Source organism: Mytilus trossulus, chromosome 12 (genome assembly GCF_036588685.1).
Source record: "Mytilus trossulus isolate FHL-02 chromosome 12, PNRI_Mtr1.1.1.hap1, whole genome shotgun sequence".
Taxonomy (NCBI): domain Eukaryota; kingdom Metazoa; phylum Mollusca; class Bivalvia; order Mytilida; family Mytilidae; genus Mytilus; species Mytilus trossulus.
Genome location: NC_086384.1, coordinates 33,130,748 through 33,248,435, shown reverse-complemented (window position 1 = coordinate 33,248,435; position 117,688 = coordinate 33,130,748). Strand labels below are relative to the sequence as shown.

At 32.1% G+C, this 117,688-nt stretch overlaps 2 protein-coding genes across 2 annotated transcripts; both read right to left on the bottom strand.

The window, feature by feature from the left end:
* Positions 1 to 21,357: 21,357 nt before the first annotated feature.
* On the bottom strand, positions 21,358 to 26,848 carry LOC134693845 (uncharacterized). The gene is made up of 4 exons (XM_063554786.1): positions 26,360 to 26,848; positions 24,573 to 25,041; positions 22,485 to 22,806; positions 21,358 to 21,461 (listed from the first exon to the last, which is right to left on the bottom strand). Exons 1-3 carry the CDS (start codon positions 26,807 to 26,809, stop codon positions 22,487 to 22,489), a joined length of 1,239 nt encoding a protein of 412 aa, XP_063410856.1. The 5' UTR covers positions 26,810 to 26,848; the 3' UTR covers positions 21,358 to 21,461; positions 22,485 to 22,486.
* Positions 26,849 to 26,906: 58 nt separating this feature from the next.
* Positions 26,907 to 44,281, bottom strand: LOC134692377 (uncharacterized). The gene is made up of 7 exons (XM_063552827.1): positions 44,263 to 44,281; positions 42,510 to 42,584; positions 34,071 to 34,358; positions 30,838 to 31,236; positions 30,435 to 30,544; positions 26,978 to 27,574; positions 26,907 to 26,936 (listed from the first exon to the last, which is right to left on the bottom strand). The coding sequence occupies exons 1-7, from the start codon at positions 44,279 to 44,281 to the stop codon at positions 26,907 to 26,909; spliced, it is 1,518 nt and encodes a 505-aa protein (XP_063408897.1).
* Positions 44,282 to 117,688: the final 73,407 nt, after the last annotated feature.

Genomic DNA, 117,688 nt, shown 5'->3' with positions numbered 1-117,688 from the left:
TTTGTGTCCTTTGTTTAATATGCACATAGACCAAGGTGAGCGACACAGGCTCTTTAGAGCCTCTAGTTTTGTTTTGGGAATTTGTATATGCTTGCTGATCATTTTAATACGACCGCAAACATTTTAATATTCTGGTTGTATATTGGTATCACGTTGGTGTCGTTGGCTGCGTCGTCGTCGTCATCCGAATACTTTTGGTTTTCGCACTATAACTTTAGTTTAAGTAGGTAGAAATCTATGAAATTTAAACACAAGGTTTATGACCATAAAAGGAAAGTTGGGATTGATTTTGTAAGTTTTGGTCCCAACAGTTTAGGAATTAGAGGCCAAAAAGGGCACAAATAAGCATTTTCTTGGTTCACACACTATATCCTTAGTTTAAGTAAATAGAAATCTATGAAATTTTGACACAAGGTTTATGATCTTAAAAGGTAGGTTGGTATTGATTTTGGGAGTTTTGGTTCTAACTGTTTAGGAATTGGGGGCCAAACAAGGGCCCTAATAAGCATTATTCTTAGTTTTTGCACAATAACTTTAGTATAAGTGAAAAGAAATCAATGAAATTTAAACACAAGGTTGATGAACACAAAAGGAAGGTTGCGATTGATTTTAGGAATTAGGGGCCAAAAAGTGGCCCAAATAAGGATTTTTCTTGGTTTTCGCACCATAACTTTAGTATAAGTAAATAGAATTTAAACACAAGGTTTATGACCATAAATGGAAGATTGGGATTGATTTTAGGAGTTTTGGTCCCAACAGGTCGGGAATAAGGGGTCCAAAGGGTCCAAAACTAAACTTTGTTTGATTTCATCAAAATTGAATAATTGGGGTTCTTTGATATGCCGAATCTAACTATGTATGTAGATTCTTAATTTTTGATTGGTCTACATTAAGGTCCAAAGGGTCCAAAATTAAACTTAGTTTGATTTTAACAAAAATTGAATCCATGGGGTTTTTTGGTATGCTGAACCTAAAAATGTACTAAGATTTTTATACGACCGCAAATTTTGAAAAAATTTTCGTCGTATATTGCTATCACGTTGGCGTCGTCGTCTGCATCGTCGTCGTCGTTGTCATCGTCGTCGTCGTCGTCTGAATACTTTTAGTTTTCGCACTCTAACTTTAGTAAAAGTGAATATAAATCTATAAAATTTTATCACAAGGTTTATGACCACAAAAGGAAGGTTGGTATTGATTTTGGGAGTTTTGGTCCCAACATTTTAGGAATTAGGGGCCAAAAAGGGCCCAAATAAGCATTTTCTTGGTTTTCGCACTATAACTTTAGTTCAAGTTAATAGAAATCTATGAAATTTTGACACAAGGTTTATGACCACAAAAGGAAGGTTGGGATTGATTTTGGGAGTTTTGGTTTCAACAGTGTAGGAATTAGGGGCCACAAAAGGGCCCAAATAAGCATTATTCTTGGTTTTTTGCACAATAACTTTAGTTTAAGTAAATAGAAAATAATGAAATTTAAACACAATGTTTATGACCACAAAAGGAAGGTTGGTATTGATTTTGGGAGTTTAGGTCACAACAGTTTAGGAATTAGGGGCCAAAAAGGGACCCAAATAAGCATTATTCTTGGTTTTCACACCATAACTTTAGTATAAGTAAATAGAAATCTATGAAATTTAAACACAAGGTTTATGACCATAAAAGGAAGGTTGGTAATGATTTTGGGAGTTTTGGTCCCAACAAATTAGGAATAAGGGGCCCAAAGGGTCCAAAATTAAACTTTGTTTGATTTCATCAAAATTGAATAATTGGGGTTCTTTGATATGCCGAATCTAACTGTGTATGTAGATTTTTAACTTTTGTCCCTTTTTCAAATTGGTCTACATTAAGGTCCAAAGGGTCCAAAATTAAACTTCGTTTGATTTTGACAAAAAATTAACTGTTTGGGTTCTTTGATATGCTGAATCTAAAAATGTACTTAGATTCTTGATTATCGGCCCAGTTTTCAAGTTGGTCCAAATCGGGGTCCAAAATTAAACTTTGTTTGATTTCATCAAAAATTGAATAAATGGGGTTCTTTGATATGCCAAATCTAACTGTGTATGTAGATTCCTCATTTTTGGTCTTGTTTTCAAATTGGTCTACATTAAAGTCCAAAGGGTCCAAAATTAAACTTAGTTTGATTTTAACAAAAATTGAAATCTTGGGGTTCTTTGATATGCTGAATCCAAACATGTACTTAGATTTTTGATTATGGGCCCAGTTTTCAAGTTGGTCCAAATCAGGATCTAAAATTATTATATTAAGTTTTGTGCAATTGCAAGTCTTTTTAATTGCACAGTATTGAGCAATAGCAAGAAATATCTTATTGCAAAATTTTGTAAAATAGCAATTTTGTTTTTAATTAGAGTTATCTTTCTTTGTCCAGAATAGTAAGCAAGAAATATCTAATTGTAAGAATTTTTTTTATTTGGAGTTATCTTTCTTTGTCCAGAATCAACTTAAATCTTTGTTATATATACAATATACAATGTATATTTACTTTTTACTACCAACTGATAAATTAAAATAATCTTTACCATTCAGTGATAACAAGCAGTTTTTTTACATCTTAATATTTTATGATGTATTTAAATGAGCAGTTATTGTTGCAAACTCCATTAAAATTTTTAATTGAGATTAGTTTTGGAATAGGGGGAAAGGGGGATGTGATTAAAAAAATTGGGTTCAATTTTCTCATTTGAAATTTCAACATAAATAAAAAGAAAATTTCTTCAAACATTTTTTTGAGAGGATTAATATTCAACAGCATAGTGAATTGCTCTAAGAGAAAACAAAAATTTTAAGTTCATTAGAACACATTCATTCTGTGTCAGAAACCTATGCTGTGTCAACTATTTAATCACAATCCAAATTTAGAGCTGAATCCAGCTTGAATGTTGTGTCCATACTTGCCCCAACCGTTCAGGGTTCAACCTCTGCGGTCGTATAAAGCTACGCCCTGCAGAGCATCTGGTTGATTATTGAACTAGTTTTCAAGTTCCTTCAAATCGGGGTCCAAAATTAAACTTTGTTTGATTTCATCAAAAATTGAATAATTGGGGTTCTTTGATATGCCAAATCTAACTGTGTATGTAGATTCTCAATTTTTGGTCCCGTTTTCAAATTGGTCTACATTAAGGTCCAACGGGTCCAAAATTAAACTAACTTTGATTTTAACAAAAATTAAATTCTTGGGCTTTTTTGATATGCTGAACCTAAACATGTACTTAGATTTTTGATTATGGGCCCAGTTTTCAAGTTGGTCCAAATCAGGATTCAAAATTATTATATTAAGTATTGTGCAATAGCAAGAAATTTTCAATTGCACAGTATTCAGCAATAGCAAGAAATCTTCAATTGTACAGTATTGTGCAATAGCAAGAAATTTTCAATTGCACAGTGTTGTTCAATAGCAAGAAATATCTTATTGCACAATATTGTGCAATAGCAAGCAATTTTCAATTGGAGTTATCTTTCTTTGTCCAGAATAGTAGTTGAATCAACTTAAATCATTATTTTATACAATATACAATGTATTTTCACTTTTACTACCAACTGATAAATTAAAACATTTACCATTCAGTGATAACAAGCACTTTTTTTTACATTTTAATATGTGATGATGTTTTTCAATGAGCAGTTATTGTTGGGGGGGGTAATTTTTCTCATTTCAGATTTCATAAATAAAAAGAAAATTTCTTCAAACGTTTTTTTGAGAGGATTAATATTTAACAGCATAGTGAATTGCTCAAAGGCAAACAATTTTTTTTAAGGGCATACAATACAGTTACAGGGGAGGTAATGGTGTTGCTAACGTAAAATGATATTTCATGACGTCAAACTGTGACATATCGGGAAAAGATGCAATTTTCGACTGATTTTTATCATTCAAACTGATTTAATTTAAAAACGAGTTCATTGACCCCTATTTTTCAAAACAGCAATTTGTTTCATTTTGCAGGGAGATTATGTTACCCAAATTTTATAAAACTGTAAATAGAGGATTTTTTAAAAATTTTGATAAACATGCAGCAAAAAATGACGTGTTTTCCTTAATTCATGAACATTTGATAAATATGAGTTATTTCTGAATAAGAAAAGCATAATATTTTTAGAGTACTTATAAAATACAGAAACTACCGATTATTTAACAAAAAACAATTTGTGTTTATCTTTTATAACAAAAAAGTTAGGTCTTTCTTTCAAAAAAGAAATTACAGCCACAAATCTGAATTTTGAGCAAATATACAAAATTTCGACACAGTTGAATATTTTTTTTGACACAGTTCTGGTATTTCAAAGGCACTGGGGTAAAGCTGATGACCGTAACTGCATTCACGGTCATCCCAAGATGTCGGATGAAAAATTAGGTCAGTATTTTTATTGTCTGTTAAGTTGTTTCTATATCATTTTCTTTACAAAGCATACTTTGATACGATGTAAATGTATAAAAGATTCACACGGAAGTCACAAATCTCTACCGAGGAACGTGTATTAAACGGGAATTTGGAATTGAAAAATTTGCGAGGATGACCGTAAATCGAAATCGAGATGACCGTAACAGGATTAGCGAATCATAACAAGGCTGGCCGTAATTGGTTAAAAGATGACCGTAAATTGTTAAGGATGACCGTAATTTATAAAGAATGACTAAATTTAAAAGGATGACCGTCTATTGAAAGAACTGTCCATATTTGTATGCATTGTTTTTTGTTGAGTTTGTCGCAAAAGGGGCTCGGTTAGTTCTTTTTAACTATTTGGCTTGTAGTTGGATGCTACATATGACGAACCATGTATTTGAAGCACGTCTTATTTTTGTCTACCTTTAGGATAATGTTGTCTTAAAAAATTACGCCTTTGTTAAGCCAATTTAGTCTTACTCAAATGATAGATGAACCTACTCATTTTACTGAATCGTCGTCATCATTGTTAGATCTTTTTATAACAAATGATGCTCGCATAATAAATTACTGTGGAGTCGGGCCACCTTTATTAGACCAAATACGTTTTCACTGTCCTATAATCAGTCTTTTGAACTTTCCAAAATGTCGTCAAAAACAATTTGGCTATATGATCCAGGAGACTATGACAGATATCGTTACATTTTATCTGAAAAAATTGGAATTCCGTAATTAACTTAAATAACGTTGAACAATTTACAACCGAAATAACAAAAACTATCATAGAAGCTGCTGAAAAATGTATTCCAAATAAAATAATAACTGTCCAAGTTAACACAAAACACAAAACGGAGGGTACTAAACTTACCAGTATAAAAAATTTATATGTTGAAACTCGATGGGAAAAATTATCTGAAAGACAACGCAGTCACAGACTAACTCATTATCACAAAATTTTGAATAATAAAACTCCAGCGTATTTAAAAGACTTATTGCCTGATTCAGTAGGCAGTAGGCATATGGTCATAATACAAGACAGAGAAATAATATTTCACAAGTCAACACACGGACCCGTTTATATTCTGAATATTTCATCCCTGCAACAACAAAACTATGGAACACTCTTAACTTAAACATAAGAAAATGTGAATCTTTATCATTATTCAAAAAACAAATTAGTACACAAAATAGTAAGATCCCAGCGTATTATTATATAGGACATCGTTTTGGTCAAATTCTTCATGCTCGCTTAAGAGTGGATTCAAGCTCATTGAATTCTCACCTTTTCCTTCGTAACTTAGTAGCCCCTCCAAATTGTCGTTGTGGTGATATAGAAACAAATTCTCACTTCCTGTTATCTTGTCCTATATATACTAATTTAAGACAAGAACTATTGGATTATGTTTCAGTTCTTCCTGTCCAAGTTAACACAAAAACTTTGCTTTTTGGATCAACGGTACTCTCAAATGAGCAAAATAGTCTTTTATTTAGTTTGGTGCAGAAATATGTTATTAAAAGTAAACGTTTTAATCCTTGATGTTAATGCTTCATCACTCAATAGCAACCCAAGCATTTCACAATGTATACATTACAATAATTCATGTTTTTATTTATTTTTATTTTTTTTCATTAAATTTTTTCTTCTTCTTTTTCTTTCACCTTTTTCATATTCATATATTTATTACATAGCATGCCAGTATTTATATTTATGTATTGTTCAATAAGTGTACTATTTTTGTAAAGGAGACAGATTTGTAAAAGCAAATTGCTTGTTTCTGATACTGAATATTATTTCCTTTGTATAATATCGTATCATGATGAATTATCTGAATAAATATTGTTTAAACTAATGTTGTCTTATAAATACGTCTTACACCAACACGATTAATTATTTGATACAAAAAAGGTAATACAAATACGGATATTTCTTAGAAATGACGGTTATATTATGAAAGGTACGGTCATCCTTTATAAATTACGGTCATCCTTTCGAAATTACGGTCATCATTTTACCAATCACGGTCATCCTTATTATATGTTACGGTCATCTTGAAAATATTTTAAAGATGATTTACGGTCATCTTAGCGAATTTTTCAAAGCCAATTTCCCGTTCTATACACGTTTCTCGGTAGAGATTTGTGACTTCCGTGTGAATCTTTTATAAATTTACATCGTACCAATGTATGCTTTGTAAAGAAAATGATGTAGAAACAACTTAACAGACAATAAAAATACTGACCTAATTTTTCGTCCGACATCTTGGGATGGGAAAGTTGATATAAACTTTTAGCTTTTTGTTTAGTATCAAAAAGGTCGCCAGAATCAAAATCAGGGAGCTGAAGTTTGATCAAAGACATTATTTTCTATGTTACAATTCATTTTTAACAAGGAGCATGTCAAATTATGAGCTCTGTGGATTCAAGGAACTAGTATAGGTAGCTTGATATATGCTTTTTATCATGATGAATCGATGACAGATTGTTGCTTATTGTCCAGTGGCAAATTAAATTCGGGAAAAGACACTGTTTATGTGATATGAATATAAACCCTACTGCCTCGCTGAGTCAGATTTTGTATGTACTGGCTATAGTTCACTATATATTTAGCTCGAAATATATAGTTAGTAAAAGAATATTTATATTTGGTATAGGGAATTCTTGCAAGGCTTGCAAGTTTCATCTGACCTTGAGCTCATTTCATAGATCAAGGATAAGTTGCCCTGATAAGGTATATTTTTCAAATACAATAAGTAGTAGTTTAAATGTATTTGATATACTGAATAAATAGAGATACACATTGTAAATTAAAATAAGTGGTATGATTGCCAATAAGACAATTATCCACTAAAGACCAAATTACATTGATGTAAGCAAGTTTAGGTCACTGTATGTCCTTCGACAATGAGCAAAACCCATTCCTTATAGAAAGCTTTACTATCTGTCTGGCAATTTTCATCTGACCTAGACCTCATTTTCATGATATTTGTCTTGCCTGGGTTGAAACTTGAAAGTCTCCAAATGATAACAGTATGGTAGCAGTGATGGTGTGGACTCTTTGTATAAAGTTTTATATTTCAGAAATTAGAAGGCTAGATGCTTCAAACTTCGTATATAGATGCTTTTTGTTATGAAGTCTCCGTCTGTCACATGTCCATTATTCTTGACGTCATTTTCATGGTTCAGTGACTACATGAAAAGAAGTTAAGAATTTTTGTGCTGTAATTTCTTCTTTTATTATGAGAAATAGGAAAACCATATTTAGTTTTTGCATACTTTTCTGGGTCATGATGCTTGTCAGATAGTTTTCAATTGACATCGACCTCATTTCATGGATCAGTTAGCAAGGTAAAGTTTTCGTTGTCAGGTCTATATAACAGATACTATTAGCAATAGGTCTACTATATTTTGTATATGGAACAATTGTAAGGAATACACGCCAACTGACAGGTGTCATATGACTTTGACATCATTTTCAGTAGTGGGAGATATTATGGACATAATTGTGCAAATCGTAATACAAGCATAAATTTGGTATAAAGGTTGACTTAATGGTACTTAAAAAAAATCCGCTGCTGGCCATATATTTTTTTCAAAATTGCCACCACACATTTCGGAAATGGCGCCATTACAAATTGACAATTATTCGTTAATCCTTTGAAAGGTGTGTCATATGTAAAATACAATGTTAGATTTCATAATAAGTAAATAACAGTTCCTTAATTACCACTAGACAATAAATGAATGAAACTAAGGTGACTTCTGGTTTCAAAATACCGGCAAAAAAGTCAAATATTTCAATTTTTATACTTTCAAGCAACTTCGCGAGAGATGTAAATCCTTGAAAGATGTGCTTTAGGTATAATCCAATGTAAGTTATGATTAAACGTTAAGAAAAGTTCCTTAGTACGACAAAACATCACATAAATGAAAAAAGATAGTGACTTCCGGTTGAAAAATGGCGGCAAATACGTAGAACATATTTTTTTGTAAGAAAGACAGGTTGCTAATCTTCTAATTATCAGATAGTTGCCTATACAACAACCCGTACAAGGAAGGCCAGAACGGTAGCATCTACAGTTACCAACACAGCTGGATTTTCGCCTCCGCATTTCAAAATTTCCTGACACGAGATGCAAAGGCAGTCAAAGAAGTCGATTTTGGTTTCCAACTGTCATTGATTCTTCTTTTCATCCAACCCCAGTGTTCATGACTTGGTACATGTACCTGTCGAATACATGAATCAGACTGAGCACAAGCAGCTTCTCTTTTGATGCGGTCTGGAAAAGAACCTCCTGTAGGCAGAATTACATCACAATGCCGTTGCTTCCTGGCAAACAATTCACATCGTGCCTCGCTTCATACTTAAGCAAAAAAAGTCCTTTACCTCTGGAAAACCTTCTATTGTTAGCCAAGCTGACCTTTTCCCTTTCTCACGACAATTCGACAAAGTGCCACATCCACTGAATGTATGGACGAAAGTAAGAGCAGCTAAACATGGACCTAACACATTTGATATGTCACGTACAGGAAGCCATCACAAGTCGTTATTCCTTCCATAACCTATCAACAATTTGTTCTACCTAATTTTGCGATTGATGCAATTCTTGATACTATTACATCTGTGTCAGTACTACCTAAAGTTACATTTTACAACACTTTTCTTAATCATGCCGAACATGGACAAACATTCGTGTATCTGCTTCTTCATGATTACAAGGGAATAGATAGGAAGTATCTGTGTGAAATTGCTAAGAATATTTTCACCATGAGTTACATACACATTTGTATTAAACTCTTAAGAAGCAATTTTGTCAGCAAGAAACCTGAACAATTTCGTTTCGTTGTCATCTTCACAGAGAAAACTACTACAAACCCTTGGTGTTCTACCAGAACCAACACCTTTCCATCTGGCACAAGGACCTTGCCTTTGTCTAGTCACAGCCTTTGAATTATTCATTTAGTAAAAATCAAATACAATGTCTACAATGAATACTTATCGATGCATCAAATATTTGTGCCCAACTCTGTGACCTGGAATTAACCATTGCTTCCCCACCAACGATAAATGCGTCCGAATTTGGATCAACAAATCGCAGAATGTTTTAAGTAAAACCCATTTGCAGCGTTTTGATACCACTACTTCAAGTGACATCCTGATATAAAGACGGAGTAACAATTTAGTTTTTATGGTGTTTTTTTTTTGGCTGTTGGTTTTGCATTTGCTTCAAAAGATCTTCGTATTGTTTGGACCAATATCTTAGAGTTTATTTACATATCTTAAAAAAAAAATCAACAACTTCCTAAATGGAGTAATTTTTTTTTACTTATCTGACGACTCTTCTATATATGAATTTCCAGACTCGTTCATTACTTTACAAAGCCTTTAAAGCTGTTTAAAGAAATCTTTTTGTGTTTTCGTAGAGTCTTCATTTTTGATTATGTCGTTCGTCTGTTTTAGAATGACCCAAACCACTTGATCTTTCAAATTCATCTTCTAGTATACTGACTCCTGGTCCAGCTACCATCCATTTGTTCTAAAAGGGATCTTCGGTTAATCTTATGGTACAAACATCTTCTTCACAATTGCGTTATTCTGTTTTTGTGCCTGATCAATAGTGTTATAAGAAAGAAATATTCTGGTATTACGTACAGTGAAATTATCATTTTCAAATTCCATTGCCTCCTGTGGGTGATGTTCTGGAAGGGAAGTCATATGTCGGAGACGGGTCGGTAACGATTGAGCATAATTTACACGACCAAGACCTAAACCAATACGCTATCATGCTTTATATGGACTGTTTGAAAAGTAATAAATCTCACTCATGAAATGAGCAAAATACCAAAATCAGAAGAGGTACTTAGTTTATAATTGAACGCCAGTAATTAAACTGTCGACGAGATGAATCTATTTCCTTACACCAGTCTTTTAAATCATTGAACGCCACAGAGTCAAAACATAACTATTTATTCTGAATTTAGCTTTCATAATCCGAAATTAACAATTCAAGCAAAAATACATGCGGTTGTCTGATGCTCCTGTCTAGTTCTAGGTGCATTTGAACATACATAGAAAGAATCTGCCGTTCTTGGAGTTGCAATATTGGCTCCAGTAAGACAACATGTCCATCCCCTATCACGCCATATATCACCAATCATTACAACAAGTCATTCCAATGTGCAATCCGCCAAACATGACGATACACTTAACTTTTTTTTACAAATCAGGCTATTCCCACTGAATTTGGTTAGGCATTTCCAAAAGTGGCTGATCTGCAGTTGCAATTGATGTTTCTCCGGGAATATCCACATTTCGCCTTCACCATCGAATACCTGTGAATTGCCTGGTAGTGCATAGAAATCGCTCTTGATGTCTATAAATAGTTTGCAGCTGCGCAAAAGTGTTAAACACATGTGTATCATAACCTTGAAAAAATTTATTAAACCAATTCATAATATTATTTGAAATCTAAAAACACTAAACATATAGTAAATAGTTCAAATGTTTTTGAAAGAATTTTGTTACATAGTCGCGCATGCGCAAATAATGGATATGTCAAACAATAATTTTTAATAAATATGTGATGTAAGGAAGGTATCCACCAAACCTGGTAATTTGTTATTACTAAAAAGAAGTCCAAAGAAAAGATTTCCAGGAAAATCAGTATTTTCAAACTAAAGAAAACAGCCATTTTAGAAAATGGCCGTGGCCATCTTGAAATTTTGTAATTTTAAATGGCCAGCAGTTATTTCTTAAAAAGTATATACTTATGATGCTTCGTGGTAATTTTCATGCTTGTATCATCATTTGCACAATTCCCTCGATTTTGCTTGCTAATATCTTCCACTATGATGTTTTTCGTTTATTGTTTGTTTTCAGTAATTTTCTAGTTTCCATTGCTTTGTTCGCCTACATATGCTTAAATTCACCTTATTTGGACTATATTCACGTTATATCTTTTTGACAATAATACCACACCATATGTTAATGCAAGAAAATTACTAAGTTTGACATGAGATACAGAGTAAAATTAAATTACTCTCAGTAATTGAGTTCTGAGGATAATTTCATATTGTGGAAACAACACACACCGAGAGCCTTATAGTAACATTTTCATTCAGAATGAACCACAATTATATTCTTAACCCTTTTTAAGGCAAAACGAAAATTTGAAAACAAAGAAATCAAATTGAAAGAGTCTAGATACTCTAACGGCATTGTCTGACTACCATACCATGGTGGCTAATATTCATTGTTTATTTGAATTATACAACTTCAGCTTTTTTTCGAGTTTAATTACAAAAAATATAATTTATATACATGTGTAAATGAAGTAAAAATATATGTATACTATACATACAAGTCATAGTATACGTTATTTTGTGACATTTCTAATTTTAATGAACAGATCTCGTTAAAGTGCACCTGAAACTAAAAATAAATTGCGTATGTTAACTGTATTATGATTCCAGAAAAAAAGTTTTTTGAATGTATGGAATGTAAAGAAAAAGCGGCAAAACATACTTTTTTTTATTACTAGAAATTCAATTTTTTCCCCAATACTCATCCACATAATTTTATTTAAAACTGTAACATGTGATATGTTATCGTTGTAAACATTTCAAAAATTCTAAAGATGAAAAAAAGATATGTTTTCAAATACCTCATAAACGTATACTTTGTCTTAAATCTCAACAACTTATAATAACTTGAGATAAAACTACATATTTATTATATAACTGCAAAACAAAAAGTGTAAAATTAGCTTTTATTTACAGATTAAATACTTTGAGTAATGCTAGATAAAAAAATCTATAACTACCACTGAAAATACAAATTATAGAACAAGAACAGTTCTTGCTTCATTGTATTGCTCTGAATATCTGAGTTTTATTGGAAAAATGTAAAAATGTTAAAGATTCTATTTAGAATTATTTTATCAAATAAAAAAACATTCAAATGAGATTGGGTTTTTTTCCAACACCTTTGACCGTGCTTCTTAACAGAAACACAATGGAAAGTGCACATATCCTTTCTTCACAAGAAAAATAAAATTGGAAGACATTGAAAATAATATCAGAAATGTGCTAAAATAAGGGTGATGGAAAAATATAGATTGATTGAATCAAGTATAGACATGCATGTTTAAAATTTATTTTATTATACTGCTGCGAATTTATTCACTGTAAATATTCAAAACAAAATTAACGATAGCAAGCGAGTATTTAAATCTTAAACTTTTTAATGGATAGTGGCAAAATCTTGTAACTCATGGTCAGTCGAATTGGATTTGATTTTCACCCTATGTTTCAGTATTTCATATCACCGAGAATATTACATAGATAAAACATTATCGGAAAGGACATCAACAAGTGATTGCAAACGAAATTACATATTAAGAAAAACTAATAGACACATCACATACATTAAGGGTAATCCATATTGTTAAGCCTGGTATAACTGCGCCTACCAATGGAAACATTTATAAACCTTACAGTGTTCTTGCTGATACTAAAGCCACTTTCTATCTGCGGAAGTTATGCCAAAGACTTAATGAGATTAGACGACTGCAGTGTTTGATAATGAGAATTCAAAGACTATTTGTCAATACAAAATGAAGTAAGTACTTACCGAGAGAACAACACTTAACATTGAGAATTATCATATTTTTGTTGTAGTGTTAACATATTAGATGCAACTAAAAAAATAAACTACAAATAGACAAAATAACTATAGTGTAAACATGGGTATTTCATCTATGTGTAAACTAAAAATATACATATCTAATAAAATATCAATGGTCAAAATAGAAATAAACAATTTATCAAAGTATTAAAGAATCATTAATTTCAAATTGTTCAATATTGAAAAAAAAAATCTTCATATCATACATTAGAAGACCAATTAACACTAAGAAAAATAAACTACTAGCAGGCCTGGGATTCAATCAATGAGCAAAATTGATATGTCAACCAAATACATTTATAAAATATGGGAAAACAGATATTAACTTGTATATGTCTTTTCATGTTTGTGCAGTTAGATTGCTGTCGCAGTTGATATGGTACAGTAAATGTAATATATGTCCCACATTTTCTGTAACTCATTTACTCATGGTGAATTTAAAAAATAAATAAATTCCTAACCCTAAACGCACAACTAATGAAGTGCTATATTCATTCGTCCCACTGTGTCGTTTATTTCAAACAAGTTGGTATTAGTTGATTTTGGAAACTCATTTTTAAATATATAAAATTAGACTGGGATAATGCTTTTGAATATTAAATAAGTTTTAAATGTTGCAATGCGTGTATGCATAATAGCAAGATATTTACACCCTTGGATGTACTCTATCCTAACTGTTATCATATCTCGATTACCCTTTTTTTTTTAAAATCTGTAATGCTTACTTTATTTGTCCTTATGTTGACTTACGAGACTTTATGATGTACTTAAGCGATGTTTCGGAATTTGTGTCCGATGTTCAGACTCCTTGGGTGTTCTTCTTCAATACAGGGTAAATTTTTGCTCCATAACGCCTAGTTTACTTTTCATAGAAGACTTCCAAATCTTTAAAAAGTAATCAAAATTTAATTTTCTTTTTTTTAATGTGAGATCCAAATAGAACGAATGCAAATATAAGGTAAGAGTCCGAGTCAGTCTTCTCTCGCCATTTTAAAAAAATCAAATATCTTGAAAAGGTGCTCTTTAAGCTATCATTTTTTAGCATATTTTGTTCCTTAACTAATACTTTTCCAGCTTATGGTAAATTTTTTAATTTCAACTACGTACATCCTTATACCAACATCGGTATTACCCTTTTAAAGAGATTTATGAAGATGTGGTTATAAAATTATCGTATCGAAATGCATAAGCAGCACACATTACCTCAAGTGACTCAAATTGTATCAGTAAAAATCCTTTTTAAAAAGATATCTTTACTTTTGCAATCGCTTTCTATAACACCGATATTTGTTCTTATAACATATGATCAACTTAAGAATGTAAACCTCTGACGACCAAAACATTTCTAGAATTTAACTTTTTCCTCAACCTGTTTTTTTGGTTTGCATGACTGTAAAAATAATTGGTGGAGAAAATTTCATATGGGGGTGCACCTCTTCTTTTGCTACGGACCATTGAAAGTACCCAATTTTGATCATTTCACTATTTTTCATCAATTTTTACCCAAGTTTGGGCTATTATCGTGAAAAAATCACAGTCCCACAACTAACCATTTGTCATACTTTTGATAAAGATGAAGTGAACCCATGTGATTTCTTAAAAAAATATAGGTTAGTGTTAATATTAAAAAAGTTTGATCATATTTTGATTCTTATTTGTTTAAAATTTACTATGCTGTCAATTTTGTAAAGTGAATTTTCCCTGTTTTTAGAACAAAATGCATATGATTCCAACTTCTTTGTTATAAATGATTGAAAAAGAACATAGCTCTGAACTTTAAAAAGAAAAAAAGTGATATGGTATGTACATGTTTCTGGTACAATCATAATTTTTCTTGTACCCCTCACGCGTTTTCTTAAAATTTTGGCTTTAAAGACTGACTTAATTGGTAATAAAATTTGAAAAATTGATTTCTCAAAGACTACTCATTGTAATTACACAATTTTTTCACAGAGTTAACTTAGATTATAATATTTTTTAAATACATCGATATTTTCAACTTGAACTACTTGTGTTAGAAATTATTCCAGAACGAGATTTCAACGAGATAAAACGTCAGAAAAATAAATCCTTAAGAATTAATAATGTTGCCTAGCCACAATCGGATTTACATTTCAGATTAGGTCTATGTTATAGGCCTTTAAAGACAAGAAGACAAACTTCACATAAGTATTACATATTTGAACTGAAGAAGAGAATATCAAATATCATGTATATGTGCGACCGTTTAAAAAACCCAAAACACTCTAAATACTAGTACACGCTGAAAATGAGCAAACTTTCACGTTATGTTGTTTCATTTAAAATTACACTGTTTTTATCAATTGATAGTTAATAAGTGAACTTATTACGAACTTCATTATTGGTTTACTGTAATAGACTATTTATTCATCTTTCTTTTGCTGGTTGTTGCAACGAAAAATCTTCAGTGGTTAAAAAGTTATGTAAAAAGTGGAATATTGTACGTTTGTTATGAAATTTTGTACTTTTGTTTTAGCTTGCTCAGTGTAGGGATAAAAAAGGAAATAGAACACATTTATGCTATTATGTATTTTGTTTTCACTCCTAGTATATACATTATCAAAAAGTGCCTCACATATCATACCCTAGCTGGAGATATATGCCATCAAAGTTGTTTATACAAATAAAGTGAAAAAATGTCTTGTCCGTAGACATGCATTCCCTAGTAAACTGGAAGTGTAATAAAATTAATGTTGCATTGCTAACTTCCTGCTCGTTTGTAGACATGAGATCACTACTAACATTTTCTTCTACCATCTATTAATAGAGAAAGAATTTGAAAAAAAATGTCAGAATGTCTTGTCCGTAGACATGGTTTTATATCAATATTGCTAGGCTTGTTGGGTCTAAATTGTTCCTATGTGTTGTTTAAACTTAAAATATCTTATCTGTTAGAATTAGTTGTGGCTATATTTATGTTGAAAATACTGAGTTATAATTTGTACAAATAACGTACATCACCTATAAATAAGATTCAAGTTCCAAAGCAGACAAATAATTCAATTTAGCACTTGTTATATACAAGTGTCTTGTCCGTAGACACTTCCGCATCTACTGGTAATACTGAAATTACAGAAGATAAAGTCAGAGAAAGAGAAATACTGTTCTTTATTTGATTTAGTTAATCTTTTATGGTATGCAGCAACTGGAATAAAAATATTGAAGTAAAATAAGGTATGCTTTTTATGACTGATAATTTGACACTTTTTAAAATCTACTTCTGTATGGTAATTTTACAAAACACACACTCTTAAATCACCATTTATTAATTTCAAATTGTTTTTTTCAACTGAAATTGTCTTGTCCGTAGACATTTCCACAATATATTTGTTGCCAATTTTTTCGAGTTCAGCCTGATTTGATAGATAAAATGTATATTATTTTTGTAAGAGAACACATTCAATTATGTCAAAAAAGAGTTTTACTAATAGTTTGATTGTTTCAAAAAGTCAGATATATGGATTTCAGTTAAAAGAATGTGTCTTCATTTTGGCTTAACACTTGGCAAGAGTAAAAACTCTTTGTTCTTACTGTGCTATGTTATAGCAAGGAGGTTATATTAACCTCCTTGGTTATTGTTATTGACCAAGCAAGTCCGTATATGTCATTTAATCTGCACAGCACGAGATGACCCAATAACCCGAACGACGTAGGAGTGTGCAGATTAAATAACATATACCGATTTGATTGGCCAATAACTGTTTTAACACATGAAGCAATCAATAAACGTGAACGTTTTTGAAATGTGGACGTTATTCCGCAATCCACGGATCCTAGGAAAGTTTTTTGTAGGGTAAAGAATGGGGGAAATACGACTTCGGTAAGTTTTAAATCAATATTTTTTTTATATTTTAGACTCATTCTAAAATAGCGATTAAATGGTATATTTTTTTTTTTATCGTTTCCGTTAAAAATTCAAAAGCAATTAGTCTAATTTAAACCAAATAACCCTTGCAGTTATGTTTTTTTTCATACACCGATTTGAAAGTACACAATTTATCAAAGTCTTAATCGTCACCAATAAGTAAAATTTGGAATAAATTTAACGGAAACGATAAAAAAATATACCATTAAATCGCTATTTTATAATGAGTCTAAAATATAAAAAAAAAGATTAATTTAAAACCTACCGAAGTCGTATTTCCCCCTTTCTTTACCATACAAGAAACCTTCCTAGGATCCGTGGATTGCGGAATAAATTCTCCACATTTCAAAAACGTTCACGTAAATTGATTGCGTCATGTGTTAAAACAATTATTGGCCAATCAAATCAGTATATGTAATTTAATCTGCACAGCACGAGATGACCAAATAACCCGAACTCCTACGTCGTTTGGGTTATTGGGTCCTCTCGTGTTGTGCAGATTGAATGACATATACCGACTTGCTTGGTCAATAACTATAACTTAATCAATAAATTATTGAGAGAATGTAAAGAATAATGGGTACATTTTTATGTTTTCCAAAATTTGAAAAACACAGCTTTAGATTAAATTGGTAGCTTTTAATCTTAACTTGAACAATCATCTTTTAGAGCATTTAATTAAATATCAATAAAATGTCTTGTCCGTAGACATTATCACAATGTATTTGTTTCCATTTTCCTCGAAGTTCAGCTTCATTTGATAGATAAACATGATAAAATGTATCATTTTTCTCCTCAAAAGAACACATTCAACTATGTCAAAATTAGTTTTTGATAATGTATTTAACTTAATATCAATACAATGTTCTGTCCGTAGACACAAACATATAAGTTGTATTGCTAAGTTTGATTGTTTATTGTAAGAATATGCATCAAGTTATTTTAATGTGTTCTATACACCAAAAAAAAGTGGTTTTTTTTTAAAGTTTTGTTATATATGGATTAGTTAAGGTATAGTTTGGTCAGATAAGATTAATGATCAGAGAAAGCTACTGTTGTTTGAAATAATAGTGAGTTAAAAATGTTTTTATCATTCTTTTTTTTCCGTTTAAAATGTTTGATATTCAATAATTCTAAACATATTTTGTTGTCTTTGTCATCGACCAAAAATTTGTAACTAGTGACCATGTGCTGAAGGCAAAATTTAAATAAAATTAGACAGTTTTTAAACATGATTTATTTAATAAAAATATTAAATTTTTCTTCCAAAAACTGCATGTTATTATATAAATGATTACATTGTTAGCCTAACGATGACTAATTTTCATAATTTAAACCATTTCTGTACCAAAATATCAAAAGAGTTTGTTCCTGATGTGATATTCATTTTTTCTTTACATGTAAAACACATAATGCACATCTGATTGCGGCTAGTCGACGTGTTAGTAGCTAATATTATACACCTATTGACTGGGTGTGAGTGTAATAGCAAGTTTGTTGTCCCTGAGGTATCAACTATTACTCGAGGCAAAGCCGAGATCAATAGTTGGTATGCGAAGGGACAACAAACTTGCATTTACCCGCACACCCAGTCATTAGGTGTTTTATTATACTGAACAACACAGCCATTAAGTGTTTTGTATATATACCAAATAACTAATTTTCTAAAAAAGTATATATATATATCGTCTGAAAGAAAACAAAAATGTCACATAACTTTATGTGCACATAATGAACTATACTTTTTTTATAATTCGTTTTGCATAAATAAATATTTCATTAATTTCAATCAAGACTAGAAAAACTTGTGTTAAACTTTCCGTGCTTATAACTAATTCTAGCTTAAGTTCACCAATTTGAAACGCAAATTCACTTTTAATATACGGAGAGCAAACCCATATTATGAATAAGGTACTATATTTTAGATCTTTAAAAAATTCATTTTTATAATTGCTTCTTGTAAGTGAAATTACAATCAACGCGAACAGATTCCACCGTTTACAATATTAGAGGGATTTTGACGTTGCAAAGCATACGTTACCAAGCAGAGTAGTCAATGACATCATTATCGTCCAATGAAAAATAAGCATGAAAAAGTACGGGAAAGATGATTAAGAAACTATTCACCGGGGCAATAGTCTTTGTTATTATACCTCAGTATGTTTTTTCTATATAAAAAGCAATGAAATGGTTGTGCTATTTCATTCCACAGAACCATTTGCCAGTCAATAGTTTCAAAGACTATTGCCCCGGTGAATAGTTTCATAATCATCTTTCCCGTACTTTTTCATCATCGCTTATTTTTCATTTGACGATAATGATGTCATTGACTACGCTGCTTAGTAACGTATGCTTTGCAACGTAAAAATCACTATAGTATTGTAAACGGTGCAATCTGTTTGTATTGATTGTAATTTTACTTACAAGAAGCAATTAAAAAAAAAAGAAAACTTCTTCAAGAGAATTTTTTAAAGATCTAAAATATAGTACCTTTAAGTTATTAAAAATATGGATTCTCTCTCCGTCTATTAAAAATGAATTTGCGTTCGGTGTACTTTAGCTAGAATTTATTATAAGCACGCAAAGTTTAACACAATTATGTCTAGTCTTGATTTAAATTAATGAAATATTTATAAATACAAAACGAATTAAAAAAAAAGTATAGTTCATCCTGTGCATATAAAATTATGTGAAATTTTTCTTTTCTTTCAGATGATATATAGACTTTTCAAAAATTAGTTATTTGATATATATATATAAAACACTTAATGGCTGTGTTATTCAGTATAATAAACACCTAATGACTGGTTGTGCGGGTAATAGCAAGTTTGTTGTCGCATACCAACTATTGGTACCTCAGGGACAACAAACTTGCTATTACTCTCACACCCAGTCAATAGGTGTATAAAACTATTGACTGGCAAATGGTTCTGTGGAATGAAATAGCACAACTATTTCATTTTTTTTTAGATAGAAAAAACATAATGAGGTATAATAACATGAATTAAGGCGATAGCAATTTGGTATTTTTGTTATTATAGTTTTGACTGGTGTTTCTCTTTAACCAATTAGGAGGTAGCACACTGAAATTTAGGTAATCATATGAACTCATAACTCGGACTGCGCTATATGCTATATGCATGCATCTTCCACCATGCAAATCATATTAAAAATCCACAATCTATAAAACAACGACAACATGTCGCTTGTAAGTTGAAACTGTTAGATTTCTTTAATATCAACACATTGAAATAAAACAAAGATTTTCTTTAATTGCTCTTTTTTTTAAACTAAAAAGGAAAACAGGTAAACCGTGATTTTCTTATAATTTCAGGTTTAAGTTTGATAAAAATAATAAAGGGCTGTGCTTTAGCGCATGATACGCCCGTTGCTCTTTTAACTTGTCTGTTATGCTTTAAATGAATTTATATGATCAACTAGAAATTGTGTGAGCCCTGTCAAATAACCCCCCCCCCCCCAAATAATAAATAAAAATGCACAAAAAATTGGCACGATTAAGGTCAATAGATATAAACAATTTATCAAAGTGGCATAAAGTGTTTGTGAAAGTCTTAGTTATTGTCCCAAAATTGGAAAATCACCCCTTTTTTAAGCATAAAAATTCATAACACGGAAATGTAAAATATGAAATTTATAAAAATGGAAAGGGAGCTTACATCAATAGATAGAAACAATTCACCAAAGTTTCATGGACATTGGTGAAAGCCTTTTTGAGTTATTGTCCGAAGTGTTAAAAATCCCCCTTTTTTGTGAATAAAGCCCCATAAATCCAAAACTTAAAATCTGAAATTTATAATAATTGAAAGGGAGCTTACATCAATAGATATAAACAATTCACCAAAGTTTCATGGACATTGGTGAAAGCCTTTTTGGGTTATAGTCCGAAGTGTTGAACCCCCACCCTTTTTTATGAATAAAGCCCCATAAATCCAAAACTTAAAATCTGAAATTAATAAAAAACGAAAGGGAGCTTACGTCAATAGATATAAACAATTCACTTAAGTTTCATGGAAATTGGTGAAAGTGTTTTTGAGTTATTGTCCGAAGTGTGGACGACGGACGGACGGACGGACAGACGGACGGTACGACAGACGGACGGACGGACAGACGGACGGACAACGGTATACCATAATACGTCCCGTCTAAAAGACGGGCGTATAAAAATGACACACTATCAGATAATAATAATGATTTAACGTTTGAAATAAAGTCTTTTACAAAATGAAAAATAGATAACAACAAAATGAATGAAATAATATAAAATAGAGTACAACAAAACTATATAAAACTTGCTGAAAGCTTAACAACATGTTAATTTCCAACTACAAGCGATGAACTAACCGTTACCAGTCTGTACAAATATTCACGATGTTTTCCTCGATTTCATTGCAACTCCTAAAAGTTACTTTTTAATGGTTGCTTGTACAAATTTTGTCGTCTTTTACTTGGAAATTTTGGCTAGTGTTCACTCCTAAAACAAATCATTTGAAACAATTAATTGGTGTTTAACAGTGTTAAACAACTATAAAAGATATACGTGAAGTATGTGTCCTATCTTTACTTTGATATTTTATCTAAGAATGGTAACATAACGATTAGCAACTAATTTTATGTAATGTGGTTAACATTTTTCGAATACCACAGACCCGCCAAATGTAACCAAACATGGCCACAATCAGCATTAGGGTATCTAGTTTAAAAACTGTGTCCGGTGATCCGGCCAACCAACTAAGATGGCTGCCATGGATAAAAAAAGAACATAGGGGTAAAATGCAGTTTTTAGCTTATAACTCAAAAACCAAAGCATTTAGAGCAAATCTGACACGGAATAAACGTTACTCAGGTCAAGATCTATCTGCCCTGAAATATTCAGATGAATCGGACAACCCGTTGTTAGGTTGCTGCCCCTGAATTGGTTGTTTTAGGTTATTATCTTGAATATTTTTATAGATAGAGATAAACTGCAAACAGCAATAATGTACAGCAAAGTAAGACCTAAAAATAAGTCACATGACCAAAATGTTCAATTGACCCCCTAAGGAGTTATTGCTCTTTTTATTCATTTATTTTTAACAATTTTGATAAAATTTGTGTGAATTTTCACTAACATTTTCCACTGAAACTACTGGGCCAAATTCATTATAGATAGAGATAATTGTAAGCAGCAAGAATGTTTAGTAGAGTGAGATCTACAAACACATCACCATCACCAAAACACAGTTCTTTCATGAATCCATATGTGTTCTTTATTTAATATTCACATGGACCAAGGCGAGCGACACAGGCTCTTTAGATCCTCTAGTTTCTTGATTGAATCGACGTTGTAATGCTTGTGATGGATATAAAATATTAAACCGTTTGCACGATCGTTACATAAGTTATGAAAGGTTAATAAGAGATTAGGTTTAGTGTAATTTTACTGACAATTAATGTAAGATTTTGTCCAATAAAAAGCCTAACATATAATGTAGTTAAAATTTTTCATATAACTTACATTCAATGGACATGCAAAAACGTTTTAAGCCATGTCAATTCTCCTTCACCGCTTTCAGCACAATTAACAGGATATTCAATTCTGCAAGAATAATATCCTTCGTCATCTGTTGAAGAGTTAAGTATATTGAGAGATGGATATCCTACTTCAGAACCTTTGTATTTCATCTCATCAATAACAATACGAGTCTCCTGGTCACTCTTCATCCTAACCCAGTAAATACTTGCACCTTTAGGTAATGAGACTACTACCTCACAGTCAAGTGTACATCCTTCGCCTATCTTGACATTAAAAGAAGGCTTAAGTTTAAGCCTTGGAAGTTCTGCAAATAAATACGGTAAACTATGATAATTCTGATTTTTTCTAGTTCTTATGTCTACCATTCAGTGTTTCAAACGAATGCATTAATGAACATACACACATCAGAGACATTTTGAAAACGGAAATTAACATTGACAGGAATTTTTTTCTCTCAATCAGGTATGAATCTCTGCTAATATGACTTTAACACTTTAAGATGTTGTTTTTCATTATCATAACAAAACGCTCCTTATACAGTAGCAGTAGTGTATGGTCAAGTAACAAAAGTATTTTTTGTATAGAAAAAAACTAAAGAAAACGACGCCAACAATAATGAAACATGACTTTATTTCAAATGGCATATTTCATCATTTTTAGTGGTTTGAGAAATACCACTTAAATTTATGTTTTATTGAATATGTGGTAAAAAACATCTTCATAAAGATTTCAAAGTTTTATACAGCTCTTTAGAACGACGACAATCGTGAAGTTTAGCCTGTTTAATGTATTGACTGACATACCTATATTTAAATATGATTTGCTTCTGAACAAAACGATATGATGCAATTAACGTAAAAACAAAGAGTGAGTCGATTTATCAATAACAAAGTGAATTAGAAAATGAAAACAAAAGATAATATTTAAATTCTTCGTCTTTACGAAAAGCTTCTGTTCAAATTTCCTGCAATGCATTAAGCTTTACAAATGTATCATGTAAAAAGACATTAAATCCAAATTGTCTGTAAGTTTCAACTGTTAAAAAGTTCATCAATCAGGAAAGTACTGAAAATGAATTTTATATCCTAAAAAAATTGCTTCAGACCTTTTTCAAATCATAAAACACCTTCAGACCAAATTTCATAAAATTCGTCGAAGGCTATGCAAATGTATGATGTGTGGCATACTTTAACCACAGACTTAATCTTTTAAAGTTAGTTCACTTATTTTCTTCTCGTTGTTTATATTACGCGAGTGGGAGCTCCAACGCGCGACATATAAACAACGAGGAGCAAGTGCGAAGAATTAATTTGAATTAGACTGCCACATACTGTATCTTCTTGTTCACTGTTAAAAAAAAATTAGTCCATGTATCAATAAAATTATGGAAACTGAAAATAAATCTTTTAAATATTTGACTCTGAATATTGTATTTTACTTATAACTAAGCTTCCCTAAAATTAGAGAAACTGAAAATAAATGATTTCAAGATTTGGCTCTGAATATTTATTTTAGACATTACTAAGCTTCCCTAAAATTAGAGAAACTGAAAATAAATTATTTCAAGATTTGGCTCTGATTATTGTATTTTAGTCATAACTAAGCTTCCCTAAAATCAGGGAAACTGAAAATAAATGATTTCAAGATTTGGCTCTAATAAAACGATGTGGTATCATTGTCAATGAGATAACTCTTACTCAATTTACATCTTTGATAATCAAGCTTGATGAAAGAGAGAAAAAAATGAAGCATTCCGTTAAACATTTATTGGTTAAATTAAGGCTTTAGTATTTTACCGATGTTCAAATCTTATAAATCGAATGGGATGAAAAGAATAAAATCAAGATCCTGATATTTGAATTAACATTTCTGGGTGCGTTATATTCTTTTTTTTTTTTATTGCAAATAATAATACGATATATATATTTTTTAAAAATATTCATTTGAAAACAATTACGAGGTTAATGAGAAGTGAAAAGTGCAACTTGGAACACTATCTATGTAGAAATTAGAATGAAAAGGTTCTCAACGAGTGTATTTAGAACAAATAAATATTGAGATATTCCTTACCGATTTCGATACTGTCTTTGTAGGTCTCCCAATCGACCCTGTTTAGCTTGCGTTTTGCAACTTCTTTCACACGATCTGTATACGCTGTTCCCTTCTTATTATGGTTTTCCATTCGACGTATAACTTTCTGTATAATCTTTAGCTTTTCGTAATATTCGTTGTCATCTAGTACAAACGTCGACAAATGCTGCATACCGTTCCTAGTGAGTCTAATCCTTTCTATGTCATCCCCAATTTTCTCAGCATTTTTTTTAATATCATTCCATTCACCTCCCCAAAGACCTCGGCTTGGTATATGTTGATTCTGATTCCGCAGTTTAGAATACAACCAAGTGATGTCACAATCACTGCGTTGCTTTACCGGTAATGGTGTATCTAATACTAGCCTATCATAAAGGACGTCTCCTAGTATATCAACTATCATAATAGCCATTCTTGCAGCATTAATTTGATCTCTTGTGCATTCTTCCTAAAATCATATTTTGAAGTAAAATCATGAATCGTTTGGTTCAAACTTTTTATCTGAGAAGAGAAATTACTGGAAATTTGCTTTCCAATCTACAGAAATAACTATGTCAAGTTATATGAAAGTAATACCTGTTATCATTTAAATAAAATCAAACAACACCAAAGAAAACATATATATTTATCCTTTCTATTCATATAAATATTTCATATTCCTCATCTTTTCCGGTCTAGACAGTAGTCAAGCATCTATAATACTCAAGGAAGATACCGATTTCATTGAACCGCAATTCAACTCCTCTGAAACTATACAAAGTCTGAAGTATTTGTGTTATCATTTATAAATGTTTTGATTGTCTTTGAGTCAATTTTATCCGTAGAAAACGCATCATTTCTCAAATGAAACGTCATCCATCCTTTTTACCCAAGTGCAGAACTATCCAAAAATAAAATGAGCATTTAACGTGTAGAAGTGATCCTCTCTTTTTTCTGTGTAAAACAAGGGATGTCTGCGAGTACTCGACTACTCGAGTATTGCTTGTTAGTACCGAGTATCGAATACCAAAGTGAAACTCGACTAATTTGTTTCCTGTTAAAATGCTGTTGATTCCCTAATCTTAAAAACAAATGTATTGATAGCGCAAACCGGTAAATCATATATATAAATTTTAATGACGCCATCACGAATTGGTTAACCGTTATGATTAACCGTTTTACAAATGATATCGGGTATGTTCCTTACGTCGTAAATACAGTCCCCTTCCTTTTCATAAATGTGATCTTTCGAATTAGACTATTTACCGGATCTGTTATCTCATAAGCAAAACGACGGGTGCCACATGTAGAGCAGGATCTGCTTACCATTCTGGAGTACCCTAGTTTTTGGTGGGGTTCGTGTTGTTTATTCTTTAGTTTTCTATGTTGTGTTATGTGTACTATTGTTTGTCTGTTTGTCTTTTTCATTTTTAGCTATGGCGTTGTCAGTTTATTGTTGATTTATGAGTTTGACTGTCCCCCTGGTATCTTATGGCCCTCTTTTAGTAAATATTTACCGCGTTAACATCCTAGTAAAACAGACATCCGATGTCTTTGCCTTTGTCGACGACACTTGCCCAATTGTACCGCGATTTGTAGGCTAACGCTCAGGGTAAAATAATCGAATATTAATGCCCAACCCATGGTTAAATAATAACAAATCTACGGCTGCCATGAACTATTTCTTAACTAAATAGCACTTTCCCCAATTTTTCATTATTCAAGTCAGTACTTTGTATAAACAATACTTTGAACTATACATAGCAGTTAATTTTGATCTATCGTACCTCATCTGATTCACCACACCAGTCAAAATGAACCTCGTCCGAGCTGTGTGAATTTTCATGTTCATCACAATAATATTCACCATGTGGTTGTATAATTTTAAAATCCACCATTCCATCTAAGCAATCGTATTCTGTGAACTTGCATTTGACTTTTATGCTATATTGTATAAGCATTGACGATCTTTCGTCAATTAGTCGGTCAACTATTTGCAACAGTTTTGTCTTTGTAGAACGGTATGCATGTGTCCTACTATCTCCCCATTTCCATACTTGAAATTGGATAACGTTTTTATACCTGCATATCATTAGTTTTTCGCATTTGGTATCGTCGATTTCAAAGACAGCAACATCATGAAAAAATAGTAAATGTCCCTCGTCGACGGTTTTCTTCTTCTTTTTCTCTCTCACAGGATTAAATAAATGTGTGCATGTGACAAGTAAATGTGGCATGAAAGTAGGTGGAAGGAACTGAAAATCTAAACAAAGACAAGACGATTTTGTGAAACGGGTGCTAAATTTGTCTTCAATCTCATCAATTTGGTGTTGCTTAATCATGGACGGAACACCAAATTCGAATCTGTTTAGGTTTTCAGTATGTAGCGTAACATCTGGCCGTACTATTGTGTAACATTTTATCATCGAATTAATTATAAGATTTTTGTATTTCACAATGTCCGGGGATTGTCTGCTGAAAATTTCTTCAATAAGATCTTGTGAAAGCTTTCCATACTCTTGAAGATTTCTCCATTCTTTTGTCTTTCTAGTATCCGTTTTTGATTTAGCAGAGCTTATAATCAACATCATTGCATTCGCCAACCACTGCGGATTCAGTATAACATGGTCGGGATTGCATTTGAGGTAAACTAAAGTGCCATTGTCGTGATGATGAAAGAGAAACTGCTCTAGTTCTTTGGCATTTTTAAAAGGTATAAACATTTCATCCATAACGTTATTGACCTCTACTTTAGAGACAACAGGAATGTTTAATTGTCTTTGTTGATGTAAATGCTTATCAAGTTGAATCCATCGTAATGGCGTTTGAAAATTCCAATTTGTTTGTTTCTTTGAAGACATTATAATTTCACAACGTAAAGGGTCCAAATCACCAAGCTCTTTTACATTTGACACTACGTAATAACCTTTAATGTGCTGTCTACTTTCTGTGGAGTCCTGCATACGACACTTCATCTGTGACACGCATATCTCATCTTGTCCCTTTAAAAAAATTTGACTGTATGTATATAATAATAACATAATTTATATTATCGCTTTTTTTGCATTTTTCCTATAATCTTTTCGGGATAATTTTTCATATCAAGCTACTCGCTAGAGATTGAAAATTATCACTAGAAACTATGCAGGAACTTAGCGTTGCTAAAGAAATTGACATGAAATTGACAACGTCGTCATAGGTAAAATAGCGATAAACAGATTATCATTAGTCATCGCAACTCGATTGGCTTTCTCGCTTGAGCTGGAACGGCTCAAGCGAGAAAATCCTTCTCATTGAGATGATCAACGATAATCTATAAGTAAAACATACTACCATTGTTCCTCGCATTGAAAATAATAAAATAATGGTACATTTACATAATTTTACGTGAATCTTATTTCAAATATGACACGACTACTGACAAAAAATTCTAAGAAGAAAAGGAAACCAAAGGGACATTCGACCTTATTATTCTAAAATAAACTGACAATGCGATGTCTAAAAGCAACAGATAGAAACAGACTAACAACAGTTTACAAAACATAACACGGAAAACCAAGGACTGATCAAACAAACCCTTCAAAAATCTGTGGTGATCTCAGGTGCTCCGGAAGGATGAACAGATCCTGCTCCCCATGTGTTTCCTGTCTTGTTTGTCATGTTAGTACTCACCCGGTGATGAGTTTTTTTTAATTGTAATTTCGACAATTGGAAAATATCCGTTGTGAAACGGACATTCTATAACGGTTAAACAACTTTCTTTTTTTCGTTATAAGAAGTTCCTGTATGAAGTCAGCCTCAAACTAATAAGGAACACGTTGACAAGAACGGTTGATTACAATGGGAATACCGATTGTTTGTTGAAAAATACGTCCCATTACGTTAAAAATAAGTTGTAAATCAAGATTTTAAGCATCTTAATAATGTCAGTTTCAGGAATTTTTATGTTTGAAAGCGAGTGATTTTTTACAAAGTACGAGTTATTCCTCCCTAGAACAAGAAACGTGTATGTACGGAGGCCCTTCTGTTGTTATATGAAATAAAGCAGGACTAACTGTTTCAACTTGTCTTTGAGTTGGAATGTGGGATATTTGTTTAAAGTGTAGAAAAATCAAATCTTTTAATACTTTTAGGAGACGCGAGAGTCCTAGATTGTCTGAGCTCCAACAGATCTTTTGAATTTTTAGTATTCACATCTGATGCAGTTACACAATAAATTTGAAGCCCTGATTTAGTTGCTAAATAAGCTGATGCCAATAATTTTGAAAAACGCGTCATGGAGCACTTGGAATTCCTTGCAATATAACGCTGTTTGTAAGGAGAAATTATGTATTCAAGATATCTAATATTGTAATGGAAGATCCAGTTTTCATAACTGATTTTAATATCAAAGAAACATAGAACAAGCCTATTCTCTTCCAAAATTGACTCATTGGTATGTATCGTAAGAGTATATGATGAGTTTCTAAGTGAGTTGTCAATACTCAATTTATTTGAAAGCAGTTTATGTAGTGGTCATTAACCGCTTGGCCACCGAGGTTCATAAAATTATCAAGTTAAATAGTTTCAAATTGGTATAAAAAAACTGATATTTCCTTTTTTACTCTGAAATTAAGATACACCGCTTGGCCACCGAGGTTCATAAAATTATCAAGTTAAATAGTTTCAAATTGGTATAAAAAAACTGATATTTCCTTTTTTACTTTGATATTAAGATACACCAACACACCTTAACTATTCATTACAAAAAATAGTAAACGTCAAATGAGTGACAATATATAACTATTTACCAAAGATCAAAGGACTAGGAGATAGCTTTCTACCAACACAAATAAATATTGAATAGTTTAAGCTTTTTTTTCTAGTATTAACACACAAACCCTAATTTAAACAAGGTGTTAAGGTGACGAAAAACAATATGCATAACATATATATTATCTGATATATATGTAGGTCTTGAATCTAGATACAAAATAAATCTCTGTCCAGTTATAATAAAATATTAAACTGATTGCACATTAAGCAAAACAAAAATGAATTTTAAGATAATTGAAATGTGCAAGTGACTTTGTTTCTAGTTTATTGTATCAACTTTAGGGGATTACTATGTTTTACTCTGATTGCATGACAGTTTTATCGCGGAAGAGCTGATTTTTTAAAACAATTTAAACGAACTATTAGAAAAAATTGTTTTGTGTCTGGGTAATCTTGACAAAATAGTATAGCATATTTTGGAAAATGTCAAACTATGTTTGTTAAGAACTTAAATATTTAAAATTAGATTCACGTAAATGTATGATAAAAGGATACGCAGAAAACTTTGAAACAAATAATATTTTCTCCAAAAATATTTCAATATTAATTCAAATGTTAATGCTCATTTGATAACTTTATTCAATATATTGCAACCAAGTAATTTGGGGTTCCTGTTGTTTAATCTTTAGTTTTCTATGTTGTGTCATGAGTACTTTTATTTGTCTGTTTGTCTTTTTCATTTCAGCCATGGCGTTTTCAGTTTATTTTAGATTTGTTAGTTTGACTGTCCCTCTGGTATCTTTCGTCCCTCTTTTAGTATGCTTTTGTAAATATGATTAGGATTATTATGTCTGTTTTTTTTTCCGTTGTCAACATAATGGAACTTTATGCAACTGTGGTACAAGTGAGAGGTTAGTTAGCTACAAAACCATGTTTAATTCGCCATTTTCTACATAAGAAAATGTCTGTATAAAAAAACAGGAATATGACAGTTGTTATCCATTCCTTTTATGTGTCTGTGCTTTTGATTTTTGCCATTTGATTATGGACTTTCCGTTCTGAATTCGCCTGGGCTTTTTTTATACTAATAAATCTGAGATATCTTACATCAAATTTGTCCTTAAAGGTGCCTACAATAAAAACTGACAAATCGTCATCTTCAGGGGAATGAGTTTTATTCATGCATCGAATAAACTCCGGCCAAAATATCAAACCACCTGCAATTGAATATAAGATAAAATTAATTACAATATGTTTGATAAATTAAACTTCAGTTTTGAGTTATTAAAAATGACTGACAAACTAATAAAAGAGATATAAAGTTAAACAGATTAACATTAGATGGTTGTAAGGCAAAGTACTCTTGACCTTAATTCATTTGAACTTATACTTTTTTTAGCATTACTCAGTTTTTTAGTTACGAGATTCAATAAAGAATAAGTTTTGTTAAATTAAATTGAAATAGATTTCGACCGAAATAATTGACTTAAGGATTCAGCTTTATACTTACAATCATCATTGTCTTGCATATTTTCTGTAACATTGACTGTCACAATATATACAGCATTTTTTCCAAAAAGGGAAAGATAGGCACTACATATTTCTTCATCTCCTGGGAGGTCCCATATTTCTATCAGTACTGTATCTTCACCGGTCATGTCGACATTGACAATGTCACTCAAATCAAGGTATTTATTCTCTGGCTCAGAATCGATCGAATCTGATGAGAGTGACTTGACTACATGCACATTTGAGTTATTGTCATATGTCGAAGCTCTGTTCTTTCCTTTAAATGATTTGTCTTTCTTGTTTTCTTTTTCTTTATAGATTGCTTCAGACTGTATAATTATCTTATTTTGACAGCAAGCAGCCAAAATTCTCTCATTTATATTGGTTTCATATTCGTATTCTGGTAAAAAAAAAAGTGAAGAGGAAAGGAAAGTAACAAAGTGTGAGATTAAATTTTAACACTATATTTCAATTCCGTTCCTTCAGATCAAAATATAACAATATGTAAATACCACTGTTTTATTGACGACTATGTTCACCAAATTTACAATAAATTCAAGCCAGTTTGTCTTCATATTTTTTAAAGTGTCTTATAAACACATAGGATTAAATATATACAATTATTACAGGATTTCATAACGAACCGTTCTGTAGTATAATTATATAAGAGTTACTCGGACAAAGACTGTGAACTGTAATTCAGGTCAGACAAGAAATCAAAATTAGTATCAATTTGTCCATGAACCTAAACTCTACATTCCTTTAAAAAGGGGGAAATGTTTTGAAAAATCAAATTTATTAAAATCTATTCTTTTTTTTAAAACATATTGCAAATTATATAATTACATTAAATAAAAATAACCCTTCATTGCTTTGTTACGTACTTTTCTGGATTACTTTTATATCAATGAGAAAGCGATAACCCCTAAATTTGTAAAAAGACTTAGGATGTAACAATTCCTAAAGAGCGTCATGACCAAAAAGGACATATAAAAGGATATATCATTCCAACTAAGCTAAACTTTGCTTGATGAAGTTGGAACCAGAGTTTCTCAATAAGTTCCCAATCAGTGTTATATCAACACGGAAGACAGCTTATATTTTTTTTTATAAAAAATTTGGAAAGGCAGATTTTTGTGATGGTAAAGGCTAGAGTTGATTTAATTTTCTACATATATAGTAAAAGAAGCCATATTAAAAAAATTATGGCGTATTCAGAGATATGAACCAAAAACTGCATTTTACCCTATGTACTACTTTTAGCCATGTCGGCAATCTTGGTTCGCGGGAGGGGTCATCGGATACATTTTTAAAACTAGATACCATAATGATGATTATAGACAAGTTTGGTTAAATATGACTCAGTAGTTTCAGAGAAGAAGATTTTTTTGTAAACGATTACGAAAAATTGTTAAAAAATTAACCCTAAAAGGCAATAACTCCTTAAGGTGTCAACTGACCACTTTGGTCATGTCGACTTATTTGTAGAACTTTTTTGAATATTTTTGCTGTTTGCTGTTTGCTGTTTAATATTTATCTCTATCTTCAATAATATTCAAGATAATAACCGAAAACGTATCAAATATAAGAGAACTACGACACTACAGAGACACAACACCGAAACGTAACACACACAGAAACGAACAACACGGAGCCTTGGCTCCGTGTAGAAGGCCGTACTTTAACCTATAATGGTTTAATTTTTAAATTGTTATTTGGATGGAGAGTTGTCTCATTGGCACTCACACCACATCTTCCTATATCTATATAATATAACAATGGCCCATTTTCTGACTTTGAACAGGGCATTTTATAAAAAAAAAATGATGGGTTGAACCTGGTTTTTTGGCATGCCAAACTTCCCGCTTTAATGGCAGTGTTAATTATAACATTAAAATGACAACATTACACGACAGGGTTCCAATAAATATGGGAGAAAATATAGAACAGAGAAACAAACGAATAATAGCCAGCAAAAGGTAATAGGTTAGAAAATGCGTTGGTTTCAGATATAATCCAAAATCTACATTTTACCCCTATTTTCTATTTTTAGCCATGGCGGCCATATTGGTTAGTTGGCCAGGTCAATGGACACATTTTTAAACTAAAAAAACTAATGATGATTGTGACCTAAATTTGACCAGGAAGTAACAGAGGATACGTTTTTTTTGTAAAAGTTAACGCCGGACGCCAAGATCACATAGCACTTCTGGCAGGGTGAGTTAAAAACCAACATATTTTCCACATGCATATTATCCTCTTTGAAAGCTTAATATTATAGAAAAAATAATTTTTCGATAAAACTCTTTGCTCGTATCTTTATTTCACGGACACGATATCAAAATAAGGCTGTTTTATGGCAAAATTGCTATCTTTTACTAAATGTAGAAACTAAGTTTGAAACCCTATTGCCAAAAATTGAGGCTGTCATTAAGTAGATTTTAATAATTTTTTAATCTTAGAATTCAAGGAGCTAAAACAGTGGCATTAAAACTATCAAATGAATAAGAAAATATCAATATAGTATTATCTTTTAGCGTATTTTAATTAAATGATATGTAGATAATGATAAATATGAAGATGAAAAGCCATTTAGAGAAACATAAATACTAAATATATACGTTGTTTCCTTTTTTGATATTATTAATTAGTTATCAAATTATCTTCGATAATGATAATATAAAACTTCAATTTCTGTAAACGATTCGAAATAGTTGTGCCAGTGTACTTTCAGTTTTCTTTTCCAACTTACTTCAATTGTCTTTCATCATAATCTCCGAAATGGCTGATCGAAACTGACTGATACATTTGACATACGTATCATTAAACCTCCAGAGAAATAAAAGAGCGCCAGTCCTAGATATTCTGAATGTCAGCGCATATCAAGAAGCAACACCTCAACAAAATGTCTTTAACGCTTAAACTTTCGTACACATTTAAGAAATTAATCATGTGAAATTTTAATATACATTTGAATAAACTCGCATACGATATGGATTTGAGATTGCGATTACAATGTTGAGTTGTAATATTGTCTCCAAGGGCAACAATATTCGCATAAATTCGGTAAACATTGATGTTAACTGCACAAGTTTTCAATATCGGACGGACCTACATGAGAATTTACCAGACAAGACTATAAACCACATATGACACTTTAATTTTCAGTAAACTACACTGTTTTATATATTATGTTTTCGAAACTTTTAAGACTTAAATATCTAACATAAATACCATCTAGAAATATCCATTTTCCATCTTCTACCCTAGCCTTGCAATTTAAGGAATGAATTTCCATTGCATTTGCTTTTTCAACTGACGCATTTGTTTTCTTTAAAAGACGTCTAGCTAAGAGAGATTTTCCAGATTCCTTTTTGCCTACTATTACAATTCTTATTTTATTGATTTTCTCTGTGCCATCTTGCAGACATGCATTGTAGGTTTTGGCTGCATTGACGTCCAAAGCCGCTAAAACTTGTGGAACAGTTTTCTTTGGGAAATAGTCTTTGTATTCTTTTGACCCTTTAATATAAAATAATTAAAAGAGTATTTATTAAAAGTATTAAAGATAAAGGATTTACTACCAGTATTTTTTTTGTTTTAAACTCTAATTGATCCTTTATTGCACATATTGCTGTTTAACAATTAAACTTGGTGTACAGCATTTCATCACTTTTCCCTGTTAAATTACCACTGAATACCCAGGGATAATATTCAGTAAAATTAACTAGTAAATTACATTGGTTTAATTAACACATTAAACTATTATTATACTAGTAGTTGTTACAAATTTTCTTTGCTACTTCACAAAAAGCGTTTTCAGATATATTCATAAAAAAAATTTATATACACAATATATTTTTTTTTACGGAAATTGATCATTCATCCGGACTGACTTTAAGGGTTCTTTTATTGTTTAATCAGAAACGAATATTGCGTTCAAGGGAAAACGGTACTATTTATTCTGACATAGGCGACAATAATAACATTTTCTAACTTTACAAGTTTTTATAATAAAAACCTGGATAAAACAGTTATGTGTGGTGTAAGTACTTTATAATTCTGATTTAAAAATTGAAGCCAAATAGTATCATGACCAATTTCCGGAGCTTGTTTATGTAGTCCATGCCCACCACCATTTTACGCCTTATTTATGAAATTTTGGAAGCCTTTTCGAATAATTCTCTAGAAAATATTTCAATAGGTTTTAAAATTTATATTGTAAATTTACACACTGCAGTTATTCATAGATAATAATGTATATATATATATATATCTACTAGTATCAGGTAAACTGAACATATCAATGATATTTGGCAATACGCTCAAGGTCAGACTACATGTGACAGACAGACTTGAACACTTTCCCGTGGCCATTTTTTGCTATATTCTCAAACAATAATTGCACGACTTTATCAGTAATCCTTCTCTAATAGACTTTTATTTGAGCTTGAGCAGGCTATACTTAGCGTTCATTACTGCTCTGACTTTAAAACAGTAACTAACTATGTTTCTATATTGACAAGATCTTATAATTGTGAGTTATATTCCCTGGTTCGAAATGTTTTATGTACTCTTTCTCTCTCGGCTAAAATTCTTAAAAAATATATATCTGATGAATCTTATCTTCGATACACTATTGAAGCTTGTAATCTATCCGTTGGTAATCCAATGACTTTGTTGACATCAATTGTTTAACTTTTCGTTGTTAAATTTACATGGTACATGACAATTGGTCTTTATTGTTCACGACTTCTTGAAATCATTATCCTCCAATTTGCACCCTTTAGTTGTCATACCACCAATAACTCCCTAACATTTAGAACGTATGTGAAAGTAGGCCTACTTGGACAAACAATAGTGCATTTGATGTCATTGTTCACCTAAACCAACCAAAAAATTTGCAGAAATGAATCTTTTGTTGAAAGAGAAATATATTAAGACCATTTTGAGCCAAATTTTACCTGTCTAGGAGTGTGCATTTAAAATTGAGGATTAATGCGCTCCGTGGTATACTAATTTGAGATTTCCAGAAAACCAGGGGTTATTTTTAGTGGTACCTCCTTTCGGAAGTTCTCTTCTTTCTTATATGATTTTGAATGTATGTTGAAAATTGGCATGCAGAAAGGTGACATCTGTACAATTCAGGATATACATAGTTTTTATAAAGTTAAACTTCAGGTAAAATATTTAGAAAGCTGTGAAAATTGCAAAATTTGGTTGAACAGAAAAGGACTTTTAATTAGTGGTATGACACCTTTAAGCGAAATGCGGTGAAACATCAAAATCAGAAAACAATTGATTTTTTTTGTCTTAACTAATCATTTGAAATAATAGTAGCCACATTTCAATCTTTTTGGGAGCAAAATGTCACATATTGCAAATTTAGAGCCTAAAACTTCAGTTTGTGCTATTTTTAGCTTTTCTCAACCTGACACTATGCTTATAATATAAAAAAAATACCCTTAATTGTTATAAATGCACAGAAAGTTGTTTCTGTGGTGTTAAACATTAAAACATAGGTTATTTACTACCCCCAAACAATTTTGTCATGCAGATTTAATGAAATTCTTTGAATTTTACTCCTTATATAATTGCGTCATACTATGTACTTGGTAGATAGCATAGCCTAATATTAACACTGCAGAAACTCACAAAAATACCATTTATTATTCCAAATGAAATTTTTATATCTTAAATTTTATTAACTGATGTAAATAAAAACAGTTAAATGAGCATGTCTGCACTTTTGATCAATTCGTTGTACTTTACTGACACCAGATGAAAAAAAGGGGGGTCAATATTCCTTGACACTTCAATACCTTGGATATTTTACCAAATTCATTGCAAAAATTGTTGAAAGTCTTTAAAGTAGTAGAACAAACAAGGAAAAATCAGCAAAAACTGATCTTGATATTAAAAGTTTATGTTCCTGTAGCCAAAAATGAAATTTTCAAGTGTTTTCTATCAAAGTAATACATTACAGTCAATTTAAATTGAGCTGTGAAATTTTTAATATAAGTCGCATTATGCTCAGAAAGGCTGTTTTGAAATTCAAATTAACTAAGGATTAAGAATAAAGCAAAACAAAAGATTTCTTATCAATTTTTTTGTCTCTTTAGGTATCATACTACCAATTACTCCCTCAAATTTAGAACGTATGTGAAAGTAGGCCTACTTGGACAAAAAAGAGTGCAGTTGTGGTCATTGTTCAACTAAACCAACCAACAAATTTGCAAAGATGTCACTTTTGTTGAAAGAGAAATATATTAAGACCATTTTGAGCCAAATTTTACCTGTCTAGGAGTTTGCATTTAAAATTGAGGATTAATGCGCTCCGTGGTATACTTATTTAAGATTTCCAGAAAACCAGGGGTTATTTTTAGTGGTACCTCCTTTCGGAAGCTCTCTTCTTTCTTATATGATTTTGAATGTATGTTGAGAGTTGGCATGCAGAAAGGTGACATCTGTACAATTCAGGATATACCTAGTTTCTAAAAAGTTAAACTTAAGGTAAAATATTTAGAAAGCTGTGAAAATTGCAAAATTTGGTTGAACAGTTAGGGACTTTTAATTGGTGGTATGACACCTTTAACATATCTTTTAATTTGACATTAGAATATAGCAAAGTGCTCTCGACCAATGAGATGGTAGATTTTGATAGCTCTTAATTGTGAAGAATAAATGTAAATCATGTTCTTAGTAAGGGATTATTCTATTATTTGGGTCTATTTAAAGTTCAAAACAAAGAGTTTTTATAACTGAGTTACAACTGCCCCGAATCACATTAATCAAGATTAAAAGATTTATTACAGTGATATAAACTGACTAAACGTTGAATTGAGAAACAAATCCAAAAATCTAAATACTGTATAAACATTCATTTTCGTGGGGTTAAAATTTCGTGGTTTTGTATCCAAAAATAAGTTCGTGGGGATTAATTTTCGTGGATTTTTAGTTTAGAAAACAATTATATAAATGACACTTTATAATTGACAATACTTAATAAACCTGATATGAACTTTCGCTGTTGGGAAAAATCAATAATTGCATTTCATAGTAACAGTGATTTAGTCAGATCATAAAATAACGTAAATCTACAGTTAAATTTTCGTTGGGGTTTTAATTTCGTGGATAATTCTTATCCACGAAATAAACGAAATTAAATCCCCAACGAAAATTTCTGCTTTTACAGTAAGTTGAAGTTTACTGGTGAAGTAAAATGTGTACCTTTAATGGTATTACGAAAATATTAATACCTTCAAATTACTATATATTAAACAATATCAAAGCAATGCAAACAAGAATGTGTCAAAAGTACACGGATGCCCCACTCGCACTATCCTTTTCCATGTTCCATGGACTGTGAAATTGGGTAATAATCTAATTTGGCATTAAAATAAGAAAGATTATTCTATAGGGAACATATGTACTAAGTTTCAAGTTAATTGGACTTCAATTTTATCAAAAACAACCTTGACCAAAAACTTTAACCTGAAATTCCCACTTTCATTTTCTATGTTCAGTGGACCATGAAATTGGGGTCAAAAGTCTAATTTGGCTTAAAAATTATAAAGATCATATCATAAGCGACAAGTGTATTAAGTTTCAAGTTGATTGGACTTCAGCTTCATCAAAAACTACCTTGACCAAAAACTTTAACCTGAAACTCTGACTTTCCTTTTCTATGTTCAGTGGACCGTGAAATTGGGGTAAAAGTCTAATTTGGATTTAAAATTATAAAGATCATATCATTAGCAACAAGTGTATTAAGTTTCAAGTTGATTGGACTTCAGCTTCATCAAAAACTACCTTGACCAAAAACTTTAACCTGAACGAACGGACGCACAGACGGAATAACGGACGAACGAACGGAGCCACAGACCAGAAAACATAATGCCTCTCTACTATTGTAAGTGGGGCATAAAAAGAAATTAAGGTTTAAGATCCTAAATCTTCAGCTTTTAAAAACTCTGAATACGGAACCAGCGGTTAGGAAGAATAGTTAGTTCTAATATTCCGATAAAATAAAATAAAAAAACCAACTGGAATTTGATTTGACTTGACAAAAAAGTAGTTGATTCAAAGAAAATAGAAGATGATTCAAAAAGCCGGAACCGAAATATGTTATAGATAATGCATATGTTAAGGTTTTTCTTGTCGTAGAATACACCGAGGGGTGTCAGGATTGATCAAATGAAAGACCGACCAAAGGGAGGTCTTTCTTTGATCAATCCTGACACCCTGAGGTGTGTTCTACGACAAGAAAAACCTTAACATATGCATTATCTGACTTATATACCGTATAAAAATTAATCTTTTTTATAAAGATTTGCAAAATTTAGTATCCTATTTTACCGACAACACTAAAGTGGGATATTCCTTTCTAATGCGTTCAGATTTTAATACTCCCTACGGCTCATTTAGAATGTGAAATAAAACTCACTAATAAATCTAGATATAAACCTTTTAAAAAATATTATCCATACACAATAAAAAATAGTACTGTAACTGCATGAAGTAAGACACAAATGTATTGTTACCATCCGATAACGGTGTATGACAAATACAAGACACATTGTAAGTAATTCATTGTACCACTTAGTTTATGGAAAAGGGGGGGGTATGTTTTTTTTTCTTTTTGGGTATGTCTTTTTTCTTTTTGTAATGTCATTTCTATCGCGGAAAAGTGGTTATTTTTTTAACAATTTTAATTGAATCGAATGAAAAATTCAGAAAGATTGTCTTTTGAATAGCAATACATTTTGTTCACCGATAATCAGGATATAATTATGTACCCTCCGCACCCGACCCTTTTATGAGTTACGTTAATGTTATTCAATAGAATATAAGATTATCTTATTAGTTGATCTTTTGATAGAGTAAAAGGTATACATAAATTTGAAAAAGTTAAGAACTGACACGAAGACGAATATAAATACATGTAGGTCACACTATGATTTCCTATTCAGCGTTTATCGTCCTGAACATGCATGAAATATTTGCCACTGAACGTTAAGCAAGCAACCACAAATCAACCAACCTATGCAGTGTGACTCAATAAGATTTTCAAAATCTAACACACGAATACGTTAAATCTGGCTTTTTCTTTATGAAAGTCTATATTAAAATTCATCTCACATATATGAAAATGTTTCTTTATTGTAGCGATAAATTAACAAAACTTAACGTGTTATTTGTTTCTAAAATTAAAATGCGGGCAATGAAGGTTTCTTTTACATCTATCATCGATTGAACTTTAAAATATAAATTTCCAAATCGGCAACAAAAAACTATCAGACGAATAAAATTTTGAAGTAAATTATAGATTGCATTTTTATCAAGGAAAATAATGACCTCACACAGGTCATTATTTTATGCCTTTGAGCATATTTTATTGAAACATGGTATCGTCCAGGTTGATTCTGAAAAAGAATGACCTGTCGTTCTAAAAGAAAGTAACTCCATATAGGTATATAATAGCTGTGAAATAAAATTAACTGCAACTCTAATGTATTTATCGATTTAAACTGTAAATGTAAAATAATAATTCCTCGTTAAAATATTACATGATTTACATGTATGCTGACAACCAGGATACATGTTCAACTACCTTTGCTTTGTTCTGTGTTGTGTCGCCGTATGCCTAAAACAAAACTTATTTAAAACTATTTCCCAAATTATAAGGAAGTCCTAACATCCTTAAAATTAAATACAAATGAAATGCTGAAAAACAAAGTCATGCATCAATAATAAACATTTAATATACATTGACCATGCTGACAAAGAAACTTATTCTTGAATACAACCAATCAAGAGATCATTTGAGCCTTGAGCACATTTCAATATTCTAGGTTTGTAAGATAATGATAATCCATTACTTCATGATAAGTACACGCTAACATTCGTACTGAATCATGAAGAAAAGATTATAATTCCACTACATAAACTAACCTTCCTTTCAAGAATATATTTTCTAGTTCACGATGATGAACATAAATGCAATATGTTGTTCCAAGCCAACGAATGTCTTTTTTTTCGTTTTTGTCTCTCAAAAAGATATCATATAGCATATCTCGGTAATTTTTCCTCAAAAGGTGTATATCAATATTCTAGTCCGGTATACCTCTTTGTAGAAACTGTAAAGTCAGTGTTCTTTGTCAATTGTAGGAGAAAAATTTCTGACCAAAATCTCACTCATTAAATCACATTCTTCGAATGTCTCGATGGTGTGCTTTCTCACAGTATGTGGCTCGAATCTTTTTTATATAAAGATATCAATGCATGATCTCCAATGTTGATACGGCTGCATAAAGTGCCGAAAATGATATATGTGTCTTTGGTGAAACAATTAAGTGCCAGTCTTTGTAAGAATCATGCAATTAGGTAAAAATTAAAACATAATAAGAAAAAACCAACCGAGCTAATCGTTCTATATATATACTAACCATCATTCTGAGTTAAAAAGTATTAGTCTTTCGTTTGTGTGTGTTTGGTAATATCAAATATCTTGGTTAGATAAGTGGTTAGAATGATAGCAAATTACAGAGTTATCTCCCCTTATTCATTAATTTCTAGTGCATTTCAACCAAATGGTATCTTCTTTTACCAGAACAGAAAATGGAAATGAATGTTATTTTTGTGCATAACTACATATTATGAACTGAAATCAATGTCAAACTGGGTGGTTTTTTTTGTCATGTTTTCACCACTGCCTGAGTCTTAGGCAGACTGGCACTTAAGGCAAATACATTTGTTTTATTTTTTCGAGAGCTTTAGAAATAGTACTATTAAACGTACCGAACTGAAAGGTCAATATAAAAAGAAGATGTGGTATGATTGCCAATAGAACAACTGTCCACAAGAGACAAAAATGACACTGACATTATCAACTATAGGTCACCGTATGGCCTTCAACAATGAGCAAGGCCCATACCGCATAGTCAACTATAAAAGGCCCAGATAAGACAATGTAAAACAATTCAAACGACAAAACTTACGGCCTTATTAAAAAAAAAAATGAACGAAAAACAATTATGTAACGCATAAACAATTGACAACCACTGAATTACAGGCTCCTGACTTTGGACAGACATAAACATATATAATGTGGCGGGATTAAACATTTAAGCGGGATCCAAACCCTCCCCCAGTCTGTCAAAATAATCATTAAAATTTCATAGACCAGTATTTGCCAGTCAGTTCCAGTTGATGAGTATTTTTTGCGACAATAAATTCCGGTAAATACCACTGGTATATCCAAGTGCTGAAAAAACTGCACAACCACGAGTCTGTGTACGTGGTACTTTTGAAACCGCGGATTCTATGAAGTGGTGTTGCTTTCAATATCCTGGTAAAGTCTATGATACATGAATTTTAGTGGTAGAATTGCGGTAGTAAAAGGTAGTTTTTGATGTTGTTCAAGTCCAATCAAATTGCCGTGTTGACTTGATAACCTCTTATAATAAGTTTATTTACATGATCGGTAAGATTACCAGGATATATTCTAATAAGTTCGAGTAATCCCCATTAAAACACTTTTTCCTGCTTTTACATTACATAAAATGGGTAATGACATTCGTACCATATTTCTATCTCATAACAATGTTAAAAAGTCATTTTGTTATCATTATTGAAAACTCTTATCATGATATAACTATAAAATTTACAAACCCTGATCTATCCTAGAGATTTTGGCCTGTTCATAATTATCATCATTATCATTGTATACTGGATCTAAATAATCTTCTGAAAAACATGGAGAAACCAGGTTTGTATGACCATAATTTTATTCATTTTTAATCTTATTGTTATTACAATAATTATTGAAGAAGACTTCATGTTGATGTTGCGAAAAGCAGGCGTATGAACAAAATGTCTCATTTGTTGTTGTCATAAAACAGAGCAAAGAACGATTGTGATTATTATTTGTCATTTATAACAGCGACAGATGTTCAATAAGAGCCATGTGTTTCATGACGGCGTTAGGAAAACTTTTCAAGAAGAAGCTCGAATTGAACCCTCGACTTAATAGTTTTCTTTTACATTGTGTCTTGATTATAATTCCACACAATTTTACAAATATGTCATCATACAAAACATCAAGCTTTTAAACAATGCTAGCTTCAAAGATATGTTTGGTTGGATACATACAAATTATGCTTTGTCCCTTCAAGGACAAGATAATTGTTTTACTTATTATTTCAAAATGCATTTCAAATAAGGATGAACATTACCTATGTAAATTCAAATGCTGTTATACAAATCCAAAAGGACAGAACTTTATAACCGACCATATGCATTCTAAAATACCTTTGAAATGATCGAAATTTTAGAAGACATCGAGGAATGTAATATTGCCCTTAGAGTAAGAATTTCAGAATTAACAATGAAGGTCAGTTTCAATTGTCGAACGACAGAATAATAGAAATTGTTGTACTAAGAATTACAATAGTAGTATGAAATATGTAGGGAAAAAAATATCATTTCTTTTCCATGTTTTTTGGGGGATATTTTATATAATTGTCAACATTATTCGTTTTGCAGAAATAAAATGCATAAAAGCAAAAATATCATCAACATTCGAAATAATTGAAGAATGATTGTTGATCGTGACAGCAACCACATTCGTATGCTCATATTGACAGCAGTTGTTTACTAAGATGTTTAAGCCAATATATTTGATCGATAGTCAGTACTTCGATCGATGGTTTTGACTCACGACCTGATAGTATGATTTTTGTTCGAAAAGATAGGAAGACTGATACGTTTAAGTTAACTTCCTTTTTTTTAGCTCACCTGACCTGAAAGGTCAAGTGAGCTTTTCTCATCACTTGGCGTCCGTCGTCCCTCGTCCGTCGTCCGTAAACTTTTACAAAAATCATCTCCTCTGAAACTACTGGGCCAAATTCTACCAAACTTGGCCACAATCATCCTTGGGGTATCTAGTTTAAAAAATGTGTCCGATGACCTGTCCATCCAACCAGGATGGCCGCCATGGCTAAAAATAGAACACAGGGGTAAAATGTATTTTTTGGCTTATATCTTTGAAACCAAAGCATTTAGAGCAAATCTGACACAAGTAAAGTTGTTGATCAGGTCAAGATCTATCTGCCCTGAAATTTTCAGATGAATCCGACAACCCGTTGTTGGGTTGCTGCCCCTAAATTGGTTATTTTAAGGAAATTTTGCAGTTTTTGGTTATAATCTTGAATACTATTATAGATAGAGATAAACTGTAAACAGCAATAATGTTTAGAAAAGTAAGACCTACAAATAAGTCGAATGACCAAAATTGTCAGTCAATCCCTTAAGGAGTTATTGCCTTTTATAGTCAAATTTTAACAACTTTTCGTCATCTTTTGTAACTTTTCTAAAAAACATTGTGGTTTATAGTTTGAAAAATGTGTACGATGACCCAGCCTACCAAACAAAATGGCCGACATGGCTAAAATTAGAACATAGTGGTAAAATGCAGTTTTTGCTTTAAATCTTTGAAACTAAGACATTTAGGGCAAATCCTTCAAAATTTAAATGTCCATCAGAATATGATATATCCCCTCACAAATTTTCAGATGAATCCGACAACCCAAAAATTGGAATTTTTGCAGTTTTTGGTTATTATCTTGAATGCTATTATAGATAGAGATAAACTGTAAACAGCAATAATGTTCAACAAAGAAAGATCTACAAATAAGTCAGCATGATCAAAATTGTTAGAAGTTAGCAATATCCTTTAACTCTACTTTCCACTATATAGATGACGTTCTTTCACTAAACAATTCAAAATTTGGTGACTATGTGGATCGCATCTATCCCATCGAATTGGAGATAAAGGATACTACAGATACAGTTAAGTCGGCTTCATATCTTGACTTACATCTAGAAATTGACAATGAGGGTCGGTTGAAGACAAAACTTTACGACAAAAGAGATGATTTCAGCTTTCCTATTGTGAACTTTCCATTTCTAAGTAGCAACATTCCAGCAGCACCTGCATACGGGGAATATATCTCCCAATTGATACGATATTCCCGTGCTTGCATTTCCTATCATGATTTTCTTGATAGAGGGTTACTGCTCACAAGGAAGCTATTAAACCAAGAGTTCCAAATGGTGAAGTTCAAATCATCCCTTCGTAAATTTTACAGACGCCATCACGAGTTGGTTGACCGTTATGGAATAACCGTTTCACAAATGATATCGGATATGTTCCTTACGTCGTAACTACAATCCCCTTCCCTTTCATGAATTTGACCTACCGAATTAGACTATTTACCGGATTTGTAATCACATAAGCAACACGACGGGTGCCGCATGTGGAGCAGGATCTGCTTACCCTCCCGGAGCACCTGAGATCACCCCTAGTTTTTGGTGGGGTTCGTGTTGTTTATTCTTTAGTTTTCTTTGTTGTGCCATGTGTACTATTGTTTTTCTGTTTGTCTTTTTCATTTTTAGCCATAGCGTTGTCAGTTTGTTTTAGATTTACGAGTTTGACTGTCCCTTTGGTGTCTTTCGTCCCTCTTCTTTTAGAGGACCCCTTAAGGAGTTATTGCCCTTTATTGTCAATATTGAACAACTTTTCCTCATTTTTGTAACTTGTATAAAATCTTCTTTCTAAACTACTTTGCCAAATTTAACCAAACTTATCCACAATCATAATACAAGGGTATCTATTTCAAAAAAGAGTTTCTAATGACCCCACCTACCAATCAAGATGGCCGACATCAGTAATTATAGTAACAGGTGAGCGACACAGACACTTGAGAGCCTTTAGTTTGGACAGGTTAAAATTTAAAACAGAAAGGTTTAGTTAACTTCAAAGATTTGTTACCCGGTTAGTACACTGAACTGACAAAAAAGAAATAAATCATAAAATTAACAGTAATTATAGAATAACTAATCGAAGAATTCAAATAGAGAAAAATATTCAACGGGTGACAGAACAACACATTAATTCACGAATGCACGTAGCGCATGATTTAAATATCATTGTTGTTCGGTCACGAGTTGAATATTTCTCGATATTTGAATTTTTTAATTAGTTTTTTTTTTATTGCATTGGCAAATGTTTTTTTTAAAGAAATTAATGTAAAACATGAAAGGAACTATATCTTTTTTCTCTGCATTCACAATTTGATTCGATCCGCCGTTATGTTATCGACGTCTTGACAGCGTCTGTTGCTGTATGAAATTATCGGGTTTTTATTAACTGGAAAATCAATGTAATTAATTGCAATTAATGTAATAAATATGTTTACGGAATTATGCTAATTATAATCATTGTTTTAGATCTGAAATAAATAGCACTAGTACCATAAAAAAAAACATTTCAATAAATAAAATAAATACAATAGATGGTCCAATATTCTGTCTGTGAGCAACAATAAAAGATTGTTGTTTTTACTGTTACTTTAAAAGAATAAGTGGATTTTTTGTTTCGCTGATTATCATGTTTATTACTATTTTCTTAAAGATCTACAAGGCATTAAAATTATCGAGATAAAACAAAATTCATTTGGTATGAATACATTGACGTTTATAACAGATAATTTCTTGTTCCAATTTTTTGTAGTGCAAATGAAAAATTGAAACTAGATATAACACGAATATTCAGCGTTTGTAACTATGGCTACTCAATTAAAAGGGAATCGTTTCCTATCATCGGCTTCAATCAATGATACTTACCATCTTCATCAAGGTACTCTTCTTTACTATATTTCTACATGAGACAGAAAATTAAAGAAAGGTATTAATGTTGAAAAAAATATATTAATTCTATAAAAAAAATCTATTCAATACCATTAAGCAAATAACGTATTCCCTTTGATATATGAGTATGTAATTCAAGTGAGAATTGATTAAAATTTACTAAAAAAAGGTCAAAGACAGAAGTCCTTGAAAAAAAAGAATTCCAGTGTTTAACGAAAAACAAAAGCATATATAAAAACAAATGGATAAAAACAAAAGTAGAGGTGAATTTGAATGTCAATTCTAACTGTTGATATAATAAAGAAAGGGATCTTATTGGAAAAAGTTACAATGTATAACTTATTACAGAACATGTCAAGGTATGAAACATAAATTTATTTTACTATTTGCATTCAAGTTATATATAAATATGTTGAAAATGAAATTAATTTTATTGTGTTTTTGTAATAAAATAAAATGAAATTAATTTTATTGTGTTTTTATAATAAAATAAAATAAAATAAAAAACCTGTTAAAACGTAATAAATCAAAATCTTTATTTTTTGAAGAAAAAAACATAATATCTTATAATACCTTGACGGGCCTTGTAAATTTTACAGGAAAAAGTCCCGTATCACATCTTCTTGTGCCAGTCCACCATCCGGAGCGATCCTTTACTTTGACCAAAATGATGTCTCCCTTTTCAAGTGACAAATCACCTACCATCTGTGCCTCATAGTTAGATATTGCTTCCACTAAATCATCTGTTTCGAACACTATTAAAATAATCAATCCATGTTTTTGAATATTTTCTAAAACAAAGCATTTTTTCACAGCTGAAAGTTAATTTAATTATTATTTTTTTATTTCTGCAAATTACCGTGCACTTGTTTAGTTATTAGGTTTCATAACCAATTTTGCTCCATAGCAATCGATTGCATTGGATTTTTGTCCACACTTTCTTTGATTAGTTGTAAATACTTACGGATAATTGGTATGGTCCAGAAAGGTATACAGCCCGTGAAAAATATAGTTGGGTTGAATTGGTTAAACATTGATTGTAAAAACTATGATCATTCATATTGCACTCTTAATTATGACATTTTCTGAGACAACTGATTATCTGACTTAATTATATCTGAGGTTCTGTATCATTAAATCAAACTTAACAAATATAGTGTCGATCAAATTCCAGTTTATGTTGGATTACTAGTTTAACTGTGATATATGGGTTCTTTTAGACTGTCCAAATAACGATTTCTCGTAGATAGAGAGAGGCTGCAAAGTATTCCAAACCTCGGGAATATTAAAAAGGTCATTGCTCATTGCACGTCAAAGATGAGTGCATCTTCGATGTATTAGTTTTGCAAATATGTGTGGATCTTAACAAAGTAAATTGTTCAGTTATCAATGCAAATATCTTCAATCAAAACAGGCACAATATTAAAAGTTGTGTGTTGATTCATTTTTAAATTTTGAACAAAAAAGATCTATGAGTTTGCCTTTTGAAAAATAGACGATTGGCATTATTTATCTATTTATCAGCACCAGAACTAGTGATTTTGTTTTGTTTTGGGGCATTCTATATACCGCCCGTGTGCTGGATTTACCAAGGACTGATGCTCGTCAGTCGTGTCAACTGCACATAATATGCTTTCATCGACTACCAATCCCTTTGCGAAGTTTAATAATATGCCCTCTGCATTAGTTAATAGGACAAAGTTTATTCGGCTTCATGGACGCATTTGGTAGGTCTTTAGGATTAAGCTTCAAATCTTAAAAAAACCATATGCGATACTAATAAAGGAATCAAGTTATTCACTGTACCAAAATTCCTTGTACACAGCACAGTCAATCGGCTATTATCTAGTAAAGTTATTTCTATAAACATAGAGCAAAATATGCAAAAACTTTAAAAGAAAAAAAAGACCTACCTAATTTTAGGATTCCGTTAGTCGATTTGTTGCTGCCTATTTCACAACTTTCAAATAACACTTTAATGCCCGTCGTCTTAAAATGGACGAGTACTTTAAAATGTGCAAGTGTATAGTTCTCACAAAAGCCCTTCTCTTTTTTTACTATATGATAAAAAACCCTTAAAGGCTGTAAAAGCGAATGCTGTCATGTTAAGGTTTTGAGGACTTCTATTTTTCATCAACATATTTTTAAGGATTAAACCTGACAGGAGTTTTGTCTAGTGAAAAGTAAGAAGGTTTTAACTATATATCAATAAAAGCAGAAAGTCATTTGTAATAGGTTTTATTTTTCACATGGAGACAACATGATTACCAGCCTAAAGTTGTAGTTAAATATATATGTGCTGGAACATATAACTTAAGAAGAAATCATCATAGATTATCCTCTGGTGGTGTTTGTAACTGGGCAATAATTTCCTTTTCTGATTTAAGTTTAACACTTTTCATAATAAATTTAAATTCGACCATTCAGTTAAAAAATTTCCATACCTGCCAACTGTCACTATTTACGGGGGAGTTCCCCCATGAAGACTTCTAAATCGAAATTTTGAAAGAGACATCTTGTCCACAATTTTACATAAAACAATTAATTTAACAATGGGCTTGTAACAGTATGAAGAAGCCAAAAACAACATAAAGATATATCAAGAGGCCCCCTTGGAGGTTTGTAGGAATGATATTGGAGTTTTACGTGCAAGATGACTCTAATAGTATAAAAATGCCTTCTTGCATGTGAAACTCCCATTGGCATTCGCAAATATGCATTTCAACTTTCCTGATGAAAATGTTGAATAACGGTAAAGAAATAAAATATCTTACAAGACATAAACATATAAAAAAATATGTATATATCAGCTTACTAAAAATATTTTCATAATGTTACTTTGTCCTCATTTCTTAAAACTAAGCTCAAAAAACTATTGCTCAGTTGATAATATGTATCAGCATGATGCGATATGAGATAACTATAATTATCATGCAAGTCCGAAAAGGGGGAGGCGAGGTCATCAAAGACAAACTTGACATTAAATTGTCATTATACGAACAAGAACAAACAGCACTACGTTGCTTTGATATTTATGATATTTTAGGAAACATTACGAAAAATGAACTTCAATATTTCGAAAACATTGGAAATAAAATTGCAAAGACGGTGGACCGTCGAGTTTCAACAAACGTAGTATATATTCGTCCACTGGAAAGACGAGGATAATGGTTTCATCATTTGTTATGAATACCCAGTATATAAAGTAAATACAATAAAATTTTAATTTTAAAGAATAGTCAATTTTTACAATTAATTAATTACATTTTGATATATATGTCGTGTACATATTGCGATTTCAATACACTCAATTTTTGTTTATAAACTATAAGATCATTGCATGAGGCGAATGTCATTTTGATGTTTTAAAAATATATCCTCTACTTTGAAAGCATGTATTTGTGACTTTTGGATGTTGTCTGCTCCATGGGCGGGTTGTTGTCTTTTAGACACATATCCTGTTTCAATTCCCAATTTTACTTGTAGACACCTCTATTCTGGCTACATGGATATAACTATCAATTCCGAAACTTTGCACAAATACAATAAATGCGAAATTATAAAGAAAACGTCGATGTATGACTAACACCGTACGTCTTATCTGAATTGATATTACGACATTTTATTTCACGCCGGGCCAAACAAACTGACGTCACAAAGTCAATATATAGTATTCTAGGAAAATCAGAGCAAACTGATAGAAAAACTGGGAAAATCGATATTTATAGGTTGCAAGTATACCTTCATTATTTACTTCATAATCTGAACCTGTTCTTAGTTTGCTGGCTTTTGGAGACTGTGTCATTGAATCTAAAACAAATAAAGGCAACAGTAGTTGCCGCTGTTCAAAACTAATAAATCGAAGGACAAAAAGTGAACTAAAGGAAAACATTGAACACAAAATCACATATTTTTAAAAACTAAGGTTTTAACTCCCTCAGGCAAAGTTGGCTTTGAGTGGATTTGTCTATTTTTAAAGTCCGTTTTGGTTATATAGCAATTAAACTTTTAGTGCTATGTTAAATATTTGTTTGTTTTGATATTGTGACACAGTGATGACTGCTGTACCTATATTATGCCAATTTAACCTCTTATGTCTGTTTTGTTCACGCATCGTTGAAAATATAGTAAAATTTGATGCGACTGTCATACATGTGAGAGGTTAAGCGCTATAAAAAACCGGTTCAATCCACCATTTTTGTATTTTTGAAAATGCCTGTACCAAGTCAGAAATATGACAATTATTGTCCATTCGTTTGATGTGTTTTATAATATTTTACCTATTTTTATACTTTTATCGTAAAAAATTACAGTTCCACAATTAAACTTTTTTTCATACTTTCTATAAAGATGAAGTAGACCAATCTGAATAAATTTTACTTAAAAAAAACTAAAGGTAGATGTTGACATAAGAAAGTTTATTCATATTTTTACCCTTTTTTTGTGTAAAATTTACTATGCTCTCAATTTTGTATTTTTTGTGATTTTTTTTTTGGTTTTAAGAACAAAATTCATATGGCTTCAACCTTTGTGTTATAAATGACTGAAAAAAACATATCGAAGAGAGGAGAAGGTCCGGTAAAGGCGATTTTGGCCTCAAATTTCAAGTTCATCTAATGAAAAATTTTAGACACATTTTAAACACTTAAGTGTCTATTTCAATTGATTCGATGAATTTATGTGACTTTTGTGGCGGTTACCATGGAAACGAGTCTGGTGAAATACTATTTTTAACTCAAATTTTTATAGAGGCCATTGCATAGTATATGTATGCATATTGTAAGAAAATTTCAATGGGGAAAAAAAATTGCTATATCTGTAAATATGAAAAATCTACCAAATATGCAAAAACGCCACTTTTCGGATGGTTTTTAACAAATATGAAGGTGGCTGCCGGCGATCATCCTCAACCTTTATAAATATTATGTATCATAATCAAATACAACTTACATTTCAAGATTATGAATGAACACGAATGCGGCCACTTTCATTTAAGACGGAAACCGTATTAAATTAAACTAAAGTGCTAAAATTGTGAAGATTTCAGTAATTTAGCATGACTTAATGATGCTAGAACCCGATAAATGTGCATTGTATTGTCAAAATAACCCATATTTATGAAGCAGAAGCATTCTTCTTTCTAATAAATAGCTGAAAGATTACATTTTCACAATTTTGTAAAACTGTTATATTTTTGGGTGCCAAAAAGGTGTCTTACTGAACCTACTCCTTTGAAGAGACAAAATTGATATAGGATGTACATTGTTCTTGAGAAATCATTATTTTTGTACCCCTTACCCATTTTCTCAAAATTTTGGCTAAAAATACAGACTAGATTGGTCGTAAAATTTGAAAAATTGATATTTTCAATATGTATCACATGTTTTAGAAATAATTCATGCACGAGATTTCAACGAGACTGAACGAGATTCATATATTCTATTTGTGCCGGTATTTAGATTTTATATTTTAATTTACAATTATAATTTTAGTTTTTCTTAATGCATTTATGATGTTTTGTGTAACATGTTTATTTTTTCTCTTCTTTCCCTTTTATTTTTTATGAAAAACAACAAGTTGGTAGACAACAATTTGTTTCTATGAATAATATTAAGTCTATATCAGGCTTATAGTTTGAATGGGTTTACATTAGTAATTTTTGGACTACTTTTATAGCTTGCTGCTCGGTGTCAACCAAGGCTCCGAATTGAAAGCCGTACTTTTACCTATAGTGATGTACTTTTTACTAATAACTACTTGGATGGACAGTTTTCTCATTGGTATTAAAACCTCATCTTCTTAAATCTATAACTCATCCTAAAATGATGAAATGAACTTTACCTTTTATTTCATTTTTTGTTCGTGAATACATCGTCGTGTAATCCGCCATGCAGAGATAATCATTTTCTTTATCCGGCGATGTTGAATTTCCGGGTATGTCAATTGGGTTAGAAGAAAGCATATATTCTGCAACACCTAAAAAAGTAACTGTTTGTAATATTTTATTTAAGGAATGACTGTTATAGGAAGATAGAATCTTTATAGTTTTGATTGTTCTTGTATACCTTGGCTGCATTGTTTAAATCGTAACAGAATTCATCAAATTAACATGAAATAAGTATTTCCTTCTAACCTTAAAACTAGACCAAAGGAATATAAGCCATGAAGCTTCTAAATGTGTAAAAATAAACGTTAGGTGTTATAGCATAAATTGATACAACGTTTGTATTTACACTTGAAGGCCAAGTGCACCTAATCCACTTGTTGATAAAATAGTGATTTTATTAAGTATTTTTATAGTAATGTACTATGAACACAAAAATATTTGAAATAGAATGCACCTGAATAATTGGCATCTTCTTGTTCAAATTGTGTAGTCTGAGTACTACTATTATCACCAACTTTTCGACTTCTTTGTTCTTCTTCAAATGCCTAATAAGATCAAAATTGAACACATACAAAAAACACAGAGTACTGTATTTATGATATAAAATAATCAATATTGTTTTCTCTCTATCCTATTTATCAATTGCTTGCATCGTTTTGATTACATTCATTTAGTACATCATGTTAGTGCTTCTTTTACATTTTAGCATATGTCAAGCGTAACATAATATAAGCTTAGTATACTTTTTTTTTGCTGGTTCCATAACTGTTCTTTATCTCCGATTGTAAGCATTTAGAACTACAGCAATATAATTTGTTTTATAAAGTGGTAATATTTTTTAAAATGTTCATTAAAATCTGGTGTGTATGTAAATAATACACCATTGTTCTACATATTACCTTAATTATGCTGAAATCCTTTTCATACACTACAAATCTTACATCCTGCAGCGATGTTTTTGGGTGGCTTTTGAAAAATCTATCTATACACGAATACATAGTACGGGCCACGTCCTGTTTAGGATACCCAAGACGACCTGTTCCAAGTGCCGGAATGGCAATAGAAACGAATTCACTGTCATTTGCAGTCTGGAGACATTTCTGCATGAATGAGACTAATTCCTGATGATTTGATAATAAATAGGTATTATTATTTACGCAGATTTGAAATTGCAGTTCACATAATCTGTCAACTTAATAGAGTTTAAAATGCGATTCGTTTGTGACAATGATTTGAAATGCACGTTGACAAATGTTTTGCAGTCTCTGGTTCCAAAAGGTACTAGTTTTTAATAGGAAAAGCTACAATTTTGAAATCCGAACGTTTTTGGTATGCAATTTTGCCCTTAAAATTAAAAACAACACAAAATCCCCATTGATGTCTAGTTTTTGAACAATAACAACACACATATCAACAGCTTTAACAACTGAAAATCAAAATAGTATACAAATTTACAAAAAACAAAGTTCCTAAATTGATACAATACAAAACGTATCAATATATAATCACCTGCAGTGGAATGGTATCAATGCAAGTAAAGGCTCTGGTCGCATCAAACAACGTTCATGTAACTTTCAACTAATGCATATTGTATTTTTCCTTTTTAGCCATGACGTTGTCAGTTTATTTTTGATCTATGATTTTGACTGTCCCTCTGGTATATTTCGTCCTTCTTTAACAATTATTTCTACCTATAATGAACTTGGCCAAGTAGTAACAGAGGAAAATGTTTTGTAAAAATTTTCAAATCTTTACAAAATTTATGAAAATTGTTAAAAATTTACTATAAAAGGCACTAACTCCTTAAAGGGCCAATTGACCATTTTAATCATGCTGACTTACTTTCCTGTTCATTATTGCGGGTCTCTTAATTATAATAATATTGAAGATAACAACCAAAAAGCTGCAAATTTTCTGAAAAAAAATCAGGGGTAGCAACCTAACAATGAAAGCTTTCGTGACAATCAAATGCAACAATTAAAATTTCTTTTGGAGGGTTTGTTCTGGTAACGATGACAGAAAAAATATGTCATTTGGAAATAAACTTAGAACAAACAGACTTTTTAAGAAATATATATTTTGAACCTTATCTGGCTATAGGAATTTGAAATCTGAGAATTCAGATGACAAAATTCAGAATTAGTAATCATGATTTAAAAATAGAGAGAGGCAGATACAGGGGACTTCAGGCAATGGATAGAATTTGTAATCTTTGTAAAAAAGAAGTGGAAGATGATCTCCATTTTTTACTTAAATGTTCATCTTTGGAAAGTGAGAGAGTTTCCATTATTTCCAAGATAGTTAAAAGTTACAAAAACTTTCACAATATAGACTATCAATCACAATTTATTTGGCTAATGTCCAATGAAGATAGTCACATTTTTAATCAAGTAAGCAATTTAATAAATAATCTAAATGTTGTTCGAAAACAACTTTTAGAAACTTAGTGAGTTTATATATTTTACTGTAAAAAGACAGAAGCATAATTTAGAAATTTAGATATTTATAAAGCTTCTCATTTTAAATGTAGGATCATGAAAGCCCCAAGGGAAAAACCAGAATTTTTAAATTTAGTTTCCTATATTCATTTTTTTAGGGTCACTGTATTTGTCAAGTTGAAACATGATACATTTTATGAATACACATTAGTGTGTCTTTCTTGTCTTTTCGTTGTAATCATTGATTTAATTGTAATCAAATAATTGTAATCATTTTGTAATCATTGTACTAAATTTAACTTGTGATTATTCTGCCTGTAATGGGCGTCTTTAATTGACAATAAAATATATTTGATTTGCTTTGATTGGTGTATTGGTTACCTCCGTTTTTATATACTCTGCGCATTGCCGTCGAAAGATATAAATAGTTCCTCTGCTCACTTTGTCAGATAATCTATTTTCATCATTCTTATTTAATTTAAGTTAAAAGTTGATGGTTGTGTATCAAAATTATGCAACTGTTGACGATAGATAGCCCTGGATAATTGTCATGTCTATACAGACACAAAAAGTGAATCAAAATATGTGTGTTTTTTTCTTCACATACATATATGTATGCATATGCATATATATATATACAATAACAATAACATCTTCATGCCTTATATATCATGTACTGTAGTACGCCGCTAGATTAAAACTGACGTCGAAAGGTAATATATGGCAACCGAAAACTCTTTTTTTGAGAGCCCAGGTGGTCGTGTGGTCTAGCGGGACGGCTCAGTGCAGGCGATTTGGTGTCACGATATCACAGTAGCATGGGTTCGAATCCCGGCGAGGGAAGAACCAAAAATTTGCGAAAGCAAATTTACAGATCTAACATTGTTGGGTTGATGTTTAGACGAGTTGTATATACATTATGTACACAGCCATGTATCACCATCATTGATGGTGATCCGATGGATACATCTGTTGTAGGGTTGTCACTGACTCAGACTTACTTATGAATATAATTATTTTCTGTGACTATATCTTACATTAATTTGTAGGATCCTTTACTATAGATAATTTAGCTGATCTGTAACAATAACATCTTCATGCCTTATATATCATGTACTGTAGTACGCAACGTTGGAAAACATGTATCCTTTGTTAATGCTTGGAAGGGAAATTTATATATTTTTTTAAATGAAAACAGTTGAACTTAGGTTAAATTTATATGTTATACTAGTATACAGATTTGCCATCCTACAAGGAGTCTGTTTGTTTAGTTCACGCATCGTTTTCGATGTAATGGAATTACATGCGGCTGTCATACTTGTGAGAGGTTTAGCTAGCTATTATGCCGTATCTGTGTAGAAAAATGCATGTGCCGAGTCAGGAATATGACAGTTGTCATCCTTTTGTTAGGTTTGTTTGGGCTTTTAATTTTGTCAATTGATTACGGATTTTCCGTTTTTGATTTTTTTCTCGAAGCTCGGTTATTTTGATACTTTACTTTTTGAATGCAACAGTGAATTGTCGCTGTCCAAATCTCATAAATATATTACAAAGATATAAATCAAGGAAAATACAAACACTATAGGACCAAATGAATCTCCAGTGAACATAAAGGATCATGAAGAGAGATCGAGTGCGCTGATTGGTTATGTGTATTTTGATATGCATGCATTACCCGTTATATGAACACTCACATGGAATGGTACATACTAGTATTCATTAAGATTACAGATCAAACGAAAATTCTGATATCTTACGATATAAACACATAACGCTGGTGAGTTGAGATACCAATGTTGACTCAATTCGTTCTCTGTTAAAACCTGATGTAGTGTGTATTTTAATTCATTTTATAGCTCTATTGGGGCACATTATGTTACTTACTCTTGACTTTCAAAACGGAGGATGCGTAACGTATTATGTAAATTTCGAACGATTATGCGATGGTTTAATAATCATATATGATAAAATACATAAAATCTATTTAAAATTGTTGTAGGAAAACTTGAAAAAGGAAAGTTGCAGATAAACAAAGTCAATTATCAGCTAAAGTTATAAATTGATGAAGCACCATTACAACTTTGAATCATTATTTCATACAAACCTTGAGAATATCAGAAAACATACTTACTTTGTTTCCGATAATGAGATATTCTTTAAACATTGATGCATATATGGGGTGGTAACTTTAATTTGAACAAAGAAATAAATAATTACATTAACAGATGCAGCTCTTGCATATGCAGGCAGAGTTCCATGATAAATAACTTTACAATCCAGTTTGTAACCAGACGTTTCAGCTAATTCTCCTATTTGTATACCGTTTGGATATCGTCGATTACACTCTGTTTGTAATCCAGCACCGGCTACGTCAAGTAAGGACTTTGAAACAGCTCCTTGGTCCAAACGAAGACTGGGAGACGTTGTGTTTACAATAACATCAACCTCAAAATATAAAATTAAGTTAACATTGTTATTTTCGGGTTTCATTTAATATTGAAAGGTGACTGTGATATTTGTACTAGCAATATCAAATAATGTGAACAGTATACTTTATCGTTTACTTGTACCATAATTTTGACTCTTTTACTAAACAAACCTTTCACACGTAGTCATGAAGTTTATCAACCTTTCCTCCTTAAAATGTAATACCTCCAAATAAGACACATTACGTATAAAAACTTGTACTCACATTTCAAGTTTTTTTTATTGTAGCAGAGCATTTTTTTAATAAATACCCAATAGGAGTAAGTATGTCTGTTCACCTTTCTGTGTAACGATCTATTGTATTTGTTCTGATTTTTATTTCTTTTTCCGCCAAATGAAGATACTTGTTTTGTGGTTACGCAAGATTTTGCGTAGATATTTTGCATTTGATATCGAACAGTTATTGAGCTTTTAGAGCTGACACTCTTTAGTTAAATACTTTTTACTGTAATAAAATCAACGGTACCAATTTTGTTGCACCAGATGCGCATTTCGACAATACATGTCTCTTCAGTGATGCTCGTCGCCAAAACATTTGAAATCCAAAGCATATATAAAAGATGAAGAGCTATAATCCAAAAGGTCTAAAAAGTATAGCCAAATTCGTGAAAGGAATCAGAGCTTTGTAAGAGTTATCTCAATAAGAAATGTTTTCTTTGTGGTGAAATCTCCTTTTTAACCGTTAAAGAAAGCAAAACTTTTTTTACCAAACTGCTCGCTATATCGTCAGGATTTTCTTTCAAATTATGACAGAAGTGATACCAAGATTACATATGACAGTTATTAACTCTAATGCATTTGACATGAGTGATATGCGTTGTAACTGGTAAACCATTAGTGATAGAGACCATAGGTTTATGATTTGAGGCATTTGGTCCAAAGAATAGAAAACTAGGCCAAGGTCAAAGGTGAAGGTCAATTTATCAATTTTGACTCCTCATTGTTCCATGATCTTCTCGGTCCCTATTTTAGATATTTGTCACAAAGAACAAGTGCAAAATGTTTGCTTAACAGTGATGGCGATATAATCATTTGGGATGGATCAATCCAATGACATCTTATAAGAGTTATTGAACCTGAAATAATTCAATTAAAGGTTAATTAATTATTACTTCAACTTGGTGCATGATAAAGCCATTGGGTTTTTTGTTTTGTTTGCCAGACCAAAATTCGTCTAGAATTATCCTCAGTTATTAGGGTTATAAGTTGTAACTAAAAGTTTGATTTATTTGAAAAAGACATTATATTATAGAATCCAATATAAAATAGATATAAGTAACAGTATACAGTAAATAAAAAACCCTTTCTCGTTTCTTCATATGTCATAATTTCTAACCTTATTATGTAATGCTTAAAAACAAGAGCTTTAAACGCAAGTTCAAATCTCACATTTCAAATGAAAGCTGTTTCCATTTACAAACATATTTAACTTGAAGCAACCCCTGACGTGGTTTCACACACATCTACGTGTGGGGATATTTTCAATTTATCATATTTTTAAGCTTACAAATTTCACCTTTCTCTTAGGGTTTTGATGCATAGAAAAGTAATAGCAATGGATACAAGCTCAGAAAGTGTAATCAACTTATTAGTTCTATCAATTATTGTCTGTCTTAAATCTGACAATTACGAAGGTATATGATTAAGAAATCATGTCATCTGATATTTTTAACGGACTAAGATAAGGTATCAACAAATACCTATTTTATTATTGATATCACGACACGCGTTATCCAGAAATCCAGAAATTGGATAAAATTTTAAAAAGAAGACGGACACAATATAGGACATTAACAGACCAGCTCCAGATCCCTTCTTTAACTTTCTTTTGAGTAACTTCAAAAGATTAAAAAATAAATGCATGATTTATACATTTAAAATCATAAAGCATTGTTCAAACCAAAAAAACTGTTTTGAACAGACAGTCTACCACCTAAATGACTGACCCAGTGATATTAATGTATGATTATGACTTTAATTTGCACTACATGTTTGAATTAACATAGATACGTGAAACAATAAAAAAAAAACAACAAAAAAACACGTTATTTATTTTTTTCTGTATTTACGTTCACCAGCAACACTCGTTGACAAATACGAATACGAATCTTTGAAAGTGAAAGATATATAAGAATCGAATCACTTGTTTTTAGCAATACCTTATCCAAGACTTGACAGTAGTATTTTTCTGTCTGTTTGTGTAATCGTCGTACTATACTTGGCATGAGAAAAGCAAATATCTGCTTTTAAACTGTTTTCATCATAGTATAAACATTTTTTTCATTCAAAGTTCAAAACGAGAGTATGAGTTCGTAATGTGTTTTGAAAAGTTTAGAAGGAAATGTTGGCAATAGCTTATACTATAAATTCAGAAAAAAAAAGCATGTTACTGTATCTTATTGAGCCATTCATTTGGTATTTTATTTATTGTGAGTAGATGCAACAACAAAAAGAAGAATAAAGGACAATTACAAACCTTTTCAAATGCAAGCTTTCCTTTGACTACTCTCACTAATTTGCCACTGGTAGACACATTTGTTTCATCTGGAGCTACAAATATGCACATTTAGGAATGACATTACTCAAATGTCAACACAAAGAAGAAAATTCTGTTAAAAATTGAACAAATTAAAATTTTTGCCAAAGAAATCGAAAAAAAATTAACCATGGTAACGTAGTTGAATTTTAAAATACTTTCAAAGTAAGCTCGTTTGAACATTGCATAAAATTTATTATATCCAAACAAGCTACCCATTTGAAATAAATATACTAGTACAAGAGGAAATTAATTTATTAGAATATAAGTATGTCTGCTATATTGAAATTGCTACCCAAACATCTCAAATAGTAACCTCACTCGAGATTTTTTTTATCTCAAATAATATTAATCATATGCTGAGAGTTTAAAATTCATTTTTCTTTACTTAAAGTTGTTATGTTAATTTTAAGCCAAAAGATCATATTGTCTATTTGACTTGAATTTTAACCACGCTATTCAAACTTTATATACTTAAATTTGATGTTATTGCATACACGATAAAATTATTTTCACAGCAAAGTACAATATCCCTCGCGTATGCCGAACATATCAGGCTGGGTTTTTCAATATATGCTGTAAAAATCAAAGCAACACAAACATGAGAACACAAAAATAAAATCTAAAAGAAATTATTGAAAACATTTTCTAAAATAAAGGCAACAGTAGTTTACCGCTGTTGAAAACTCATAAATCCATAGACAAAAATACAAAAAAAATCGGGACAAAAAAAACAAAACATAGGGAAACGCATTAAACAGAAGAGGAAAACAACGACACAACACCAAAATGCAACACACACAGAAACGGAACAATAACCAGACAAAATCTATGAGAACAACAAATATAACATCAAAACCAAATACATAAATTTGGGATAGATTAGTACATTGACACGTCTTATAGTAATGTGAATTCACACTCAAAAATAAGAAAACAATCGATACAACGGAAACACAACGTTAAAATTTTACACACACAGAAACCGACCAAGCACTAGCTACGAGATATATGAAAAAACTAAAGTATGATTAATTTTTTTTCAGTCATTAATGAAAGTGAAATAGTGAAATAATAATTTGCTTTTATCAGCTAAAATGGTTAAATTTTATCAAATTAGGCTAATAAACATTGATAATGACTACTCGACCTCATCAAATCCGTATTCATGTGAACTCCAATCTAACCCCGTAGAAAAAGATAGAATAACGCATGCATTGTCCGTGTACAGTTATTTAAAAGGAAAAAGAATGTCAACATTGAAAGTGAAACAAAGGTAAATAATTTGATTAACTGATTCGATCCACACACACATATCTTAATAAAGGTTAAATCGATGATAGAACTAAATTTTTAATCAATAATACAAAATTTAACACACCTATAAAAATCAAATTGCACGAGTTGCTTAATATATTTATATCTCTGTTAATGTTTACATCGCTTACATGGTAATAAAAGGTCTACTCGATAGTTAATTTGATGGCGTCTTGGCGAAAATTTACACGAAAAGAAGCTACATCTTATTGAGACCTTGTCCTGTAAATTCTTTATTTCATACTTTTGATAGTTTGGGAAAATGTTTTACATTGTTATAAATAAAATATGAGAATTTGAGTCAAATCGGTGAACATGAATTTGGCAGCTAGTGCCCCTTTAACAGAAAACAAATTGTCAAGATGAAGAAAGGTGCATTTTTTAAAATGGAAAACTTGAAATATCAAGATATCATCAACTTTTACAAAAATGTAATAAATTTACTTGCTGCATCATGAATGTTTAACAAAAAGGCCTAGCTTTACTAGATAAAACACTAGAACAAGGGAAATCCGTAATATATGTGCAATTCAGGTCTCAGACAGAGTATATACTTTGACATTCCCGGCTTAGGGTTTATATTCCCCTTGAATTGTATATTTTTTTTAACATTTTTATGTCACATGACCAAGAAAAGGAATCTTTTCTTGAAATCAAATTTTCTAGAAAATTCAATCAATTATCGTTGGGATGAATTATGTCACCTCCTTTGGAAAAGAGGGATATATTTTTATTCTACGAATTTTTCTTCCACACTATTTGTCCAGCCGAGTTCTTGGAGATGCTTTGACATAAATTTATAAAAATGCACCATAATGACAATTCCCATGTGCAGATGTGTACCGTGGGTTCGGAATTTCCAAGATGGCCGCCGTGACCTTTGAAAACGGCAAATAACTAATAAATCATCGTTAGAAGGCGTGAAATCCATCTTAAGAACTTTTAAAATGACAACCGTTGTCATAGAATCAGTCCAATAGTTATCAAAGTTACTAGGATCCAAAATTCCAAAAGGTTGTGACAAATACGGCTAAGGAAATCTATGCCTGGGATAAGAAAATAATTAGTATTTCGAAAAATTCAAAGTTTTGTGAACAAGAAATTCATAAAAATGACCACATAATTGATATGCATGTCAACACCGAAATGCTTACCACTGAGCTGATGATTCCCTCGGGCACGAAACGTCCACCAGCAGTGGCATCGACCCAGTGGTGTAAATAGTTATCAAAGTTACCAGAATTATAATTTAGTACGCCAGACGCGCGTTTCGTCTACATAAGACTTATCAGTGACGATCAGGACAAAATAGTTATGAAGCCAAACAAATATAAAGTTGAAGAGCATTGAGTATTTAAAATTCCAAAAAAAATGTGCCAAATACGGCTAAGGTAATCTATGTCTAGGATAAGAAAATCCAAAGGTGAAAAAAAACGAAAAAATCTTTAATTAATTCATAGAAAATTAACCGTTACAGATACAACCATAAACCTGATCTTTGAAACAGTAGTCTTAACTGAAGAATTCATTGCCGTTAAAATTGTTAAGATAGCTGATGTTACCATGGAGATAACGCTTAAAGTACACATTTGACCCATATGGGAGAAAAACCGTCAAAGTAATGTTTTCGTACAAATGTTAAGCTCATTCCAAGTAAAATGCTTTTGTATTGTCATCTGTCTTTCAAATTTTGAAAATGATTTGTTGCCATGGAAACAGCTAAAATAAACTCCAAAATTTAAGAGAAAATCGCCACTGAGAGAAAGAGAAATCCGAATAGTACACATAACTGACATTTCTGCAATTGCATTAAAGTACACATCCGTTAATCGAACACCTGCAAAATATACACATTAGCTGAAATCAATCGATGAGCATGTGATACGGTGCTTTTTGTCCTCAATTTGCTTTGTGTCCGTTTTTGCTTTTTGTCGAACATTATTGCTTTTTGTCCGTTGTTTTTTGTCCGATAATTTTGCTTTTTATCCGACATTTTTGCTTTTTGTCCGCTTCTGCTTGTCCGTTTTGCTTTTTTTTTAGCTCACCTGGACCAGAGGGCTAAGCGAGTTTTTCTCATCATTTAGCATCCGTCGTCGTTAACTTTTACAAAAATCTTGTACTCTGAAACTACTGGTAAAATTAAAGCCAATGAAGCCAAAATCATCCTAAGGGTAAAATGTTTCAAAAAAGTATCCGATAAACCCGCCCAATTATCAAAGATGGCCGCCATGTCTATAAATAGAACATTGGGGTAAAATGCAGATTTTGGCATATATCTGTGAAACTAATGCATTTAGAGCCAGTCTGACAAGGGGTAAAAATGTTCATCACGTCAAGATCTATCTGTCTGACACATTAAACAACGCTGTTTAGGGTTGCCCCAGAATTGGTAATTTTAAGCAAAACTAGTAGTTATTCGTTTTTATTTGATTGGAGTTTTATTTTCAGTCGTTATAACGATTAAGCTTACTTATTATGCATTGTATATAAAGTGCGAATCCAGCTAGTTCATTTTCACCATCATAAGCGTGTAACTAAATTGTATAAAATATGATATATGTATCGTGTGATACGCGAGCTATTGAAGAACAAAATAAACAGTTAGTGTGCTGCTCCGTCAATATATACACATGTTGGCTGTTCCAATGTTCCCTCTAAAAAGAATATTAATGTACGATAAAGTCTACGATAATATACTTCAGTATCACGTGACGCCACCTCCCTCTTCGCGCATGTGTCTAATTTAGATTCAAAAGAGTTCCCAAACTATATAGAAATCGAGCTTATTCTATGTGAAGACAGAAAAAGAGAGGGAGGGGATCAAAGACATGTATAAAAGATGTGCCATTTGACTTTATACACTTAAAATTGCTACTACAGTGACAATGGCCATCACGGGGTAACATCCTCCGCTATTGCTTGAAATAGCAAATCTAGTTATAGTTTGTTTTTGCATGAATTTTTGTAAAAGTATAATTCAACTCAATTTGAACAGCATTTATTCGGTTAAATAATTTCTTAAAGTCCCTTCTGTTAAAGGGTTAAGAATACAAATCGAGAATACAGAGGGAGTCTCGCAAGGGTTATTATTTATTATTATTATGAGACACAACCCGCCATGCCAATCCACTCTTATTCAAATGTTACAATCGGGAAAAGGACACACTCGTTAAAATTATGCAATCATACTGATTGGCATTCACATATTCTCAGATTTCAATGTATAATATTAAGAAATGAATACCTGAACTTGATGATACACTTTGAGATTTCCTTGGCGGAATAGGAGGCGGATCTGTAATAAATGTAGTAGTAAACAAATGAAACAAAACAATTAAATGTAAAATAATTCAAAAACAGTGAGGATACAATTTCGTAGTAGGCAAATATGTAAACTTTCTCGAAAGTTTCTGTATGTACAATAATAATAAACGAAAATTATGAAGTAACATGTAAGAAATGATTTTTTAAATCCAATTTTTTTAGGAAGTTCTTTTGATTATTCCCCTTTGTTCACTATGACAACGGCATTTTCAAGACGTTATCAAAAATCTATTTCTCTTTAAATTAGCCGTAGAACACGTATAGTTATTTGATCAATTGACATAAAGAACGATTTTATATCAGAAGTTTTCAATTAAGATAGCCATGTTGCCTAATAAATTCGGTAACATACATTTCCAAACTAAACACCGACGCAATTGACATTCATCAATTTTTTTAAATTGACCCAAAAAATTATACAGAAATCAACTTTACACCACGGTTATCCGCCGTATTTAAGCCAACAAAGTATGAGAATATAGTTTAAATAAATGTTATTCGTATCTCTACGCAAGGAACTTATTTTTTCATGTCCATGATGAGGTTTTTCTAGTCAAGGCAGATGCCGAGACATAGGGATCAATTAGTTGAAAGTGCCCGACGTCAAAACGTGCCAATTAAATATAGCGTGCGGAAATGCGACGTTTTCAACCAAAATGCTCGAGGAGACGGTGAAAGTAAACAAAATGGATGAAAGGGGGAAAGTGTTAAAAAGAAATGTACGATAAAAAAACCCAGATTATTTGAGTCGCAAAGTAAAAAAAATATATTCATGTTTGAATTCCGCGTTAAGTATTTTGTGCAAATTTTACAAAATCCAATCTTGCATTTGCGCCACAGGTACATAACATCATTCTACACATAATATCTAAAGACAAAGGTGAGTTATTCATTGCTATGTCGTATTTAAGACTTTTTTTTTATATAGAATGGTACAAATGGTATAAACACTACCGACCGTATAGCCAGTCAAGGTCTACAAAAATTTCCATATATATAAACAATGCACAAGTTATAATCATTATGAAATTGTGGAAAACAATAATTTTCACAGAACTTCAGTTCTCTGATTAAATTCAGCAAACTACTTTATACATGTTATATCTGGAATCTGCAGAGTTTGTATATAAAATTTCAATTGAAGACACAATAAAATATGAAGAACTAGCACACTTCATTTTACACTAACAGCAGTATTCCCATCCTTGAACATATCTTGTCATTTTAATTTTGAATACTAGTAACATGATATTTATCAATCAAGTGGTTTTGACTGGACTCATTTTGAACCATACAATGTTTTTAAAACGATTACCCAATAGGGCAAAGCTATCAGATGATATGCAATCATTTTTTTCTTTTGTACACGTAACGCGCCTCTGGCATAGATACAAAATTTAATCCTGGCCTGGTATCGATATTGAGTTTATTTACTATCAAGTGTGATAACACATAAAATAATGAACGAAGGTGTTGGTGGATAACGGTAAATTGATAACTATCCCGTTATTTAATTCTTTCTTAATTTAAAACAAAAAGGTTTATCAGGGACATCAAATGAACAAAAAAAATGCTCAAAGAATTACCTTCAGAATTCTTATACAAAAAAGAAGGTTCACTGCTTTTGACATGAAAATCTGAAAAAGATGTATCAATATTAATAACAAATTCTATCGTTTTTTTTTGTCTAAAAGGTAATATTTGTTCAATTATTGTCAGACGCAGTAACATGTCCATTAATAAAAGCATTTTGTTAAAATGAACTAGAGGCTCTGAAGAGCCTGTGTCGCTCACTTTGGTCTATGTGAAAATTAAACAAAGGACGCAGATGGATTCATTACAAAATTGTGTTTTGGTGATAGTGATGTGTTTGTACATCTTACTTTAATGAGCATTCTTGCTGCTTACAATTATCTCTATCTATAATGAACTTGGCCCAGTAGTTTCAATGGAAAATGTTAGTAAAAATTTACAAATTTAAAGAAAATTGTTAAAAATTGACTATAAAGGACTATAACTTCTGAGGGGGGTCAATTGACCATTTTGGTCATATTTAGGTCTTACTTTGCTGAACATTATTGCTGTTTACAGTGTATCTCTATCTATAATTATATTCAAGATAATAACAAAACCCGGCAAAATTTCCTTAAAATTACTAATTCAGTGGCAACAACCTAACATCGGGTTGTTAAATCCATCTGAACATTTTTAATCATATGTTCTATTTTTATCTGTGGCGGCCTTCTTGGTTGGATGGCCGGGTCACTGGACACATTTTTCAAACTACATACCCCAAAGATGATTGTGGCCAAGTTTGAATTCATTTGGCCTAGTAGTTTAAGAGGAGAAGTTTTTGTTAAAGATTAATAAGATTTACGAAAAATGGTTAAAAGTTTAGAGCTAGTGTGCAATAAAATTCATTTTTGGATAGCTGAGCATTAAAATAGCCTTTGTATTGGGTTTATATGAACACCAAGGTTATGTAATGTATGTAATATTGGCTATTTTCTGTATGACAGCCCGTATTTGCATGTTCATATCATACATTGGTCCGGCAATTATTGTAATGTTTTTTTCCAACTTTTTATCGCACGAACTTTGTGATAGGATTTTACGAAAAAATGAGGCGAAAGACACCCATTTTTTTTATTTGATCATAAGGAAGATTTAAGAAAACAGTTTCTAATAAGGTATCACTCAAAGGCATTGACATTCTAGTTTGATCCAAATTTTGGGGGGATATATGACATGTTCACCCCCCTTTTTGCAATATTTTATGGTAAATAAATGTTGCCATGGATACACATAAAAGAAATTAATTTTCATCCATTTAACTTTTGAAAATTGAATCTATGGAAGATACTGATTACATACATATGCACATGTACAACACAAACAGTTAGGTTAATGTATTAGAAACCCAGGAATATGAGATGATAAAACATTTTGGGGCTCATTTTTAATTTTATTTTCTAACTGTGGAGTGCTACCTAAAGGGATCAACGAACCATTTCGGTCATGTTGACTTTGTAAATCTTACTTTGCTGAACATTATTGCTGTTTACAGTTTATCTCTATCTATCTGTCTATAATAATATTCAAGATAATAACCAAAAACAACAAAATTTCCTTATAATTACCAATATAGGGAAGGCAACCCAACAAAGGGTTGTCCGATTCATTTAAAAATTTCAGGGCAGATAGATCTTGACCTGATAAACAATTTTGTCCCCATGTCAGATTTGCTCTGAATGCTTTGGTTAATGAGTTATAAGCAAAACACTGCATTTTACCTCTATGTTCTATTTTAAGCCATGGCGGCCATCTTGGTTGGTTGGTTGGGTCACCGGACACATTTTTTTAAAACTATATACCCCAATGATGATTGTGGCCAAGTTTGGTTAAATTTGACCCAGTTTCAGAGGGGAAGATTTTTTTTAAAAGTTAACAGACGACGACGACGACGACGACAACGACAGACGACGGACGCAAAGTGATGAGAAAAGCTCACTTGGCCCTCTGGGCCAGGTGAGCTAAAAAAAGAGCATATTGACATAAAGATGCCCGTTTTTCATGTTATAATTTATTTCCTTTCTTGTAATAGTACGCATGTATCAGCTTGTTGCTGGTTATCTTTTAAAAAGCTCAGGTTGTATATCTGTGTTTTAGTGACATTTTTTTAAAATTGTAATCAAGCGAAAGGTTTAGCATGCCATTAAACAAGATTCAACCCACTGTATGTCTTACAATTTCCTGTACCTAGTCAGGACAGGTATTATCAAATAGTTCGTTTCCATATGTGTTGGTGGCTTTTTTTTGTTGGACATTGAAGTTCCTGTTGTTCTTTTATTAACCTCTTATATATAAAAAAAAGAAGATGTGGGATGATTGCCAATGAGACAACTACCCACAAAAAGACCAAAATGACACAAACATTTACAACTATAGGTCACCGTACGGCCTTCAACAATGAGCAAAGCCCATACCGCATAGTCAGCTATAAAAGGCCTCGATAAGACAATGTAAAACAATTCAAACGAGAAAACAAACGGCCTAATTTATGTAAAAAAATGAACGAAAAACAAATATGTAACATATAAACAAACGACAACCACTGAATTCAGGCTCCTGACTTGGGACAGGAACATACATAAATAAGGTGGCGGGGTTACACATGTTAGCGGGATCCCAACCCTCCCCCAAACATCCGACAGTGGTATAACAGTACAACATAAGAACGAACTATAACAATCAGTTGAAAAAGGCTTCACTCATCAGATAGACAAAAAATATGGTTGACTTGTTTCCCTCGGTTTTGCTTTGTAAACCTGTTTTCTCTAAATCGATTTATGTCTTTTGAATACCGGTATACTTCTGTTGCTTTTAATTATTTATCCTACTACACGGTAGCGGATTTGTTTATTGTAGATTTTCTTTAAATGTTTTTTTTTATTTCAATGCTATCAAATGGATAGTCGCACGCATATATTCCTAGGTTCGGCCAATGCTATCTGTAATTTGTTGAGCTATTGTATTTTCAAACCTATTTGCGGTTTTAAATAGATATTGAAAACTTCTTACATACACAAATACATACAACCGTATTTCAACGGTACATCTAGAAGATATTGACTTATGGTAGTAAATTAAAAAAAGATACATGAAATTGTTATAAACATATGAAAGCAAAATTAATTTGACAAATACAAAATTGTGGAAAGGAATCGTACAGTATAAAAAATGTAAAGATAACGAAGCGTTCAAAATTTGAAAATAAAGACATGTAATATGCATTTTGTTTGTCTCTAAATAAAACATCAATCTTCCACATTTATAAGTTTGTTAAGTTTAAATATATGTTTACAAAAATGTGAGCCATGTAGTCCATCAGCTAGTAGGGTAAAAATTCAGTTCTGTGTTACATCTAAGGGTACCGCATTTTTTTGGTATAATTCTTAAGAGTAATGTCTGAAGAATATTTTAAGAGATGTTATACTTGTGAAAACGTGTCCAAAATAGGTTAAAAGTGGACTTACAGCCCGTAACAGAGTAGTGATCGAATTCGCGTTTCTTTACCGTCAGAATAAGTTACGTTATCGACAAACTTATTTCAGAAGTGACATAATTTATTTTTTTTCATCGACAAAATATTTCATGTCCAACGTGTTAGTTTTCATTGTTTAAGTCAAAGTTTTTTTAACACAGTAAACCATTTTTTATAATCAACCTCTATCATTGGCATTTTTATTATAAAGGTAATGGATCAAATACGGGATCTATGAAATTTCTATCATTTGTTTCGAGGAAATCATTATTCAATCGAACATATGTCTTTGTTCATGACACATATTATGAAATACAAAGGAGTTGAAATGATCAAATACTTTCGAACTGACGGAAACAAAAATACATAATCTAGAATGTGTGTTCTGTCATAAACAATGGCTTCGTCATGCGAATCGACGAGTTCATGTTACATGTAACTGATCTTAGCTGAAGGAACAGTTGGTGCGACCAAGGAATTGTATATTTAGATTCCTTGGTATGACCTCGATAAAATCTTTATCAATTTAATATAAGCGATAAATATTCATGACTACAATGATAATGAATTAATTGAAGTCACATCCACTGTTTCTACTGTAAAAATGAACTCGTCGGATAGTAAAATGAAGACACTTTTAAAGATTCGAGGTATAAAAATTATTTCAGTGTTTATTTAAAGTTAAATTTAATTTGAAATCTCTTCTGTTTAAAATTGTCGAAACTTCCGTTTAAGATTTCTGTGGTAGACTATCTATTCTATAGTTAGGACCATTTTATAATAAATACCCTTTTGTACAAGAAGACTTTTTTTTAATAGAAGTATAGATCTGCCAGTTATAGATTTTATTTTATAACTTTCATTATTGTGATGACGCGCTATGAAATTTAGATTAATTTATAAATGAGGTTGTATATAAATCTTTGGTCATAAACACAAACAGTTCGACGAGTGCGCCAATTTTACAGTAGTCTGTTTACTGTAAATTACTAAGCTTGCCCCGATTCATCTGTCATTTATGGAAACTAATTTACCCGATTTTGTTTTTTGTCCATGGATTTACGAGTTTTGAACAGCGGTATACTACTGTTGCCTTTATTTGCCACTTTCTGAGACATTCATTTTTATTTCACCTTCCTTCAGACATGAAGCTACATTTGTAACTGAGGGAAAACTCTCAAATTAAAGAAATTTGACATGATACACTAAAACTTTCTTATAATCAATTAAACGACTGCTTTTCTTAGATATGTGATTTTTCATGGTCAAACTTTTTCATTGTTAACAGACATTTTGAGATTTTTTATTGTAAAAAAATGTGGTTGTTTTTTTTACAGAAATCAACATTCAAAATTTAGAACTTCATGAACATGTACAGGAAGCTGAATTATTGCACATCTATGTAAAACTTAAAATTGTACTTCGATCTGTTGCGTCCTTAAAATGTCCTGACCGCCCTAAGATTTAATGTACAAAAATGATTCGGTAAATTAAATTCAAATCCGAATTGAATGTTTATGACACACAAAAAGAGACCCAGAATCACTTGATGACCAAACGTATGCACACGTTGGGGCGATTTAGAGCTTTTCAGAAGGGGTGAGATTCCACTCTTGTTGAAAACCTTGTGGAGACCTCTAGATTTTTAAATTCCCTTCGTTTTTCTCATGGATGGAGTGTGGTCTCTCTGTAAATTACCCCATATTTTTTTCATTTTCCTATTTACCGAAGGTTCCATGTGAAAATTTCCATTGGATCATATCTGTTTAACTAAATGTCAAAACAGGCTTAAGAAAAGGCGAAGTTTCTTTTTCAAACCCGAACTTCAAATCCATTTTTTTCTAATAGAGCACCTTACATTATCGTCCTTTCAAGCATGTGAAAAATTATATAATCATACACAAGAAAGAAACCCTGAACAGGCTTTCAGCAATAATTTTTACCTATTTAATATTAAGTAAATATTAACATGTACATGTTTTTGATAAAGTACAGATATACATTTATTGTCCTACTTTATGACTACAGTCTGAGTGTTGATTTGAATCCATCACACATAAATCTTTTTTTTTTCTGTTCTGACTTTGAAGAAATGACTACATTTCGCCCAATCGAAATGGTGCAGGAACATATTTTATTTTATATTATTAGAATTATTTTCCACATTATCGGTATTAAACTTGATTATCGACACATGAACGTTTGTCAGCAGAGTCAATCTTTTTAACGTTAAAGTACCAATAGTTCGGTCACTACTCAATTAAGTTTGCCGATAACGTAGCTAATTTTGAAGAGCATATAACAAATTTAGTTTTACACATATATACAGAAATATGAAAAAGTATTCGGTACTATTTAACTAGAGCGATTTCGAGAACTAACAGATGGACTAATGGGAAACATGCTTTAATAGGTGTCAACGTCGTTTTTTTATATTTAATCTGTTTAAAATATTCCACTTTAAAAAGACAAACGGGCAGTCAGTTATGAATAACACAGCAACAAATATGATGAATCAAAATATCTGAAGAAAACATTTTTTGACCAGATCTATTTGTAGCTGGTCTATACGGGTTGATCCTTATAGGTTTTAAGTTATGAAAAGACATTACGATTGACGAAAGGAATGTTGTGACTTCATTCAACGTTATGATTACAAAAAGTAATCTATTATTGATTGATCAGTGCTTCATACCTGGTGTCGACTGCATTCTTTGAACTCCTAACACAGGTGGCAAGGATTGTCGGAAATCAGGCACTGATGTTCGTTTCGCAAGATCTGGTCCTAGTTAAGAAATAAATTTCTCTTTAGTTGTAACTAAAACATGTATCCCCTACTTTAGCATATTAGGTGTCCCTAAACTTTTGTTAGTGTGTATTTTATTGTCATCTTGTTGCAACTATGTATGTATACTCAGGTAAAAGACAAATCTGCAACTATTTCAAAAGGAATGTCTCTGTTATCAAACTTAGTCCAAACAAATATTTTGCACTGTTCCGTAAAAATTTATATATATATTTGTATGATCATGAACCTCGATGGCACTCTGATCCACGATGGTCACGTAAAAATACAATGTTTTGACTCTGAAGTGCCTTTCTTTTTGGTTTTCTCATCGAGAGTATGACCCGCATAATTTTAAAAAAATTAAAAGAGTCACTGAAAATATTCGTGGCATTTCCAGCACTAACTGTATCGTTGAAAATGTGGTTTAGTTTAACATCGTTACTAATGAAAATACTATCGCATAATGATTGCATAGAAATGTTCAAACAAGTCGTCGCTATTCATATAGATCATCGTACATCAGCGAAATGACCATCGCACTTCGGCAAGCTTTTCCCTCATAGGGATTCGAATTCTGAATCTTGAGTTACAAGAATGGGAAGAGGAAACGAATGTCATATTCATAAAAAGTAAAATCACAAAAATACTGAACTTATAGGAAAATCAATTCGGAAAGTCCATAATCACATGGCAAAACCAAATAACAAAACCGTTACCGCCATTGCACTCAAACGAAAAGTATTTTAAACTTGAGAGGAGTTTTGCTTGTAACGTTTTCACTAATGTCGGATTCTAAGGCAGATTGGCAATTTTAAAAGAAGTCAGACAATGACTGTGCCACAAGGTGTTTCTTTACTTCTCTGTAACACAAAGCGAAATTCGACTTGTACTTTCCAGTTCATTTTATTTCTATTGTCATAATTTGTACAAATAATGTTTAATACTTACCTGTTGTAGTATGTGTAACATTTCGGAGAGGAATCTCGCTGACTGGCCTAGCCGGAAGTGTTGGTCTTTCTCGTTGAGATTCATCTGCTGCTGAAAAAGGCTATGGCGATATTCACTAATTTACATTATCACATAAATTGATATCTTTGTTAAATTTTATTATTCATTGTAACATGTCATGTCGGATTGTTAGTTTTATAGTTTTCAAATTGCTTCCTTTTAGTGTTTATGGACAAAAACTGATTTTTTTGATTGACGACAAATTTGTTGCATTTGGGAAACGTTTTTATCACCAAATATTCGGCAATAGTTTGGTGAGAAAATATAGATCCTTTCAAATTTGTAATAAAAGATAAAACAGATTCGGTTAAATATGTCTCAAATCTTTGATAACATCTAGAAATTGGCAATGAATGTCGTTTGAGAACAAAACGTTGCGAAAGTTCGATGTAAATTGATATAGTAAGATGTTGTTTGAGTGCCAATTAGACAACTCTTAATCCAAGTCACAATTTATGAAAGTTCACAATTATAGGTCAATGTACGGTCTTCAACAAAGAGTCGTAAAGTTGGCTCACACCGAACGGAACCTATAAAGGGCCCCAAACGGTCCAATTTATATTTTAAAAAAACAACGGAAACGAGAAACACTTCAGAACCACATCAACAAATTAAAACTAATGAACAATCAGATTCCTGACTAAGGACTGATGCAAACAATTTCAGCGGGATTAAACGTTTTAATAATACCAAATTTAACTGTCTCCAATTCCTATTTTCCGGAAGACGAGCGATATTTTCCAACTGTCGAAACCACAATCCCTCGGTCTTTTCCTCGATTTTTACTTCACCAAATCTGTACCTACTTGTGCAAAACAACGGGTGCAAGATGTGTTTCAAGATTAACCGGTGTGCTTGGTGTTGATTATGTCTTAGATTTTAATGTTGCGTTTTGTAGACAGTTGTTTGTAAATTCTTCGTTTTTTTATTTTTTTGCCATAACTTAGAAATATTAAAAATCTGAAGACTTAGCAACACAAATCCGACTAAAAGTTGAGATGATAACAAGTGCTCTGGAAGAGTAGGCTGATCCTGCGCCATATGTGGAACTCGTCGTGTTGCTCATGTTAGTACAAACCCGGTAATAAGTATAATCCGGTTGATAACCAGTTTTATCTTTATGCAGTTATTGATATCTTTCAAAACAGTATTTACACATTCAGTATACAAATTTGTTAGCGTCAAGTTCTACAAATGATTAGAAATTTGGGTCTATGTGTTGGAACTATCTATGCAAATAAGGATAACAAACTTGATTAAATATTTCATATAACAAGTTTTTGATGTATACCTGTACCACGTTTTTTCATTATTAAAGAACTCTTGCATCGCAACTCTCTAAGAAGGCCGTTAATACCTGCTGCAACTTAAAATATCAACCCCTATCCAATATAATCTACTTTCCAGTGGCAGTCAGAAATGTTTTCTTTTCAACCAGCCCAACCTATCTTAAAGAGCCTATCAATTGTAACATTTTTTTTTTTTATCTTATTTCATCATTCAAAGGCAAGAATAAGTTTTCCCCTTAACATCAAATAAACAAGAATTAATGCTAACGCTAGCAGGTAATACAAAATTAAATTCATTTGTTTGATGTGCCTGAGCTTTTGATTCTGCCAAATGATAAAGGGCTTTCTGTCTAAATTGAATTTTACTTAGAGCTAGGTATTTTTGTTATTTAACCCTTTTCAATATTTTAGCCTCGAGTATCACAGAAGAGGATTTGTATAAATGCACATCTGGTGCAAAAACAAATTAAAAAAATAATGTTATTAAGGCGGCTGGGACGTCTTAATTTAAATTGATATAATTTTTTGATAATTTGTCAAAATGAAGTTTTTATCATATTTTTTTTCTAAAGTATAATAAAAATAAAGTAGGGGTCACCGGGTTTTTGTGCACGCGGCAGGTTGTGCGAAATTGTCAGATTTTGTATAAATTATGCATGGAAAATCAAATTTTGTGTGATTAAAAGACAACTTCTTGATAGAACTTAAAGATAAATGAAACATTACAGCCGCAATTATGATAAAAAACCCGACCATTTTATCAAATATCTAGACCAAAGTTATCTGAGTCTTTAAAATCCAAGATGGAGGAAGACACCCGAGCAACCTTAAAACCACTGGGTCTATACTAATACTGTTGGACTGATAATCCCAGAATGTAACATCAATCCAGCAGCTTCAGTACTGGCATGATAAACAGATATTGTGTTATCAAGTTTAGCTGTAACAAATTTTTGAAATGACTTAGTACTAAGGAATACATCTCCCTAATGCAAATCACTGATTCCCACGTTCCAGGCATTATCTGTATCGTTTTTCCCTTGGATAAATAAGCTCTTTTGATAAGTTTTGGATTATAAGTGTTTTGGCTTTGGGAATAAATCGGAGAGACATTTATTGTCAAAATGTGCATTGGATTGGATGCCACAAATTTTATTTATGTTCTTACATGTTGGAACCTCGGAAATTTCGTCGTAGTGGTCTGGTGGTGTTGGTAAATATCTGAAATTTAAATCATAATTACATTTTTTTTTAAATAGCACTTTTATGTTTAAGTAAAATGTGTAAAAAGTTTACGATACATATAGACAAAGATAAAACATGATTCCCTCCAGCGCATTTAGGTTCTTTATCTATATATAAAACTAATCAGCAGGTTTTTCAAACATAAATAAAACTGTGAATGAATGTCAAAGAGATATGCGTTAATGAGACAAAGAGCAAAATTCAGCACAAGGCCACCAAGGGATCTTCAACACAGCGAAAAACTCCAACACCTTAAAGTAGACTTCCGCAGACCTATACACAAAAATGTCTTTTAGTTCAGCGGTGATCAACGTCACACTTAACTCTGCAACATATAATTCAACCAAAATTTTAAAAATAAACATGCAAGACTAATAAAGGACAGAGGTTTCTGACTTGGAACAGGCTGTAAACTGCGGTGGGGATAATCATGTTTAAAAGATAAAGAGATTCAAACCCACCCTTATTCCTCTAGCCAAAGAAGAATGAACAGAAGTGCGCACACTACAACTCAGTTTTAAAAAGTACGGGACCGATGTTAAAATTGGTTACAAGTAACTAAGAAGACGAAAAAAATCTATATTGAAAGGTTTTTTTGTGCAGTTTCGGAAGCCAGTACATAGTTGGAACTTTCATGTTATTTGGTCCTACTGGTAGAAAAGGAGTAAAACGTTTATGATAGTTACAGATGTAATCTTTCGAAATTGAAGTCAGTTGGAATGTTGTTGAATTTTGATTTCCTTTTGCAGAACCTCAATGTATAATTTACGTCAAACTTAAATGATAGTTTTGACAGTTTTATCAGCTAGATGATACAAGAAAACGGCTAACACGTTTTTCCATAGGTGTTAAATGTTGTTTTTTAAACTGCTTCATATGAATATCATCTATGTTCTTTACGGTATCGTTAAATGATTCTCATAATGATTTGTCTTTTGTCAGCTTTTTCTCGTTTAATCCACTCCGTTCAGTACGTACGGATTGATTCGTGGATGATGTTACGACACTCAGTCCATTCAATAATTGACAAAAGGCGATATTTATTTAAGATCTATTAAATGATTTCAACTATATCGATAATAGATGATGTTAAAGTACCCATGTTATTACAGGAAAACAGGGTAAGAATTATTACAATTTCAGTACGCAAATTATCGTCATACCTATTAATATCTTAAGATAGTTTGCGATAATTAATCACATATTTCAGGGAAGTTTCTTGTGCCCGTCATTTCTTAATTGACATCGATCTAATTTTTCATAAACATCATTGTTTTTTTTTTCATACACAATCTTCAGTTCGAGATATGACCGGATGTCACTGGTATTAAAGAGATAATAGTAACTGCAATTACGATTATCCCAATATGGCGACGGTAGATATAGGTAAAATCTTAACACTCGTTTTTCTTAAATGTAGCATGTATTTGTCAATAGTTACTCAGCTGCAAGGTTTATCTATACCATTTCATCATATTTGAATCTTAACGGTGCACTGGTATTGTCTAAGCGCTGTGAAAATAGCCGTTGAAAAATTCGGGATGATAATCGTAACTCGGAAAAAAAGATAATCGTAATTATGTATCTTAAAATAAAAAAGATAATCGTAACTGGAAACTGTTTTATTAATATTGACACTAAAAACGTAAATCTGATAGCATATTATGAAATTATGGCGATGAATTATTTACGAAACGTACCAACATCTTATGACATTTCTTTTTATGCATATATAATTAATAGTTCTTATGAAAACAGCTACATACTAGTATATCATACAATTGGAAGAGTGAACAAGCTTCAAGAAATTTGGAAATGGGAAAACACGAACTTTGTTAATTTACAGAAATTTCCAAACACTAGGTAAGCCACAAAATATGTGAATGAGCGATGGAAATTATGATACATGATAATAATTGTCAGGCGACACGCATGTGTCACCTTAAATCAGATTTCTGATTAAGACAGTAAACAAAAATTAATTTCTGAAGTAAATAGTAAATATAGTTAATATTGTTTAAATTCATTTATTGCAGGTGGTTATATGTGCTATTTCTGCCCCCGGTGATTTAATTCTAGAACATACCCTATTATGCCATAACGAAGTAGGAAAGACATTTAGTATTCGTCAAAAACCGTTTGACGAGAAATTAGTGGCTACAGTTTTCATATCACTTCGATCATTTTTCATGGATGATATCATAACTTAAAAGCTATGATGAACAAGGGAAAACTTTGAAAAGTGTTTTACAGTGTCATTTGGGAGTCTTTTATAGCTGACTATGCGGTATGGGCTTTGTTCATTGTTGAAACCGTACGGTGACCTATATTTGTTAATGATGAGTCCTGTCGGTCTCTTGTGGAAAGTTGTCTCATTGGCAAAGATACCACATCTTCTTATTTATATTGGCTACTTCATGACTGTCACTGAAATTTCAGTATCTCAGATATAAACTATTAAAAAATCAAATTTAATTTTGAATTATGATAATATGACATCCTTAAAACATTTAATGCTATATAATTACATTAGATGTATGTTTCATTATAATACGTTATTCTGATTGGCTAATTCCGTAAGCAGTTGCATGAGACAATAAAATTTCATTCATGATGACACGAGGTCCCACAATAAAGTGCACAGGTGAATTTAAAAATTTAACTTCATGAAAATCGTGTTTTTATAATCCTAGCTAAAAAATGTAATTATAAGTATTGAATGCTTCTTTTGTAACTTTATAGGGTTGTAAAAGCGTTGACCGCGCTTCATACAAAATGTACTTTGGTCAACGTTTTTACACCCCAATAAATTTACAAAAAGAAGCATTCAATTCTTAAATAAGATTAGAGAAAGATTGGCCCTACATGGAATTCTTTGTGCATTATGAAATTAAGTAACGTGGAGTTCATTGACAAACATGGATTTGTGTTCTTTTATAGTTTGGCCAAAAGCCCGAAAATCAAGAAATAAAATTGATGTGGCTTTAAATTTTCTTACAAGAAATACTTATTCAAAGAATGACTGCAAAACTGAGAATAATTGAATAACCCATATTCCGCAAAATAAGAAACAAACTTATTAAAAATTCATAAATACTCGGTATATGAAAAATATGCTGCATACATATGCATGGAAGATATTGTAGAGACAAATATTGAAGGTACTAAACAAGGAACATTTTTGTATTTGCATGCTTGCCATATAATTCGTACTTTTCTATTAAATTACATTTTTAACACACAAAATACCATTGAAATGCTGAAAGACACATTTATTATGACGTGGCACGGTACTTGTCTATCCCATATTCTTGTTTTTGGTTTTGATGTTATATTTGTTATTCTCGTGGTGTATTGTCTGTTGCTTGGTCCGTTTCTGTGTGCTGTTGCGTTTCGGTGTTGTGTCGTTGTTCTCCTCTTATATTTAATGCGTTTCCCTCGGTTTTGGTTTGTTGCCCCGATTTTGTTTTTTGTCCATGGATTTATGAGTTTTGAACAGCGGTATACTACTGTTGCCTTTATTTATTATGTTTCAGTTACTATTATCCGATTAAGAAAATTACGATTATCAAAGAAGAAAAATACCATAGAGTTACGATGATCATCCCGAATTTTTCAACGGCTATTTTCACAGCGCTTAGACAATTCCAGTGCACCGTTACGATTCAAATATGATGTAATGGTATAGATAAACCTTGCAGCTGAGTAACTATTGACAAAAGCATGCTACATGTAAGAAAAATGAGTGTAAAGATTTTACCTATATCTACCGTCGCCATATTGGGATAATCGTAATTGCAGTTACCATTATCTCTTTAATACCAGTGGGATGTGTTGGAACAACATACAAAAGATATGTGAAGAGAGTAGTAAAACGGGGACGAAAGACATCAGAGGGACATTCAAACTCATAAATCGAAAATAAACCGACAACGCCATGGCTAAAAATAAAAAGACAAACAGACATACAATAGTACACAAAACACACAAGCATATAAAATACGTGTTGAGTTGTGATACAATACCTTTTAAATATATGCATAGCCTCACTGGGGTAAAGCTGATGACCGTAACTGCATTCACGGTCATCCCAAGATGTCGGATGAAAAATTAGGTCAGTATTTTTATTGTCTGTTAAGGTGTTTCTACATCATTTTCTTTACAAAACATACTTTGATACGATGTAAATATATAAAAGATTCACACGAAAGTCACAAATCTCTACCGAGGAACGTGTATAAAACGGGAATTTGGATTTGAAAAATTCGCGAGGATGACCGCAAATCGAAATCGAGATGACCGTAACAGGATTAGCGATTCATAACAAGGCTGACCGTAATTGGTTAAAAGATGACCGTAAACTGTTAAGGATGACCGTAATTTATAAAGAATGACTAAATTTAAAAGGATGACCGTCAATTGAAAGAACTATCCATATTTGTATGCATTGTTTTTGTTGAGTTTGTCACAATAGGGGGTCGGTTAGTTCTTTTCAACTATTTGGCTTGTAGTTGGATGCTACATATTACGAACCATGTATTTGAAGCACGTCTTTTTTTTGTCTGCCTTTAGGATAATGTTGTCTTCAAAAATTACACCTTTGTTAAGCCAATTTAGTCTTACTCAAATGATAGATGAACCTACTCATTTTACTGAATCGTCGTCATCATTGTTAGACCTTTTTATAACAAATGATGCTCACATAATAAATAACTGTGGAGTCGGGCCACCTTTATTAGACAAAATGCGTTTTCACTATCCTATAATCAGTCTTTTGAACTTTCCAAAATGTCGTCAAAAAACTTTTAAGCGGAAAATTTGGCTATATGATCGAGGAGACCATGACAGATATCGTAACATTTTTATCTGAAAAAAATTGGGATTCCGTAATTAACTTAAATAACGTTGATCAATTTACAACCGAAATAAAAAAAACTATCATAGAAGCTGCTGAAAAATGTATTCCAAATAAAATAATAACTGTTCGCAAAAATGAACCTCCATGGCTAACAAATGATGTTAAAAAAAGGTAAGGAAAAAAATAGAATCCACAGAAAGGCTAAAAAAAATAATAACCCGTCGGAGTGGTCAAAATTTATGAAAATACGAAATGAAGTTACTAGTTTAATAAGAAAATCGAAGGACGATTATGACAACAATTTAATTAAAAAAATCATGAACAGGTACCCGTCCACAACTAACTGGTGGAAAACGGTTAAACAAAGTTCCAGATTAAAAACAAACGACGCAAGTGTACCCCTATTAATGGTTTATAACAACTAAATATTTGATGAAATCGAAAAGTCAATGAATTTAATCGAAGTTATCGTTAACATGGTCAAGTACGTCTACTTTTCCAGATCAATGGAAAAGAGCAAATGTTATCCCAGTTTATAAAAATAGTAAACCGAATGACGTTAAAAACTAAAGACCTATTTCCTTGTTGAGTGTAATATCAAAGTGTATGGAACGATGTGTGTATAAACATGTTTATAATCACTTTATGCGCAATAATATTTTAACAAAAAATCAGTCGGGCTTTACACGGGGGGATTCAGCAGTTAATCAATTAATTAACATTTCGAATGATTTTGGGAAGGCTTTAGATAGCGGTAAAAAATAAGGGTAGTATTCTGTGATATAGGTAAAGCGTTTGATCGAGTCTGACATAAGGGACTGCTATTTAAACTTCAACAAGCGGGCATACCGGGTTCTTAACTAAGGTGGTTTGAAAATTATCTTACAAATAGAGTCGAGCGGGTGGTTATTAACGGTTCAAGTTCCGAATGGTTACCTGTAAATGCAGGCGTCCCACAAGGGTCCATTCAAGGCCCTCTATTTTTTTTATATTTATAAACGATATTGTAGAAGACATTCAAGCTCAAATTAAGCTATTCGCAGATGAAACTTCATTATATATTATGGTTGACAATCCAACAGAAACAGCTAAAATTTTAATGACGATCTAGATAAGATTTGTCATAATATTGGTAAAAAAATGGTGTGTTAAATTTAATGCCCAAAAAACTGAAAGTATGATAATTTCATAAAAAATAAATAGAGCCTTTCATCTTCCATTAAATATGAACACCCAAGAGCTACCAACAGTAAGTAAACACAAACATCTGGGTGTCTTTTTTTCTAACAACGGATCCTGGAACGACCATATTGAATATATAGTTTCTAAAATCGAATGGAAAATCTTATCATGTGAATGCACCTTTACAAAAGAATAAATATTATGAGAAAAAATGAAAAATGTTCTTGATAGATTTTGATCTGAAAAAATTTACATATCATTTGTTCGCCAAATTCTTGAATATGCCGATGTCGTTTGGGACTCTCAAAATCAGAATTTGATTGCTAAACTTGAAAGTATTCAGCTTGACGCAGCGCGTATCGTCACGGGGGTACTAAACTTACCAGTATAAACAATTAATATGTTGAAACTCGATGGGAAAAATTATCTGAAAGACGACGCAATCACAGACTAACTCATCACAAAATTTTGAATAATTATTAGTATTTAAGAGACTTATTGCCTGATTCAGAAGGCAGTAGGCATGATCATAATACAAGACAGAGAAATAATATTTCACAAGTCAACACACGGACCCGTTTATATTCTGAATATTTCATCCCTGCAACAACAAAACTATGGAACACTCTTAACTTAAACATAAGAAAATGTGAATCTTTATCATTATTCAAAAAACAAATTAGTACACAACATAGTAAGATCCCAGCGTATTATTATATAGGACATCGTTTTGGTCAAAATCTTCATGCTCGCCTAAGAGTGGATTCAAGCTCATTGAATTCTCACCTTTTCCTTCGTTACTTAGTAGACTCTCCGAATTGTCGTTGTGATGATGTAGAAACAAATTCTCACTTCCTGTTATCTTGTCCTATATATACTAATTTAAGACAAGAACTATTGGATTCTGTTTCAGTTCTTCCTGTCCAAGTTAACACAAAAACTTTGCTTTTTGGATCAACGGTACTCTCAGATGAGCAAAATATATAGTCTTTTATTTAGTTTGGTGCAGACATATATTATCTAAAGTAAACGTTTTAACATTTGATGCCAATGCTTCATCACTATTATTTTTGTAAAGGAGACAGGTTTGTTAAAGCAAATTGCTTGTTTCTGAACCCTGAATATTATTTCCTTTGTATAATATCGTATCATGATGAATTATCTGAATAAACATTGTTTAAACTAATGTTGTCTTATAAATACGTCTTACACCAACACGATTAATTATTTGATACAAAAAAGGTAATACAAATACGGATATTTCTTAGAAATGACGGTTATACTATGAAGGTACGGTCATCCCTTATAAATAACGGTCATCCTTTCAAAATTAAGGTCATCATTTTACTAATCACGGTCATCCTTATTATATGTTACGGTCATCTTGAAAATATTCAAAAGATGATTTACGGTCATCTTAGCGAATTTTTCAAATCCAATTTCCCTTTCTATACACGTTCCTCGGTAGAGATTTGTGACTTCCGTGTGAATCTTTTATAAATTTACATCGTACCAATGTATGCTTTGTAAAGAAAATGATGCAGACACAACTTAACAGACAATAAAAATACTGACCTAATTTTTCGTCCGACATCTTGGGATGACCGTGAATGCAGTTACGGTCATCAGCTTTACCCCAGTGAGCCTGACATACAACAAGAAATCAAAATTGAGTAATGATGATTGTACAACATTATGTTTTTCTTCTGTCAGTTGAAAAAAAATAGATGTCGTCTCATTGATATGTAAAGCTTACTTACAAAGGTGTATAAGCAGAAGATTGGCTGTGTTCAGTTGCTGGTCTCCTATTGTTGTTGGCACGCTCTATTTCTTTTTTAAAACCATTTTTCCAGTACTGTTTGGAAACAGATAACTATTGGTAACATTTCAATAAAATGAATCATACATAAAATAAGCTGACTTCAAAACGATTTAAGTAATTTGTTATGACTATTAAAATCATTTCAGTATTACAGTACAGTTAGAAAATAAAGTGCGATATTTTTCTTATATGTATGCATCTGGTATAATCTGTTAGATGAAATGAAATTCATTGACGCAGGATACCTAAATTGTCCAATGTTAACAAAACGTAAATAGTTTCTTTCATGCTTGGTTTTTTAAGTCTTTTTGTAGACGAAATGAGCGTCTTGTGTAAATATAAAATTGTAATCCTGGTATCTATGACGCGTTTATTCTTATTGTCAAATTTTCATCAAAAGATATTGCTACTTCCAAATCTGTCGAGAATTTCAGTTACCCGATTAGTGATAGTACTTTGTGGTTAATACTATGAATTATCGATATATGTGATATGGTAGAACTAGGTTTATATTCGGTATACATTCGTGGCGAAAAAAGACACAGAAACTAATGGAAATGATCAATTTGTTTAAAAGTTGATCTATCAAAATTTGGAAAGAGAATCAAACTATCTAAGTCTTAATTTTGAAAAAGTCTTGTTTTCTATATTTTCTAAACTACGTTTTGTCATCCAACGATCAAAGCAAATTTTAAAGACGGTTGTACGTCAATGGTATTCATGGGCTAGTAGTGTAGCTGTGCGTCTGTCTGTACGTCTTTGTGACCGTTTGTTCCAAATAACACTTGTTAAAAATTTCACGATTTCACAGTTCATTTGCACATGCTATATAGTTTTTTGCCAAGCCTTTAGGGTTTACTCTAGTATTGAATCAAATAAATAATCCTTTCACATCGGCAACAAACACCTACGATGTATACATGATTGCGTCATACATACTATACATACAATAAATGCTGCGAATACATAGATAAAATCATCACTATACATAACAAGTTTCAGTATAACCGTAAAAGTATTTCTTTTACGATCCAACATTTGACAATAAAATAAACAAAATGAATAAAAGAAACCGTTTTGCGATATCTTGAACACTATTAAACAGATATGTTTAGACTTTTCTTAAAATGCATATTCATATAAACCTGGCACACTTCCAATCTTTTCTACATAAGTTAATTTAGACATAAATATGCAATAAATCATTCAGAGTTTTGGTGACTGAGGTTAGATAACCTCTGCCCATTTTATAAACTTTTTCCCGAACAAATCATCACCGAACAGAACAATAATGCCGGCGATAATAAATTGAAGTTTATAAAAGCGAGGCAACTCTAGAAAAAAACAAGCTGGTAACTTCATTGCGAATGAAATCATCCAATTCCGAAAGGAAAAGTTCTCGAATATCAATACTAGCATATGCTTGGCGTTCAAACAATACATGTTAAACCGGTTATTCAATACAACATTACTATCTTTCGATTCCATATCATTACACTATATATATATACCCTTATTTGTTTCTGTTGTTATGATAATTTGATATTTTATATGTGGGGAATTTCGATATGTGAGTTGTGTTCACAGTTTTGCCTAGCGCTCTTTATCATTTGTTTGTCTAGCATCACTTTCGATCTTTTTTATTATTGAAATCCAATGTTTAACCCCGCCCCATTATTTATGTATGTGCCTGTCCCAAGTCAGGAGCCTGTAATTCAGTGGTTGTCGTTTGTATATGTGTTATATATTCGTTTTTCGTTGATTTTTTATATATATATACATATATAAGGCCGTTAGTTTGAATTGTTTAACATTGTCATATCAGGACCTTTTATCGCTGACTATTCGGTATGGGCTTTGCTCATTGTTGAAGGCCGTACGGTGACCTATTTTTTTTTAATGTCTTTGTCATTTTGATTTTTTTTTTTATATTGTATTGATTTTAAGCATGAAACTTGACTCACTTCAAGGTCCCTTGGCGAAGTTGTAGTAAAAATAAAACTTTTGTCGTTTTTTGTCAAATGAAACTCGAATCCTTTATTTTCTTCCTCTTGAAGCAATTCGTCTCCAGCATGCAATCTTAAATACAATTTATATTTATTTTTTTTTCATTATAAATTAACATTTTAAAATTTATTCACAACACAGGCTAGCTAAAACAAGGATTTATATAGTAAAAATTTAAATCACAAAAAATACTGAACTCCAAGGAAAATTCAAAATGGAAAGTCATTAATCAAATGGCAAAATCAAAAGCTCAAACACATCTACCGAATAAACAACAACTATCACATTCCTGACTTGAAACAGGCAACTATTAAAACTATAAAACTAGATTTCAATATTTATTTACATGAAGGTAATAGTAAAATTACAATTTGGCTGTGTTACTTATTTATAGAGGCACTAGCTACGAGATATATATAAAAAATTAAAAGTATGATTTTGTTTGTTAAATCATTAATGAAAGTGAAATAGTGAAATAATGATTTGCTTTTATCAGCTAAAATGGTTCAATTTTGTCAAATTAAACTAATAAACCTTGATAATGAATTGTTCACTTGCAAGTGAATAATTCTACCTCATTTTATTCGTATTCATGTAAACTCCAAATGGCATTGTCCGTGTACGGGTATTTCAAGGAAAAGAATGTCAACATTGAAAGTGAAACAAGTAATAATAATTAGATTAACTGATTCGATCCAACCAAAATTATTCTTTTTAAGGTAAAAACGACGATAAACATAAACGTTTAATCTTTAATACAAAATTTAACCGCAAAACCCCATTGTACGAGTTGCTTAATCTATTTATATCTATGTTTATTTTTACTTTGCTTATATGGTTGAAGAAGGTCAACTCGATAGTAAATTAGAAGGCGTCTTGACTAAAATTCACATGAAAGGAAGCTACATCTTATTGAGACCATGTCCTGTAAATCGAGTATTTTACACTTTTGATAATTTGGAAAAATGTTTTACATTGTTATAAATAAAACATGGAATTTGAGTCAAATCGTTAAACATGGATTTTGCAGCTAGTGCCCTTTTAAGTAAAAAGAGGCGTAGGATATCAAAGAGACACTCAAACTCATAAGTCGACATTAAACAATCTGACTTTGTCATGATTAAAAAACAAAAAAAAGACAAACACCAGTACACAAAGCACAACATAAAAACCAAAAGACTGATCAACAAAAAACTCCACATAAAACTTGGAATAATCTCAGATTCTTGAAAGGCAAGCAGATCCTGCTCCAGATTTGACACTCATCGTGTTACTCACATTAGAACACATCCAATGATAAGAATAATTTGGAAAGTCGTTTTCGAGGGAAAGGGGACGGAATTGTAGTGACGACTATTGAAAAATACTCGTTGTCATGTGTGAAACAGATTTAAAAAAAAAAATCAACGATCGTTATTTTTTTGTGTATTTATACTCCGTATGCAGACGTGGGTTACGCTGCTGAAATGTTGCTCAAAGAAATGGAAAGGTTACAATTGGGAGAAAGGTTTCCAAAGCCAGTGTTTTATCGATATTGTTAACATTGCAATGTTTTTTCTGTCGTGTCATTATTGGGTTTATAAAGCGTTCCATCTTTACTTTGCGTTTACATTGTCGGCATAGTAGACAGAAGCGAGTCAAAATCCTGCTTATTTTGTATACTTAGTCAATACTTTTGTGTGTACATCGTTTACATCGTAGACATCGCGATGACTATAATAGCTAGTCTATATGTTGTAAATATTTGTTCCCCGTCTTTAACTTTGTGTTTGCATCTTTCACATCGTCAACTTCACAATGTTGACAATAGCTAATCAACTTCGTGTTTATATTCAATATTGAGTCTTAACCTTTCTGTTTACATCGTAGACTTAGGGTGTTGACAATGTCGTGTCAACATCGTGTTTGATATCATATTGCAAATGAAGCATGTGAATTAACATTCCAATTAATTTGCCACAAAACATTTGTCACATGGAAAATACAAATTTCTTCTGTTGAAGATTTCTTACATGTTTCATGTGGTTCTACTTGTAAGAAATAGAGGAGAAAAATCCTAGTATGTTCCAGCAGCTTAGCTTATGTTACTGAGAATACCTTCAATAATTTCGTTTAATATGTAAATCATGATGATTGTGTTAATTTGCTATACATATGAAAAAGATTTACGAATACGAAACGAAAAACTCCTCTAATGTAGACAAAACGCACATCTGACGTATCAAATCATTAGCCTGGTACCTTTGATAACTATTCATCAGTGGGTCGATGCCCATGCTGATGGACGTTTTGACCCCGAGGGCAGGGTTTCCCCTGGGTCAATTATTTTTTTCGCCACCTCTTTCGCCAAAACAATATATTTTTCGCCACTTTATTATTTTTTTCGCCAAGTAACACAAAAATATATTTCTTATAAAATTTTCCTTTTTTTCCAGCACACCCCCCTCCCTCACCGCCCAAATAAGAATTGTTTTTTACAACAAAATGAAGCATCTTATCACTTGGAATTGATCCCTCGTGTAAGGTGTAGTCATTACATTGAAGAGTTACTCTCATGCCAACCTTTTGGATAGATTTCATAACGACAGTTTTCTTTTCTAGACCATCGTAAATAAGTAAAACTTTATGCTTGAAACATGTGTGTAACTGAAACGACTTTAAAGTACCCACTCAAATCAATGACCTATATGAAAGTTAAATGATAACGTTTTAAATCAGAGACCTTTCTTGCTTTAAATATTTTTCGTCATAACAACAATTTTCTTTTCTGGACTATAATTAAAAGAAGGAGAAGAAGCGTACAAATTTTGCTTCAAACACGTGCGTTGCAAAGTTGTTAATAAATCCCTTTTGTGACATGTGACAGAAGCCATTTAACCATAATTTCATTTTGTAATATCATACAATCAACACCTTTATTAATTAGTCCTTTGATGTCGATACTTTGAATGCAATCAGCTGATTATTGATTTTCTGTCAAAATCTTAACGAGTTCAAGGTGAATTCCGAGTCTGATCGGTAAAGTCAGAGAAACCCGTAAAAAGTAAATAAACAAGATGGCTGAAAATAAATCGTTTTATATATTTCTTTCGCCAAATTCTTTCGCCAATGACGAATTTTAATCGCCACAATTATTATTTTTTCGCAAATTGCGAAAATGGCGACCGCCAGCGGAAACCCTGCCCGAGGGTATCACTAGCCCAGTAGTCAGCACTTAGGTGTTGACGTGAATATCAATAATAAACTATGGTCGTTTTGATGAATTTACTGTTTACAAAATTTATGATTTATTCGAATTATTTATTTATCCAAGGTATATATTACTTTAGCCTTATGTGGCACAATTTTATGGAATTTTGGTCTTCAATTATCTTTAACTTCATACCTGCTTGGCTTTCTAACTATTTTGATTTGAGAGTTGCTAATGAGTCTAAAATAAAGAAACGCGCGTCTGGCGTATCAAATTATAAGCCTTGTTGGTGGAAGTTTTGTCCATTGAGCACAGTAGTCAGCACTTTTGCATTGACATGCATATTTTTTGTCTATCTGATGAGTTTAGCCTTTTTCAACTGATTTTTATAGTTCGTTCTTATGTTGTACTGTTTTACCACTGTCCAGGTTAGGGAGAGGGTTGAGATTCCGCTAATATGTTTAACCCCGCCACATTATTTATGTATGTGCCTGTCCCAAGTCAGGAGCCTGTAATTCAGTGGTTGTCGTTTGTTTATTTGTTACATATTTATTTTTCGTTAATTTTTTTACATAAACAAGGCCGTCAGTTTTCTCGTTTGAATTGTTTTACATTGTCTTATCGGGGCCTTTTATAGCTGACTATGCGGTATGGGCTTTGCTCATTGTTGAAGGCCGTTCGGTGACCTATAGTTGTTAATGATTGTGTCATTTTGGTCTTTTGTGGATAGTTGTTTCATTGGCAATCATACCACATCTTCTTTATTATATATCAATTGTATGGTCATTTTGATAAATTTACTGTTTGCAAAAGTATGATTTATTCGAAATACTACGGGTTTTCTTATCCAAGGCATGGATTACCTTAGCTGTATTTAGCACATCTTTTTGGGGAATTTTTGGTCCTCAATTATCTTCAAAAGAGGGACGAACGATACCAAAGGGACAGTCAAACTCATAAATCTAAAACAAACTGACAAAGCCATGGCTAAAAATTGTAAATACCAACAGACAAACAATAGTACACATGACACAACATAGAAAACCAAAGAATAAACAAGACGAATCCCACCAAAAACTAGGGGTGATCTCAGTAAGCCGATCCTGCTCCACATGTGGCACCCGTCGTGTAGCTTATGTGATACCAAATCCGGTAAATAGTCTAAATCGGTAATTCACATTCATGAAATGGAAGGGGATTGTAGATACGACGTAAGGAACATATCTGATATCATTTGTGAAACGGTTATTCCATATCGGTAAACCAACTCGTGATGGCGTCCGTAAAATTTACGAAACTTTATACTTGTTTGGCTTTCTAACTTTTTTTATCTGAGCGTAAGTGATAAGTCTAATGTAAACGAAACGTGCGTCTGGTGTATCAAATTACAAGCCTGTTAGCTTTGATTAATGTTTAACCCAGTGGGTCGATGCCACTGATGGTGGACGTTTTGTTCATTGCGGGTATCACCAGCCCAGTAGTCAGCACTTCCGTGTTGGCATGAAATTCAATAATATGGTCATTTTGATAAATTTACTGTTTGCCAAAGTATTTTAAATTATTCAAAATATTAAGGATTTTTCTTATCCAAGGCATAGATTACCTTAGCCGTATTTGGCACAATTTTTTTTGGGAACTTTTTGTTCTCAATTATTTTCAACTTTATAGTTGTTTGTCCTTCATACTTTTTTATGTGAGCGTTACTGACGAGCATATTTATTTTAAAAACTCTTGTCCCTAAATATTTGACAAAAAATAAGAAAAAGCTGTTTGCTTGTTTTGTAGATTTGCCTTGTGCTTTTGACTCCGTTTGGCAAAATGGCCTGTTATATAAATTGATAAATGATGGTGTTGGTGTGAAATTTTATACTACTTTGAAAAATATGTATAGTTTATCCCAGTCTGCACTGAAGATTGGCAATGAACACTCTTTGTTTTTTTTGGAAATAAGTAGAGGTGTAAAACAAGGGGAGTTTAAGTCCTACTTTGTTTAATTGTTATATAAATGATTTACATTAAATTTTTGATGTAAATTGTAACCCTCCAGTTCTTGTTACTTCAAGTATCCAAACTTTCAACTATGCAGATGATTTAGTGTCACTGTTCGAGACACACCAGGGGCTTCAAAACGCATTAGATAAACTCAATAAATATTGCACTAAATGGCAGTTGAGTGTTAATACAAACAAGACTAAAATTCTAGTTTTTCAGAATATTTAAAAACAATCCCCACCCCTCTTGTTCAATAATAAATTTTTGACTGAAGTTAAGGACTTTAAATTTCTAGGAAATATTGTTTACTATAGCGGAAATTTTACAAAAACTACTGAAGAGCTGTCTGAGAAAGGCATTAAAGTTTTATTTTTATTGAGAAAATATATGTCCAATTTTAATTTTGTTCCCACCAATTTGTCATGTAAATTATTTGATACTCTTATAAGACCTATTTTGACATACAACTCTGAAATTTGGTTTATGGATAATTTTCACTCAGCTTTTAGGGGATCTAATAGAGCTGCAGTTAATGATACTTTTTGTGATACTCTTGCATTAGCAGAAAAACATCCCTTTGAGAAGGTTCATTCTAAATTTTGTAGTATGACTGGTAGTATATTGGAGAGTTTCAACCCCCCTTTTCAAATGAATAATTGTGCACGTTTGCGTACATTTATTTGAAATAGTGTTTCCTGAAGTTTTTCTTATATGTCAAAATATTCAATATATATATCAGTATTTTTTTTTCTTCTTATTGCGAAGTTTGGACTGTTTAAAATCGATGTAATTTTAACTGCAACTTCAGACACGAACTTTAGTTTCTTCTTCATAGTATTAATAAAAATTATCCCATTATATTTTAAACATATAGTATTTCACCAAACTAATAAGTGATAAAAATTTCGGAACCAAAATATGAAAAAAACCTGAAGAAATCAATTGAAAAAGAATGGAATAAAAAACTTCAATTTCAACACGGAACTTAATCACTTGCCTTCCGTTACATTTTGTGTTTTAGCCAATAACTTGATATATGAAATTACTGCCTTTTTCGCTATTATATACACATATTTTCGATTAAAGTGCACTGATATATGCCACATACTTTGTATATGTTTATTATCTATGTTTTTTGTTATAAAACATCAAATATACCTTGTCAGAAAAATCTTATTGTAAAATCAAAATAATTGAGGGATAGTTTCAGTAAATATTCCGTAATATGTCAAGTCAAATTTTATGTAGTGCTTAATATGCAAAAAAAAAACTCGACTGAAATTTTAGTCAATTTACCAGTATAGGGATGTCGATTTTTGTATCTGCATTGAATAAAAGATTGAATGAGGTGAACATCAAGATGCTTCATGCGATAGCTGTTAATTTGAAGAACTCCGTGCAGGCAGTTTATCATCTTTCATGCTACAAAAGTAACACAAGTAAACATATGTGTTTCCCCTTTTAGAGCGAGGAAGCTTCTAATCTGATATAGTTTCGGGTATTTGTATGCGTTCTAGAATGCAGTCGTTCCACTGGAGCGCTTGTATATTTTGTTGCAACAAAGCATTTTAGACAAACCAAAAACTACTCAAGTTTGAATCAGATGAGCGTATTAAGAATGTTTTATCCGTGTCGGATAAAGTTAAAGTTGAAATAGTTTACCGTCCATCTTTTAAACGTCAAGCACTCTGTCATTTAGGTTGCATTACAAATTATTTGCTAAAAACGAAAAAAAAAAATAAAAAAATATCAAAACCCGTGAAAGCAGATATCTCAGATCACAATACTGCTTTTATTGATTTTATTTTGACTATTAACAACGATTTAATGGTCATTCCTCATGACACCGTTACTTAATAAATATATAGATTTTTTCTTCCGTCTGATTCTTATTTAAAATATTCTACTTGTAAAATGCAGTATAGACACAAATAAGGGACAGATATTTCATTCCGCTACAAGTATACTTAGAAAAGACATCGAGAGTCTCCAGAAGAATACCCAACTTCGGATGTATTGTCTCTTCCTTGTTCAATTCAGTCAATGCCTTCGTATTTATTGCAATTCATTTTATTGTTACTCGATGAAACTGCATACAGCCAAGACTATTCTCAGGAAATAGCACCAGAAATATTGTTGAGTCAATCGTTTGTGTGGCATTTTTTTTTACTCCTTTTCATTAAGGATTGGCTTTACAAATGTACCATGAGTTTGGTTCAAAACACCTTGTTGAAACATTGAATGCCAATGGATTGTATGCTTCTTAAGGTAAAGTGCGACCCTATCTAATGTGTTGCCAACCATGAAATTGAGCGAATTCAAGACATGTCTTCGGACTTCCTACAATACATTGTCTGTACTTGTACGAAAAACTCAAAATAACGTGTTTGCTTTTAGCAGAACCTTTCACGTGCAGACCTGTGGCCATGAGTGAAATGTGTAGAAATATTAAAACATGTTTTATGACGATTGATGAAAATGAAGATGACGGAGATAACGGTTTAATTGGCATAAAGCTTGTTGCACTGGTACACACGGTCCAAGCCTCCAGGTCAGGCGAGTGTTGGCGCGCCCTTAAAAAAGATAAAGCCCGCAACATTCTGTATGTGTCTGTATCAAGTCACGAGACGGTGATGCAGTGTTTGTCGTTTGTTTCTATATACTATATTTGTTTGTTTATTTCTTTTTTATTTTTTACATTCATCAGGCCGTTACATTTTTCGATGTTTTAAATTATTCATTTCGGGAATTGAAGACTATGCAGTATGAACTTTACACATTGCTCTTCAACTTTGTACTTGTTTGGCTTTAAAAATATTTTGATATGAGCGTCACTGATGAGTCTTATGTAGAAGAAACGCGCGTCTGGCGTACTAAACTACAATACTGGTACCTTTGATAACTATTTACACCACTGGGTCTATGCCACTGCTGTTGAACGTTTCGTCCCCGAGGGTATCACCATCCCAGTAGTCAACACTTCGGTGTTGACATGAATATCAATAATGTGGTCATTTTAATAAATTTCCTGTTACGAAACTTTGAATTTTTCGAAAAAAATAAGGATTTTCTTATCCCAGGCATAGATTACCTTAACCGTATTTGGCACAACTTTTTGGAATTTTGGATCCTCAATGCTCTTCAACTTTGTACTATTTTGGCTATATAAATAATTTGATATGAGCGTCACTGGTGAGTCTTATGTAGACGAAACGCGCGTCTGGCGTACTAAATTATAATCCTGGTACCTTTGATAACTATTGAAGCCGGTAGGGGACCTATAATTGTTAATGTATGTCTCATTTGGAGAGTTGTCTCATTTGCAATCATATCACATCTTCTTTCTTTATATGGAATACTTTTGAAGTTTGTGGTACGTTGCAAGGAAAAAAGAGGGGATATAGGTACAAAACCTATAACGTGATAGGCATTAACCAGAGTAAAATACACAACAACAGATTATACTGTGGAAGCAGTAATAATTGTGAAAAAAACCCAGAGCAAAGCGTGGTCTATAAAAAAAACACCTGAAGTATCCGCAAATTCAATCTGAGATCATATTTGACTGTAGAGTTCTATTGGTTTTGTTTGATAACTCACCCAATATTATAGTTTGAAAAATAATTTTAAAGTATTGTCCTGCAAGACACTTGATTTTTACATGAAATTGAAATTTTTCATAAGGTTAAGGTGCTTTAAACATTTTATAAGTTGAAAACTTGATATTTGAAGTTTTGTTCATAAAACGTCGGTTTAGGAATTTTTTTGATAAAAAAATCTCAATGATTAAGGTTAATGTGTTATATGAAATATTACTAAAGTCAAAACAGTATCATTTGTAGTAAGGTAGAGTTTTGAAATAGAAAAAAATGTCAAAATTAAAACCATCCTAAATTTTCACAGAATTTTACTTAATTTTCTACATAGGAAGTTACTCTCAAAATTGAGACTAAGAGATCATTCCCTAGGCATTGAATTAGGAAGGTACAAAAACATTCCAAGAGCACAAAGATTATGTAAAAAATGTGAAGTCCATACATGATGAATTTCATTTCTTTTTGTATTGTGACATTAACATATCTTTGCGTTCTCATCTTTTTGCTTATATAAAAGACTATGTACCATTATTTCAGCATTTTGATGCATTCAATAAACTTAAACACATTCTAAACCCCATCCCTGAATTTGTTTGTCATATTGGAGTCTTCATTAAACAGTCTTTAGAACAAGGTTATGATGGTGTTTTCATTTATAATTGAACTCTAATGTTCTATTATTCTATATATTGTATTGTATTATTTTGTATTTCATTGTTTTACATTGTATTTCATTGTTTGATTATATTGCTTGGTCCTCATGGGTGTAATTTTGCAATAAAGATTATATATATGATGAAGAATATTATTCATGTTCATGGCATCCAGAACTTTGTTGTCGAAGGAAAGTTTTACAAAGGATATCTACTCTTTTTCGTCTTTCCCAATTCGCTTTGTTTTATAAGTCTGTGACTTACAATATTCGAGATGATAACTGTACGTTTTTATTGGTTTGACTTGGGTTTGGTAACAGTGGCTTCCAAACATACATTGAACAGAAAATGAAGTTTTGAATTGTGCAATGTAATATCGGCTACGTTATGTGATCGACAGAACTTCAGGAATAGATTATTAACCTGTTTTATGTGCGGATGATTATGGTCATGTTTTGTATCAATTAGCTTACGAAAATAAATTTGATAATTAATGTTTAGAAGGATATGAATGACGACAGATCAGACTCATCATTTGGGCCAGGTGAGCTAACAAGTATTACTTGTATTAAAAGGGGATTCATACCTTGTATCTTGTAGATTGAAATCCAAAAAAGGTTCATTGCTAGTATCATTCCAGAAAAAATATCCGCGTCCTTTGTGTAATACGGCATAGCAGTGTTGCCCTATAACAAAAGATTTAAATTATCAATGTTTAACGAGAAGAAAATATCGAATTGAGGTTTTATAACGATTCAATTCATCTTTACGAATGAGAACTAGATATTACCTGATATCAACTGACTTATTATTATTCATTATGATAATAAAAGTGTTTATATTAAACGGGAGCATGTGCTGGATTATACAAGGTTAGTTCAGGTTTTTCAAGTTTTAAAAATAAAAAACAAAACAAAAAAACAAACAAACAAAAACAAAAAACCGGGAGCATGTTCTCATCACATGAATAATTAATTTGTCAAGAAATCAAATTATGCTTTGTCGCTTGTGTTGGTGTTAGTTGGCGTCATTTTAAACGCGGACCAATACGATACATATGCAGGCACTCTATTGACGTCTTGAAATGTACGACAGCCGTTTTTTTAATTTTATTACCGCTTAAATTGTGACTAAGCGTTATTTGTATGAAATATTTGATACAAGTATTGCAAAATTTTGTTTCTTTCTTCCATTGCAATAATATTATAATTTAAAGTAGTATTATTCAGGTACGATAGTCTGATGTCTGATTGTGTTAAATATTGAATACAGCCGTTGTGTCGTTAAGTAAGTGAACATGCATTCCACCCTTTCAATTTCCTCGATGCAATAATCAACCAATTAAACAAAAGTAAACGCAAACGACATTGCAAAAGCCAAAAGTACATAAACATTTTGAACAGATGAACTGCAGTCCGTCTTTACCTCTAACAATTAGCCAATAAAAGTATCACACTTCTGCATACATGTATCTCCACATAATGTTCCAAAAACAATTTTAATGGGAAACAAAGAAGGGTATGAACTATATTATGTTCATTTTGACGATACAAAATATACCTGACGATTTTTTCCCCTACTTATTGCATATTGGTTTAAAATAATTTTGAGTTGTAAGAGGCATCAAAACCATGGTTGTGACCGTTTAAAAATGAACTAAAAAGATTATCCATCATTCGGGATATATTCAAATGCCAATATTATTTACCGTTATATGCCATCTACGTCAAATCGTGCATGGGCTGTAGCAGAGGTCCATGACATGTTAAAATCTAAAAAGTGTTTGTCGAATGATATTCAATACTTTTTGTAAAACTATCCAATTTTGAGGTAACTAAGGCACATAAATCGCTCAAAACCGAACGTGATTTGCATTTTATAGTTCATTTATAGTTTTATGACCTATTTTCATAGGAAACTGCTAAGGTAATGAATTTTAACAATACACTACAATCATTCTCTGAGAAGCTTTAAATTTGAACAGCAAAAAAGTTTTTTATTTATAGATATGAATGTTTTTATTTGATTAAGAAAAAACATTGTCTGCTTGACTCTTAAATTAAATGATACACACATTATTAAAAGAGGAACTAAGTAACCTTTTTCGGCCTACAAAAATGAAGCATTATAAATCTAGGTGATTAAAATTCAAAAGTTTAAACTATATTCTAATATGACGTTCATTTTTTAGCCTTATAAACAAATATAAAAAAAGAAGATGTGGTATGCTTTCCAATGAGACAACTACCCACAAAAGACCAAAATGACACAAGACATTAACAACTATAGGTCACCGTACGGCCGTCAACAATGAGCAAAGCCAATACAGCATAGTCAGCTATATAAGGCCCCGATAAGACAATGTAAAACAATTCAAACGAGAAAACAAAAGGCCTTATTTATGTCAAAAAATGAGCGATAAACAAAAATGTAACACATAAACAAACGACAACCACTGAATTACAGGCTCCTGACTTGGGACAGGCACATACATAAATATTGTGGCGGGGTTAAACATGTTAGCGGGATTGCAACCTTCCCCCTAACCTGGGACAGTAGTATAACAGTACAACATAAGAACAAACTATATATAAAAAAATAGTTGAAAAAGGCTTAACTCATCAGATAGACAAAAATACAAGTGGATGTGGCCGGGTACATGTTCAAATATTACAACAAAACATGAGCTGCATATAATTGACGTCACATTTAAAATTGCAACTTCAGTTGTATTTTGAACAACGCCGAAGATCGAAATTGTAATTTCTATTGGTCATGATTAGGTAGCAACAAACAGTTAGGAAAAAATACTAAAATTTGCCCTTATGAATTTTACCATTCCCTTTTCATTGCTTTCTTGCAATGTCAAGGTTACTGTTTGTGTCATATATGGGCATATGTATGTAATCAGAATCTTCCATAGATTTTATTTCCAGTATATAAAATGTTAAAATATAATTTCTTTTTGGTGTATCCATGGCAACAATCTGCATTTATTTATGTTTATTTGTTATAAAATGTTGCAAAAAGGGGGTGGGGAAGATGTCACATATTTCCCTAAAATTTGGCTAAAAGTAGAATTTTAATCGCTTGAAGTAATACCTTTTCTGAAATTGTGTACATATATCATTCAGCAAATCCAATGAAAATCAAATGTCTTTCGTCTCATTTTTTTGTAAAATTGCGTCAAAAACTTCGTGTAGAAAAAGAGTGTTGGTAAACAGTACATTAATTTCTCGACCGATGGCCGGTCTAGCTATGAAAATACGGACTGTCAAACAGAAAAAAGCCCATAAAACATGTAAAAAATAATCTTGATGCTCTTATAAACCATCTTTGAAGGCTAAATTAGCCCTTATCTGTCTAAAAATGAATTTTATTACACAATAACTTTCCTATTTAAAAATTCCACAGGGGTCATAATGCGAAACTAAACTCCTAACTGTGTATTGCTACCTTACAGACTAATTAAGGAGCAGAGACCCGGGTTTTCTAAATCCACCACTGATGATCGCTAGGAATGAAATAAAAATCATTCTACAAGTAAGTTAACATATATATGCTGATTGTTTTATCGTTAAACTGTTGTTTGTTTTTGGCAAACTCCATACAGCATTATCGTTCGAGTCATACTTCCTCAAGATTCGAAGTATTATGTCATGTTTTAGAGTTTGTGTTTGGTTCTTCAAATGAAAATTGATGCCTTTCCAGCTTGTATAAAAGGTAGGCTTCGATGTACAAAGGTTTTCCTAAATCAGAATCGAACTAATTTTATTATAATGCTCTTACGCTCGGTATAAAGGTATTGACAAATATAATGCATATCCATGTTTAAACGATCTTAAAGCATAGTTCGAACGAATTATTTATTACATATCTTTGAAATATACACTTTCACCTTTGAGTTTGAAATAAAGATTATCTTACTTTATGTTATAGGGCACTAGCTGTCAGATTCCTGTTCCCTGATTTGTCTCAATTTTTCATATTTGATTCATAACCTCGTATTTTAAAACATTTTTTTCCAAAAATTGAAAAGTCTAAATGACATGTGCACGATAATATGTAGCTTCGTTTTGTTTATATTGTAGTCTTGACTAATTAACTACCGAGCTGACATTTAAAGACATCCGATGGTCATTTTAACTATATAAACATATATAAAGGTATAAATAGAAGGCAAACTAGTGTAATCGGATTTTTCTAGGTCTGTTTGATTTCGTTTTATAGATTAAAAATATATTTTCATCAGCGTTTTTATCTGTATAAAATTGGTTTTTTTTTTATCGATCGAATCAGTTAAACGAATATACCTTTGTTTCACTTTGAATGTTGACATTTTATTCCTTTAAATAAACATACACACACAATTCATGAGTTATCCATCTCTAGAAAAAGGGTTAAATTGAAGTTCACATGAATACGGATTCAATGAGGTCTAAATATTTACTTGCAAGTGAATAACTCATCATAAATGGTCTTAGATAAGTTTGACAATGCGAATTATGATTTCACTATTTTACTTTAAACAAATAAATCCTACTTTAGCTAGTTTATGTATCGCATACCAAAGTCAATGTTTTTTTTCTCAAAATAGAAATAAGTCGATGGACCTTTTTACTGTCGTCATACCAGCATATATTGTGACGTCATGGGTTTGAATCTACTCGTTTTGAATTTCCATTACCTCTACATTATATAACAGGCACATATGAAAATCTGATTTAAAATTACAAATTTTGAAAACATATAAACCAAACAGGACCCTTATTGCACCTTTCAAAGATTAACATATAATATTGTTACACACAAATTGCTTTCTTCTTTCTTTTACGTAATATCCCGGTGGTATACTCTTCATCTCCAATCAGCAGCAAAAGCGTGTGGTAAGCTGCAACATAAAGGCCTTGTTAAATCAATTTTTAAACTCAAATAAACAATAATGATTGTAACAAATCATCAAATACATTATTTTCTCTGAGAGGCGAAAGATACCAGAGTGATATTCAAACTTATAAGTCGAAAACTAACTGACAACCTCATGGCTAAAAATATAGTAAAACCAACAGACAAACAATAATACACAAAACACAACATAGAAAAGATAACTATAGATTGATATAATCCTTCATGAAACAAAAGTAGCGGATATTGCAAGACATAGACTTTTCAAGCCAGTAAGCATTGGAAAAGATGAAAAAGAGAAAATATTTTGTCTTAATCTTTCCTTTGCCAACAAAGGTCTCGATGGCGTCAACCTAGGCAATATCCTTCATCATAAACTAGTTCAATCGAAAATTCCTCCTTATTTCAAAGACCAGTCTGTACCAATAATTTCTTATACCTATACCAGAACTATTGCAACTAAAATTTTCAATTACAAACGCGTTTTGCAGGTTCTCGATATTGACGACTTCAAGTCTTAACCTCCTGATTGCACTTGTGCTACTTTCCAATTCACATATAATCCTGCTGGCCACGTTATTACCGGTGACCTTAACATTGTTGATAACACTTCTCTACAAAATGTGTTATTGAAAGGTCCAAAATATCGTGAGCCTAAATCCATCAATTGGAAATACAACTTTAAAATTTTGATGGATTCAGTCGAGGATTATGCCAGACAATGGGCTAAGCGCGAGAAGGAAGACTCTTTCCGAATGGATTAAGGCAGTGAGGTCGTTGATACAAATCAGAATTAAGAAACTGAATGGGTCTATCAATGCCCATGCTACGTCAATCTTTAAAGACCCAAATGTTGCAAAACACCTATCCGACCTCCATGACAAATATGTTGTTGTCCCCGCAGATAAAGCCACAAATAACATCGTTTTTGTGTGTAAAAGTCATTACATTAACTGCTTGATAAACGAATTAGGTATTGACAATTCACTTGGAAACTCAACATATACCCTCACGACACTTACTAAAGAGGAAATCCTGGATAATCATAGGTCTGTTCTATGTTCCTTTGGAATTTCAACCAAAGATGAAGAACTGGATCTTCCATCACTGTATTGGATACCTAAACTACATAAGTGTTCTTACAAACACCGGTATATTGCTGGGTTTTCCAAGTGCTCCACGAAACCTCTTTTTAAATTATTAACATATATTTAATCAGCAATCAAAGACGGGTTTCAAAGTTATTGTGAAACTGTCTATTCTAGAGGTGGCGTGAATTACATGAAGTTACTTAAAACTTCCAAAGATCTTTTAGAGTACATACAATCTACCTCTCTTTCATCTTGTAACAGTATTAAAACATTTGATTTTTCTACTCTTTACACAAGTATTCCACATTCCAAACTAAAAGACAAATTGAAAGAGTTGGTATTACTTTCCTTCATAAAAAAGAATGGCCAACGTAGATACAAGTATCTTGTCTTAGGGAGGGATAAATCCTACTTTGTAAAGATTCACTCTGATTCAAACAAAAAATTCTCTGAAACTGATATTATCGAGATGCTTGATTTCTTGATTGACAACATATTTGTTCCGTTCGGCGGACGTGTTTTTCAACAGACTGTCGGCATTCCAATGCGAACAAACTGAGCCCCTCTGCTTGCCGACTTGTTTCTTTATTATTATGAGGCTGACTTCATGCAGGAACTTTTTAGGAAGAAAGATAAGAAGTTAGCAATATCCTTTAACTCTACTTTCCGCTATATAGATGATGTTCTTTCACTAAACAATTCAAAATTTGGTGACTATGTGGAACGCATCTATCCCATCGAACTAGAGATAAGGGATACTACAGATACAAATAAGTCGGCTTCATATCTTGACTTACATCTAGAAATTGACAATGAGTGTCGGTTGAAAACAAAACTTTACTACAAAAGAGATGATTTCAGCTTTCCAATTGTGAATTTTCCATTTCTAAGTAGCAACATTCCTGCGGCACCTGCATACGGGGTACATATCTCCCAATTGATACGATATTCCCGTGCTTGCATTTCCTATCATGATTTTCTTGATAGAGGGTTGCTGCTCACAAGGAAGCTATTAAACCAAGAGTTCCAAATGGTGAAGTTGAAATCATCCCTTCGTAAATTTTACGGACGTCATCACGAGTTGGTTGATCGTTACGGAATAACCGTTTCACAAATGATTTCGGATATGTTCCCTACGTCATAACTAAAATCCCCTTCCCTTTCATAAATGTGACCTACCGAATTAGACTATTTACCGGATTTGTAATCACATAAGCAACACGACGGGTTCCACATCGGGAGCAGGATCTGCTTACCCTTCCGGAGCACCTGAGATCAACCCTAGTTGTTGGTGGGGTTCGTGTTGTTTATTCTTTAGTTTTCTATGTTGTTTCATGTGAACTATTGTTTTTCTGTTTGTCTTTTTTCATTTTTAGCCATGACATTGTCAATTTGTGTTAGATGTATGAGTTTGACTGTCCCTTTGGTATCTTTCGTCCCTCTTTTATCCAGAAGCAACACAGAAATAATATCATTGTGTCAGAAATACAGTCACAAATATCTGCTTGTCATTTTTGTAGCCTGCTATGTAGTATGGGTTTTGTTTATTGTTTATGGCACTTGCTGCTACCTATATGTATTTTATTTACGTTACATGGTATTGGGTGAATAGTTGCTTCATTGACAAACATGTAACATCTCCATGTTGAAAATAAGACCAAATTTCAAATTATTGTCCTTCTAAGTTACACATTCATCTATGGTAGGCAAAATATTATTTTATATTATATGAACTGCCGAAATTTTGAATCTCCAAACAAAAACTTGATAATTTAAATAAAAATCAACGTGATCTAAAATTTGCCCAACAGTTGATCATCAGGTGCAATAAGTTTTAATTTTGACGATTTTTCGTCCTTTATCTTGACCCCGAAGAACCATGGATGCTGGTATATTTCTATTGGTATCCAGCTGTAGCCTAGTTTAGAGTAAACCCAAGTTAACAAATTGACCCTAATTGACCCCGACAGTTGTTAGGTGGTAGGGAACATGCAAAACTTTTGAAAAAAGTATTATAAAGCTGACTTCTAAAATTATGGAACGTCATTGGAGTCAAATAACGGTGGTTTGGGTACACCCTTCATATGACGGTAACAGCATGGTTACTTTGCAATTTTGCATCTACGTCATACAAAATTTAAACTTATATTTTCTAAATACATAACAGAGAATGGAAATGGGGAATGTGTCAAAGAGACAACAACCCGACCAAAAAAAAAACAACAGCAGAAGGTCACCAACAGGTCTTCAATGTAGCGAGAAATTCCCGCACCCGAAAGCGTCCTTCTGCTGGCTCCTAAACAAACAGATACTATTTCAGTGATAATGAACGCCATACTAATTTCTAAATTGTACACAAGAAACTAAAATTAAAATAAAACAAGACTAACAAAGGCCAGAGGCTCCTGACTTGGGACAGGCGCAAAAATGCGGCGGGGTTAAATATGTTTGTGAGATCTCAACCCTCCCCCTATACCTCTAACCAATGAAGAAAAGTAAACGCATAACAATACGTACATTAAAATTCAGTTCAAGAGAAGTCCGAGTCTGATGTCAGAAGATGTAACCAAAGAAAATAAACAAAATGACAATAATACATAAATAACAACAGACTACTAGCAGTTAACTGACATGCCAGCTCCAGACTTCAATTAAACTGACTGAAAGGTTATGATTTCATCATATGAACATCAGGCACAATCCTTCCCGTTAGGGGTTTAGTATTATACCATCATAACATATATGAGAAGAACATAACCCGTGTCATGCCAACAACTGTTTTAGAATAAATGTGTTTAGTTCCGATGCAAATACCTTATCAGTGACTCAATATTAACGCCAAAATATGCAATCTTTAATGATTTGACAACAGTATCGTAATTATATCCCTTCTTAATAAGTCTATTCAAAGGTTTTGTTAGTTTCTGAGGTGAATACTGACACCTTTGTGCTTTATAAAGAATATTTCCATAAAAAATTGGATGTGAAATACCTGAACGTATAAGAAGTCTGCATGTTGAGCTATATTTACGAATGATGTCCTTATACCGATGATAAAATTTAGTTAATGTTTTTACTAGTTTGTGATATCGAAAACCCTGGTGTAATATTTTTCAGTAATACATAAATTTCTCACGTTAAAATCTAAAACATTGTTACATACACGGACGAATCGTATAAGTTGAGATATATAAACACCGTAAGATGGTGACCAGGGAACGTCACCATCTAAAAATGGATAATTAACGATAGGAAATAAAAAATCATCCCTTTTATCATAAATTTTAGTATTCAGCTTTCCGTTAGTGATATAGATATCAAGATCGAGGAACGGGCAGTGGTCATTGTTAGTATTAGCTTCATTTAATGTAAGTTCAACAGGATAAATTTCATTTATATACATACTGAAGTCGTCATTATTGAGAGCCAAAATATCATCCAAATATCTAAAAGTATTATTAAATTTGTTTATCAGATGTTGTTTCGATGGGTCTTTGCTTATTTTTGTCATAAATTGTAACTCATAACAATACAAAAACTGGTCCGCAATAAGTGGTGCACAGTTAGTCCCCATTGGAATTCCGATAATCTGACGATACACGGAATCAACAAAGCGAACAAAAATGTTATCTAGTCAAAATTCAAGGGCATATATAGTATCAAAGCATGTCCAATTAACATAGTTTTTTTGTTTATTGCTACTAAAAATTACCTTAAAGAGTTTGAACATATATATTCACATTCTGATTTTCTAAATGCCCATTTAATTAGAAATGTGATTTTTTTCTTAATGAGAATGTGAGGCAATGTGGTATACAGGGTAGAAAAATCAAAAGTTTGAACAGATTCAAAATCACCAATATAAGCATGCAATTTATCAAGTACTTCCAACGAGTTCTTGACACTCCAAAAGTAATTTATTTCATTATTTCCGAATATATGATTGCTACTTAGACTTACCATATTGTACAACTGAAATGCGTGCATTTGTTATTTGAAATTTTCAATATTTTTAAATGTTTGTTGTATGTATCTGTATCTGTATCGTTACTATTTGTAGGAAGCGATCTGGAAGCAGTGAAGCTATTATCTTTATTATTGAAGTGCCTCTTTCGGGTTTGGTTCCAATCGTTTATAATTCTTGTTAAAAATAACTGTTTATTTGTTTCGGTGTAGCAATGAACAATATAAAAATATTTTGATTACTTTTAGTTACTAGACTTTCCACGATGTTTGATTTAATTTCGTCACAAGAAGTATTTGCCTTTATCTGGTTTTTATTGCTCCTAACTGGTTTAACTTTATAGCTTGGTTGTATGGCCGGCAATGGCCCCTTAACCCCTTTGTAAAACACGACTGACCTATATTGAATTCTTCGTAGTGTAGTTACAGTATTGAGAGCCTCTTCTCGATATATGTAGTCATGTTTGACAAATCGTTTGAATTCTTTCTATTTATTATATTTTTATAAGTGTACGGATCCCAGGCATTCCTTACTTGTTCCCTTATTTAGTACTGAATTGAATGAATGAATGAATGAACTTTATTCTCACAAAACTACATGTCATAGTTACAGAGAAAATATATATTTACAGTTACATATATGTATATATAAGCATGCACATGTGTGAATAAATAACGTAACTTAACTTGGAGGACTGACTTTCACCTGTATTGCGTGATACTGTGTTGAATGCTTTATGCATGTTCATTTTGAGATGTCTACAAGGTAGTGGCCAGAAGTTGAATTGTACCTGAGAATGCGGATGGGCATTTGTCGTGGTTTATTATTGTTAGTATTTTGATAATCTCCACATGTTGGAGCATGTGTTTGCATATAATGTTTCCAAGTGATTCCAGTGAACGCAGGTCTTTTTTTATTTATACAATTATATCATTGCACTAATCACAGGTTAGGTATACCGGTCTGTATAATACAATGTATTCGTCTGTATGAATATCCTCATTTTGTACAACTAGGATTAATTTTTGTTTTGTCCATCGGTGGGAAGAGATCAAGTAGGTGTAATTCATCAACGTCCTTTGGTTCCTTGTAAACAGTTGTCTCATCGGCATCCGTGTCACGTCTTTAAATTCTTATGTTGATAAACGGATTGTGAAGCTCTACTTACATATTTTTGCATGTGACTGACGCAATCGAACATCGTCTTGGGATGCGCTATGTCTTCGCATACTTGAAGCTGTCAAAGAGTGGTAAGCAGCCTGTTAAAGAGAATAATGACAATTTCTGTAACAATTATAAATATTCGGAACAAGGTTTTTTCAGCAATACGTCTGTGTTAACTTTTGAAAAATCCCCCTGACATTCGATCAGACAAAGTTTCAAGTTGAACAAATACATAAAAGTTAATTAAACGGTGCTCTATAGCTAGTAGAGGTATACATTCCTTTACGGTCTTATGTTTTATATATGATGGTCTTTCTATATGGGACAGGGTAAACCCATTGAATTCCTTTCTGTACGGATCATTTTGGCAGTCAATATATAAGGAAACTTTAGGTGTTTTTGACCAATGCGAAGTTCTTTACAAGATAGTGAGGACTAGGTTAGTTTGGTATGATATTCTCCACTCTCCCAATCCATTTACCTATCTTATATGTTATCTTATCGTTTCTTATCGACTTGTGTGTGGGGAAAATTGCTGAATTTATGTATAGCTGATAGTATATAATTATGTTGAACATGTTAAGGTTCATATAAAGGAATTGAAAATTTTGTCCGTTATTCACCACAAAATCTACTATGAGTACAGACAAATTGATGCAACTTTTCTATGAACATTTAAATGACCTAGACATATACAAGGTATATACCAGTTATGTTTCAGAATATTGAAAACGTATCTGCATTTTGATATTCATTGCTTGATGGTCCATGTTATTTGATTCTAGTTTGTTCTGTTTTTCAGATATTATAAGGAATAAGTGAACTACATATGTTTAATGGAATGATTACAATGTATGTATATTTGTCTGGTCGGTATCATTTGGCCTTGACTTTATTTTCATGGTTTATTGGTCAATGTTAATATCTCAAAATTGATCTATATTTCAGATATGATAATACAGGTATAGTTTAACTGTATTTAATGTACAAAAATTATACGGCTCGCATGTCGTTTAAGCTTTGTTTTTCAGATACAGTTGGTTCTTCAATACAGAAAAATAAATCACGCACCCAAAGGCGTGCTTCAGCTGAGCTGGCCCATAAACAAAAATTTGTACTATTATCGCACCGCGGGTAAATTATCAAGTTGTGATTGGTTAAACGCCGTCACGTGGTCACCTCTATGAGACCGTAAGGGGTTAGTAAAATTCATATGGGGTTCATGACGCGTAAATGGTGACGTCGTCTATTAATGTTGGTGTGTTTCATTGTTTATTTTTCAACAAAACGGAACAGAAACAGTCCAGCGTGCGATAAATTCGTTATACGGTTAACTATTGACCCCCTACGAATCCTTAGCGGGTGAATAAAATCCATAGGGGATTCGGCCTCCGGTCTAACCCCCCCCCCCCCCCCCCCTATGGATTTTACTTACCTTCTATGAATCCGTAGTGGGTCAGTAGCAAACCAAATAACTTATATAGTATAGCGATAATGGACGTCATAACAAACTTCATAAGTGTTTCTCGTTTCTCGTTTTGAAGACCGTACCTTGACCTATAATGGTTTAATTAGGTCTTTCCACTTTTCCGTGGAAAGACCTATTGGTTTTCTTCTGATTATTAGGTCTTTCCACTTTTCTGTGGAAAGACCTATTGTTTTTCTTCTGATTATTTTTTTTTTCTTCCGCCTAATTTTGTTCTTGCGATAAACATTTGTTTTGCAATATGTCGCTTAGATATTTTGTAAATGATATTGAACAGTTTATGCGCTTTTGAAATTTACCCTGCGTAAATGAATACTTTTCTTTGTAGGAGTTATCTCCCCAAACACTGTTTTCCTTGTTATCACATCTCCTTCGCAACCGTTAAAGATTATGACAAATTTATTTTACAAAATTGCTCGTTATATCCTTCGCATGATTTGTCTTATTTTGACCGAAGCGATATGACCGCTCCATATGAGAGTTATTTCCCCTTATGCATCTGATATAAGTGATATGAATTTCTATCTTATAAACCATAAGTGATAGAGACCTAGGATCTTTTGATTTGAGGTCTTTGGTCCCAAAAAATGAAAATTAGGTCAAGGTCAAAGGTCAAGGTCATATTCTAATATTTGAATTCGGCTTATTTTCACTTATATCCAAAGACTGTATAAGATATCAACAAATTATTCTTACTAAATTGTTAGTTGCGACATGTTGTAAGATGTAAATTTTGATTGCAAGCATATGTTGAATGTAAAAGGGAGTTTTCTCCCCTCTTGTATTTAAAAATACGCGTTTGGTGATATAACTCATTAACTAAATATAATTAAGACCTATGGTCTTTTGATTTGAGGTCCTTGGTTTATGACCTTGAAATTGATCTCAAGGTCATAGCTTAATTTGACGTTCTAGATTTTGACCTTTGCTTTTATTCTATATGTATACATGATAAAGATATACAACTTTTAGAAAAAGGTATCAAACCATTTAACCTTGAAAAAAACAACCGGAAGTGACTTTTTGTAAACCGGAAGTAGCTATTTTTTGTACTTTATTAATATAAAAGTATATAGAACCAGATATTTTTGGAATCAGTGTCAAGTAAATATTCAAATATAAGCGGAAGTAACATTTTTCAAACCGGAAGTAACAAATTATCTCCCTTATTTAAAAAAATGTATGGAAACAATATATTTTTGGAATCAGCTTACTAGAAGCTATCATTTGACGATTGAAATGACATTTTAAACTTAGTTTCACAACTTTTCATATCAAAATACATTGTTTTGATGGAAAGACCTTCAATTGTTCTCTGAACAATTGGTTTTTAATTATTATTATTATTATTATTTTTTTTTTTCTTCCGCCAACTTTTTGTTCCTTCGCAATTGTTTTGTTTCGAAAGATGTCTCTTAGATATATGGTATATGATATCGAACAATTAATACGCTTTTGAAACTGACACTGTGTAACCAAAATCTTTTCAATGTAATAGTTATCACCCGAACACTGTTTTTCTTGTGATCGCTTAATATTTGCAACCGTATAAGAAACCGACAAATTTCTTTTACCAAATTGCTCGTTATATCCTCAGGATGATTTGATTTATTTTCACCGAAGCTATCCGGAGACTCCATATGAGAGTTATTTCCCCTTTTATATTTGATATAAGTGATATGCATTTTTAACTGGAAAACCATAAGTGTTAGAGGCCTAGGGTCTTTTGTTTTGAGGTCCTTGGTCCAAAATAATGAAAATGAGGTCAAGGTCAAAGGTCAAGGTCATGTTCAAAATTTTGATTTTGGCTTGTGATCTCTTATTTTCAGAAATCTTATAAGATATCGACAAAATATTTTCACACAATTGTTAGTTGCGACATGTCGTAACACGTAAATATTAGTTGAAAGAGTATGTAGACGTTTGAGGCGAGTTTTCCCCCTTTTATATCTAATATTAGTTGTATGGTAATATAACTCATTAACAGTATAAGGTAGAGGCCTACAGTCTTTTGATTTGAGGTCCTTGGCTGATGACCTTGAAAGGTCATATGTAAATTTAACGTCCTAGATTTTGACCTTTGCTTTTACCTCATATGTATACATGATAAAGCCATGGGGGTTTTTGCATTAGGTTGCAAGCAATGTGATCTAGAAAAAGCCAACTGGAAGTAACAATTTGTAAACCGGAAGTAGCTAAATTTTGTACTAAATTAATGTAAAAGTATATAGAACCATATATTTATGGAATCAGTGTCAAGTAAACTATCGAAAAATACCGGAAATAACATCTTTTAACCCGGAAGTAAAGAATGATCTCCCTTATTTATATCTTTTTGTATAGAAACCATATATTTTTGGAATCAGCGTTCAAAAAGCTGTCATTTGACGGCTAAAATTGACATTTAAAACCAAATTTGAATATTTTCATATACAAAAATATCTTTACTGGTGGAAAGACCATCAATGGTTCTCTGAACAATTGGTTTTTAATTTTATATATATATTGTGACTTGGATGTATAGTTGTCTTATTGGCACTCATACCACATCTTTCTTTATCTATCCAATATATATATAAGAAACTAAAATTGAAAATTCATACGAGAGGCTCCTGACCTTTGACAGGCACAAAAAGGCGGCGGAGTTAAACATGTTTTGTGATATCTAAACCCTCCTTTTATACCTCTAGCAAATACTGATAAAAAAACGCACACAGCAAAACCGAAAGTAACACTGCGTGCCTTGTGTCAGAAAAGGTAACAAATGAAACTTAACAAAATGACAATGATACATTAATCAACAAACGACTACTAGCAGTTACTGCCATGCCAGCTCCACACCTCAAATAAAGTGTTTGGAAGATTATGTCTTTTAATTTAAGAATATCACGCGCAATCATTCCCGTCAGGTTTGGGTATCATACTATCATAAAATATATGAGAAGAATATAATCCGTATTTACGGAGCCCCGAAAGGGACAGGCAAAGAAAAAAAATATAATGTGCGCACAACTTAAATAAATTGTGCGCACAAAACAATATAGTGTGCGTACAAAATAGTAGATTGTCTGCACACCTTAAATATATTGTGCGCACAACTTAAACATATTGTGCGCACAAATTAAATATATTGTGCGCACAAAATAATATGGTGGGCGCTAAATTCTTTGACCTTACACATGGTACGGGGCTTCAATGTCTCCTTTTAAAAGTTACAGAATGGAGAAATGCATAAGGTTTTCTTTTGAATTGGGCTAGATTACATAGAAATACTCTAGCAAAAAATCATCACTACATTTTTATCGACTTCTGACACGAATACTGAAGAAGCTACGTTTATTTCGTCTGAAACTTGGTTTGCCAACAGATGCGTTGGAAAGCCTTCACTTTATATCAGAGTTCATTGGAACGGATTGAAACAGACTTGGCAATAGAGCGAGGACACTATCGAATTGATGTAGACTTTGTAACAAATATAAAACTACTATTTGCACTTATGCCTTATCATTTATGTCTGAAAATCTCAAGATTTTGTTTAGGTTGATAGACACAAAACTGACACGTTACTCAATTCACGACTTTGAGTTTGTTAGGCTCCGTCTGTCCATACGTCCGTCTCTGTTTATGGTAAATGGTAGTTTCATCAACTTAAATCCTGGAACCTTTAATAACTATTTACACCACTGTGTCGATTCCACTACTGGTGGACGTTTCGTCCCCGAGGGTATCACCAGCCCAGTAGTCAGCACTACGGTATTGACATGGATATCAATTATATGGTAATTTTTATAAATTTTCTGTTAAAAAACTTTGAATTATTCGAAAAACTAACGATTTTCTTATTCCAGGGATAGATTACCGTAGCCGTATTTGGCACAACATTTTGGAATTTTGGGTCCTCAATGCTCTTAAACTGTTTACTTGTTTGGCTTAATAACTGTTTGATCTGAGCGTCACTGATGAGTCTTATGTAGACGAAACGCGCGTCTGACTTATCAAATTATAATCCTGGTACCTTTGATTAACTATTTAATGAATTATGTGGTTTCTCTAAAGATAGCATTGTAAAAGTGTAAATCAAATCCACTTAAATTTGAATACACGTACAAGTTGTTTTATATATATTAAAGATGACTATATTTCATCATGGTTAAGCAAGGGTTTAACCCAAAATGTACTGTTTGTTATTGAAATATGACGATGGGTTCAGTCTAAGAAAGTCACCATGACGTTGTTATCAAATAAAGATAAAACTGATAACATATATAAATCAGAAGATACAATATGAGTGCCAATGAGACAGCTCTCCATCTAAGTCTTAATTTATTAAACATGAGCAATTATTGGTTATAGTGTCTTCAACATGGACCGTTGGCTCACACCAAACAGCAAACTATAAAAGGCCCAAAATGACTATAACAAAACGATAAACAGATATGAACCACACCAATAAACGAAAATCACTAAACAACAATCTCCCGACAAAGAACAGTATGCTTATTATGATTTAAATTTTTTAAGAGTTGGTATATTTTTTTTAGTTTAAGTTATAGTTTCATTCTGATTAATAGAAGAGAAGACAATAAGCCACTTATCCTGCAACACCGTATGGCTGCAATGACAAAATTGATGGTATAGGTATTCTATCTAGTCCTTCGTGTAACTCGGTGAATGTGATGAATATTTTCAACTCGGCTCCTCGACGTAGACGCAGTCATGGTCATCGTCATTATACATCACCCTCTCTGCATGATGTCTCTATTTATGACTTGCTGCCATTCATACAAAAACCGTTAGGTATTCATCACATTCGCACGAAACTTTATTCATTACCCCTTTCAAAACTTCATTCTCTGTTCAATTTATGTTTGGAATCCACTGTTACAAACCCTCATTCAAACCAATACAAACTTCAAGCTATAATTTCGGATATTGCAAGTCACAGACTTTTCAAGCCAGTTCGCATTGGAAAAGATGAAAAAGAGAAAAGATCTTTTCTAAATCTTTTCTTTGCCAACAAAGGTATCGATGGCGTCAACCTTGGCAATATCCTTCATCATAAATTAGTTCAATCGAAAATACCTCTTTATTTTAAAGACCAGTCTGTACCAATAATTTCTAATACCTATACCAAACCTATTGCAACTAAAATTTTCAATTACAAACGCGTTTTGCAGGATCTCGATATTGACGACTTCAAGTCTAAACCTCCTGATTGCACTTGTGCTAGTTCCCAATTCACATATAATCCTGCTGGCCACGTTATTACCGGTGACCTTAACATTGTTAATAACACTTCTCTACGAAACGTGTTACCGAAAGGTCCGAAATATCGTGAGCCTAAATCCATCAATTGGAAATACAACTTTAAAATTTTGATGGATTCAGTCGAGGATTATGCCAGGCAATGGGCTAAGCGCGAGAAGGAAGACGTAGACACTCTATCCGAATGGATAAAGGCAGTGAGGTCCTTAATACAAATCAGAATTAAGAAATTGAATGGGTCCATCAATGCCCATGCTACGTCAATCTTTAAAGACCCAAATGTTGCTAAACACCTATCCGACCTCCATGATAAATATGTTGTTGTCCCCGCAGACAAAGCCCCAAATAACATCGTTTTTGTCTGTAAAAGTCATTCCATTAATTGCTTGATAAACGAATTAGGTATAGACAATTCACTTGGAAACTCAACATATACCCTCACGACACTTACCAAAGAGGAAATCCTGGATAATCATAGGTCTGTTCTTTGTTCCTTTGGTATTTCAACCAAAGATGAAGAACTGGATCTTCCATCACTGTATTGGATACCTAAACTACATAAGTGTCCTTACAAACAGCGGTATATTGCTGGGTCTTCCAAGTGCTCCACAAAACCTCTTTCTAAATTATTAACATCTATTTTATCAGCAATCAAAGACGGGCTTCAAAGTTATTGTGAAACTGCCTATTCTAGATGTGGCGTGAATCAGATGTGGATACTTAAAAATTCCAAAGATCTTTTAGAGTACATACTATCTAACTCTCTTTCATCTTGTAACAGTATTAAAACATTTGACTTCTCTACTCTTTACACAAGTATTCCACATTCCAAACTTAAAGACAAATTAAAAGAGTTGGTATTACTTTGCTTCATAAAAAAGAATGGCCAACGTAGATACAAGTATCTTGTCTTAGGGAGGGATAAATCCTACTTTGTAAAGAATCACTCTGATTCAAACAAAAAATTCTCTGAAACCGATATTATCAAGATGATTGATTTCTTGATTGACAACATATTTGTTACGTTCGGAGGACGTGTTTTTCAACAGACTGTCGGCATCCCAATGGGAACAAACTGTGCCCCTCTACTTGCTGACTTGTTTCTTTATTATTATGAGGCTGACTTCATGCAGGAACTTCTTAGGAAGAAAGATAAGAAGTTAGCAATATCCTTTAACTCTACTTTCCGCTATATAGATGACGTTCTTTCACTAAACAATTCAAAATTTGGTGACTATGTGGAACGCATCTATCCCATCGAATTGGAGATAAAGGATACTACAGATACAGTTAAGTCAGCTTCATATCTTGACTTACATCTAGAAATTGACAATGAGGGTCGGTTGAAGACAAAACTTTACGACAAAAGAGATGATTTCAGCTTTCCAATTGTGAACTTTCCATTTCTAAGTAGCAACATTCCAGCAGCACCTGCATACGGGGTATATATCTCTCAATTGATACGATATTCCCGTGCTTGCATTTCCTATCATGATTTTCTTGATAGAGGGTTACTGCTCACAAGGAAGCTATTAAATCAAGAGTTCCAAATGGTGAAGTTGAAATCATCCCTTCGTAAATTTTACGGACGCCATCACGAGTTGGTTGACCGTTATGGAATAACCGTTTCACAAATGATATCGGATATGTTCCTTAGGTCGTAACTACAATCACCTTCCCTTTCATGAATTTGACCTACCGAATTAGACTATTTACCGGATTTGTAATCACATAAGCAACACGACGGGTGCCGCATGTGGAGCAGGATCTGCTTACCCTTCCGGAGCACCTGAGATCACCCCTAGTTTTTGGTGGGGTTCGTGTTGTTTATTCTTTAGTTTTCTATGTTGTGTCATGTGTACTATTGTTTTTCTGTTTGTCTTTTTCATTTTTAGCCATGGTGTTGTCAGTTTGTTTTAGATTTGTGAGTTTGACTGTCCCTTTGGTATCTTTCGTCCCTCTTTTATAGTATCTATTTTTTTTAGTATCGATTTTATTATACAATTTTACAGAATATTGTTCGTATACATTGTGAAACTGAAATGTAACGAAGCAATTAAGGAATAGTCAATGAAAATGTATTCCTCAGTGGAATATTTTGAAATCAAACGAAACAATTATGATTTATTTTTCCCAAATATGGTGTGTTTTGGGGCATCATATATTCCAAAACTTGTGACGCAATTGATCGCGATCGATGCGAGTACCAATGAGACAACATAATACATATACACCATAGCTCATACAAATACGGGTTATATTCTTCTCATAAAGTTTATGATAGTAAAATTCTCAAACCCTAACGAGAGGGATTGTGCTTGATATCCATATGATTAAGACATAATCTTACAATCAGTTTAATTGAGGTTTGGAGCTGGCATGTTAGTAACTGCGAGTAGTCCTTTGCTAATTTATGTATCATTGTCATTTTGTCAAGTTTCATTTGTTACCTATTCTGACGACAATCTTCTTTTGAACAACTCAGTTTTACTGCCGGTAATGATGTGTGTTTGTTTTTTAATCGGCGTTGGCTAGATGTATAAAAGGAGGGTTGAGATCTCACAAAACATGATTAACTCTGCCGCATTTTTGCGCCTGTCCAAGGCCAGGAGCCTCTAAACTTTATTGGTCTTGTATGATTTTTAATTTTAGTTTCTTGTATATATTTTGGATAAATAAAGGAAGATGTGGTATGAGTGCCAATGAGACAACTCTCTATCCAAGTCACAATTTATAAAAGTAAACCATTATAGGTCAATGTACGGTCTTTAAACCAGAGCTTAGGCTCACAACGAACTGCCAACTATAAAAACCCACCAAAATTACTAGTTTAAAACCATTCGAACGGGAAATTCAACGGTATTTTTTTTTTATAAAATACGAGAAACGAGAAACACTCGTTGAAGTCATATGAAGTTTGGTATGACGTCCATTATCACTGTGCTAGTACATATTTTTGTTTATAGGCCAGCTAAATCACGCCTTTGGTGTGGGAGTTTCTTGCTGTATTGAAGAACCAAACGTATCTGAGAAACAAACCTTTTGCGACCTGCGCGCCTTATGATTATTTTGTACATTAAATACAGTTAAATATACCTTTATTATCTATACTATTAAACGAGAAGACCTCATTTTGTGTGTCACTTCTCTTCTTTCCACAATAAATTAATCAACACGCCTCTGTGTCCTATAGTTACAGTGCATAGTCGCATTTGTCATCCATTCATATAATTATACTGATTGAGTTATTTTGGGAGAAAAACAAGAAAAAGGCATCCGGATATTGTCCCGTCATTGGACGAAATTTTAAGTCAGATTATACTTCCGGTTTGCGTTTTTCCGTATACTTTGAACATACATATACTACGAATAAAGTGTATTTTCAGAATTTTATCTGCTATCATTTTCATATTTACTATCCATGGCGGTCACAGACAGGGTCTGTATACTATATCAATGACCACCATTGATCGATTAGTAAACTTAGAATTGAACGTAAATACACTTAATTTATATAGTAATGAATGTTCATAATATACAAATAACGCTAAAATTATTCATGTGAACTTTTGATACGTTTTCAGAAATTCTCCAGTCATTAAATCTTTTACAAAATTCATTGATTACCAAAAAAAATAAGATGTGGTATGATTGCCATGTTGAAACAACTCTCCACAAGCGACCAAAATGACACAGAGATTAAAAAATAAAGGTCACCGTATGACCTTCAAAAACGAGCAAAGCCCATACCGCATACTCAGCTTTAAAAGGCCCTGAAATGACAATGTAAAACATTTCAAACAAGAAAACTAGCGGGCTTATTTATGTACAAAAAATGAACGAAAAACAAATATGTAACACACAAACAAACGACAACCACTGAATTACAGGTTCCTTACTTAAATGTTCATAACGTACTATTAAAATGTATGTTCATATTGAAATTGATAGAAAACAAAAAATTGGGAACTTTGGAATTAAAGATGGAGGGATAAAAAAAAACATGTTACTGTCCCCAATAACCTATGACTTATGATACGTTTGCTAAAATTCTCCAGTCAGTCAGTATTTTACAAAATTCTTCGAACAACACTTTACATACTTTAAAGTACGGTCTGAATGCCCGCGATTTCGCGGTTGTGTTCTAGTAGTATCTGAAAATAGACCAACTCTGAGATATCTAACGTTGGCTAATAAACAATGAACATAAGGTCAAGGTGAGATGATACCGACCAGACAAATATATATACATGCTTTACATTACAATCATTCCATTAACAAAATATACTTCAGTTATTCCTTATAGTATCTGAAAAACAGACCAAACAAGAATCAAATACCATGGACCAATAAATCATGGATGTAAAATCGAGGTCTGCTTGTGGACGTTTCGTCCCCGAGGGTATCACCAGCTCAGTAGTCAACACTTCTGTGTTGACATGAATATCAATATTGTGGTCATTTTTATAAATTTCCTGTTTACAAAACTTTGATTTTTTGAAAAACTAAGGATTTTCTTATCCCAGGAATAATTTTTCCCTTAGCCGTTTTTGCCACAACTTTTTGGTATTTTGAATCTTCAATGCTCTTTATACTTGTTTGG

Bases quoted from the DNA above. Each gene is read 5' to 3' on its own strand.
- LOC134693845 (XM_063554786.1), bottom strand. From the start codon at position 26,809: ATGCCACATTTACTTGTCACATGCACACATTTATTTAATCCTGTGAGA. The intron at 25,042-26,359 runs GTACGATAGATC...ATATGATTTTAG, and splicing joins GGTGTGGTGAATCAGATGAG to GAAGAATGCACAAGAGATCA. The intron at 22,807-24,572 runs GTAAGGAATATC...ATTTATTTGCAG, and splicing joins CAAAGACAGTATCGAAATCG to AACTTCCAAGGCTTAAACTT.
- LOC134692377 (XM_063552827.1), bottom strand. The intron at 34,359-42,509 runs GTTTGTAAATTT...TTTATATTAAAG, and splicing joins AATCTCTAGGATAGATCAGG to GGTCAAAAGAATACAAAGAC. The intron at 27,575-30,434 runs GTAAGATATCTC...ATTTTTTTAAAG, and splicing joins CCTTTAAGGACAAATTTGAT to GGACAAGATGAGATATGCGT.